Below are 144,179 nucleotides of genomic sequence, written 5' to 3' on the forward strand. Positions count from 1 at the left end.
GAAGAGCTAACGTACGGACAAAATAATATAAAACTGACGCAGTGTAATAACATTTATCCTGATTAATTTTAAAAAAGATCAACAGCAATATGTAGTTCATGTATTCGAAATGAGTATAGACAATTGCTATGAGTATCACCTTTAAGGCTGACAGGAATCTATAATATAATCATACATTCATATGCATTGACCATATTAACCAAAATTATGATCAATCTTGTAAGATTTTGACAAGAAATGATATACAGTTCCTCAAACAGGGTGCAAAGAATACTTCTAATTAATATTCTGTTGTTTTCCGTTCTCGGGGCTTTTGTTAATCAGGGGTTGGATAGTACGCGAGTAACTAGCGTGGCGTGAGAAAATTAGTAACTGTTGTTCAAAATGGCGGTTAACGAATGCTTTTTAAATGTTTTCGTCGGGATTTTTGAAAGGTTTGTACATTTACCATACTTATTCGACATTCTACTTACGCGCAGGATGATCTACTTATATCCAGTTAACCTCGGTATTAATCCTGTTGATTCATTATCAATATTAAAATAGTTATTGAAGATTTAATACGCAAGTGCAGCGTTGTTTACGATTGACACGATTCATTGTATGTGCATTTTTAGACTATATATAAGGTTTTCTCAGCAGTTTTCATGGAACGGTGGAATAAAGAATAATCATATTTTACTTTGAAAGCGAACCAGGATGCTTTTAACAGGCAATCGCTATATATGCATCAACATAAGAAAATTAACCCCCATTTCCATCACTGTTGAGCACAGTAACCCCACTTTCAGTAACTGGTATTTATGCACAAGTAACAAAGATATGGACAGGACACACAATTATGGACAGACGGTGTAAAAACTATATGCCTCCCTTCGCAAGAATTATAAAACAGTATTTAAATTTTATTGTGGTTTTCGAATTTCTCTTTATGCTACAAACATTAATGTTTCAGAAACCCTATTCAGAAACCATGAGTTTGACGTAAGGACTCCGTACAAAAAAAGTAGGGAACGATCAGCAACCTCGGCGGAGTTCCGAAAATATCTGATTTTTAACCTTTTCGGAATTGTTAACATTCTATATAACCGTACTAAATGTATAAATCATTGGTTAACAATCACGAACAATCCCGGATGCGGACCTGAAGCATACCAATTTATATTTTATTCTTAAATTGGAAAAATGCTTATCATACTAAAACGAGTTAGGACATGTATTTGTTATACATTACACAATCAGTATCATGACAATATGAGCTGATAAAACGCAGAAGTAATGGTAATTGCTTATTAAGAAAGTATATTTTATTCCTTACATTTTTATCTATGAACACACTTTAGATGTCCAAGATGTCAGAATATTGATCCGTACGATATTTTAAGTAACTAATACTTGTTTGGCGCAGTAAGTTTGTTAGCCCGTTTTGCGGCTTTGTGTTATAAATGAATGCATGACTATGTATAATAAACAACACATTAGCTGTTCGATAATCATAAGACATAATAAAATTTACTAGATATATTGTTACGTTTATTAACAATTAATATTGATTCAAAATGAATTCAAATTATTGTAAATTGACTAGAAACATGTATACACACACGTTGTTACTATTTAAGAATGTAAAACAATAATGACACATACAAACACATCACAATTTGTGACAAGATAAGTATTGATGCAAAGCATAAAAGGGCGTCGGGAATTTCAGTGTAAAAGGCACTCAATGAAGTTACATGGAACGATTTTTTTTCTACTGTAAATATTAATATATTGGCCGATTATTTTAAACAAAATAGAAAAAGATACTGGTATAACCATCATTTATGATTTTGTGTTCAAACTCCCAAATAACCATTATCTATGATGTTGTGTTATAACCCCCAAATAACCATTATCTATGATTTTGTGTTGTTACCCCCAAATATTTCATAGTTCATTTTTTTACATTGGTTTCCTTTTTTTTACTGGCATTCGTGTGCAGTTTTCATTAATGGAACAGAACTGTGAACGTTTTAAAAAATCTGCTTCATCTTGTAAGCGAAATTTCATATTTTTCTCAACTTCAAGGGGAGATGATTCTGAACTTATTCTTACGTTGATCATTTACGATAGGGGTTGAGTACTCATTGATATGAAAACACTGTTAAAGTTTTAATGTGTTTATGACCCCCCCCCCCCCACCCTGTCATGGGCATAATAAAAACAAAAAATGGTTACAATAAAACAGCATATTTATTTAAACTAAAATGTCTACATCAAAAATTAACATAGAACACAAATAAAATAATTTGATCCTACTGGGGCTCGAACCTTGGGCCTCTCACATGTGAAGCGAGCGTGTAACCACTACACTACGGAACCGCTTGAAAAATCACCTTCTAACTAAGATATTAATTAGTGACTGTAGTGTAACGGTTATCAATAAAGAAATAAACCGTGCAATCGCTGTTGTCTTGTAAAATTGAAAAAAATACGCGTTAACCAAAACTCGAACAGCAAAAGTCTGCGCTATTGTTAAAAAAACCACAAAATAAATATATATTTTTATATTTTTATAATATATTTTGATTATGTTTTGTTCTTATACAAAACCAGAAAGAATCACCGGTTCGCGTATTTGCCCAGTCCCTGTGATATTTTATTATTGCCCACTCGCTGTGATCAGTTATTAATTAAAAGAATTAGCTTTGCATTTTTGGCAATAAATGTTGTAGTAAATGTAAAAGGCACAAATGCAGTACTTATTGACACTAATTTACACACAAAATCACCACTATGCAAGATATTCTAACAACAAAAATATATACATTGGTCCGTAAAATAGCTTCTCCTCCCATAAGCGAAAAAAAAAGTATTACATACGAGTCGCCGCACTTCAGTGCGACGCCAATGAGAAACTCGATGGTTTGGGGGGATATTTATCACAAGAAAATGTAAGTACACTCGGACTCCATGCCAACTTTAAACGACTTGAACATTATATAACTTTATTATGGTTTATGTCACTTATGAAACTTAACTTACACTATTCGTGCATGTTAAAATATTCTTGATCAACCAAAATCCATACTATAAAAAACAATGACATGAATTGAAACAAAAATATTTTCAAATACATTAACAATGTATATGTAAACCGAAATCCAAACACAATGTATACTTATTTTTATTATCAATGTGCCCTTGTGTTATAATCACAGAAAAATAACAAAATCACATAATAATAATTATAATAATTATATTTCATATTAAAACCCACGTGCCATTAAACATTCAAGATATATTGTTCCTAATTAAGTATAGTTGATCAAACACATTGGCGTGAACGGAAAAGATACCGACTTGTCAACAGACATTAGACCAACGATAAAGCTCAAATTAATAGGAATTTCGTCAATTAAACAAAAACCAACACAGTACTCAACTTTATTACAAACAATTCAAACAATAAAATAGTGGTAGAGTGGCACACGTTGTTGTTGTACAACAAAGGGTGTTATAATTACTCTTAATATATTCCCACAACACATTTCTTTATATGAGTTTTCAAGCATGCTTGCATTGAAACATTTTTCCACAGACGTGGCAAGACACTTTCGGAGCATCGTGTTTATTCATATGCTGTTTCAACAGCCTTCCTGTCTTAAACGTTTTGGTGCATGTTGCACATGTATCCTTTCCTTCTCCATGGTCCGGAAGGCTACATTTGTGCATTCCAAGAATCAATGGGTTTTATATTTTTAAATCTTTTTCTATAAAGAAGGAATGTAGTTGAAACTTGTTTGTAGTTTCATTTTATCGTTCGTCAAAAAGTTGTAACTCTGTTGCTCTGGTATCTTCAATACCATTGTGTAATTAAATTGTAATTAAATTGAATGTGTTTTAATTCCCTTTTATTATTGTTTGATTAGAGTTACAATGCTATGACGTTAAATTTTATTTACACTTAAATGTATTATGAATATTGTTGGGCCAAGTGTGAGGTTGAGCGCTCTTTAACCGGTTTAAACCCCCAATGCTTTGCATTGACCGTTCCAAGGCGGTGACCCCAGCTTTATTCATATTTTGTGTTTATGTTGGTTTGTATTGTGCTGTATTGTGCTGTTTTGTACTGTTTGGGCAATCGGTCACTTGCCTTAAATAAAGGACCAACTAATTGTTTTTAATGCAAATTCAATACTACTGCAGCAGCTGGAGTTTCACTTCTTTATATTGTACGACTTCGAACATATTTCACAGGTGTATATTATCTCAACAGAATGTGTACTTAAATGTTGCCGAAGAGCGTATCTTGACTGACATGGCTTCGCACACATTTTACACGAATATTTCGACGCATGGCCTAGATGAAGCTCATATTCATGCATGTTTTACCAATACGTTGTAGTGAACACCTTTCCACACTGACTACAAACTGTTTGACTATCGATGTAGGAACCAGTGTGACGCTGCAGTGAATTTTTATTTTTATTTTATTTTTATGCATATTAAGTCAAATGAGAATTCTATATAACGAAACATCTTCTTTTAAATACCCTCATTGTCGGGTTAATGAAATTGCTTTTTTGTACAGTAAAATTGAGAAATATCGTGAGTGTATTTCCCAAGAGTGGTGTAACGAAAGCAATAAATAGGATAACATAACAAAGCTGTCAAATCGTGTTGTACGGATCATTATGGGGAAGGAAAGCCGTTTCTCAGAAGATGATAACGGGCTCATTGGTCCTTTACTTGACCATCTCGCGTTGCTTAATTGCATCAGATAATTTATCGCGATAGAAAACGGAAGCAGATTGATTACTGGGACAAGATATTTACGTATTACACCGTCGAATGATTATGACAAAGTGCAATAAATCAAACCAAATTGTAGTAATTAGTTTACAGCAATCTCAGTAAAACATAGAACGATGGTGTGCCACGAGTTTTTGTTCATTTCCCACAAAGACGGAATTTTAAACAATTACCATATATTCTCAGGTGTGTTTAACTGTATAATGTGGCAGCATGTAAAATAACATTTATTTAGACAAATACAACCATACAAATTAACGCACAACTATTTATATTATTTATACGCATTCCATCTGTCGCATAGTTAATTTCAGATTACGTTTGTCTTTTCATGAATACGGTAAGAAGGCATGCACATTTCGAGCTGTATTATTTATAAATGGAGCAAACAACCATTCTATTTGTTTTTGATACGTGTGTGTGTATGTTTGTATGCAACCACGAAATTGGCATGCCACTGGTTTCCAAAAATCTCGAAGGCGACGTTTGTTTAGACCTAATGAAGCGGGCTGCATTGCAGATTGTAGTACCTATTAAATAAAGTAAACATTCAATGTTTTTGCATAATGCGGATTGAAAAACATAAATAAAACAAATACAAATGAAAGACCCGATTAGTTGCTTATTATAATTGGTGAATGCTGCACACTTTTTGTGTGGAAAAAGACATACTCAAATATATGTCCCACATTATTTAATGCGTAAGAGATTTAAAACATAAACACATATTTAATTTAATTTAAGACTAGAAAATTCACTTACAGACTTACATTAAATACGTCACAGGGAACAACTTTTTTCATGGAAATGTTGAACGTTATAATGCCTCGCAAAACATATAACATAACTACCTATGATGAATAAGAACTGTTTAAGTAATTGGTTTTGTTCTCAACGTTATATCCTATATGTCGGATAAAACCAAGTGTATCATTAGTGAGGGACATTCATCGATCCAACTATGAATGTGAAATTATGAAACACGAGAGCCTATCAACTGTGTTGCTTTTCATTTACATGACTTGCAATAAGTTTCATTCGATTGTGGCATTGGTTTTATTTTGTGAATCAGTTCAAAGAATACACAATGCAAACGTGTCTTTTATGTTTTAAACATCTGTCTCGGATTACTCATACTCTAGTTTCGCTTAAATCGCATATACTTATTTTTAAGTACATTACAAAGTATTTTAATGTTGTATTAGGCCGCATTAACGCGAGTAAATATCTATTAAGATGAAACTTAACTGATTGTGTTATGTTGCAATGTTTTAAAATTCAAAATAAATATGTTTAAGGACATGACATGGCTATTTATTCAATATACAAATTCTAATTAGTGACGAAAGTATTTTTGGGAGAATCTTGACGCGTTGTTTTTTATTTTGCTTCATATTACATTAATATACCTTAATACGAATACAGCATTTTCCAATCCCCTATCGGTACTTACGGCGCTATCATTTGAAAGAAAATTTATGAAAATTGAAGTTTTCCTCGGCCTGAGTGCAGCGCAGTAAAACATAGCTTCAAGTAAAGTATGAAAAATAAATAAAACATATTTTGTCTTATTTATGCATTGTTATCATATTTCGTTATTCTGTGACACACCTTTAAAGTCACTATAACGCTTAAAATCAACGAAAATTTCGTTGAGTATTTCGTAACATAAAGTTAAGACCTTAACAATCAATGTTCCTTATAGCAATAGCCAAAATTTCAACGCTAGATGTGGTATGATAACTTAGATTTTTGTAGATACAACATGCTCGTTTTTATTTTTTTGTGGCCACAATTAATTCCGGGTGTGTAGAAATACCGAAATCCCCGTAATTACCGAAATCCCCAGAAATCACCAGAAATCACCATTAATATTTATTATTTATCAAAATACTGCGGATATTAAAATAGAATATTGCAAAATACAATCTATTCACTGATGAATAATTGTTTTGATCCATGTTTGGTAGTGAAAAACTAAAATATATACATAATTATTGGGATTCCGGGTATGAATCCATAGTGCATGTTTTCACAAGCACAATCAGGTACAGAAATCCCCGCTGTAAAGCTCTTCAAGTGTCAAAAAATCATCTTGGTGGCTTTTTGATATTAGAAAGAAGAGGTACAGACAAAAACTTAACAACAATATTTACAGCGGGGATTTCTGTACCTGATCGTGCTTGTGAAAACATGCACTATGGATTCATCAATTCCCAAGTCTAAAACAAAAATAAAATAAACATACATTTTCTAATATAAGCACGTTTATATCATGTTTCGGTATTCTGTGACACCTAATATAAATTTTAGAAAAATAAATCATTCAATACAAATAAAAGTTTGTTTTTGGTAAGAAAAATTATTGCGAATATACCATCAGATCTACCCCAAGGAGAAAAAGATAAATTAAACCACACAAACTTGTAAATTGCGACCTTCCTAGTAATGATACAATCCTTTACCACACTAAAGAAAACAAACTTTTCTTTTAATTATGAATAAAATTAATATTCATCTCGCTGAAACAGTTTTATATTTAACATATTCCATAGCATACAAACGCTAAGCAGAATTACAACATCTTGGAAAATGCGGGTATCGGATAAAATGTTTTCGCATGAATATCAGCGCGCACATCAGGTGTGGGTACACTGGAAGCCGTAGCTGTAATCATGCACACAGGGTATTGGTCGCTCTACGCAGACACGGAGAAGCATTGAAATACGGCTGTCCATAAGGTTATTGAGCAGCCAAATGCGCTTTTCACCTTCTTGCTTGAAAAAGAAGACAGACACATGCCCTAAAACCTGACTGCTCCCACCTTCGTTAGCAAGTTTCCCGTGGCTATAGGGTACCCTAAACCAGCGGTCGAAACACAAAGAAAACCAATAAAATAAGGAAAACACCTCTTACATGTGTGCACACTTCTAGACAGGGACAATACAGACAGAGCACAGAGAAGAACAGCCCTGATAACACACAAACTTCTCAGTTACGGCATTGACTTCGCAGCCCTGAGTGAGGCCAGGCTCGTAGGAGCTTTGTGAAAGGCCCTGGCTACACAATCTTCTTTAGTGGAACAACAAGCGAGTGAGGCAAGAGTTGGTTTTGCAGAAAGAACAACTCTTGTTGGAAAGCTGGCTGTACTTATAATGACAAAATTGTATGGGAAGGAGTCCTTGGGCACGGTGGAGTGGGCCACTGCAACAGTAATGGTATTCTGTACAAGTGACCAAGTTCATGTGCGATGCCAAGTTATGGACAGACCACGCCTCATCATCATCAAACTCAATATACACATACAGCCCAAACTACGTACGCACGGCAAGAAGGTCCCAAAACACTTGAACATTGCAAAGCTGAAGACCGCCGCAAGCTGCAAGCAGATCTTCGTGAAAGCTTTAGAAGAGCGGTTGTAATCTGCCTCTCCAGAAAATCAAAATGTAGAGGCAGATTGGGAATCACTCAGCTGATAAATTATACAGCCTCAGACACTTTTAGGCCCCAAACCAAGAAACACAAGGACTAATTTGATGCGAGGACATTAAGCAGTTATTTGATGAGAAACACCACCTCCGTCAAGCCTACCTCAGTAACCCAAACTCCATAGCCAGGAATAGTATACGAAACTAACATTTACAGTGCCTTTACATTAGATATGTATCGCTACAAGTACCAGCACATGCCAATATGAGGTTGTTTTGAGACTTATTGGGCGGAGAAAATGGTATTCCTTGACATGTGCTTGCTCAATATCAGGTTGTTCAAGAAGTTGTCCTTGTATAAGGCTCATGTTCGTGCTCAATATCAATCGTCAAAACCAATCGAAACTCAACTTTACCTTAAAAATAGCGCCAGAAAAACGGTTGATACTCGCTGAAACCGCTTCCAGCTGGCCCTATTATAGGCGTAATCCGATTAAAAACCAGTAAGTAAGAAGAAAGATGTACCTGTTTGAAAACTCGATTTCTCGATCGAATTGAGGCTTCGGCATCCTTTTTTTCTAAATTCTGATCATGTGATGTCCCGCATTGTTAAAATAACTTTGGGATTCTCCGTGTAGTTCTATTTTCCTATTCTATTTTAAAAGAAATAATGGACGACTAAGAAAATTGATGGGATAAATCGAATACTAGGTCGGTGCCGAATAAAGCGAAGTTAATATTGATCTGCCCGAAAATTTTCTAAGCCTCGCAAAATAAACTTCGCTTTATTCGGCACCGACCTAGTATTCTCTATATATGCTCAAGTCAAAACAAAACATTATGTTATGTTCTGTAATACTATATTATGCTCGAAGTCTTGTTTACAAGAAGGAATTTAGAAGGATACATTTGATCGAACTTCAAAAAGGTGTCATTCTCATGGCTTCGTAGATGCATACCAGTATATGCTGTTTGTACGTCTAATTGTGGATACAATACTTCGCCAGTTTTCAAACTGTTTTGAACAAAACATCCAAATGGCCGAACGAATAGGTTTACAGTATTAACATGATTTTAAGATTACACGGCGTTATAATTGTTTATAAAATCATTAAATATTGGACATGGCCATGCTATTACACAAATCATACGTGTTGACATTAAGGCCATTTCGATTGGAATTTTTTTCGGACATGCACACTCTATTTGTGTGTTCTAATTTATATACGAGATATTTTCAATTGAAACCAAAACTTTTAAAATAAAATAAAAATCTGTGAAAAGTTACTGAAATAATATCACGTCCACAAATTCAACATATTTAAATAAAGTATTTATTCTAAATGTGTTTAACAATACAAACATAATTGATCTTTCTGATAAATATAATAAAAAATAAATTTGAACATGTTTTACACAAATTTTATTATAAAGATATATGAACAACTAAAAGCATAAAATGGACATGTTGTGAACTAACTACTTCCTCAACATAACAAATAATTGATCAAGTACCAGTTAAAATACCTTTACACATTTTATGAATGTGTTTTACATATGTTAAAATATAATATTAAAAAGAAATGATACGCATCACGAATGTGTGTAGTTCTCTTAAATATATGTACCGTAACATAAAGGTAAGTTCAGAATGATCAACTTGAACGGGTCAATTTCATCTGTTAATGGCATTTACGGATATGCGGACATTACATATTTCTGATAATGGGCTTTCTCTCACCCAACACAAAATCCAACACCAATCAACTATGTAATATGTTCACGATCTGTAATTAAAACAACCTTAAAGTACTTGCAAGCATGCATTCACTGCCATGAAACCATTAATTGGTTTCTCTCTGGCTAAATTGAAGTTCATATATAATATGCATTATTGCAAAGCGAGCACGAAGTGTCAACAACAACTATTACCGATAGTAATAGATGGGCAACCAACATGAGTTAAACTTGATGCAAAGCAATGATACATATCTACTATATGGCACATAAAACAAAAATAACATTTGAATAGCAAGCAGAAATATCGTAGCAGGGTACATCTCTTTCATCTGCTATTTGAGTTTAAAAACAACAACAAAAAGCAAATCCTAAACCGTTCTAAGATCTCATAGTTATTTTCATCATGTTGTAACAAACCCGAATGTTAATGAACACAAATGTTTGCAAATATAACAACAATTTATGTATACAAATTTATAGACTTAGCACGATACTTAATAATCAAAATGACATCACTTCTATTGTATTTACGATCATTGTTGCCATTATAATAACACGTCATACTCAATCTACTCACGTCATCGTTTTGTTTGTTTGAGGTCAACTGCAATTGTTCATCTAGAAATGTTTTATTTGTCATCACACAATGACAGGATCAAATACTTCACATTTGCAATTCAAATAATATAGTTCAGATTGACTATAGGTCTAGTTTATACTATTTGCAGTTTAATAAACTGAATAAAAATGTTCCAAGTGAGGAAGATGTTATTGGAAGTGTTATGAACTTTGTGAATCTTCTAAGAAATGTTTGCTTAAGATTAGGATACGATTACAAGCCCAGGTGAAAATATTTGCATAGTTGCATTTTGTGAACACATTAAAATACTACAGAGAGAAAGTGGTAATAAATTTGACTTGTTTGCACAGGCTTACGCTTGTAAACGAAGATAAGTTAAGATTATCATACTTACAGCTATATAAAATGAATTCGTGCATAAGATCATGCAATTAATGGGATATAAATTTAAGCTCTCAGCTAGATAAATTTTCTGCACTTTCTGACATGAAGAGAAGTAAATTCAAGTACTTTTGAAAGGGATTTATATGTTGTCCAGGTTATAAACCTCACGCAGTGAGTTTTGTATCAATGTTAACTTGTCAACATGATCAATATTGTTGAAATTGTGAAACGAAATCATGTTTAGTTTGTAATATTGCTGCCTAAGAAAATAACTGTAATGCAATCAAGGCCAAGTAATAAGTTTGGTATCGATCAAACCTGTTAATTCAGATAGATGTTCTTAAGAGTATGAAACAAAGACTTGTCAATAATTTGCAGCCTAATGAAATACTTTCCAGGTCATACAATCACATAGTTAGTATTAGTCACCTGGTAAACATAACTTAGCCTCTGACACCCGTAATGCAATTGGTAACAAGTTCACACTTCATCGCGTTAATAACACTCAGACTATTATTCTTAGACAAATCAAGTTACATTTGCATTTTACGTCATTTATAACAAGCTTGAGAAGACCACGTAATGCATTTGGTAACAATGTCACACGTTCACCGAGTTCAATATTCCGGCAACAGTCGCACGCAGATACATCTAGTCCATCTAAATGACATTTAAGGTTACATTGCATTTGATTCACAATGTGAAATTTGTTTTATCATCTTGTTAAATGACTGTTGACCGCGGACAAGTTGAGTCCACATTTTATTTATTTTTCCAGCTTCGGATGACCACACTTTATGCCTTGGGTAACAATGTCACATGTTCACCTAGTTCAATATTGTAATGACTGTTGCATGGGCAGGTCATCAAATGTGCATCGTAAATTAATGTCCTCAAGCTTAATATGGCACGTGCAGTCCAACGTTTTTGCATTTGATTTTAATTTCCTGAAGCTTAGGGAGGCCATATAATGCATTTGGTGACAATGTAAACATGTTGACCAAGTTCCATTTTCTTCATTATGTTGGCCACGGAAATATCTACTCCATCACATTTGCATTTTAAGTTGACTTTCTTCACCTAAGAAAGACCATTCGGTAACAATGTCGCATGATTACCTAATTCAATTATCATATAACAGTTCAACGCGGACTTGTCCAGTCTCTCACATTTTTATTTTAGTATATTTTCTCCAGGTTTGGAAGACCACGTAATGTATTTGGTAACAATGTCACCTGTTCACCTAGTTCAATCGTCCGGAGACTGTTACAATCGGATAAATCCAGCCCGTCACACTTGCATTTTAAAATTATTTCCTTCAGGTCTGGAAGACCAATTAATGTATTTGGTAGCAATGTCACCTGTTCGCCTAGTTCAATCCTCCATAGACGGTTACAAGCGGACAAGTCAAGCCCATCACACATGCATTTTAAATTTATTTCCGCAAGGTTTGAAAGACCACGTAATGTATTCGGTAACAATGTCACCTGCTCACCTAGTTCAATCATCAAAAGACTTTTGCAAGCAGTTAAATCCAGCCCGACACATTTACATTTTAAATATATTACCTCCAGGTCTGGAAGACCACGTAATGCATTTGGTAATAATGTCACCTGTTCACCTAGTTCAATCATCCTGCTTTTGGTACACGCGGACAAGTCCAGTCCATCACATTTGCATTTTAATTTAATCTCCTTCAGTTTAGGAAGACCACGTAATGCATTTGGTAACAGTGTCACATGTTCACCTAGTACAATCCTATAAAGACTGTTACAATCGGACAAGTCCAGCCCATCACACATGCATTTTAAATCTATTACCCCAAGGTAAGGAAGACCACGTATTGTATTTGGTAACAATGCCACCTGTTCACCTAGTTCAATCATCCATAGCCTGTTACAAGCGGACAAGTCCAGCCCTTCACACTTGCATTTTAAATATAGTTCCTCCAGGTCGGGAAGACCACGTAAAGCATTTGGTAATAATGTCACCTGTTCACCTAGTACAATCATCCTGATTTTGTTACACGCGGACAAGTCCAGTTCATCACATTTGCATTTTAATTTAATGTCCTTCAGATTAGGAAGCCCACGTAATGCATTTGGTAATAATGTCACCTCTTCACCTAGTTCAATCATCCGAAGACTATTACAAGCGGATAAGTCCAACCCATCAAACTTGCACTTTAAATGTATTTTCTCCAAGACTGGAAGACAACGTAATGTATTTAGTAACAATGTCACCTGTTCACCTAGCTCAATTATCTGAAGACTGTTACAAGCGGACAAATCCAGTCCCTCACACTTGCATTTTAAATATATTTTCCTCAGGTCTGGAAGACCAGGTAATGTATTTGGTAACAATGACACCTGTTCGCCTATTTCAATAATCTCAGGACTGTTACAAGCGGACAAATCCAGTCCATTACACTTGCATTTTAAATATATTTCCCCCAGGTTAAGAAGACCACGTAATGCATTTGGTAGCAATGTCACCTGTTCACCTAGTTCGATATTCCGTACACTGTAACAAGCGGACAAGTCCAGTCCATCACATCTGCATTCTAATGTAATGACTTCTAATTTAGGAAGACCACGTAATGCATTTGGTATCAATGTCACATGTTCACCGAGTGCAACTTTACAAAGCCTTTCACATGCGGACAGGTCCAGTCCATCACATACGCATTTTAACACAATTTTTTCCAGATTCGGAAGACTAAGTAATGCATTTGGTAACAATGTTACATGCCCACCGAGTTCAATTTCACTCAAACTGTTACACGCGGACAAGTTAAGTCCATCACAAACGCATTGTAAGTATATGTACTTCACTTTTTGAAGACCACATAATGCATTTGGTAACAACGTCACATGTTCATGGAGGCAAATAATCTCAAGATTGTTACATGCGGACAGGTCCAGTCCTTCACATTTGCAATATATATCAATCCAGAACAGGTTAGGTAAGCCACGTAATGCATTTGGTAACAATATAGCATGCTCAAGGAGTGTAATTTTCCTAATACTGTTACAAGCGAACAAGTCCTGTCCATTACAAATGCACCCTAAGGTAATGTCTTCTAGTCTAGGAAGACAACGTAATGTATTTGGTAAAAATGTTACATGTTTACCGACTTTAATTACCCTAAGACTATTACATTCGGACAAGTCAAGTCCATCACAAGTGCATCCTAAGGTAATGTTTTCAAGTTTAGGAAGACCACGTAATGCATTTGGTAGCAATCTAACAGGTTCATCATCTTTATTAATATACATCGAGCTTCTATATAAACACACTTTACCTAGTTCTACTGTCCTCAGACGGTTACACGCGAACAAATCTAGTCCATCACATTCGCATTTTAAGTTAATTTCTTCCAGCTCTGGTAAACCACATAATGCATTTGGTAATAATATCACCTTTTTACCGAGTTTAATATTTTTCAGACTTTTACAAGCAGACAAGTCAAGTCCATCACATTTACAATTTAACTCAATGCTCTCCAGGTAAGGAAGACAAAGTAGTGCATCTGGTAACAATTTCACACGTTCATCGTTTTTTTCAAATAATATCAATTTATAACCCACTTTAATTTTCCTAAGACTGTTACACCCAGACAGGTCCAGTCCGTCACATTTGCATTTCAAAATAATGCTCTCCAGGTTCCGAAGACCACGTAATGCATTTGGTAACAATGTCACATGCTTATCGAGTTCAATTTCCCTTAGCATGTTACAAGCGGACAAGTCAAGCCCATCACAATTGCATCCTAATCTTATTTTCTCCAGTTTAGGAAGACCACGTAATGCATTTGGTAAAAATGCAACATGCATATTGCGTTTTTCACTAAATGTTCGAGACATTTCAGTACATTGGCATTCTAAATTAATGCTCTCCAAGTTTGGAAGACCACGTAATTCAATGATTGGTATCAATGCCCCACTTGTTTGTATAACAATTAACTTAAGACTGTCGAACGCAGAACATGGTACTTCTTCGCATCTGCAACCTAATGTTATTTCTTGCTGTGCATAACGATCACTTACTGTATTTGAAGGAAGTGGCGTACAACTTGAACATGATGTCAAGATGTGTTGAAATGATTCAGAAAAAAAAATAATTCGATGTGAATTCCAAAGACTGGATGTTTGACAAATTCTTCAAAACAATACAATTTAAGGTGTCAGTGTCACGTTCTTCGAAATTAGAATAAAAGTTATTCAGTTGAAGATGTATTTCTTCACCAGGGACATTGTTGGCCTTCGCCTCTTTATAACCTGTTATAATGAGTTCTTGAAGACTTTGTCCACTATAACTGTCCAATAAATTGCGATTCATCATGGCATGATCAGCATATATTTTAAATGCACGAGAAAGTCTATTTGCAGCAGTGATGCTGAGTCCACATGTAAATTTAAATACTTGACTTATTTCCATCAATTGTATTTGGCCATTATTGAATTGCTGAAGTATGTCACTGTCAACCAGATCTTCATTACTGGCGATATGGAGTGCGGCAAGAAACTCCTGAACACTTTTGTGGATGAAAGAACACGTGGACGGTCTATAAGACAGTGTTGACAGCTTTTTTTCCGTAAGAATACCTGTCCTAAGTGCAAGCATCTTTTCAAATTTTGTCAAATACTTTGACAACTCGATGTCATTAAATACTAATGTATTTTCCTTTAATTCAGAGAACAATAAATGAAAGGCTGCTTTTGATAAAGATTTGATAAACCCGATATTAGTTTTCAGGTATTTGGTATTTTTGAAACACCTAAACTTAGGGGAATGGAAATATGCGATCTCACTGTTGGATTTTTTAAGAAGACTATCGAGTAGGAGGCTATATATTTCACATGCTGATCCTGCCAAAAATGAATTTTCCACCCAAAGGCAAACAATGAGTGTTAGAAGCAATGGTGTTTTTATCAACTCGGTTAGTTCGTTTGCAAAAATATAAGATCTAAATGTGTCATATTTTTCATCCAGATTTGTATCAATGAGACATTCCAGTACAGATTTACTAAGCACAAATGGATCAATAACCCCTTTTATTTCCAGCAGACAATCCACAAGGGATGTTTTTAATAATTCGTCACACATTTTCCATGGTCGTGTAGTGATAAACACAACACATGGAGCCACTAATATGGGTAATGGAAGTTTCCCGTCAGGATCAGACCATTCGTCCAGACCATCTTCAACAACAAGGCACGCTTCTTTTGTCAAAATGGTTAGCAAAAGTTTGTATGCTTTCTCAACGTCATGGTCATCATCGTATAGCATGTCAATGATTTGTTTTTTAATCATCTCTACTACTTTGCGTTGCTTTCTCGACTCTCGTAATGCAACATGAAAAACAAACCTAAACTCACGCAGGGATTCTGCATCGCCAAACGTAGATTCCTGTTCAGTTCTCTGTGGTGCACAATTACATGCATTGCACCAATCAACGACCAATTTGGATGAAAATGTGGATTTTCCTTTCCCAGGCTCACCTTGTAAAATTATGTGCTTCCCAGTCGTCTGAACCGAGTGAAAAATGCCTTTGTACGTTTTTATCCATTCCGTTTTCTTTCTCGTTCCGTCCTTCTCTGTTTCAATTCGGCATATTTTAGGTGCAGCATATATTTCCACGAACGATTTTACATGACTGGGCATCAGTGATGATAAAGATATGTGCGTCACATTTTTTGTGTAATAATTTATCAACCGTTGGCGAAATTCTAAAAAAAACAAGCAAGCAATTTAAAAACACATTTATTTCATAGCAAACGTCGCATACCTTTAAACAGCTATTTCAATACTACACTAATAGAATATCATTTATATTTATCTTATTTAAAATATTATGTAAAATGTAAAGCTGACCCTTTACCTTCTATGTTTTGTTCGACTCCGCATTCGTTCATCAATGGCTGGGTTTTCTGTGTTGAAATAACTGAATTCTTTAAATGTTTGCTTAATTCTCTTTTACAATTTTCTGTGCATGTTTGTGTCCGTTCCCTAAAGTCCTTTTCCGATTTTTCTTGCAGATTGTGTACACGTTTATCAAGTTTCGTTATATATTCTTGCATGTAAGTTTCCAGTTTAGTCTTTGACTCCTCCGACAACTGTTTTGCCTGTTTCAATGACTCGCGTGCGTCGTTTAGCAATTGACCAACGCCCGCTACAGAAATGTTTAAACCTTCTGTTTGTAACTGTTAATAAAAATCGAAAAATAATTTAGAATTAAATATTGAATATTTAAAAATAATAATGAAATTAAAGAAATGTTTGGGTTGTTATTAGTTAACACAAACGTTGCTTTATTCGATTATAATCTGATAAATATGTTGTATAAATAACAAAGAAATAATAAGGAAAAGAACAAATCGAAATTGCACGTGTTGCTCTTACTGCTCTTGTTTACTGTATTCCGTAGTATATGCAAATTGTCACAGACGTAACATCATTTATCAAGTTCGTTTAATAACAAATAATTCTGAATACATTGTGTTAATTCTTAACCAGAAAGGTTGAGGATACCTGTGTTAATTTTCTGACTGCGTCTTGTGCACTGTGGTCAAGTACAAGAACTTTTGAATCACTGAGTAAAGTGATCAATGTTAACAAATAGTCGCAGAGGTCATCGCTCGTCACTTTACAATCAGAAGAATGCCGGACAGCTTTACCTATGGCACGTGTCTGTCAGAAAAATAAATTATCAGAACTGGTTGTTTGAGTGTATGTACATATATAACACTCGAAATTAATATATACAATAGATATTTGAGTGTTCACATGACATAAATAAAATTAGTTACCCGATAAATATAACTTTGATTCCAGTTTTAACAGACATATGCCCCTCAAACAGAACTTTGAACTAGTTACCCCAATTTCAATAGGGGTCATCTACTGTCCAATGCCAATGCACATGTAAAGTATCAAGCCAATGTCATTGACCTTTGACCTAGTGACTCCAATAAAATTTTCAATAAAATGCATACAATGTCCAAGGCCAATGCACAAATTAAATATCAAGCCAATCGGTCAATTGGCTGACGAGTTATTGGTCGGAAACTATTTTTACACTTAGTGTGATATTGGCCATGACCTTGGACCTTGTGACCCCAATTTCAATAGAATTCATATACTGTCCAAGGCCAATTCACAAATCAAAAATCAAGCCAATCGGTCAATTCGTTGACGAGTTAATGATCGGAAATTATTTTAAAACTTAGTGTGATAGTGACCTTGACCTTTCACTTAGTGACCCCAATTTCAATAGGGGTCATTTACTGTTAAAGGCCAATGTACATGTGAAGTATCAAGCCAATCGGTCAATTTATTGACGAGTTATTGATCAGAAACGATTTTTACATTTAGTGTGATAGTGATCTTGACATTTAACCTAGTACCCCAATTACAATAGATGTCATAAACTGTCCAAGGCTAATGCACATGTGAAGAATCAAGACAATCGGTCAATTCGATGATGATTTATTGATCGGAAACGATTTTCACATTTAGTGTGATAGAGACCTTGACCTTTTGACCTTGTGACCCCAATATCAATTAGGGTCATCTTCTGCCCAAGGCCAATGCATATGTGAATTATAAAGCCAATCGGTCATTATATTGGCGAGTTAATGATCGGAAACGATTTTCACACTTAATATGATAGTTACGTTGACTTTTGACCGTGTTACCCCAATTTCAATAGGGGTCATCTACTTCTAAGGCCAATGTGAAGCATCAAGCCAATCGGTAATTCGTTGACGAGTTATGGATCAGAAAAAACTGGTCTACCGACAGATTGACCGACCGACATCTAGCGAAACAATATACCCCTTCTTCTTCGAAGAGGGGCATAATACAATAGGCGATGCATAATTAGTACACAAATAATACATTTAATCTTTAAACGTGACAATATTAACATAATGGCATATGAATTACCAAAAACTTATGTTTAATTAACCTTTGACAACAGACAGCAAGGACTTGGATGTTGAGGTGCTATGCTGAAGGAAAACTGGCCATCAAAGATTGCACAATTCAAAATAATACTGATGACGCCGTTGAAATCTGTTTCTTCGAAAGTACTCACTGCTATATACCCATCTGGTGGCATATAACATTTTGCTAATTCCCAATGATTACTCGCCCATTGTTCGGCAGAGGTATTATTCCACGACGGACTATGGTATCTATGTGCCTTGATAATTTCCTCACGAACTGCATCGCATATCCCGTTTGGACATCGTCGTGGTTGTTTGCTTACTGTGTCATGCATCTTGCAAACGGCGTTGTGTTTCCTCTTATTGCACAATTTGTTTGTGGGGCATTTCAAAAGATTCGCAGTAAGGCAACAAGTGCATGTTGTAATCGCTGGAAGCCTTAAATTAAACGCCACCGATTGTATGGTACTTGTCTGAAAGCTTTTAACTTCCTTGTCAACAAAATCGCGCAATCCTGTCTTTGTGATATTGATTGCCAGCCACGCTTTTAGCCAGTTTGTCATTTCTTGCTCGGAGAGAACGTCTGCAAGGCTCGCCATTGTATTTTTAAGCAAACGCTATCAAAAGTCCAACATACACGTGCTAGAAAGCCATTCCGTCCTGAAACAGAGGCAATAAAATGCACCACTACAGAAAAGAAAAACAAGAGCTGTGTTTGTGAAACACAATGCCCCCTACTGCGCTGCTTTATAGCCGCACGGCAGCTATTTTAGAAAAAAAAACATTTGACCTTGAAGGATAACCTTGACCTTTCACCATTTAAAATGTGCAACTCCATGAGATACACACGCATGCCAAATATCAAGTTGCTATCTTCAATATTGCAATAGTTATTACCAAGGTTAAAGTTTCGGGGCAGACAAACACACACATACAATGACAGACAGACAGGCCAAAAACTATATACCCCCGATAATTCGATCCGTGGGCATAAAAACACTTATTTATTGAGGAGGTGGCTAATGGCATAAAAATATATTTAAACAAGAGCACCACATAACGGGTGCCACGCTCGGCTACGGGTGCAGTTTTGAACTAGAGCTTTGTCACAGACGTGACGTATATCCCCACGTGCCGCATTGACGCAGACTATTTTGCATGCTGTCTTCTCCAAACAAGAGAATCTAATTTATGGCGATTTTTAAGAATTATTATGCCATTATCATTTATGTCCATTTTGTCATTCGAACTCTTGAATTTATGAACAAAATTAATGTACAGAGTCATTTTAAAATCTCACAATGAATTACATAGTTATGGCCCAGACAAGCTAATATATGGCCATTTTTAACCTTTGAACTCTCACTGTGTGACCTTGACGTTGCAGATATTGACGTAATTCTTTCGCGCAACACACCGTTCAATGATGGTGAACAAATGTGCCGTATTATTTTACAATCTCAAAATGAACCACATAGTTATGGCCCGGACAAGCTCATTTATGGCCATTTTTGACCATTGAACTCAAAGTGTGACCTTGACCTTGGAGATATTGACACAATTTCCTCTCGCGACACACCGTAAAAGGCTGGTGAACAAATGTGCAAAATGATTTTAGAATCTTACAATGAATGACATAGTTATGGCTCAGACAAGCTCATTCACGGCATTTGTTTACCTTTAAACTGAAAGTGTGACCTTGACCTTGGAGGTATCGACATAATTCTTTCACGCAACACAACGTCCAATGAGGGTGAAACAATTAGCCAAATGATTTTAAAATTTCACAATGAACGACATAGTTATGTCCCGAAAAAGCTCATTTATGGCCATTTTTTACCTTTGAACTCAAAGTGTGACCTTGACCTTGAAGATATTGACGTAATTCTTTCCGCGACACACCGTCCAATGATGATGAACAAATTTGCCACATTATTTTAAAATCTCACAATAAATGACAAAGTTATGGCACAGACAAGCATTTGACCTTTGAACTCCAAGTGTGACATTGACCATGGAGATAAATACGTAATTCTTTCGCATGACATACCGTCCAATAATGGTGAACAAAGTCATTTTAAGAACTAACGATAAATGACATAGTTATGGTTCATTTATGGCCATTCTTGAACATTGAACTGTGTGTAACCTTGACCTTGGAAATATTGACGTAATTCTTTCGCGCGACACACAGTCCAATGATGGTGAACAAATGTTACAAATGAATTTGAAATCTCACAATGAACGACATAGTTATGGCCCGGACAAGCTCGTTCATGGCCATTTTTTATCTTTGAACTCAAAAGTGTGATCCTGACCTTGGAGATATCGATGTATTTTTTTCGCGCGACACACCGTCCAATGATGGTGAACAAATGTGTCAAATGATTTTAAAGTCTTACAATAAACGACCAAGTTATGGCCCGGACAAGCATTTGACTTTTGAACTCAAAGTGCAGGGCTTTTTTTCCTTCTTTGGGACACGCCGAAAATCGGCCCTTTCCCCTCAGATTTTTTTTCCCCTCAGCAGGTAAATTTTCCCCCAAACATCATTTTTTTCCCCTAAAAAAAAAAAAAAAAATTTTTTTTTTTTTTTTAAACTTTAAATACAGAAGTTAACCTGATCCAGTGTAGAAAATATAACATATTGCATAATTAAATTATATGTTGCCTTGATTTTGTTTTAAAAACAGCAAAATATGTTGAATTGATTATTTAAGACTTTCCTTATTTTCCCCAAAATCCGGCATTTCGCGTGATTTTTTCCCCCAAAATCCGGCATTTTGCGCGATTTTTTTCCCCTCAAAAAAGGCCAGGCCCTTTCCCCAAAATCAGATAAAAACCCCTGAAGTGTGACCTTGACCTTGGAGATATCAACGTTATTCTTTCGCGCGACACACCGACCAATGATGGTGAACAAATGTACCAAGTCATTTTAAAATCTAACAATAAATGACATAGTTATAATCCGGACAAACTTTTGGTTAAAAACGCACTAATTGACCCCGAGACCTAGTTTTTGACCCGGCATGACCAATATTCAAATGTGACCTAGACATCATCTAGATACAACTTCCTACCAAGTTTGGTGAAGATCGGATGACATTTCATGTCAGACAGCCAGACCAACAAAGTGACTCCTATATAGCCCCCATTACCAATAATAATGGGGGTATAATAAATGAAAGCTTGTCAGAATTTTTGTTTAGAGGTCACAGTGACCTTGACCTTTGACCTAGAGGCCTGAATATGGGTGGGGCGTGTAGAACTCATCAAGGTGCATCTACATATGAAGTTTCAAAGTTGTAGGTGGAAGCACTTTGATTTTAGAGCCAATATTAAGGTTTTAACACGACGCGGACGACAGACGTCGGACGGCGGACGGCAAGCTGGCTATGAAAATACATCGGGTTTTCTCCGAAAATGCCGAGCTACAAATTAGCAAGCAAATTCGTTGATTTTATATCCACCGCCAAATAAATTGTGTTAATGGATGGGTGTAGAACTAAAAGAAAAGGTAGAAGTGAAGGGTTGTTTCTTTTGTCAATTATTTTAACTCAATTGTACCTGTGATGGGTTTGCAGACAATAAAATGCCTGTAGAACTCATCAAGGTTAAGCAACATATGAAGTTTCAAAGTTGTAGGTGGAAGAACTTTGATTTTAGAGCCAATGCAGATGCAGATTTTAGCACGACGCGGACGGCGGACGCCGAATGGCAGACGCCGGACGACGAGCTGGCTATGACAATGCCTCGGGTTTTCTCAGAAAACAGCCTAGCTAATAATATAACGTTTCACTATTTCATCGTGCAAAAAGACAAAACTATACATACCCAACTTGCTATAGCTTCCAATCGCCACGGATGGATGATTTTATTGTAAGCTTGCTCAAAATGTAGTTAAATTATCACATTAAATTTTGTTATCAAAATCTTAACTCATAACAGAGATATTCAAGTTTGAAAAGTGTTGCGTTAGAAAAGTCTCCAAGTCTATATGTATTGTAAAAATCTGATAAGTTGAAGCGCTCAACGAATGCTCATAAATTACTGACATTGTTGCGTTACTAGTCTTTTACCTGCAGATAAATGTTTTGAAGTGTTTATTATCGCCATACATTACCATGAACGTGTTCATGTATGTGCTTAATATACGTACATAGCTTCTGCTAGCGGCTAAGACCAGGAAGTGGATAGTTGAAAGATAAATAAGCGCATGTGATTTGTGATAATGTTTGTATGAAGTACGTGCTATTGGAATTTATAACTTCATCTAGAAGAGGTTATTATCTATTTGCGATGTACCTTAGGCTCTCTTACAAACAACATTTAAAAGTGTCAAGGGTCTAAGATTTTGTCTTGGTTTGTTTTATTTTTGTATGCATATGATGATTACCTGTTTTTAGTAATTGACAAGGATCCTAAGATGAAAGAATAATTAAGATCTCAAAATGTAAAAAAAAAATCTAGAAAATTTTGAAAAACTCTGTTGTGAAGCCATTTGAGCCTTTGCTGTACTCTTTTTTCATATTTTTAGTAAAGCAGAGATTCGTCCATTGTCAGCAAGCGTTCTAATGATTAAGATTCATCATTACTTAGTTTTACTATTTGTATTTGTTCTGGCTCATCAAATATGTCAGAATAACTATCAGTTTATTTGTTATTGTATCTGGGAATAGTCTTGAAATATTTAGCAGCTTCAATTAACATTTGTTTCACCATGCATGTATATACTTTGGGCATGATTATTAATAATCTAAGGTATCGTTTTACTAGTTGAATGTGCTGACATTAATTGATTTATCACCAAACATGGCTATCAACTTTTGCCCGTAATGTAACTATTTTATCATATTACAGATTTAGAGAAGGCTACAGACCACTAAACCTAATTGTTGCAAAATACACATTGTTAAAGCCACAGGTGGTTACAATCGTATTGCATCGGCTATCTCCGGACTCCTCTGTAAGAATAGATAGGCAGATTTGAGCAATAAATCGTCTGCTGATCCAGAGTCATGAGTGAAGTGGTTAGCGTGTGACTATGATATTAATTAGGTAAAACATCATTTGGAGTAAAAAATAATCAAAGTATATATATATATATATATATATATATATATATATATATATATATATATATATATATATATATATATATATATATATATATATATGCAGAGATTTCCATGAACTTGGTCTTATTCAACGCAGAAATTAATTTTCTTTCTGGAAATATATACATTTGATAGTGATTATTTTCAGAGAACTTGATTTTTCGTCATAATTTGATTATTTTGTTCATTCAAAATGATGTTTTTAGTAACTTTTTACTAATTAATATCATAGCTACATGCACACCACCTGTGGTTTAAGCGGTACAATTGCAATTGATTAATTGAAGAAGCCAACGCTATTTGGAATTTCTTATCCGCATTTCTTGTAATGTAATTACTTTCACATAATCCTACTTGTAAGAGTCTCTCACTCTCTAAGTGACGATAATATCTAGCATTTATATTTAAAAACGTTACATTTCTATAGTGGCCCAAAATTTACAACCTGCCAAGTCGGATCAATTCTACAGTCGATTAGTGTATAACGGATAGCTAAGGACTTCGAGTCTCATTTCAACGTAAACACCATGCATTCAGTAATTAAACCATTAAACCTAGATAGACACATGTCTTTCCTATTGAAACATGCCAGCGGTTTTAAATTTCCGAAAAATATTATTTGTTTACAGCGCGAATTTCATGGTACACTGATTCAGCCATTACCGGATCGCTTAGGTCTTTATCGGCTTACATGTGTATCGTGTTATTTCTTGAAATTTGACACAGCATTTGTACAAAATAATTGCAATATATGTACATTTCCAGAAAGGACATTCATTTCTGCGTTTAATAAGACCAAATTCATGGAAATCGCTGCACAATTGATGAAGTAATTGCTGTTCAAAGCGATGCATCGTATATTCGGGTCATTTTGAGTTGAATCTATATATAGATTTGATTGCGGAAAATATGTTTTCAGAGAAATCGATTTTTCGTTATAATTTGATTATTTTTCATTAAAAATGATGTTTTACTTATTAATATCATAGCCACATGCTTACCACATGTTTATTGGACAACTTCAATTGGGTTTATATTTATTTTGAGACAATCCCCACATTCCTGAATATGGGTCACCACATATCCGTTATTCACTAAATCCCGAGTTGCAGCTTTCATGCTTATTTTATATGGTACGCATCAATTTGGTTTCTGAGCATTCTTACTTTTTTTAAAGGACACATAATACTAAAATATAACATCAATGAACATTATGTTTACCAAACAAAATCTGCAAAATTCAAGAAACCATTCGTCTGCACTTTTCCTGTCGTCACAAAAACGGTGCGTACATAACGTGACCTTGTTTTGCTTTCGAAAAAAGAAACAGTTGTTAACATTGACACACATCAACAAAAACATGAATCGACTTAACAATGATAGGCTATTTGTATTCAGTGAATAGAAAACTATAAATCTTAACATAAATAAAAGTATTTTGCAAAAAACGTTTAAGCTATCCGTTACTCACTAAAAATCCGCTATACACCAATCGACTGTAGTAGAATATGACATTGAATTCAAGATAGCATCGGAAACGATTTGGACGCCATTTTGTTTCGCTTCTACTGTAATGTTAAACCGGTATTTTTAAAAGGATAACCACAGACAGTCAAAGGTAAGTTTTTAAGTTTTATTTCTTTTTAGTATTTTAAACGAAAGTTGATTTCTAGGTTTTGTTAGTTTTGGTTCATTACTGTGATCAAATATGACGTAAATCTTTCACGAAAAAGCAAGATTTATTTTGCTTCCGGGTTTGAGGAAGCCATTTTGATGGGTGATGGAGGTTTCGTCACAATGCAGTTTCGTGACACTGATATTATGAAGGAGGGCAGTGGAGGTTTCGTCTATTGTATAGAATAAAATGATATTGCAATTGAATATGATGTTGTTAATAAATATATTGGGATATATGCTTCTTTATGTTATTTTTTAGCGTTACTGCGTTGAGTTTTGTAACAAATGATGGTTTTAATTATATATTATTTAAATGATTTATGTTTGACTTAGGTTTTTGATGCCTGACATGATGTAACTAATCAAGAGGTCGATGCACCATATTAAAGATTAATAGAATAAATGGTAAATAAATAAATAACAGGCGTCTCAAATCATTTATATCAATATAAGTATATAACAAACCATATAAACAGTAACACACGCACTTCTATTGCGATAAATTGCTATTTACTTACTTTGTTTCCAAGTGTTGACTGATTTTTCCCGATGCACTTTCGTTTTCGAAAAAGTATTATGCCACGTAGAAAGGCTACGCGACACTAAATATTACGGAAAGTTTGTGGATTGTTTTTGATTTGTTAGTTAAACGAAGATATAATTCGCATTTATACAAATTACAATCCTATGTAATTTTATGTAAAGCTGTCAATGTTACTAACAAAATAAATTCAATTTTGTCACGTAAGGAACCTACGGTGGCACATAGGCGCTCGATGTCAATGTTTATATTTATTTTTTATTATTAATATTTTTTATTATTTTGTTTTTAGTTACCCGTAGTTTATTATAATGCAAACACATACTAAATCAATAAAAATCTTTCGACAAAACGTCTGCTTAAAAAAAGTTCGACTATGTACATAGAAATTGACAGAAGGGCTGTTTGTAAAACATGCATGCCCCCATATGGGCTGTCAGTTGTACTGGCAACCATTGTGTGAATAAGTCTGTTGTCACTGACCTTGACCTTTGACCTAGTGACTTGAAAATCAATAGGTTTCATCTGTCAGTCGTGATCAATGTACCTATGAAGTTTCATGATCCTAGGCCTTATTATTCTTGAGTTATCATCAGGAAACCATTTTACTGTATCGAGTCACTGTGACATTGACCTTTTACCTAGTGACCTGAAAATTAATAGGGGCCATCTGCCAGTGATGATCAATGTATCTATGCAGTTTCATGATCCTAGGCGTAAGCATTCTTGAGTTCGCATCCGGAAACCATTTTACTATTTCGAGTCACTGTGACTTTCACCTTTAACCTAGTGACCTGAAAATCATTAGGGGTCATCTGCCAGTCATGATCAATGTTCCTATAAAGTTTCACGATCCTAGGCGTAAGCATTCTTGAGTTATCATCCTGAAACCATTTTACTGTTTAGTCACTGTGAACTTGACCTTTGACCTAGTGACCTGAAAATAAATAGGGGTCATCTGCTAGTCATGATCGATGTTCCTATGAAGTTTCATGAGCCTAGGCCTAAAAATTCTTGAGTTATCATCCGGACACCATTTTACTATTTCGAGTCACTGTGACCTTGACCTTTGACCTAGTGACCTGAAAATCCATAGGGGTCATCTGCCAGTCATGATCAATCTATGTATGAAGTTTCATGATCCTAGGCCTAAGCGTTCTTGAGTTATCCGGAAACTATCTGGTGGACGGACCGACGAACGGACCGACCGACCGACCGACCGACCGACCGACATGAGCAAAACAATATACCCCCTCTTCTTCGAAGGGGGGGGGGCATTAATATATATTTTTTTGTAATGGGATATACATATATTTTGACAATTAACTTAATAAACGTACTCGACTGGATTTTGTTAGTAGATACAGAATTAAAAGTGTCATTGAAAGAGAATTGTGCCTGTGATGTCCAGTAATATATGCACTTATCTGGATAAAATGGCAAAAACGACAACAAATGGTTCAGTGACAAGAAACTTTAATTACGTTTTATGTCACGTATAATGTGATGAAATGCATAAATTTATTTAACACAGGATATTTTCTACACACTGAATGAATTTCAGGAAGTTTTACCGTTCCTATCTAAAGAAATTTTACTTTGAGTATGCCTACCCCAATTCATTTTCACGCAATGAATTTAAGTATAAATTTGTATATCACTTCTTTTTGGGGGTTTTCTAGTTGCTTATTAAAAACTACATTTATAAACCATGACATGTGAAGAAATTTAGCTAACTTTGAATTAATATTGATATAATAATACATTAACAAGAGCACCGAATAACGGGTGCCGCGCTCGGCTGCGAAAGCTTGTCAGAATTTTTTTTAGAGTTCACAGTGACCTTTGACCAAGTGACCCAAAATGGGTGTGACGTGTTGAACTCATCAAGGTGCATCTACATATGAAGTTTCAAAGTTGTAGGTAGAAGTACTGTGATGTTAGAGGCAAAGTTAAAGTTTTATATTAGAGGTCACAGTGACCTTCACCTTTTACCTAGTGACCAAAAAATGGGTGTGGTGTGTAGAGCTCATCAAGGTGCATGTACATATGAAGTTTCAATGTTCTAGGTGGAAGCACTATGATATTAGAGGCAAAGTTAAAGTTTTATATTAGAGGTCACAGTGGCCTTGACCTTATACCTAGTGACCAAAAAATGGGAGTGGCGTGTAAAACTCATTAAGGTGCATGTACATATGAAGTTTCAAAGTTGTAGGTGGAAGCACTGTGATGTTAGAGGCAAAGTTAAAGTTTTATATTAGAGGTCACAGTGACCTTGACCTTTGACCTTGTGACCCAAAAATGGGTGTGGCGTGTAGAACTCATCAAGGTGCATGTACATATGAAGTTTCAAAGTTGTAGGTGGAAGCACTATGATGTTAGAGGCAAAGTTAAAGTTTTATATTAGATGTCACAGTGCCCTTGACCTTTGACCTAGTGACCCAAAAATGGGTGTGGCGTGTAGAACTCATTAAGGTGCATGTACATATGAAGTTTCAAAGTTGTAGGTGGAAGCACTTTAATTTAAGAGCAAATGTCAAGGTTTTAGCACGACGGCGGACGACCAAGAGGCTATGACAATACCTCGGAGTTTTCTCCGAAAACAGCTGAGCTAATAATACAATCTTAAGGTCACCTAAAGTCAAAAGGCAACATATGAATACAGACGCAGCTCACCACAAAATGTCAAAGTTGTCCCAATATTTCGTAGCATAAAGATGTATAACTTATCATGTTTCTTTAAACATGTAGCAAAATAATATACAACTTATATTTTAATAAAAACAGCCAGATTAATGACAACTAGATGTTCATACTTAAGTATCAGTATAAAGCCATTGCGTGATTTTGACTGGCCGCGTGTCATTTGAAAGCCACATTATCTCGTTCCGTCACTTTTCGTCACTGAAAAACTGACCGATTTTAGGGACCACTTCAGATAAAATATTTTTGCGTTTGTGACTTTTGGTAGTCCCTCATTGTTTTTAGCAATGAAAGTATCCCTAAAGTCATCCTCTCCGGAACTAGAAAATATGGCTTTCAAATGACACAATGCCAGTCCATATCCCGCAATGTTTTCAGCTGTTGGTCGCTTTAGAGTTCCTCTAGGCAACAGCACGTCTAACAATCTAATGTTCTTTGCCTTTAAGGCTTTTCATGACTTAAACAAACTGAATTATGGATTGCAGTAACAGTAAAGATGTGGGCCATATTGTCAGTAAATTTACATGATTTAAGCAAAAATCCCAGTACTTCAACATCATCAGGAGCACTGTGGGCGTTGCAGGTTGCCTGGAGAACACGTTCACTAGATCTTCCTGTTTGTGTGACTGTCCAGGATACGATTTTTGAAAACCGGCAAAGAGTCAACAAAACTGCTTACACAATTACAAAACGTTTCAAAACAGTGTGTGTTCAAAATGCACTTACCAAAACCGGAAAATCAAACCTGCGCCCATTATGAGCAACAAATATGGCTCTGGGAAACTTTGCAAGCCACATCATACAATCATGTATAGAAGTTTCAATTGATACACTATCAACACTTCCACCATTTACACGCATTATGCCATGATCATCAACACAGATGCCAATCACTTTCTGAGCTTCGGAAGAAATTGGCACTGTTGTCTTCACATATGTCGAGAACTTAAAACCCCTCTTAAAATGCACAGCAGCAATCTGAGTAATATCAGGCCTCGAACTGAAATACAAAATTAAATTCACACAATGCTTATTTCATGAATTTTATAATTCTAAGTTTCATTCTGATGCCTTATATGATCGTTGGTTATGAGAAAAATCAATTTTCAGCACAACAAGCACATTACGTATTGAAAAGTCGTTGAACTCAAACTATCGCTTGTTAAAAGAATTCACCATTTATATGAATAGCTCAGATTGTTAATATACCTATGCTCCTTTATAAGATTTACTACTAAAAGTAATGAATTTATTTTAAAATATTGTAATATTTGGAATAGCCTTTAATATTTATAATAACAATCACAAATATTTTTAATAATGTGCCTGCCCTGGGGTTCTAACCAAAAATCTTTTTAAAAAATGTAATTTAACCAAACTATGAACACAGTGCCTTTAATAAAACAATTATTATTAATATGTTTCATGTTCATCTGGAATAGGAAATAAGAAGACAGTTGATGAGAAAAAATACTAAAATTATGCACCAGAATAGTCAATAACATTGTATTAAAAGTTAGTTTGTACACTTACTCCATTTCTTTCTCATAAGCATCAATGGCAGCCTTGTTAGACGACGCAGTTGAGATTTTCTTGATGGCCTCCCCAGCACGAGCCTCCATCTTCTTAAGATTTCTATTTGCAATAAGCGTTATGTTTAGTGTGGTTAGGAAGCTATTTACCTTCACCGGCCTGCCCAAACTGACTTTCATTGCTGAAAAGAGAATTGAAAATGATAAGAACATGAAAACGAAATAAGGCCGTAGATACTTAATAATGACGTCACAATGTATTTTCATAGAATTCATTCGTATCATCATTACATTATTAAATAACATGAATGAGCAATCAATTGGATTTAACAACACAAATGCGAAACTAAATTTGAAAACTGAATATGATGGACACCAGAATGTTTCCTTATATTACACGATAAACAAATATTCACTGGGAATGGCACTTGGAATTTTAAGGGGTCTGAAAATGTGTAAGAAGTCCAAAGATCAATGTCAATTGTACAATGATTAAACATTGATAAATGGCCGGTTGAAAAAATGAAGACATGCATACCTGTTCCAAGTTTGGTATTTACGTCAAAGCATGGCATTTCCCCTGATCTTGAGATGGTGCTGTTTTCCATGAGCAACACGGTTGACTTTTCTACAATCAGGGTTTTCACAAACAACGTACAAATAACCACTGAGGTCATTTTGTAGTTCGCCAACAATGTTATATATTGTCAAAGGAATGGGACACATATTACAAAACTGACCATACTGTAATATGTTTAGCAAAACCTCCAGCTCAACGAGTCAATCAATCTTCTTCCATCCCCCCACCCACTTCTGCTTACTCTTTTCACGCCATTTAACAAATGCGAATAGCTTTTACGTGAGTCATTTTCACATAATCGCCATCGCAGAGCTTGGTAAATTAATAATAATTGTTATCGAACACAACGTTGTCGATCGATGTTTGCTTCTTTTTCGATTTTGCAAATCGCTCGCTTTTATTTCGCACTTTCATTTTGCTAAGAAAATGTCCACAAACGTGACGTCATGAACACATATATTTTATGAAACGAATTAATTTAAACTTATATTTGTATTGTATAGTTATTAAATCTTAAAGAGATAAGCAAATTTAACTCTTAAATAAAAAAATACAATACAAATACAAATACAAATTTATTTCGTGTATTTAGTATAATTTCCGGACTTTACCGTAGATATCGCTTATAGCCGAAACGCTTTCCGAATACGGCGATATCGACCGACTATTCCCGATCTCACTAGGCACCTACTGCCTTAATAAGTGACTGTAGTGTACCGGTTATTAATAAAGCAATAAACCGTGTAATCGCTGTCGTCTTGTAAAATTGAAGAAAATACGCGTTAACCAAAACTCGAACAGACAAAGTCAGCGCTATTGTTAGAAAAACCATAAAATAAATATATTTTGATTATGTTTTGTTTTTATACAAAACCAGAAAGTTTCGCGCATTTGCCCAGTCCCTGTGATCTTTCCCCTGTGATCAGTTGTGGATCAGTTATTAATTAAAACAATTAGCTTTGCATTATTGGCAATAAACGTTGTAATAAATGTATGAGGCACAAATGCAGTACTTATTTACACTAATATACACACAAAAAATCACCACTATGCAAGATATTCTTAAAACAAAAATATATACATTGATCCGTAAAATAACTTCTCCTCCCATAAGCGAAAAAAATGCATTACATCCTAGTCGCCGCACTCCAGTGCGACGCCAATAAACAAGCTAAGGTATCGCATGTGATATGTTAGAAAGAACTGGACACGTATCACATTTCACTGTTTGTTTGGCCTTTTTTCAAATATGTATTTTTTCCTGGATTAGCACTAATGGTAGTAATGCGGAGTGAAAATATTTTGGATTTGATAATACGCCTAAACCCAGATTACCAGCGACAATGCCTGGTGGGTTTAATTAGTACCGTCGAGACATGGTCTTATTGGCATCCTCAATACGACTGATGACAAGAAAGTCGTCTGGATAAACGCGTGTTAGCATAAACGGTACTTATCTTCACTCCTTTTGGGGATTTACCATAACGAATCTGACAAGACATCACAATTCAAATAATTAATAATTATAACACTTAAAAAAAGTTAACCCAGTCATGCTAGTGAACATGATTTTTCTAAATCCGATGTCGATGTCGGGTGATCGTCGGGCGATAACCTTGCGTTGATCGTCCGATCTTTTTTCGATCTCAATCCGATTTCTTTCCGGGCCCGACGTCGGGTCAAATTTTAAGTGATACTTGAAATTTAATCTGGACGCCGCCCGATAATACAAAATGTCACGGTGACCGTGCGATCATCGGCCGGGATACAGTCCGATGATCGAAAAAAATACGTCGTCTGCTGATCGGACGGTGATCGGTCTCTATTTGTGACTGATAAATAAAACTGTGTCACCCATCAGACGGCGGACGGCTACGACGTGTCCAGTCTTCCCGATGACTGGACATCAGAAACATCGGCCGGCGGCCGGATTATTTGTGACTTAGGCATTAGTTTTCATCGACACTTGCTTAAGTATTGTGGACATTTTAACTTTTTTTAAAGTTGGGTGAACAGTAAATTTTCGTATGCAATGATTGTAATCATAAAATTACCGAATGTATGTTGTTAAATATATGAAAATCCCTAATTTATATGCGCCTTATGGGGAAGAGTATGTACCTGAAAATTATTAACTCCGCAAGCATCATGCAAAAGCACACACACGTCAGCGTCCGTTTGAACGCCGTAGTCTGAAAAGTCGACGGAATACCATTGAGATTGCGCCACATCCACGCATGCGCGAAAATATACACTGATATATCTGTAATCTATGTTCCAAAAAAATATATTGTCTAAAGTAAATATATTGTTTCATTATTGTCACAAAACAAATGATACGTGTAGCGTTCACCTGATTCGCACATTTAAAACCAATAGTTGTATTGTTAAATAATTTTAGAAAAATCACTACTCTAATCAAATGAGGCCAATAAGTGTTAAATTTGACTAGTAACATTAGATAGTTGTCCTCTACAAAGTTTGTTTAAATGATTCCCCAGATTTGAAAATTTGCCCCGCATGGGGGTATCGGGGTGAAACGTTTTTATTGACATGTATAGCATAATACATTAAAACTTCTCTGAATCTACAAAGAACACATCGTTTATATTTATATGTGAAATCAAATTGTGTTCCTTTACAAAGATTGATCAAATAATATTCTGTGGGTTCGACATTTTTTTTTATTAAGCTATTCGTAGTTATTGAATACATGGAACTACATACAACATATAAGATTCCTGAAACTTTGTTGCACACACCGGTTAAACACACGTCGTCCATATCTTGGGGGAAAAAAACACTTCATATTAAACTTCCGGGGACTTTTTTTCTCAGTAATTCATTTTGCTATTAGTCGCGTACAACACTTAGACTCTAACTTTCAAAAACATAACTTCTGATTTAATATTTGTCTTATGCTATACGGTTATATTTACTTACATAGTCAATTTTAAACCATATTAAGTCGCGCGCGTGATTTTTAGCAAGGATATGAAAAAAATACAATGAAACTTAATTGTCATTCTAGTAACGTTCCTTTCTCGATATATGACACTGGTGTCGTCCCGATTGTACCACATTTAGAAATCATATTCATCGTTCAAGTAGGTGTGATAAGAAGGATAAGTTATAAGTCGGTTCACGAATCGCACTCCACAAGTGTAGGACAAACTTGCATGCGTTATGAACACTAAATTAGTGATTATCTGTCTGAATTAAAGGGTCATAAAACTTCCAAAGTTACAAACCCCGGGTGGTGCAATTGCTTAGTGCAGAAAACGATAACGATCTTAATGTGGTACAAAGGTGATTTTTTTAAATAACACCCGTTTTTTAAAACAAAGGTTTAATAACCAAAAATTCGAAACAAATTTAAGGCATTTTTCATGTTTTCAAAGAGTTGTAACTTCTATCACGCTATTAACGCGCTTTCGCCCTTCGCAAAATCACTGATGTTATGATTTTTATTTTCTTTAAAGACTCATTTCATTTGATATCCGCTTAAAAAAGTCCTTCAGTTGGTTAGATTACAGTTTTTGAAACTAATCTGACATACTGATGAATGTCTAACGTTAAACAAGTCAACATGACATGAGTTTGGAATCTATTAACATGTGTAAATTCAACTTGATTGTTAACAATAACCAATCCAACCTATGAACATACATTTCTATCGAATTCGTTTCTTATATCTCGAAGACATATCTAAGTTGATGTTTTTAAATGTTTACCGGTATAATGGCAAAAATAAATAATGAAATCAGCCCGATGCGAAAATATTCAAATTTTAAAGTCAGTCTACGATTTTATAGAATAATCCATGTTCTAGAAGTTGTTTTAGTAGTCGTTGTTAATGCCGTCAAAGAACTAGTGAAGTAAGAGTAGTAGTAGTAGCAGCAGCAGCAGCACAAGAAGCAAAAGAAGTAGTATAAGTAGTAGTAGTGGTTGTTTTGGTTGTTATTGTTGTTGTTATTGTTATTGTTCAGGATGTACTAGTATTAGAAGTAGGTGGTGGTAGTGGTGGTGGTGGTGGTGGTGGTTGTTGTTGTGTTTGGAAGTTGTGGTAGTGCTGGTGGTGGCAGTAGAAGTAGTTGTAGCAGAAATGGTAGTAGTAGTAGTAGTAGTAGTAGTAGTAGTAGTAGTAGTAGTAGTAGTAGTAGTAGTAGTAGTAGTAGTAGTAGTGGTAGTAGTAGTAGTAGCAGCAGCAGCAGCAGCAGCAGCAGCAGCAGTAGTAGTAGTAGTAGTAGTAGTAGTAGTAGTAGTAGTAGTAGTAGTAGTAGCAGTAGTAGTAGTAGTAATAGTAGTAGTAGTAGTAGTAGTAGTAGAAGTAGTAGTAGTAGTAGTAGTAGTAGTAGTAGTAGTAGTAGTAGTAGTAGTAGTAGTAGTAGTAGTAGTAGTAGTAGTAGTAGTAGAAGTAGTAGCAGCAGCAGCAGCAGAAGTAGTAGTAGCAGAAGAAGCAGCAGTAGTAGCAGCAGCAGTTGTAGTAGTAGAAGTAGTTGTAGTAGTAATAGTATTAGTAGTAGTAGTAGTATGTGTTGTAATATTGATAGATTTGATAGTTATATTATTGTTACGTTTATTTATAGCAAGAAAATTTTCATGCGTATTACTTTCAAATGACGTTATGGTTCATAAGAACTGTTTCTGCAGCGGAAATGTACGGCGCTTGGGTGTTCTCAATTCTCATATATCACGTCTTTGGCATGTTGTCACTGTCTTGGCTGTAAATCCGAAGATGTTAAGCAAGAAGTTGAACATTTGAACCCTTTTATACTAGGCTGCATGTTTACAGTCATTGTATTTCTTTCAAAGTTATTTATTTATCCCTTAAATAAATAATATGAAGGTATTTTAAAGCTGTTAGTAGTTTCCCTTATTTGGAGGGCCTCGTGGTGAGGAAACATCAGAAAAATACTATGTATTATAAAATACTGACCATTTTGGTTTACACATTGACTTAATTCAATGTGCTGGTATTTATTTTGTCATTTACGAATAATACTTATTTATTAAAAAGAATCTTTTTTTCTTTGATAGTATAACCATAACATACTTACAGTTTATATAACAACAAAAAACTAAAACCGGTTGTATATGTATACAATCGTTTTGGTAATAAATTGTATATTTTAATAGTTATGCCAACACGTTTACATTCAAATATAATAAATGAAACCGTTTACGCTTACTATCAATTTAATTTGGTGCATACAAGGCATTTCAGCAATTTTAAACACATATATTTTTATCACCATGGCATTACTTGAGAGAGTTAGGTCAATGTTAAGTTTACTGATCTATTATGATTGTTTGGTCAGTTAATTTGAAATAAGTTTTATGCTAGATATTGTTGATAAATGTCATTTTTTATCATTTAATCACGAATGATGGTTTGTACCATCGACATGTAATTCGTCATATACCGGTTTATTGATACGGGTCCATGATCTTAAAAAGATAAACGTTTTCCCTGTGTGTGATCGCCATCCTTGATAAGACATAAGACCGTACTTGTTTTCGAGCTTATTTGGGGAGTGACCTAGACTTCTTGCGATAGGTTTATGAAACGGAACACTGACTGCTAGTAGAATTGCGCAAATTTTCATGGTTATAGGGAAAGCAAAATTACGACAACGGTGTAAAGTACTTATGAAATATTTAAGAGATTGTTTGTTAAATCAGACTAAAACATTTATTTACATAAATCAATTTCTTTGCATGTATCAGATCAAACCGAAAAAGTAATATCAATGATTCAAATCACGGGTTGGGAAGTAGGAAGATGAAAGTACTATCAACGCGTTACGTCTGCCTAAAACTAAAGTTCGTATGCTTTATTTTTATTTTTTTTATATATAATTTTATAGGAAAGTGTGTATTCTTGAATCCGAAAGTTAAGCTTAATTTAATTAACGTTCATTTTATTGACGTACATTTTCCCGCATTTTAATGTAAGTTAAGTCCATGACGTAACATCCGCTTTCTGTTATTATTTGTATTATCCTGATGAAGGCGTAAGCCGAAACGTTGATAAAAAAGGAAAGAAAAAAATATGTGTTTTTGTTGGATTTATCATACTATATTTTCATAATTACCAACAATATGGCATCTCAAGATCAACATATATGGAATGAGTGATGTATTGGACGTCATCATTGATGACGTTCATTCGAACGAATGATAAAGGGGGCTAAGTTTCGTTAAGTTGGTGCAAATCACTGCGATTTGAGCGCCTTGAAAACTGGTCAGTTACTTTTGCTGAAATTTTGCATGTATATGGAGAAGAATGCGATCTACCTGTTGGCGTAGGCGTTATACCTGGGAAAAATCTAGTTTTTTGATTAAATCACGAAAAAGTTTCGCAAGTTTGACAAAACCGGATTTACAAAAAGCGGTATGTGGATATACCGAAGTCCTACCGAAATCCCCGAAATCAAACTTTGATAAAACAATGTTTCATTAGTGATTTCAGTGTATTTCGCAACGATCTATATTAGAATACGCAGTTTTTCAATACACAATCAATATTAATGGGGATTTCGTCGGATCTCGTGGTTTTCTGCGGATTTTGGTAATTACGGGAAATTCGGTATTTCTTCACACCCGTCAAAATGGTCGACTTCGTCAGAATGAACGCTTAGAAAGTATTTACAAAAAAAATCATCTCAAACGATGTAAAGTGAACGCTACTTATCTGTTTTGTAGATAAGTATACGATCCATTGGAAAACACTAACATTTGACATAAAAAACCGCCAGTGGATATGGAAATCTTCAGCGGTCGAAATAGCAGACGGCGTCGACCGATTGCTGCCAATACAGGTTCGAAAAAAACGCGAGAAAGTATTAACAAAATAACATAATTAAAAATGATGTAAAGTGAACGCTAATTCGCTGTTTTGTAGATAAGTATACGATCTATTGAAAAACCGTAACATTTGACATAAAAACACCCGTGGATATGGAAATAGCAGACATCACACGGCGTCTCATCTGATTTTACGCTGTTTGCCAAGGCCGATAATATAATGAATGGAAATGCACAAACTCAGTAACTGGCAAGATTATATGCATTAGTAGGTTGTTTCGTGATTATTAAGAAACAACTGCATAATTCTTTTGGTTCAGCCAGTGCAACTTAACAGAAATAAGTATAATAGTTTCTACACCTGACAACAATGTGCCAACTTATACAAGGTAAGTTGTTTACATTATTTATATTGCAAGCTTACAGTATACAACAATAAACAGCTGGTACAATGTAATGTCATCGTTTTAATTTTAATAAGCCCGTGGTTAATTACCCTTTTTTATCTTATGGATCAATGCATCTCTAACACCTTCAATTGACTTGTTCATGAAAAATATACACCCTCAGTGCATGTTATCCCATACACCATCACTCACTTACTAAGGCTCGATTGGTCATTCTTGGCTCGGGTACTACTTACAAGTACATGTACCCCGGGTACTCTTAACTTTACTTACATGTACCCCTGGTACGGTAAATAAACTTAAACATACCCGCAAATATTAGATTGTATCCGAGTTGTATATCCGCCCAAAACCCGATATCGTTAAACATGCTACCAATTAACGTAAAACAATATTGTTTACCTTAAACAAACTTCTCTTTTAAAAAATCTGCATCAACATGCTTTTTAGTATGAGTGTTGAGAGGACGCCGTAGGAATAATCAAGTAATCAAGAATACGTCTCTGTTTCTGCTTTTATTTCCTTCATGTATAATGACGATAAGGATTGACGACTAACATTGACAACAATGATAACAAGCATTGAAAACTAACACTAACGACAAGCATTGGCGACTAGATGTAACATTGACGATTCTCTACAATAAATGAAATTAACAATAAAGAATGAATAATAAGATTATAGTACAACAGATCTGCTATTCGAAGTATAATATGATAGCATACACTCATAAGAATAAAAGGTTTCATAAATAACAATTTGAAACATTTTCAATAAATATCGAAATATCTTATACAATATTTATTACACAGCATGAATTAATTGTTAAAACATAATATAAATACCAAATATGGTGTTCCCCATTTAACGGACCTCGCAAACCAAAAAATTTTTCTTTAAAAAAATCTATGACGGTAAAAAGTGAACGTGCGACGTCGCGGAAAATATACTTGACAACGTCATACAATGACAAGACTTTAAACAATTTAAGATTTTAAATTGAATCACATTGATGATTTTAAAAATGAGTTTTGAAAATACATTGTTTAAATGCCATTTAACAGAAAATTGACATAAATGTAAACATAATTAATTTTTACAAAATAGCCGACAACAACCGATTTAGTGTTTAAATTCCCGGGTACGTTTTAGTATATTTACCGTACCCAGGGTACGAGCCTTACTAACTGTATTATTATTATATCTCACCGACTACCTTTACCTTGTTGTGTTTCAACCTGAAATTTATGTAAAATCCGGCTTTCTTTACTTTTATTTTTCATTCATTTGATTACGCAATAGTTGACGTATCTCGTGGAAAAATATTTGAATCTTTGAATTTTAGTGACGACAAGCTGGAAGTGTGAATTTATTTTAAAAATGAATCTTAGATGTATTTAATTTTTGTGTGTTTGTCATGCATAGTTCAGTGTTTTCCAGAAAAATTTGAGTAGCCAGTTATATGGCCGGCAACTATGCAGTAAAACCAAAGCATTTATGACATTAACTTGATATATTTGGGAAAAGTAGCCGGCATCAAGAGTTAATGTAACCGGCAAAATCGCTAGCTGCCGGTATTTAAAGAGAACACTGATAATAGTAAACTAAATCTCTACGACGGGATTACAGCTTTGTAAAATTGTTTTTTGGGTGATAATGGTTAGTAATTCATACTAATGTTATTAAAAAATATTGTGCTTTAAATTTAATTTTGAGAATGGGATGGAAGAACAGAAAATGAAGAGCATACAGGAATGGAAATAAGTGATTTACTGTGAGCCCGGGGCAAGTATATTTTGGCCTGGGCAACTCAATTTCAAAAGTTGGTAAACTTCTTTTTTTTAAAGCTTAAAACAATTCACTGCAATAAAAATTGAAAAACAATTGATCACCATGGATCAATACTAGTTAAATAACATTCATTATTTAGGAATAGGACATGATTCAATTCAGGCTCATAATAAAACATCATGCATTGAACATGTGTTGTCAGCAAATGTATTTAATTATCTATTATTTTATTAAAAGAATGTATAATATTCACACGTTCATATTTCTGGGCTCGTTATTCTTTATCTGGGCAACCAAAATACTAAAGATGGTTGCCCACAATAGTAAACAGTTAGTTTCAATCCCTGGCATATCATTGTATCTCTATTGTTATAAGCATTGCATTAAAGTTGTGATTGAGGTTAGCTTGTTGTTTATAGTATATTTACATTTTAGCTTGACTGTTATATATGAAATATATATAGTCGAGCTATCCTACTCAACCCGGCGTCGGCGTGCGCGTTGGAATGTTTGCGTACCACCTCATTGCCTCAAATATATTTCCTATGTCCATTGACATATTGCTTTTATATTTTGCATACTTCATAACCGACATAACCCCAATCTATAAACAAGAGCAGACAACTCATTAACTGTATCAAGCATTTTAACAGAATTAGGCCCTTTTTCACTTAGAATATGCATATTATTGATAAATCTATGTTAAAGTTTGCATATGACCTCAAATATTTTTTATGTCCCTTGACATATTGCGTTCATACACCATGTATTTTGCTTATTAACCAACATGACCCCAATGTATAAACAAGAGCAGATAACTGTATCAAGCATTTTGTAACAATTATGGCCTTTTTTTCACTTAGAATAAGCATATAATTGATAAATCTATTTTAAAGTTTGCGTACCACCTTTAAATTGCCATAACTTGTTTATGATGCTTCCCCCCACCAAATTTTTTAGGGGGAGCATATAGTCGCCGCTTCGTCTGTCCTTCCGTGCACAATTTTTGTCCGGGCTGTTTCTCAGCAACTAATGACTGGAATTCAATTAAACTTAATGGGAAGCTTCACTACCAAGAGGAGACATGCATGTTATCAGCCGGTTCTGGTCGGATGATTTTTCACAGAGTTACAATGTATGGCCCTTTGAAATTTTCCATTAACTGTACATAAAGTGCAATTCTTGTCCGGGCTATTTCTCAGCAACCAATGACCGGCATTCAATGAAATTTATGGGAAACTTCACTACCAAGAGGACATGTGCATATTATCAGCCGGTTCTCGTCGGATGATTTTTCATAGGGTTATGGCCCTTTGAAATTTTCCATTGAACATATAGTGCAATTCTTGTCCGAGCTATTTCTCAGCAACTTATTATGGGAATTCACTGAAACTTCATGGGAAGCTTCACTACCAACAGGAGATGTGCATATTATCAGCTGGTAATGGTCGGTTGATTTTTCACAGAGTAATGGCCCTTTAAAATTTTCTATAAACTGTACATATTTATGTAGTGCAATTCTTGTTCGGGCTATTTCTCCCCAACTACTGACTGGAATACAATGAAGCTTTATGGGAAGCTTAACTACCTCTAGGAGATGCGCATGTTATAAGTGGGTTCGGGTTAGATGATTTATTTAGAGAGTTATGGCCCTTTGAAATTTTTAAGTTACTTAACCATCCATTGTATTATTTTGTCCAAAGTTATGCCCCTCAAGACGTTTCCTTTTATTTGAATATATAGTGCAATATTGTAACCAAAAAACCTTTGGGGAGCATCACCCGTCACCGATTGTTTCTTGTTTATCATCAAATTTGATTCATGCTTTGACAAAACAACACTAACCTGACATACCACAATGGACACCACCCAAACATGAAATAAAATCTTATTAGTTTGTTTTATGTCTTTACAAATGTTAAATGTTTTCGTACCAAAATAGTTTTCGTACCTTCATTTTTTTTGTTCCCTATATTTTTTCGTACTCTAATTTGTTTTTGTAACCAAATTTTTTTTTCGTACCCAAATTTTTTTCGTAACCAATTTTTTTCGTACCCAAATTTTTTTCGTACCCATTTTTTTCGTACCGAAATGTTTTTCGTACCCAAATTTGTTCGTACCCAAATTTTTTTTCGAACCCATTTTGTTCGTACCAAAATGTTTTTCGTACCCAAATTTGTTCGTACCCAAAAATTTTTTTGTACCTAAATTGTTTCGTACCCAAATTTTTGTCGAAATAATCGGCTTTCAATTTGATTTGATCTCCCCACTCATTCCATCCCGCGAAACCCTTAAGGTGTCGCAACTCTAGTACAAAATCTACAGCGGATAGCGGAGAAACAGATGAAAAGTGCACTTCATGCACAATTTCTCGAAAATTGCAGAGCAGAAAACATAATTCCAAAGGGTCTTCAACTCCGTTTAAAAGTGAACGTCGGCAACAATTCTAGCGAGCTACAAGATTCCGTAGATCTTCTTTTACGTAAAGTGAGCATGGAAATTTGCGAACGTATACGTGATGACCATCTTCGTAGATCGACAGAATATGGGTGTTTACTGGAGGAAGTTAGAAACGAACTTAAAAAGAAAATGTCAAACGCCGACATGTTTGACTTGGATTGTGAAATCAATAAACAAACGGAAACGAAGCGCAAAAAACTTGCTGCTGTGCACGAACAAAAAATTCGCCACATGGTTAATAAAAAACGAGAAGAAAATAAATCAAATAAATTGAAAGAAAATACAGATGCAACCGTGCTTAAAACAAAAAACGATGATCGACCAAAGCAAGATTCATCGCCACGCAATCGCCGAAACAACGGATGGAAGTCAAAGGGTGCAGTGAATCGCAAAGAGGATAAACGCATTAAGATTTCGACGGCGCAGCGCGTTGCTGATTCCAAGAATACGGACAACGCAGAATTACATCACACACTGAAAACACAGTCATCGGAACAAAAAGGCGACAGATCAATACCTGACGATAGAGCAACACCGTCAAAAAACGAGGCAGCCCCGGGTCCAAAGAAAACATACGCAGAGGCCTTGAGCAACGGGGCAAATGTAAATCTACAACTGCGTATTTCAAGTCTTCAAATATCGTTGGACAGCCTAACAAAAACCGTTGCGCAACTTGTAGCAGAAGCGGCTCAAAGGGGAAACGACAGAGACGTTTTGTCCGTGTTTCAGACAGGAAAACATGGAGGAAGACAAAAAACGGCTTCGCAAAATTCAGAAAGGAAAGAAAACAGTTTTAAACCTTTCATCCAAGCGTCTCACTGATGATAATTATATCCTGCTCGGCAAAGGTTTGAAATTTTGTCCCAAGATATGTGCTCATGATAAAATTAAGTTGGCCGAAGAAACATTTAAATACAGTAGGCGTTTAAGACTTAAAGAATTTTTCAATGACTTAAATAACCCTGATACCCAGTCTAATATTATTAATAATGATGAAGACTTTCAACGGCGATTCTTCAATAAACGCGAATCTACGTTTACTCCATTCGCCCGTAGAGACATGTACCTTGACTTTTATATCACAGCTATCACAGAAGAAATATTACAGTCCGCTAGCAAAAAACGACAGTATAGTAATATTACTAAGGAGGAACTAGCTTCACTTCGAAAACTGCCCCAAGATGATAGCATTGTTATCAAGAAAGCCGACAAATCTAACACTATTGTGATTATGAACAAAATAGATTACAAAAATGAAGTTTTACGTCAACTAAACAATGAAATTCATTAAAAAAAACTACCCAGCGACCCATCAGAAAATGTAAAAAAATGTATCATCAATTGCATCGCAGATATACAAAAATCACATGCCAGCATTGAAAACTAATTTGATGCGTTACCACTGGATATAAGGTCTCCATTTTTCTACATTTTACCAAAGATTCACAAAGAAACAAATGAAAATCTTCCGCTTAAATACCCCGGTCGTCCAATTGTGTCAGCATGTAATTCACCTACGGAGAATATTTCAAAATATATAGACTCTATTCTCAAACCATACATGTTTGAATTGCCGTCTTTCATTAAAGATACAACGGACTTCATAAAAAAGCTCAAAAATAAGACAGTTAATAGTAAAGAAACCTATCTCGTCATTCTAGACGTGCCATCGCTTTACACGAACATCCCACACGACGATGGAATCAAGGCTTGTGAAGAATTTTTACATAATGGCAACATTAGTAGCATCATAGTTTCTAAGTTGTTACGACTTGTACTTGAAAATAACTATTTTCAATTTGATGATGATTTCTATTTACAAAAAATGGGTACGGCTATGGGTAGTCCAATGGCGCCAGCATATGCCTCACTATTTACGGGAAAACTTGAAAAAGACTTCATTGAAATATGTGAACATAAACCGACACTGTGGTTTCGCTTTTTAGATGATATATTTATGATTTGGGACCACTCTTTAGAGAAGCTTGAATTGTTTATTGAAGCATTAAACCGTTTTCACCCCAACATGAAGTTTACGTATTCAGCTTCTAAGAAAATCGTGTCTTTTCTCGATGTGGCTGTTTCTATTAATGACAACTTAACACTTCAAACAGATATACACATAAATGAGACCAATAACCACCAATATCTTGACTATACGTCATGCCACCCTAAACAGTGTAAGGACGGAATACCATACAGTCAGGCGAAGCGATATAGACGTATTATATCGGATGACAACAGTTTTAAATCGTCACTTCAAGACCTCAAGCATCATTTCAAAGAGCGAGATTATCCGGAAACAAATTATCGATTGTGCATTTGAAAAAGTTTCTGCTCTATCTCAAGAAGACGCATTACAGTCCTGCAATAAAGCAAAAACAAAAGTTATCCCATTTACAGTGGAATATAATCCGTCATTGCCAAACATAGGAGCCGCAATAAACAAGTATTGGGACTTACTTAACCTGTCACAGAAAGAAGAAGTGAGAAGTGTATATGAAACTTATAAGCCCATACTGGCGTTTAAAAGGCTTAATAATATAGGAAACTTCATTACACGTGCTCAGTTTACGAACAGTTTGAACAGTTCACGTGCGTCCAGTGCCTGTGGAAGAACACGTTGCTCCCATTGTAAATCCATACACGTTGGAGAAAATTTTTAAAGTACAGTAACAGGCGAGCAATTTAATTTACAGAAGAATATGAATTGTGCATCTAAAGATGTAATATACCTCATTACATGTAAACAGTGTAAGAAACAGTACGTTGGACAAACCATGCAACCGGTGTCAAAAAGAATGAACAGTCATCGATTTGACATAAGAACTTTTCTAACCCTGAATTTTCAACTTTGGTCGCATCACATTTTAATGAAGATCACCACAGCGCAAATGACTTTTCCTTTATGCCAATTGATGTTGTTAGCAACAACATAGATCGTCTATGTAAAGAAACTTACTATATACATAGACTTAAAACATTAGTTTAGTTTAAACCTATTTATTTTAGCTCGATTGCGTCGAAAGCCTAAGGCTTATATAAACGCTCTCGAGTCCGTTTCCTGGGCCTAGAACCAGTACTTGTTGTCTTTGGGGGAGATCTAAAGAACGCTCCCACGGTGGGGATCGAACCCGTGCCCTCCCGGTCGCAAGGCGGACACCAAATCCATTACACCACGGCGACCTTAAAACATTACACCCTATTGGTATGAATAACAAAATTCTTTTTAACATAAAAGACTAGCTCTTCAATTTAATTAAGCTTACTTTTGTTTTTTCCTATTAGTATTTATATATATAATTTTATAGGAAATTGTGTATTCTTGAATCCGAAAGTTAAGCTTCATTTAATTAAAGTTCATTTTATTGACGTACATTTTCCCGCATTTTAATGTACGTTAAGTCAATGACGTAACATCCGCTTTCTGTTATTATTTGTATTATCCTGATGAAGGCGTAAGCCGAAACGTTGATAAAAAAGGAAAGAAAAAAAAAATGTGTTTTTGTTGGATTTATCATACTATGCTTTATTTAAGACATTGTAAATTATTTATGTTGTATGTGTGTGTGTGTGTGTGTGTGTGTGTGTGTTTTATAAAAATGGCAAAAATAGCGAATATTATCATGTTTATATCTCCTTTCATGATTAAGTACAAATAGATTTGCACGTAGTAACCCTTTCTACCGGTGGATTAATTCTAGCTTGCGAGTTAAGCTCAAAAAAGGGAGCTTCTAACTATAAATAACACGCGACTGTGTTTATACACTCTCATTTAATAACTGTATGCATTAATCTAAAACTAAATGTATGGTGTCCAAATGATCTGCTGTTCAAGAATTCATGTAACTAGCTAGAGGGCTAAAAAATCGGGTTTGCATTCTTAGTCATGTAGTTGTATGTTTAGAACGAACATGACTTCAACATGAATTTAAACGCCGAATATGTCTTTTTACAGACATTTCTTTGTTTCTATTGTTCAAAGATCAGAATTGAGAACATTCTGTTAAAAACATAATAATAAGCCAAGATTCGTTTATTAATCAGCGTATGTACACTTTTTTTTAGAATAAACATTTGATATATCTGGGCCTGAACAACATGGACGGTTTATTAATAATACTGGTGTTACGACTGATAACCTATGACAGATAAGACTACACATGTCCGACAAACCTCAAAGCTCTAGTGGCTTCGCAATAAATTCGAACGATAGGAGTAATGTCTTCCATTTTAATGATTGTGCTTGTGCTTATTGCCGTTCATGTGCAAAAGGGGGGTGGTCAGACAAGGATTGAACCCCTTAGAACGGAAATGGGTGAGTGTATTTTACATAACAGATTGGCAAATATTGAGTACATATCAACGTGCCGGAGCATTGAGTGCGCCTTTAAATGAAATTCGAATATTGATTCCAAACAAAACGCTTACATGTTTGTATTTTAGATCATGGACGGCTGATTCACTACTGCTTGCTCGGAACTATGAAGTTGACCTTAAACAGTCGTTTATCCGACCTTAAGACTTGCTATCACTATGAATGTGTTGACAATGGATTATTTTCGTATCCAATAGGGTAAGAAATGAGACAACCCAAAACCGTCATACCCCTTTCTCTAAAACCCCTGGCTACCCTGGATTTCACTTTGTACATGAGCCTCGCTCTGTAAAAAGGGGGTTTAATGCATCCGTAAAGTGTCGTCTCGGATTTGCCTGATATTTTTCGTTTAAAGAAAGCTTCTTGGTAGCAAAAATCAATGATATATATATGTGTCTTGTTCTGAGAAAACTGGGCTTAATGCTTGTGCGTAAAGTGTCGTCCCAGATTAGCCTGTGCAGTCCGCTAATCAGGGACGACACTTTCCGCTTTTATAATATTTTTTGTTTGAAGGAAGTCCCTTCTTACCGAAAATCTTGTTTAAGCGGAAAGTGTCGTCCCTGATTAACCTGTGCGGACTTCACAGGCTAATCTGGGACGGCACTTTACGCACATGCATTATGCCCAGTTTTGTCAGAACAAGACAAATATAATCGCATTTTGTTATTTTGATGAAATGACGTTTCAACGTCAAATGACGTCACGAAATGTAAACAACATTTGGGATTTATCATTATGTTTTCGTAAATATTTATCTAATTTGCTCATTTAAAAGCATGTGATAAAAAAGGTCTGACATTCGTTGTCATGTCCTACCATATTTTTTTAACTCGTCCAGGAAATTCGTTAGTAAGCTCGCCAAAGGCTCGCTTACTAACAAAATTCTTGAACTCGTTTAATAAAATATGACAACTCGTGCCAGATCCTATATATTTATTTTTATTTATTTATTTATGCGTTCATATATGAAAATTAAACTTTTAAACAGGTATTATTTTATGTGTTTTCTGTTAATTGTGTGGTTCCAACGAACCTGATTCTGATTCTTTACATCTTTTGTTTATTTAAAAAAAGTAAAATGAGTATGCACTTGTATTTATTTTAAAAAAAACTATTAAATACTGTTACTTTAATAGAATTATCAACCGATTTATGTTTTATATTTCACGCAGAAAATAAACGATCAATTTAATACTCATTGATTTTGTACAGTCAAGTCAATGATTTAAATCAAAATTAAGTTTTACGTTTTCTCTAAATGTTGTAGACCGACCCTGCTTTACCATCAAGCTAACAAAGAAATGTTAGCGGAATGCGACCTAATATATGTTGCATGCAAACCAATTTGGGTGATGAAATCGAACGAGATGATATACTGTCCACACGTTCCCGAGGGAATAATTGCTGGCAAATGAACACAGTAGCTTCAAGATGTTGGTCACTTACAGCACTCCTACATAAAAAGGATTTCTTTTACAACGTTTTGCTCCTGAATGTACAGCCAAAGTTTTTCTGCTAATGTTTGTTATGTTTTTTAATATTCATCCAACATTTCTGTAACAATATATACTACCAGATATGTATTACATGTACATGTATTGTGTTTTGTTAACTGGCCTGCCTCGAGTTCTATATACACAAACGCGTGTATATATTTGCAAGTAAACATTTCGATGAGAAATCACCGATTATGGACACTGCTTTAATGGTCACCAAAAATGTCCTCTCTGAAACAGCAGATTTGACAGTCATGAAATGCCACACGTGTTTACACAGATTGATCGTAGGAAGGCCCGACAAATTACTTGTTTTAATTGAAAGCCATTTTGTTATTAGAGAGAAAGTATTATAATCACGTTATTACAATGACCTGGCAATAACTGAATACTGACCGCATGCTGGTTTCTGGCAGACCATTTAGGTGCTATTAAACACACGTATAAAGGTCAGGACATTCTTATCGGTCAGTTGTAGCAAGACGATAACTACACAGCGTAGAATCAACCGGGCGACCCTGAAAACGTGACTTAATAACTCATACTTGTGAATAGGACACCCCTATGAGGAAATTAAGTTGAACTCCATTGTGTACACACCGGTCTTACTGATCAGACATCAGACACTCCTTCTGAAACTCAACATAACAATAATGTTTACTCTAAAACAAATTATTCATTCATCCGCGGACTTCTTTGTGTCGTAGTCATAAATGCCTCCAAATGGAGGTGTGTGATGCGTCTAAGGATAGAGGTGACAATAACATAGTGACGTCACCATCTATGTATAGAATGGTTGTACTCGGCATACACATGCCACTTAGTCACGAACAGCTATGCTTGACTACACGAGTAGGTATTTGTTTAATGGGGAATACTTAGAACGGACAATTGGTATTCTTGATTAAATCCGTTCTTACAAAAAACGCATTTAGTTATTAAGTATCTGAACTAGGTTACTTGACTTAAATCAATACCTACTAAGTTGAACAGAAACGTATTATTTCAAAATTTAAAATTACGTAATATAGCATAACACATGCCACTCGACAGATATGTACTCATGAACAAATTGTCTAGCATACCGCTAACAATGTATAATACAAAATTCGATATATATCTTTTTAACGGCTGAAATTCACGAGTAAAAAATTAGAACATCAAAATGTTTATGTGAAAATTAAAATAAGAGCACCGCATAACGGGTGCCACTCTCAGCTATGGGTAATTTTGAATAAATTAAAGCTTGTCAAATTTTTTTAAAGGTCACAGTGACCTTGACCTTTGATCTAGCAATCCAAAAATGGGTGTGGCGTGTAAAACTCATCAAGGTGCATCTACATATGAAGTTTCAAAGTTGTAGGTGGAAGCAATTTGATTGTAGAGCCAATGTTCAAAACCTTAACAAAATGTTAAGGTTTGAGCACGACGCGGACGGCGGACGTCGGACGACACGACGAGCTGGCATTGACAATACCTCGAGTTTTCTCCGAAAACGCCGAACTAAAAACAAACAAGACACATATTACATGTTGAAGGTTCTATCGACATGAGTTCTTTTTTTCCATTACATTCCATTGTATATTCATTATATGCGATCAGTTTTACTTATATGCCAGTACTCATACTGTATAACAGGGAAATGCAGACATTCAACTATGGTTATCGTCAACCAACAACTTTTGAATAACGATGAGGAAAAATGTTTATACAATAAGTTACATATGTCATGCAGGCAGTTTTGACAAAAACACTACTACTGAAGATAATATTCAACACTATTACTCATTGCACGTCATGAACAGAATGTTGAATTCATTCACACAATCAACTTATAAATTTTTTCAACCTACACCGCTCTATTATTAGGAATGTATAAGCTCAAAATCGAATGGTTCGTGTCGATCAAAACGTACAAATTATTCCTTTTGATAGCGTCAATAAATAGTAAATATTATTAAACTTATTGTTAATAGAAATACATTTGCATTGTGGTTGCAATTTATTTCCAATATAAATCCTGTCTAATACATAATTTAAAAAATCTTTCAGTCAGTAGGAGAAGGCTTGTAATACGACGAAATGATTTTGTATGATTTAGATTCACCTGCGTGTCAGGAATACACCATCTGCATCACTACTTATATGCATTACTTGTATTTCTGTTCGATATATACCATAATGTTCTCATTTCACTCAAAGGTCCGAATATTTGCAACAGCATTATCCGATAAACAGAGTCACTCTCTCAGTAGCTGAATTTTCCCTTGTCAAAAGCATTTTTAAAACAAAGCAGGTTAGTAAAATTTTGATGTGATAACTATGTTTGAAATACAATAATTGGGGCGTATTGTTATTAAAACACTTCACACTGGCCAACACGCTGCACCCGCACAAACCGCCTAGAACATCGACCTGGAATCCTCCAAACGAGCAAGTAAACATCCAGATCGATTTCATACTGGTCCCGTAACGGTACAAGTCCAGCAACCACAAGGCAAATACAAAAACGTTTCCTGATGCAGACATCAACAGTGACCATGACTTAGTGCTCACCATCAAACTGAAGTAAACGAGCAAGCGCATAACAAAAAACCTCTCATGAGATTTGACTAAAACCGGTTTAAACCCCCAATGCTTTGCATTGACCGTTCCAAGGCGGTGACCCCAGCTTTATTATTATATGTGTTTATGGTGTTTTGTATTGTGCTGTTTGTGCTGTTTTGTACTGTTTTGGCGATCGGTCACTTGCCTTAAATAAAGGACCACTGGAGTTTCACTTCTTTATATTGGAGAAACAGAAAGATAGCAGATGGATTTTAAGCACAGATAGATGGCAAGCTTTAAGCCCTGAACACTAATAAAATGACATCGACACCATCACAAAGAAAATCAAGGATGTCCTGCTGTCATCGGCGCAAGAAGTCCTTGGGAGAGATAGAAAGAAAAACAAGCCATGGATGACGACTGAAACCATGAACCTACGTGACAAACGAAAAGAGCTGAAGCATTAGAAATACACCATCTTGGACTCTACAGAATAATAAGAGAAAGCGGTGAAAAAGAAGATGAAAGACGTCAAGGAGGAGTGAATTGAGGAGCAATTTATCAACATCGACAAAAAGGTGACCACAGGCAGTAGTAAGAAGGCCTACAGCACACTACAGACACCAACCAATACGATATGGCCCACGCCAGTGTTAAGGCAGACCCTGACGCTAATTTCCCGACTGAGGGTTCGGCATGTATAACTACCCGCTTCAACCGACTCCAGCCTCCCTTCGAACGATCCTAAACCAGGAGCGGGCGACAAAGTCCGTCCAAACTTAAAGAAGAGGTGGATGAGGCAGTGCGTAGTCCTTAGGCAGGAAAATCTCCGAGAGTGGACAACGTCCCTTCCGAGCTGATTAAGCACGGAGGAGAGGCAGCAACTGCAGAAATGACGGCAGCGTTTCAAAATACCTGGGCGAAGAACAAGTGAGTGGCCAAAAGAATAGACTTTTCTCGTGTTATCCCTCTACCGAAAAAGGGTAACCTCAAGCTGTGCGAAAATTACTGCATCGTCAGCTTCGAAAGTCATCCCAGAAAGGTTTTGATACGCATCATCTTCACTCAACTGAAAAATAGGGCCGTGGAACTGATAGCCGAAGAGCAGACTGGATTCAGACATGGGCGAAGTGGAACATATCTTCAACAGTAGAGTCATTATTTAGAAACACCTGCGACAGCAACGTGACCTCTTTCACAACTTTAGCGACTTTAAGAAAGTTTTTGACTGCGTGTGGCATGATGGCCTGTGGAATGTTATGAGAGGGTTCAAAATTGACGAAGGGCTGGTGCAAATAATCCAAGAACCAAACACTTTAAGAAAACGCCTGCAGCGCAGAACTTCTCAATGGACAGAAGGGGTACTTCTTCAGGAAACCAGTGGGCGTCCGTCATAGATGTCTGCTCTTCTCCGTCTTGTTTAACCTTTACCATGACAAGATAATGCAGTAGTCTCTCCAATACCACCATACCACTATATCCATCGGCTTAAGACCCATCTCAAAATAACGATTGGCTGATTACATCGATCTCATGGGTGGCACAAGCATTGAATTTCAATATCTGACCAACAGACTATGACAGAGCAGGTCAGCACGGAGAATTCGAAGATAGTGGTGAACATCACGACCAATACCACTGCAGACATCACCATGAACAGCGAGAAGTCTGAAGAAGTTATCTGCTTCAAGTTCTTGGGAAGATACCTATCCAAGGATGGTACCGGTACCGCTTAGGTCCGTGTTAGAATTGCCATCGCGAACGCAGTGATGGCCAGACTGCGCAGTTGTGGACAAGCAGCTCCATGAGCTTCCTCACCAAGACAGGCTCTACAAGTACCTCGAAGTCTCCATCCTAGCTTAAGGCTACGAGACCAGGACGCTTCTCGCGGAAACAGAACGCAGAATAAAATTACCTCCTACATGGAGCACAAGATCAACGAGTAGGCCTGAAACACGACTTCAACACTACTGGCGACCGTTAAACGACAAAGTGTGCATGGACACGTCACCAGACACGAGTCTCTGTGCAGGCCTGCGCTTCATGACACGCTAAAGTGAGGTCGCCCTCGAGGCCGTCAGAAAAAGAGACTGTTTTGACAACGTGAAAGAGTGGATATCACTACACATGAACGAATTACACTCAGCAGCCCACAACAGACGTGACTGGAGGAATATTTCTTCATTGTCGTCCCTCATTAAGTCCCTTATGGGCCAGACCGGTCATGGGAATTATGATGATGATGAAAATGATGCATGGCATTGCACCTTAAGGTACAAAGAATATACCACATTTACTATGATTTTCCATAAGGTTAAAAAAAATACCACCCAATACATCCTTGCCACAAGACCCCAGAAGTGTCGCGATCGAGAAAGACAGAAGACTATAAGAGATAGCCAAGCAATATGGTCCCTTACCTAAGCAACCAGAATTCCTGCCGTAGGAACAAAATGAAATGACGTGCATAATCGCCATATTGTCATCTGTCCATGTTTCAAGTTTCATGAAAAAATATGAAGAACTTTTTAAGTTATCGCAGGATCCAGAAAAGTGTGACTGACTGACTGTTAGACAGACTGACAGACAGAGCGCAAACCACAGGTCCCCTCCGGTTTCAACGGTAGGGGACAATAAATCAAATGTATATGTAGTGCGATGGTGCGGTGGTCTAGTGGTAACACACTGGTCTACCATTCCAGAGGTCCCCGGTTCAATTCCTGGCCGGGGCACTGGACATTTCAGAAATGCTCCAAGTGTTTCCCACCCAACTAGAGATGTACTGGTATGAAACCCAGGTATCGGTGCTATACACTGAGCACGTAAAAGAACCAAGGGATCTATTCGCAAAGAGCTAGGGTATCACACCCGGATTCCTTGTACCTCAATACTGTCTCTTCTGCTTGCTGTCTCTTCAGCAAAAACCAAAGGACCCCATTGGAAATAAGTGCTTGCACTTAATGGGTTATCCTTGACCGCAAGGTCAAAAGAAATACATACATACATACAAATGTACATGTAAAATGAAATTATTACATTTTACTGGTTAACACAAACAAGAGTACGTATTACGTGTTTTAATGACAGAGAAGAGGAAATAATTACTGAAATTATTTTGAGAATGTTTCCCAATCTGTGTTAGTCAGAAACGAAGGATGCCATTTGTGGCCACAATCACTCCACTGTTTTACTAGTTTTGCAGTACACTAATGACTCCATGTTTGGTTTTATTTATTGCAGTCTCTCAGATCTATGGACGAAGATAAAATGAGTAAATGTCTTTTCATCTTGCCACACTGATCCATTTCCTCTATTTCTATCGCGATCAATTACCGGATTCAATTAGGCAATGCAAGGTGATCAAGTAATGAACCAGTGATCCTGTAATCGGCTTCTGACAAACGGTTTGCTTTTCCATCAATGATCCATCAGACAAGATTCGACAGCTTTCTTAATTAACTGATATTGATGTCTAGTTACTTGCTGCATGCGGCTTAACAGACTGTGATTAAAGTACAAACAAAATAAGTATTATTTTCGCAAGCAAACAAAATACTTCAAGTATTTGTAAAAGCAAAGGAAGTACTAGTTGCAGAAGAAACAATACGCAAGCGACAAAATTGTCACAAAACCAGGTTTTCATTGTGAAAAAGAAGTCTGATAAAGGGAGACAACTCAATCTGAACTTTTGAACTGAACAAACAAAATTAATCCCCTTTGTATGTTTGTTTCAAATTAAATCTATTTTTAGTCGTGGCGACCTTGACAAATGATTTATAAATCTCACAATGAATGACATAGTTATGGCCCGGACAAGCTCATTTATGGCCATTTTTGACCTTTGAACTCAAAGTGTGACATTGACCTTGGAGATATAGACAGAATTCTTTTGCGCGACACACCGTCTAATGATGGTGAACAAATGTACCAAATGATTATAAATTCTCACAATGAACGACAAAGTTATGGCCCGGACAAGCTTGTTCCGCCCGCCCACCGACATTCGCCAATCTAATAACCAGTTTCTTCCTTCGGAAAACCTGATTAAAAATGTATGTTTCACAAGCTAAGTAACTACTATTTGTTCGAGCAAAGTAAATGCTAATTTGCACTGGCAAAGAAAATACTATTTGCGCTTGCAAAAGGCAATAGCCATAGATGACCTATTGCCATTTTCTTTTGCACCGTTGTCGAGATGTTGCGGCTATGATACGTCTTAAGAAGATTTTTCAACACACTTCTATCTTTTGTATGACTAAGTCCGGAGTTCTGCCATGCAGTATACTTAGTGCGCAAATGAGGGGCGCGTCGTTATAATTGTCTATATTGAATCTTGTTTCCATGCTTGTTAACACCATTAACATGGCAAATAATCATGAACATGATGAAAAGGTCTGAGCTGACAGTATTCTGACTTCTTCAGTATTGCTTCTGCAAAGCATATCCATTTTATTTAACCCAATTAATTTTTTGCAGACACAACAATGACCAATGTTTAAGGAAAAGAATATTTACTGTGGCTCTTGTGTTGAAATCTATTGACATGAATCAGCCAAGATTAAGAGTTAAGATCGTTTGCTCGGGATGCTATTTGCACACCTTTTTGTATGTTCAATTAAAGTTTGGTATTTCCCTTGGGAAATATCTTTATTCAGATGACTGCCAATTGCGGTTAAGTGGTAAATCCATTTCATCCATATGGCAGTCATACAAATAGTTTGTTTCTATTCGAGTCAGAGGAAAATCTTCATAAAATGATAGCGTTTTATATTGAAGTGTCTATTAATCAATAACTACACACCTCGTTTGAACGTTTACCTGTAAAGGGGCCTTTTCACAGATTTTGGCATGTTTTGAAGTTTGTCATGAAATGCTTTATATTAATAAATTAAACATTTGATCTAAAAAGCTCCAGTAAAAAATCAAAAATAACCTTGAAAAAAGGAAAAAAAAGTAGCCCGCATCAGGGCTCGAACCTGATTCCCGGAGTCCTGAAGTAAAAGCGAATTAGACCGCTCGGCCATCCTGCCAAGTATGAACGAGAGACGTATTTTCTACTTTATATATGCAATCTACTCAGTTTCACAAAATTAAATGACAACAACAGAACTCTCAAAAGTATTCAATCGTTTCACGTTGCAAAGCTTTATAATTTTAAGGTTTTTAAATCACCAAAAGATGCATATAATGGCTATATTAGACCTTGGTAAATGTTCAGTATCACTGTTTCCTTACAAACTAAAACGAAAATTTGCAAATCAGAAATAACTTTTTTCAATTTTGTCAATTTACCAAACCGTGAAAAGATTCCTTTAAGCCTTTCAATTGTAATTGCACTTAAGTGGTATTTGAATTTTTCTTTTTGAGAAAAGGTTGTATGTCCACAAGTATCACTGCCGCTGCCTTTGACTTGAAACCGTGAACAAGAGCTGTCAGAGGACAGCGCGCTCGACTATTAGAGTGCTTGACAGTATAACGTAAGCCATCCTAGGGAAATTTTTCATATTCATTAATTTATTAGACAATCTTTCAAAAATAAAAAAAGGAAAACAAAAAAAAAATTGGGGGGGGGGGTGTGTAGGGGGGTGAGAGGGGGGTATAATGAGGGGTGTGGTAATTTATCAGATGGTGTTTAAAAAAAATGGGGGGGGAGTTGGGGGTGGGGGGGGGGAGTGAGAGGGGGGGTTTGATGTGGGGTGTGGTAATTTATTATATGATGTTTAAAAAAAAAATGATGTGGGGTGTGGTAATTTATTAGATGATGTTTAAAAAAAAATCTTATTTTGGGGGGGGGTAGGGGGGGTGGGGGTGAGAGGGGGTCATGATGTGGGGTGTGGTAATTTATAAGATGATGTCTAAAAAAAATTGGGGGGGGAGGGGGTGAGGTTGGGGGGAGGGATTCTGGTAGGGGCGTGGGGTATTGTTTGGGTGGAATCCATTGTGGTATTCAGGTAAGTGTTGTTTTGTCAAAGTAATAATAAAATGTGATCATAAATAAAGAAGTTATGTCAATTTAAGCAAAATGTTCAATTATCTAAGTGTAAAAGGGGCCATAATTATGTCAAAATGCTTGATACAGTGGTCTGCTCTTGTTTATAGGTTGGGGTCATGTTGGTTAACAAGTATGCAACATATAAAAGCAATATGTCAAAGGATATAGGAAATATTTGGGGTAGTACGCAAACTTTAACATAGATTTATCAATACTATGCATATTCTAAGTATAAAAGGGGCGATAATTATGACAAAATGCTTGATAGAGTTGTCTGCTCTTGTTTATAGGTTGAGGTGATGTTGGTAAACAAGTATGCAAAATATAAAAGCAATATGTCAAGGGACAATGAAAATAAATGGGGTAGTACGAAAACTTTAACATTTGCTGCATATTCTAATTGAAAAGGGGCCATAATTATGACAAAATGCTTGAAAGAGTTGTCTGCTCTTGTTTATAGGTTGGGGTCATGTTGGTAAACAAGTATGCAAAATATGAAAGCAATATGTCAAGGGACAAAGAAAATATTTGGGGTAGTACGCAAACTTTAACATTTGCACGCAGACACTAACGCTAACGCCGACGCCGGGGTGTGTAGGATAGCTCCACTATATATATTTCATATATAATAGTCGAGCTACAAAGGAGGATCAAGCATGGGTCATGTGTGTGATATGATTTGTTAATTAAATTCAGTTAACTTTTAACAACTAACTTACACTACTTTAAGTATTTTATCTTTTCAATGAACGCATGGGTAAAGAATACAATAACTCATTTGGTCAGGGGATATTTTTATCAACTTATCTGAAATCATGTTAAAATTATTTAGAATTCCGTATGACATAATTTTATAAAGAAAGCTCAAACAAAATACAAGTAATTGATTATAGTCCTTTAAGAACTACTTTTGACGGACTAAAGTTTTAGGGTTATTATAGGGCTTGCATTTATATTTGCAAAACTGAAAATCTGCACACCCTAGCCTCTGATTGTGGATGCTTTGCACAGAACATTTCATAGTTTCAACAGTATACAACACAATTCATAGCATGTGGAGGTTTCAACTCTACGCAATACAATGCTAAATAATACCAGACTTACAATTAAGCATAAAATCTAGGTTGGCTTAAGGTTCATTAAGTGCTTTCATGCATCATGCATCACTGAATTAACTTTACACCCTTACAATATTGAACTTCAATAATGGCATTTTAAGAAGTTCTGGAACTTCAACAGTGGCAATTTACACAATTTAGTGACACCAACTGGCAGTAATTTACTGCCAAACTTCCCTAAATGCATGCCCTTAATTATAACATAAGTAACTTAAGATGTGATAAATAGTTCATTGTAAATATAACTAATTAGCGGTCAACTGTTTAATATAATTCTTATAACACTGATTTTTATCGACAATTTTAAATACATTATTTCCCTTTATTGAAGTAGAGAAATGTTTTACTAAATCAACAGTATTTTTTTAATAAAATACAAGTCATATCATTTTTCAGCCAGTAGATCGTCCTGTCTCTTTTGTTTTGCTAACTTCACAGTATTTTCAAAGACCTTAAGATAATAAATGATGGATAAGAAGCTATCATCGTTAGCTGGAATCGGATATGACACGAGGCGAGGGTCGCAGTTTGAGTCCACAATACCAATGGTTGGAATAAGAAGTTTAGCACAATCCACCAGTCCAGGATGGGGCATCACTGCGCTGGTCTGCGAATGCAGAAACACACACAAGTCTGGCAGCCTTGTTGGGAACCCCACAATTTGTTCAGTGTTGGTAAAAACGCCGGAATTCCACTGACGACAGTGAGCGAATTCACCAACATGTTTCGCCATGTGCTCCACACGATGCATGGTCATTTTCTGCCTTGAGACAAAGAGGACGATACCACCACGATAAACGACGTGGGCCAGGACATTAAGGGCATCCTGGAAAAGTGGTACTGTTTTTTCAAGGTCAATTATGTCAATGTTGCATCGAGTTCCGAACAGATACGGGGTCATGTATTCATTTCTACAGTCTTGGTGATGACCATAGTGGCATTGGGACTCGAACATTGTTTCCAGGGAGACCAAGTCTCTGACCTGGAAGTAGTCCTGATGGTCTAATGGGTCTTCTGAAGAAGAAAAACACAGAAGTATATTATTTATATGTTGTACTTAATTTCTATTTTGTCTTTTATTTGTATGTTGTTTTTAATTTGTATTCTGTATTTTATTTGAATTTCATATCTCCTCTTATAGATGTTAAAACAATAATATTCAAACTTGACTTCTGATAAGCAGCACCTTATGATTTTTTTCATATTTTTTCCCTATATGATTTTGAAATGAAACAACTTCAGTTGTTCTCTATTTGCACAATATGATTTATGGTACCAAATTTATATACTTACGTTGCTGTAAGCGGTCATTAACATTTCCACTTTCATTTGATTGACTGAGGTTCAAGATATTGGACAAATATTTTCGTGTGGTTGACAGCAATCTGAAAGCAGGCAGATTTCTTGAATGGCTACCACCTGGAAATAAATAACAAAAAGTAGGAAAAAAAACTTCAAACGTTTTATTATAAATTTTAAAAATATTGATTTTCAAACTCTACTGATTTAAGTTTTGTTATGTCTTAATGACAGTATATATAAAACATTTATGACAAACACCTGACTTTCTCATATGTGGAAATAAAACAATATTCAGTGCCCCAGATAATTATTTGGGAAATAGGGTTTTCACCCATTGAATTTGAAAAATAGGGTGATTCCATTCTTCAAATAGAGTGAAATGAGTAATAAAAATGCACACCTTAAAGGGGCCTTTTCACAGATTTTGGCATTTTTTAACTTATTCATTAAATGCTTTATATCGATAAATGTAAACATTGGATCGTAAAAGCTCCAGTAAAAAATCAAGAATAAAATTTAAAAAAGGAAAAGAACATTGCCCGGACCAGGTTTCGAACCAGTGACCCCTGGAGTCCTGCCAGAGTCCTGAAGTAAAAACACTTTAGCCTACTGAGCTATTCCGCCGAGTACACAGTCGTGTAGTATTTTATACCTTATATAAGCAATCTTCGTAGTTTCACAAAATTTAACGACAAAAACAGAACTCTCCAAATTATTCAATCGTTTCGCGTTGCAACGCTTTATAATTTTTAGGTTTTAAAATCGTCAAAACATGCATATAATTGCTATATTAGACCATGGTTAATGTTCAGCATTACTGTTTCCTCACAAATATCATAACTAAAACGAAAATTTGCGAATCTGAAACAACTTTTTTCAATTTTGTCAATTTACCAAAGCGTGAAAAGATCCCTTTAAAATAATTGCTGATTTACTTCTGTTGACGCTGCACACTTGTATTGATTCAATAGAACTGTAAACTATCATCATTAATTTTGATATACTGATGTTTCGTAATATCTTTAATCCTTGAAACTGCCCATGATATAAACTTAAAAAAATGTCGACAATTTCTAACCAAGGACATGCCTTTTTATACTTTTGACAGGTTTGTTCAGTCACAGACTCTCCATCATGTTTTTTGGATGTCAACTCAACTGCTGTATACACAGTTTCTAACAAAATCGATAATACGAATGATTCGGCACTTATTGGCTCTTTCTTTCTTGATTCGAAAAAGTTTGTGATCGGCTGATATTTTGGCGCAACAATTTCGGACGTCTTTCGACCTCTCTTAGCTATTTTTATTTCGCATCGTAATAGAAACTGAAAGTACAGACGCTTTACAAATACATGCACAATGAGCGACGAATTAAGTCAGATTGAAAACACATGTTTGTCGTCGTAAATAATTTGGTCAGACGCTTAATTTAACTATGAAATCCAGTCCGCATAGCGTTTGAATAACTATGACCGTTTGCTGAGCATGCTGAATGTAAGCGTCACCGCGTTACGATAATAATTCCAAAAAGAAAATACCTAAAATGAGCAAAGCATTTTTGATCGAAGCTTTTGTATCGTACGCATCAAATTTGACGAATTTGCGTAAAAGTTAAATTGGTTGGGTTTTCAATACGCATGATATTGTATTTCTTTGCATTTTTAAACATTTTAATAGGGTGAAAGACGCAGATACGCAGCTTATCTGGGGCACTGAATATTAGCATTCCATTTGATGTCACTCACTCAGTTCGTCAGAACACAATGCCCCCTATTGCGCCGCTTTAATTTATTTATTTTTACCTTTGACCTTGAAGGATGACCTTGACCTTGAATTTCCACCACTCAAAATGTGCAGCTTCATGAGATACACATGCATGCCAAATATCAAGTTGCTATCTTCAATATTACAAAAGTAATGGCCAATAAATTTTTTCGGACGGACGGACAGATTGACATACTGACGGACAGTTCAACTGCTATATGCCACCCTACCGGGAGCATAAAAAATTGTTATTAATGCCTATATTTATTCATCACAAGTTTGAAAGAACAAGAGCTTTATCCCCTACCAGCATAATTATGTCAGAGTAGGAACAGGATCTCCATAGTTGCATCAACATAGCTTAACGCTTTCCCCCATAAGAAGCAAAGTAAAAATTGCTTTAGCAACCAGCATAAAACCAGAACAGTCTGCGATGAACTCAGGCTTTAGTTCAGGTTTTATGCTGTTTGCTGCTCATCAGTAACAAACGGTTGGAAATTATTATTTAAATTCTAATTCTAATTATAATTTAATTTTAATTAAAGGACTACAAATGCATCAAATTTATCAAAATGCGTATTTAAGTGGTAAAGGGTTAAGTTCTGTTTAGTTATGGCTACATGTCAGATCCTGATTATAGTTTTCACTGTGTTCTGTAAAGATTGCAAGAAGAATTTTGGTATGAAGAATATACAACAAGAGATGTGTTTGTCAGAAACACAATGCCCCCTATTGCGCCGCTTTGAAATAAAATTAAAATATATCATTATTACTTCCTTTGGATTGTATTTTTTTACTTTTGACCTTGAAGGATGACCTTGACCTTTCACCACTCAAAATGTGCAGCTTCATGAGATACACATGCATGCCAAATATCAAGTTGCTAATAGTTATCTTCAATATTCAAAAAGTTATGACCAAAGTTTAACGAAGGTTAAAGTTTTGTGACGCACAAATACAATGAATGAATGACAGACAGACAGCCAAAAACAAATACCCCCGATCTTTCGATTCGGGGGCATTAAAATAAATGAATATACCCAGTTTCATCAACTAAGCTTACAAGCTTGTTGAGTTATCGCACCATCCCGATTCTGATGGACAACCAAAGTGACAGCAAGCTAAACTGTAAACCCCTCTCTTATGAAAACAGTAATTTGTAGGGTACAAATAAAATTATATGAGCCAGAGCTTTTGTCTGAATTGACTGTGTTCAGATCCATCGTCTTAACTTAACCCTTTCAGTGCGGGAACCGAATTTTGAAGGCCTTTGCAAACAGTTTGGATCCAGATGAGACGCCACAGAACGTGGCGTCTCATCAGGATCCAAACTGTTTGCTATTCTGATAGTGTTCTTTGAAAAAAATCAAAGAAAAAGCTAATTATAGAAATTCAGCAGACGACATTTTTGCAGACGACAAATTTCCCAGCATGCAAAGGGTTTAAACATATTTATTTCAGCTTGATTGGATGAAAGCCTTAGGCCCAGTACGGTACATGTACCAGTATTTTGTGTCTTAAGGATTGCTCCCAGACTAGAGATTAAAGTTGATTTTATATAAGGATTTCACTTCCACCTTGAAGGTCCCTTGAAAAAAACAGACATGGAAGGGTAAAAATATTCTATTAGAAAACTACAACAGTCAACCTTAAAAAAAGCTACCTTTGCACCTTTAGGTAGACAATTTATAAGTAAAACCTATAAAGACATATGTTGGAAACTTGCCAGCTGATCGCTATTCAAAAATGAAAATAAGTTACAAAGTAATACTTGCATAATTTATGCAAGTGTTATCAATCATACCATTTGATTTTAATAAATCTTCTTTTTACAGAATGCCTTAAACCTGACTAAACCAATTTTCCCAAGGGAGAGAGAAAGGCAAAGATGTTGTCATCAAACAAATTTATGGTGTGGTTGAAGAACACACTTTCTACCCATATCCTATGGAACACCATTACTGACTTCATATGACTGTTGTTGTTGTTTGCAGTACATTAATCATTATTTTCAGTGGAATATAGTTACATTATGCTTTGTGCAATTTTCTTTACGTTCGGCACATTCGTCATTGTATGCAGTAGTTAAAGTATTACGCGAAGTAGTAACAACATTATGTTCTGTCCAAACTTCTTGACGTTCTGTACATTCAACATTATGTGTAGTAGTTTTATCATTATGCGCTGTGCAAACGTCTTTACGTTCGGTACATTCGTCAGTACGTGCAGCAGTTACATCATTAAGTGCAGTAGTAACAACATTACGTGCTGTGCTTACTTCTAACTGGTTAACAAGTATGCAAAATATGAAAGCAATATGAAAGCAATATGTCAAGGGACAAAGAAAATATTTGGGGTAGTACGAAAACTTTAACATTTGCACGCTAACGCAGACGCTAACGCCGACGCCGGGGTGAGTAGGATAGCTCCACTAAGGCACTATATATATTTAGATATAATAGTCGAGCTAAAAATAAAGTTTGTCTATAAAACCTTATTCAATCAACCTTAAACATAGTAACAAACCAGTGTGTGTTTTTCGTTCAAAATCGTATCCAGTATTCCGCCCCATTCCCAATGGAAAAAAGTATATATTTTTCCAAAATGGTACATGTACCTAAAAATTCCCAATTGAAGGTTTTCCCCAAAGTTTTTTTTTTTTAGATTTCAACATTTTGTTCATCTCCCATCAAGCCATATAAGTTCAACCTCAGTTAAAATTATACTCAAAACACTTCTATGCTCAATTTGAAGCAGTTTTTAGCAAAACAGCAACTACACTAATTTCCCAATTTTAGTCAAAACACAGCAAATTTTCATGATTCAAAAGGGAACCGGCCCTGTATTCCCAAATGGTGAAAAAAAAAGCTGCAAACACAGTACCTGTTACCATCAATCTGCGTGTTGTTTGTGGATAAATGTTCAATTCAAAAAGTTGATAGAAAACCATTATGGACCTGAAAGCTGATGTTTTAATTGACCACTATGTAGGTTACTGAGATAGTCAGTGTTGAAAAGATCTATCCTGCAGATGATGTAGAGCTAGTCAATGTATAAATTAGTATGTTTACACATTAAGAATACTCCGCATTTTCCATTGCAAAAACTTATAACATTTTTGTTAACTGTTCATGTAATTGAAACATGGATTAACATCATTATTCTACAGTACGAATCTGAGCAAACCACATAAAGTTAGTTGTTTTAATTTGGGCATTAGGATCTGCTAATGATTCTTTATGCTCATTTTACCTCTTGGAATCCAGGTGGAAGACTTTACGTGAACAAGAGCTGTCAGAGGACAGCGCGCTCGACTATTCAAGTGCTTGACAGTATAACGTAAGCCATCATGGAGAGGGGGGGTATAATGTAGGTGTGTGGTCATTTAATAGATGATCTTTCAAAAATAAGGAAAACAATTTTTTTTATTTTTTTTTGGGGGGGGGGGATTCTGGGGTGGGGCATGGGGATGGTTTTGGTGGAGTGCATTGTGGTATGTCAGGTAAGTGTTGTTTTGTCAAAGTATTAATCAAATGTGATCATAAATAAAGAAGTTATGGCAATTTAAGCAAAATGTTCAATTATCTAAGTATAAAAGGGGCCATAATTCTGTCAAAATGCTTGATACAGTTGTGTGCTCTTGTTTATAGATTGGGATTATGTTGGTTAACAAGTATGCAAAGTATGAAAGCAATACGTCAAAGGACATAGAAAATATTTGAGGTGGTACGCAAACTTTAACATAGATTTATCAATAATATGCATATTCTAACAAGATGTGTTTGTGAAACACAATGTCCCCCTATATTACGTTTGACCTTGAAGGATGACCTTGACTTTGACCCTTCACCACTCAAAATGTGCAGCTCCATGAGATACACATGCATTTCAAATATAAAATTGCTAGCTTCAATATTGCAGAAGTGACATTACATGAGCAATTTTGACCCATATATTTGACCTTGAAGGATGATCTTGACCTTGACCTTTCACCACTCAAAATGTGCAGCTCCATGAGATACACATGCATGCCAAATATCAAGTTGCTATCTTCAATATTGCAAAAGTGTTCATAAAATAAGCGATTTGGGCCACATATATTTGACCTCTGACCTTGAAGAATGACCTTGACCTTGACCTTTCACCACTCAAAATGTGCAGCTCCATGAGATACACATGCATGCCAAATATCAAGTTGCTATCTTCAATATTGCAAAAGTATTCATAAAATTAGCGATTTGGGCCACATATATTTGACCTCTGACCTTGAAGGATGACCTTGACCTTGACCTTTCACAACTCAAAATGTGCAGCTCCATGAGATACACATGCATGCCAAATATCAAGTTGCTATGTTCAATATTGCAAAAGTATTCATAAAATGAGCGATTTTGGCCACATATATTTGACCTCTGACCTTGAAGGATGACCTTGACCTTGACCTTTCACCACTCAAAATGTGCAGCTCCATGAGATACACATGCATGCCAAATATCAAGTTGCTATATTCAATATAGCAAAAGTTATTGCAAAATGTTAAAGTTGGCGCAAACAGACCAACCAACCAACAGACCAACCAACCAACCAACCAACAGACAGGGCAAAAACAATATGTCCCCCACTACTATAGTGGGGGACATAAAAATAAAAGGGGCAATAATTCTGTCAAAATGTTTGATACAGTTGTTTGCTCTTGTTTATAGATTGGGGTCATGTTGGTAAAGAAGTATGCAAAATATGAAAGCAATATGTCAAAGGACATAGGAAATATTTGGGGTAGTACGCAAACTTTAACATTTGAGCGCTAACAGGAACGCCAACGCCGGGGTGAGAAGAATAGCTCCACTATATATATTTCATAAAAACTAGATGAGCTTAAAATGCTGCTACCAATTGCAACTCCCAGCAACCGTGAGGGACAATGTCCGGTAGTTCTGGCTACCATAACTTTAAATGTCGCTTTTTATGATTTATTACTGCATGACTTTATAGTTATGGACCAACCCCATAGAAAAGTCAACCAGAAATTCCCGAAAAGTTGACAGTTAACAAAGACCGGTCCAAAACAGCTTTTAAATGCAGTTATTGACCCAAATCAACCACTTGATCGGAAAGACTGACATTTTTCAAATTTAACTGACATATTCTTTCACAAAATACTATCTTAAACATTTAAAAGTTATCTATTCTGCTCTTACATATCGAGAAAAACAGTGATGTGACAGACTTTCTTGAAATGCGAATCTCCCGAGATTTCACGGTCATATGACGTTATTTCTATATGAGTAACATACCATGTGCTAAGTGTTTTCAAATTCAGAATGACATTTCCCGGTATTTTAGATTATTTTGGCTTGTTTTGTAAACAAATTGTAGTGTAAATACAAACTCAAAGTAAATATTATTTAAACTACCTGATTCACACTGAAATCAGTCTTATAATCCACCAGACGTAAGTTGTTAATCACCAATAATAGATTTCAGAACGAAAGTAATGTTTACAATTTCAGCAAAAAATGTCAAGGTCGATCTGAAAGTATCCAAATGAAAACTCGTCACGTGACAAAGCGACAATGGTGTCAAAATTGTGAATTTTAGACAGATGAGAGTTATTTTCATATATTGTATGCAGTAATTTATATTCATTCACCACTATATTCATTCACCACTATATGTCATTTTGTATCCAAAACAAGAAATGTGTCCAAAGGACTCGGATGCCCCCAACTGTAACTTTGTCACTACATAAAAGTATAATTGTGTAAACGCTTGGTAGAAGTTATTAGCTTTTTTCAAATCCTTAACGCAGATTTCGAACCTAAATGCGGACCCTAAGTTCAAGGTCAAGGTCACAGGGGTAAAAATTTGTGTGCGTATGGAAAGGCCTTGTCCATATACACATGCATGCCATATATGAAATTGCTATCTGAAGCGACATAGAAGTTATGAGCATTTTTCGAAATCTAAACGCAAAGTGTGACGGACAGACGGACGGACAGACAAACGGACAGTCCGATCACTATATGCCCTCCTTTGAGGGCATAAAAATGTCTTAGAATATCAAAATAAATCAGAAAGTCACATAAACTAGAGAGCGGACAACATGCTTAATCCTTGAAATGCACTAAGTGACCCCGTGACCTAGTTTTAGACCCGGCATGACCCATATTCGAACTTGACCTAGATATTGTCTTAATACAACTTCTTACCAAGTTTAGTAAAGATCAGATGAAAACTACTTCAATTAGAGAGCGGACACCATGCTAAATCCTTGAAATGCACTAAGTGACCCCGTGACCTAGTTTTTGACCCGGCATGACCCATATTCGAACTTGACCTAGATATTGTCTGGATACAACTTCTGACCAAGTTTGGTAAAGATCAGATGAAAACTACTTCAATTAGAGAGCGGACACCATGCTAAATCCTTGAAATGCACTAAGTGACCCCGTGACCTAGTTTTTGACCCGGCATGACCCATGTTCGAACTTGACCTAGATATTGTCTGGATACAACTTCTGACCAAGTTTGGTAAAGATCGGATGAAAACTATTTGAATTAGAGAGCGGACACGAAGTGTGACCGACCGACCGACTGACCGACCGACCGACCGACGGACAGTGCGAAAACTATATACCCCCTTTTCTTCGAAATGGGGGCATAAAAATGAGCTTTCTTTGATTTATAGCGTGACATAAATATGTTACGACTCTGGTTGACTTTTGATACGGGGTTGGATTCAGCGTACAGGTATGTCAATACTAGGGCTGTAACGAATACACTAGGTGACGAATACGATAGGTATCACGAATACTGGGTGGGGAATATGAATATTTATTCGCGAATATGAATTTCAATGAACAAAATTAATACGGACAACTTGACATGACATTATATAGTATGAAACTATGAGTACATGTATTTGTCAATTTGATTAATTGAGTATCATTGCATACTGAAAATATGAAATATAACACTTTGAAATAACAAAACAATGACTAGAGCTGCTTAAACTTTGAAAACATGACTAGTACCAATAAAATCCTGGGGTAGAACAATTAAGGAAACCAAAATAGCGCCAGACAAACGACGTGTATTTGACAGGCGGGTCAACGATATCAATAGCATTTCCTTTTCTAGGCTCTGTTTGTTGATAAGTTGCACAATCATTGTTGTAAAGATAAACAGAAGAGAAATTCCATCTGCTAATCCTCTGTGTGTTGAGAACCAAATCACTTGTATTTACCTATATAAACATTAAACAACCGTCGAAAGATTTTTCAATTCCATGTATTAAATATTCAACCGGTGCCCGCCATTATTGTTGATAATCTCACTGTGTAACATAGTGGGTGGGGTAAACATGATGAAAAATGCTGGAATAAGGAGAAGAACATTTAAAATAGGAGTTTCTTGTATGAACCTTAATTTGTAAGGTAAGATAAGATGATTAAACTTTCAAACTAGAAACAACGTTTGAATTTGTCAAATATTTGGTTCGGGAGGTGGCGAATAACGAATACGATTCGTCAACAGCTGTATTGGAGTAATTCGAATATTCGAATGTATCGTTACAACCCTAGTCAATACTATAAAAACTGTACGCTGAAGCTAAATGTCCGGGTGTTGAATTATTGTAACCAAATATTCACTAAACAAATTGTAACCTTTTCGCAAAGTATTGATATATAAAATTTATCTTTCAAATTTATTCAGTTTTAAAGTTTAACACAATATGCATGAAACAAGTTAAAAAACTAACAAGGTTACAGTATACTAAATAACCGTTTCATTTAGTGCTGTACTCTCTAAAAAAATATCATAGTTGATTAGGGCTGCAACAATATACCGGTATATCGGTATATATCGCAATACGCAATCCGCATATTGTATTGCGATATGATTTTCATCATACCGGTACGAAAATTTTACAAAAATTCATTCACATTTCGTCCAGAAAAGCCATCCGAAATAATGATAAAAAGGTAAACAAAACAAAGCAGTGTAAATTATTTTTTACGTAAAAATAGCATTCTAAAAAGTGTATTATACGGAGTAGCGTTGTTACATGGGAGCATTCATTCGATGCTTTTGAACAGATTATCGTTGAATTAATTGCGCACAGCTGTAAATGTTTCGTTTGATTCTGATTTGAGCATTATTTGTAATCCGAATTTCGGAAACACGCTTCCAAATTTGAATGCTAACGCGACAATAAAAAATTATAGCATCAAATAAAAAGTGCTTTATCCTTTGTCTCAATAAAAACCGCGCGAAAATTATACAGACATGTAGAACGTCGCATGGAAAGTAAGGGTGTATTTTGTGTTGTATAAAAACGGGAACATCACGTCAGCTGAATTACGCGTGTTCAGTGGGAAAAACGCCCCGGTTGGACGTCATTTCATCACATCTTTAAATAGTAACAATTGCAAAAATGTATTTGATACTTAAGAAAATTTGCGAATATTTGTGTTTCTTATTATTCTTGAGCACATTTATAGTAAATATTTACCAGAATTTGCTTTAAAATTGGAATTTATGGGATTATCGGGTAATTGGCAAGTTATAATTTTGGTACAAGTTAGCAATATATTGCGATATATTGCAATACGGGTTTTTGAACTGACAATATATTGCGATACGGTTTTTGGCGTATTGTTGCAGCACTATAGTTGATTCGAAGGCATGTTGTACACTTTTAACTAGTGTTCTGGCTTTATTGTTTGGAGAAAGTAGTAGGGCATGAATAGGAGCTCACTACTAAATCCCTGAAATATGATAAACTTTGAGACTAAAGGAAAACATTGCACTGAAAGAGGTTACATTCCACTATTAAACGGCCGGAAAAAAAGTTGCAAAAACAGTTGATTTTGACTTTTGACAAATTCTTTCTTGGTTCGTACATGACATATCTTTTTTATTGCACAAATCGACTCCGCTTAGAATGGCCTTTAAGAAAAGGTATGGGTATGGGGGTCTCTATGTGCAAAATATGGCATTTATTTTCGCTTAAAGATGTCGCTTTTACATTGAATTATATAGGGAAACTATTTAGTAAATTGTGACCTAAACGCAAACCAGGCCCCGTCACGAAGGAGCTGTATTTACATAAAATCACCATTTTTTGGGTGGGGTTTTTCGCGTCTTGGCAATTTTCACGGAATAAATGCATTTTATTCATTAACTAAAGGAGCATTGTTAGTTTTTACGAAAAAAAATGCTTTTTAGAGGAAAAATAAAAAATCGTACAAAAACTTGCCTTGAGCATCTCAAATCGCAACAATGTTTGCTGAAAGCACCTCAAAACACGTTTTTATAGTTGTTAACTTCTTTATGGAGGTAGCTTGTAACAATAATCCAGTATTTTGACTGAATGTTATTATTTAGGGCAGTCTTTTTACTCCTGATCGCCTTTTATAAATCAAAGCTCCGACCGCAAAAGCCAGATGGCTTACCAGGCGTTATTACAAAATGCATTTTCAAGCATGTCTACGTGAACGATCGATCTGAAATTTGGCATGCATATTGAAAATAGGTTAATAAAACTCAAGAAGTGCTTATTTTTTGCGATGTTAACAATAAACGTTGTGTTTAAGGTTACAGTATACTATATTACCGTTTCATGTAGTGCTGTACTCTCTAAAAAAATATCATAGTTGATTCGAAGGCATGTTGTACACCTTTAACTAGTGTTCTGGCTTTATTGTTTGGAGAAAGTAGTAGGGCATGAATAGGAGCTCACTACTAAATCCCTGAAATATGATAAACTTTGAGACTAAAGGAAATCATTGCACTGAAAGAGGTTACATTCCACTATTAAACGGCCGGAAAAAAAGTTGCAAAAACAGTCGATTTTGACAAATTCTTTCTTGGTTCGTACATGACATATCTTTTTTATTGCACGAATCGACTCCGCTTAGAATGGCCTTTAAGAAAAGGTATGGGTATGGGGGTCTCTATGTGCAAAATATGGCATTTATTTTCGCTTAAAGATGTCGCTTTTTCATTGAATTATATAGGGAAACTATTTAGTATATTGTGACCACAAACGTTCCGAAATGAAATGTTGGTAATGTGTAACCAGAAAATGTGGAAGGTCAACACATCGCGGAAAAATATTGCACGCACATAAAATATTTAATACATATCGTAAATTGGCAAAGCAACAAAATAAATGTTATTTTTATATACTTACTCATTGGTTGACACAGAATTTGCAAAGAGCGACCAAATAAACGGCTGCATTTTCTTGACATGATTGAGAACTTGCAATCTATTCGGGCATTTATGGTAGGGTGTGTAGAAATACCGAAATCCCCGTAATTACCGAAACCCCCCCGAAATCCCCTGAAATCCCCAATAATATTTATTATTTATCAAAATACTGCGGATATTAAGATAGAATATTGCAAAATACAATCAATTCACTGATGAAAAATTGTTATTATCCATGTTTGGAAGTGAAAAACTAAAATATATTCATAATTATTGGGATTCCGAGCCAGAAATCCACAGAAATCCCCCGAAATCCCCAATAATATTTATTATTTATCAAAATACTGCGGATATTAAGATAGAATATTGCAAAATACAATCAATTCACTGATGAAAAATTGTTTTTATCCATGTTTGGTAGTGAAAAACTAAAATATATACATAATTATTGGGATTCCAAGTATGAATCCATAGTGATAGTTTTTTGTCTTTCTGACTGATTTCTACAATGAGTAAGCAATATAATGATTCTTTTGACTCCAATTAATATGTTCAAAAAGGACATACATGAGCATATGTAATAACGCAAATTAAATCAAAAATCTGATTTATAATCGTAGTTTTAAAATGTGCCACGCAAAAATCATTTTCATAAATATACAAAAATAAACATAGGTATACAGATGCACACGTTGTGCTCAGGCGAACCAAATATTCAATGAACGATAATCCTAGTTATAAACTTTTAACATTTTTGCTATTTTGTGCCGAATGTATGAAGCCGGAACATTACTCATGCGCGAAGCCCGTGTTCTTCAGCAATTTGAGAGTCAGGTAACCTACAGAGGCTGGTCAATTTGGACAGGGACCTATACAAACGTATAGGTCCCTAGTTTGGGATTGTATCCATACCGCTGGGAATGTGGCCGCCTGCAGGAACGCCAAGGCTGGCAGATGGCAAACGAACGAGTGCAGGTAAGATCGTCCTCTGTAGACCTTGGCAAGCCAAACATCCTTACCATATCTCCATAACGCCTGAGTTAAGTAAAAGTCTTTAAAATCTTTACACACGAATGCTTCACAGAGGGATCGGCACGAAGCTGTATCAATTTTAGGAAATGGAATAAACATTTGCATTAATAAAGCCACGTATATGGCAACATATTCCCACGACAACTAACATTTTTCAAAACTAGCGACAAGCGCTTCACAACTAGACTGCTTAGTATCCTTGATGGCACAGAAGACAAGCATATATTTGGCTGTCGTCGTCCGTTTCATAAAACAGAAGACCCGTTTAGCCGTTCTTCTAAATAAACACGTGGACATATATCAGTTGCCCCTGCCTTTTTTTTCACACTTTGAAAATAATAATACTGGGTACTTTTATGTTAATTCGTTGTTGAACGAGAAATCTGTTTCCATCCTAAAGTACAGTATATATATAAACCAAGTGAGCAATGCCTTTTCAAAACACGACAATACAATGACATGAACTACACATAAAAGTATATTTAAGCTGTATTCAACGCCTTTGAATAGTCAATGCAGCACGTTCAGGTTCTTATCCTGTTGAAACATGCCCAGTAAACTTTAACCTCACAGCATCACATTTTTTTAATTGCCTTGAAAATCTACTGTTAAACACATCTCTTCTGCTGGTATTTCTGAATTTAAGTGAATCTTATATTTTATCATAATTCACAATTTGATATAATATACTTTACATATACTTTATAATAGTTAATCAACATGTTGATGCAAAAATAGAAATATTTAAAATATGGCAATTAGGACAATGGGAAAGACATATATTCTGTAAAAAAACCAGATCAAAGTATTTCAAAAATAGTCCATGTGGAAGCATTTTATTACTTTGCTTATGTTTTATTGTTTGTTGTGATTGTATATATTCCAAAACTATTCTAAACTGTATCGGACGGTTTATGCACACGAACGGTCCAAAACTTTCCTAAACCTCACGGTTACTCGATCCGATACGGTTTAGGATAGTTTTGGACCAGTTCGTACACCATATAACGTAGGGTTGTGACGATCCGAAATAATGGCACTGAGCTGCAGCGCAATTGGTGATAAGCTGTACATGTAAGCTCAGTCGGCTCAGTCCATTGGTATATGCAACGCTCTGTTCGAATCCCGGACTGGTTGCACACTTATATCCTTTGGCAACATTACGCGCAAACGTGAACTTCTGTAATGAGCAATTATTCATAAAAAAGTATCGTGGATTCGCATGGATCAGACTTGCATTTTGTTCGCTATTCCGGCCGAAAAACAATTGCTTAGAGGAGAAAGCCACGAAACCGACCTAAATCGGTTATTTGCTTAATTTTGTAAAAGGTTTGGATAGATCTTGTAATAGAACTCTCGTCATGTACGCAAAAGGCCAGGCCCGTACGCAGGCTGTCAAATTAGGAAAAATGTTAAATAATGGGCCTACAGCGATTTTTGTCTCATGAAAGCGTCCACAGATCACTTTCCCTCAATACAAAAGAGGAGTCAATTTCCGCCAATGTTTAAAGCTTTAGACTTCAGTAAGGTGCTGATTTACTTGTTTTATTGTATGCTTTCCGGTGGTTTATAGAGAAATATCAGTGAAATAAAACTGGTATTTCACTGTTTTAAACAGTGAAAAATATCGATATTTTTCACAGATTTTCTGTTTAATGACGTCATTTTTTCGACGAAATGACGTCATAAAGCCAGCGAAATTATTCAGTAAAACTCTTTTACAATGTAAATTAACGGTGAAAAAAGCATAAAATAAAAAGACAATTTGTTTGATTCGATGGAATATCGATTTTAATTCATTCGCGATCATAAAAACTACATATTTTCACTCGTGGCTGCGCCCCTCGTAAAAATATTATTTTATATGATCACTCGTGAAATAAAATCGATATTACATCGAATCCAACAAATATCCTCTATATATACCATAAATTTATATTACAAAATATGTTTTAAGTATTAAAATTCACATTGAAAAGTGCAAAATTAAACAAAAAATAGGGAGGGAAGACCCCTCCCTCACCCTTCCCGGTTGGCCCCCCACCCAAGTCAAAAATTCCTGCGCACGGCCCTGATCTGAGGTCTCATGTTCGAGTATGCGTCGATAGCTTTATATTAACCGCCCTTTGTTCTAAAAGTATTTTAATATGCATTAAGTTAGCTCTATTCAGAATGTTAAGTACATTTGTGTAAATTTGTTCACAATTTAGGTCTATACCAAACACATGCTTGCAAGTACACATTGAACCTGAGTTGATTGATGTGAATGGCACTAGTGCTGAAGCGACGTGAGTATACTATGCCAAACTTCGCAAGTTGAACACCTTGGAAGAAAGTTTTAAATAAAATCAAGGTCACTCAATATGTAATGAGACGTTCTTGCTTAACGTTACGTAATTTTGAAATCTTAATCTTGTACTTGGTGCTTTCGGTCATTTGTAGTCGGCCGATTTTATTTCCATTTTACGCGTATTCGTACAAAATATCGTGTTGCGCACGCGCATCTAGTTCGCTTGATGTTGTCAAGTATGGAGAACTACACCGTAAGTTTTTACAAATATTTTTAAACAATGTGTTCGTTCTACAATGTATGGATGTGTCAGTTTCGTTTGTTAGTTTTATTTGGACATTTGAATACATATTGATGTTGTCTGATGATTTTCAGATTAAGGAACAGATCGGCAAAGGTGCACAAGCTATTGTTTACATCGTTGAAAGACAGCAGGATAAGAAACTTTTTGTTTTGAAAAAGGTATGATTGGCAGTATAGCTAGCATGCAGTCATCATGATTAAACCTCAATAATGATTGTAAGATGTTATTTAGAAAGGCGTTCTGTCTTTGTTTTTGTGCTTTCACCATCAAGCCCTATTGAACAATAAGATCGCCATAACTTAGCATTTAAACATGTTAAAGGCGGCAGCCCATGATGAATTATAATCAATTATGATTGATTAAATGCAAATTTGGAAGAATTGCAGTGCTGATTGATAACAATAATGTTAAACAATTTTATTGTAGGCTAAAATAATGTATATGCATTTTCATAATTTCACTCTGCAACAACATACCTTTCATGATGCAATTTTTCAAATTTGATCAAAAATAGTTCAGTGCTTATCGATAACAGCAATTTTAAACAATGTTATTGTAGGCAAGAATAAAATAAATGTATTCATTCTGCAACAACATACCCGCCTGCCATGTTGGTATTTTAAGCAGACTAGCCCATGAGTGCATTTGCTATTTATTGTGAACATTCCCAGCAATCAGACCATTCAGTGAGCGCATGTAAGCAAATTAGTGACCATTTGAAAATGTTTGCAAACTATTGTATACATTCGCCTGTGTTTATTTGTCGAAAGAAAAATCTGTGAGTATTATGTCACAGAATGTTCTGTAATTCAGTGCAAAAGACATTGTTTGAAGATGCATGTTTAAAAAAAAAAGAAAGTTTAGTCAAACATTTGTTTGTAGGTTGAGTGCTTTGATGAGAGTGAGGCTAACAAAGCCTTCAAAGAGGTAAGTTTTTTTATTAATAACAGTTCTTAGTGGTATGAATACACATATGTAATGAAGCGCGTGTAAGTCTTTTTAGGACAAAAAAAAATATCATGCCCATTCATATTAAGGGTAGGTGCAGGTCACGCTCTTTGAGTATTGAACATTTACTACATTGGAAAAAATGAAAGGTAAATAAAAAAAATGCACAAACATTTTTGTTGTACATGTAATTGGATTCTTAATTGTATGCTATTTTTACAATGAAATGATCAGCAAAACACATTATTTTTAAGTACCTGTAAACTAGAAATTAACAAATATATTCACTTATCTAGACCACTGCCCCTTGAAAGAGAGGCAAGAGGGTACAAGACCGCTTCTCTTTAAAAAGTACCTTATCGAAACTGCTGTGTAAATTCTGTTTCAGGCAACAATCTTACAGAACCTCCAGCATGTTTACGTATCGGGGTATAATGAGTTCTTTGTGCTCTGGGAACAGCAGGTACATAACGAAGAAATATTGTCCTCATTTGAATGTTTGGTTCAAAGTATTATTATATAGACTATACAAACACATTTAAAATTAGTTAAAAACGATATTTGAAGCTTGATTGCATCAAGACCTAAGGATTGCCGGTATAAAGGGATTCAAGAGTCAGTTTCCTGGGAAGAGCCAGTTCTTGGTGTTGATCTTGAAAACGCTGTCAAATTGGGGATCATTTGGAACCTCTTGATTGCTTGGAAGACACCATATCCACTATACTACTACAACTAAAAACCAAATTGATAGACCTATTTCTAATTTGTAGCATCTTATTTACAATACTTTTTATCAGTGAAAATGTCAGGTTTAGATCTACATGGATTAGTTACAGCTAAGCAAAAATTACTTCGCAGTCAAAACTCTATGCTCTACAATAGTAAACAGGTATTTAAAAACTGATTTCATTCTGGTATGAAGTTAAATTGGTTTCATAGAGTATCCAACATAAATATCTAGTTTTTGTTTATATTTGTTATTGATATCTTATTTAAACACGTGAAACACATGTAGTAACAAAACTGTATAATTATAGAAAACATTTCAAAAACACAATTAATGCCAGCATTCACAAGTGTCAGGCTAATAATCTTTGTATTAGAACAAACTAATTGTCTTGGTATTTTTTGTCTAGGATTCTTCTGTCTACATCTGCATATTAATGGACTACTTTCCAAATGGCACATTGGAGGACATCCTGACTGAATACAGAGGAAAAAAGGAAGTTATCGAAGAACAGGTATGATTACTGTTTGCTTCAGTTAGTGTTTTGGGGTATATGACATTGTGTCGCTGACATTAAATAATGACAATCTGAATTGCATTATTACAATAAGCTCAACGCGTTGACAACAGGCATTGGTAAATGTATTATCATAAAACCAGCAAAAAAACATACAGCCGTAATAAAAAACGTTATCTGCTCTGATGCTTTTTGCAATAATTTATTATATAGGACTTATATTACTATGGATATATGTTCCAACTTGTTAAATGGATGTAAATGTTAATATCAAGCCTTTTTCTACCATGTGGGCTCAATATTTGAGTCGTGTTCTGAGAAAACTGGGCATAATGCATGTGCGTAAAGTGTAGTCCCAGATCAGCCTGTGCAGTCCACACAGGCTAATCAGGGACGACACTTTCCGCCTAAATTGGATTTTTGCTACGAAGAGACTTCATTTAAACGAAAAATGTCATTAAATCAGAAAGTGTTGTCCCTGATTAGCCTGTGCGGCTGCACAGGCTAATCTGGGATGACGCTTTAAGCACATGCATTAAGCACAGTTTTTTATCAGAACAAGGCTCATTTATTGTTTTCCTATTGGCCAACTAAAAACAAATTAGTCTTTTTCTTAAATAAACTAGCAAAAAAGTCAGAAGCAAAGTGCATAAATTCAGCTAAAATTTCCTTCTATATATGTTAAAATTTAATAAATGAAGGGCATGGTATTCTTATACTTATGCACTGTATTTTAGGGTTTTGTTAACAGGGAGATCAATAGACTGATCCCAAATTTGCACGAGTTAAGAAAAAACACTAATCCCTCGGTACAAACACTGCGGGTGCATTAAAGGGGCCTTTTCATGTTTTGGTAAAATGACAAAATAAAAGAAATGTTTCAGATTCGCAAATGTTCATTGTAGTTATGATATTTGTGAGGAGACAGTAATACTGAACATTTACCATTCTCTAAAGTATCCATGATATGCATCTTTTGACAATTTAAAAACCTGAAAATTATAAAGCGTTGCAACACGGGACAAGTGAAAAATTTGGAGAGTTGTGTTGTTGTCGATATACTTTGGGATTCTATGAGGATTTCTTATATAAAGTAGAAAAATTTAATACATTTCTGATTGTGTGAGTATGGATGTTTGAGTGGTCTAAGCGATAGACTTTTACTCCAGGGGTCAGTGGTTCGAGCCCAGTTTGAGGTTTACTTTTTTTTCTTTCTTTAATTTTATTCTTGTTTTTTTACTGTTGCTTTTTAGATCAAATGTTAACATTAATTAATATATACATTTAATTACAAACTTCAATACATGCCAAAATCTGTGAAAAGGCCCCTTTAATAGCTTTATTTAAATAATAATGGTTTATACGGTGTGTGATTTTGAAAGGATTAATTATTGGTCAGCATTATTTGTACCAGCAGATTAGTGGAGTTTTCCAAAAGGTTGCTTTTCTGGGATACACATATTGTATAGCTAAGTTCATATGGCTGTTGTGGTTAGTTCCCGTATATTTTATTAAACTGTTTCATTAATATATATGGGTGCTAACTTAAACAGGGCAAGTAACTTTTTGGTGAGGAAAAGTGAAAATTTCGGGCACTCACCCATTTGAACAAGTGGATTTAAAAGTTCATGTTGAGACCCTTATATTTTCTGACATGAACATATTTATGAAATTCAATAATCAATAAGAGCGGCTTTTTTATTTTCTGTGCTTAGTATTGAGTTATCTGTATGTGTCATTTATTGGGTCTATTAATTATGAACACTCTGTTCTTTGACTCTACCAGTATTAAATGAGAACAGTTAATTGAGTTCTTTACCTTCACAATCTATTATCATATAAAAATAATTTGAGCTGTGCTCTGGTAAAACAGGGTTAAATTCATGTGCATAAAGTGTCGACCCAGATTAGCCTGTGCAGTCCACACAGGCACATAAGGGACAACACTTTCTGCTGTAATGGTATTTTTCGTATGAAGGAAGTGTCTTCTTGTTCGAAATCCAGTTAAGGCCGAAAGTGTCATGCCTGATTATACTGTTTAGACTGCACAGGCTAATCTGGGACGACACTTTATTCACATGTATAAACCACACTTGGCCAGAGCTAGGTTAATTTCTAGTTCTATGTCTTTGGCTGTTGTAGAAAATCAAGTTCTGGCTGGGGCAGATTATTGAAGGTTTGGTGTATGTGCACAAGAAAAACATCATACACAGGTTTGATATAAATAGATTGATATGGACAATAGACATAAAATAGCAGTTGAACATCATATTTAAATTTGAGTTGTGATGACAAATATTTGTTATGCCCCCATTCGAAGAAGAGGGGGTATATTGTTTTGCACATGTAGGTAAGTCGGTCGGTCCAACCGTCCGTCCGTCCACCAGATGGTTTCCGAATGATAACTCAAGAACGCTTAGGCCCAGGATCATGAAACTTCATAGGTACATTGGTCATGACTGGCAGAAGAGGGGTTATATTGTTTTGCACATGTCGGTAGGTCCGTCGGTCCAACCGTCCGTCCACCAGATGGTTTCCGGATGATAACTCAAGAACGCTTAGGCCTAGGATCATGAAACTTCATAGGTACATTGATCATGACTGGCAGATGACCCCTTTTGATTTTGAGGTCACTAGGTCAAAGGTCAAGGTCACAGTGACTTGAAATAGTAAAATGGTTTCCGGATGATAACTCAAGAACGCTTACGCCTAGGATCATGAAACTTCATAGGTGCATTGATCATGACTGGCAGATGACCCCTATTGATTTTCAGGTCACTCGGTCAAAGGTCAAGGTCACAGTGACTCGAAACAGTAAAATGGTTTCCGGATGATAACTCAAAAATGCTTATGCCTAGGATCATGAAAATTCATAGGTACATTGATCATGACTGGCAGATGACCCCTATTGATTATCATGTCACTAGGTCAAAGGTCAAGGTCACAGTGACTCGAAACAGTAAAATGGTTTCCGGATGATAACTCAAGAATGCTTATGCCTAGGATCATGAAACTTCATAGATACATTGATTATGACTGGCAGATGACCCCTGTTGATTTTCAGGTCACTAGGTCAAAGGTCAAGGTCACAATGACTCAAAACAGTAAAATGGTTTCCGGATGATAACTCAAGATTGCTTAGGCCTAGGATCATGAAACTTCATAGGAATATTAACCATGACTGGCAGATGATCCCTATTGATTTTCAGGTCACTAGGTCAAAGGTCAAGATCACAGTGACTCGAAATAGTAAAATGGTTTCCGGATGATAACTCAAGAATGCTTACGGCTTGGATCATGAAACTTCATAGGTATATTGATCATGACTGGCAGATGACCCCTATTGATTTTCAGGTCACTAGGTCAAAGGTCAATGTCACAGTGACAAAAAACATATTCACACCATGGCTGCCACAACAACTGACAGCCTATATGGGGGACATGCATGTTTTACAAACAGCCCTTGTTTTGTTCATGTTGCCTTCCTTGATTGTTTTGAAAAATACTGCCTGCAGACTATTGTGACAAATATTCACTTAACTTCACTGCTTTTCTTACCTAAGTAAAAAACTTAGCAAAAAAGCTTTTTATACTTCTGGATAAGCTGGGGAACCCAAATGTGAGGTCTGATTCCTTTTTCAAGCAAATGGATATTTAGTTGAAGTAGGACCTCTTTGACATTTAGTGGTTGTACATGGTTGATGTGAAAACTTTGTAACATTAAAGGTTGTAATGAATTGAAGTAGGATCCCCTAAGTGGAATCAAGACATCTTGACATTTGAAGGATTTACACAATGTTACTGGGACCCTTTTGACACATGAAGGTTTGACACAGTTGATATGGGACCTTTTTGACACTAAGGTTTTTCACAGTAAGATTGGGACCGTTTGAAACTTAAGGTTTTATAAAGTTGTATCCTTTGACCCTTACAGATTTTATGATTTTGATGTGAGACCCCTTTGACACTTGAAGTTTTAACAATTTAGAAGTGAGATGCCATTTTACACTTAGATGTTTTACACAATCTAAATGGGACCTCATTCGAGATGTAAAGGTATTTTACAGTCGACGTTGGATCTATAAGACATTTCAAGGTGTAGTGTAACGGAGTAGTATGTCTCTACTTCAGGGATGTCAGGCCTACTAATTTATTCATGAAGGAAGACCACACTCTGTGTCTCGGAGATTTTGGTGTCAACACAATTATGGGCGATGCAGTAACATGCACGCGGGCAAATGCAGGTCAGTAAGGGGAAGTCTCATGAAGCCTGTATGTAGATGTCAGTATGAATCCAATAGGAACAAAATGTTGACTGCTCAGGTTAGCAGGGATGTGATTCTGTAATATCTCAACTAGCAATGTCAAATTTTATGTCAAGTGGCAACCATTCTTGAGTTGTTCACTTATTTGATGTGACTATTAATGCCTCTTAAACCTTTACCACTTAGATAAGTATTTTAAAGATTTACTTGCATTGCGTATGATGTTGCTTCAAATGTAAACTTTTTAGAACATTTATATTGCTGCAGGTATGGGATGACTTCAGTGTTGAGAGAGAGGAGAGAGTAGAGAGAGAGATGCGGCTAATTATGCCAAACATCAATAACATTAACAGTTGATATGCCCCATCTTCATAAAAAACTGATGTTTGTTACATTTGTGTATTGATATTATCTGTAGGCCAGATGTGAATATCATAATTATAAACACAATTACATGTATGTGCACATGTAAATGTTATTTCCAGGAAAATTGGTGACTTCATGATTTTTCTGCAGTGGATTTTTTCAAGACCATGCTGTGTTGGAAACTTAAATATTCCATTGTTAGCATGTTTATCATTGATGTCTGTGTTGATTACAATTGACAATTTTTGTTTCGTTTTTCTTCTCATTTGGTAAATTTTCAGAGTTCAAAGGCATATTTTACAGGCCTCCAAGATTTAGTCAGGATGGTAAAACTTTAAAAAAGTGTTAATAGTTGTTTACGCAAATTTATTATGTTAATATTTTATTGAAATCAAATTGTATGGTTGTCTGTAGTATATGATTAGTTTTTATTATTTGAAAGTTATTTTTATCTCATGTGGTTGGAAAGTGTTGTGGGTCGTAATTTTATTTTTTTAATCTTTATCATCATTATTTTATCAGTTAGTAGATGTAGTGTTGTTGTTTTTTAAATAAGAAAGTTGCTTAAATTACTGTGTATTTAAAAAAAATAATATTGTTTTATAGACATTCTCTATAGTGTTAACAATCATTTGGTTGCAGTAAATTTACTTAATAATCACATTTGAAATTTATTAAATCTTTGCACATATTTGTGTGAATTGTATTGATAAATTCATCATAAACAACTGGAAACTAATTTAACTACGCAAAAAAATTTATATATATATATTTGCTACATGTTGAACCCATATATTTTATGATTTAGTTGATGTAAAAATATGTATGCAGTAAAAACGCCTAAGTTTGAATGTTTACTTTTGGGTTTTAAAATTAATTATTTCTTGGCATTTCAGTTCAATGATTGATAGAAAACGGTGTTTTCTTCATTTGTATTTTCATCCATTTTTTTATCATCTAAATGATGAAGGATGGGTATTGGTGTGTTTCAATTTGTTGTTGAAATTATAATTGGGATGGTATCTTCCTTCAACTCAAATTGATCACATATCATATAACAGTATTATAATACAATTGTTATGTTCATGTTTATTGTATGGGTTGGGATATACAATTTTTATTTCATTTTTAATTAACTTCTTGTTCATGCAACCTCATAAAAATAGCTTTAAAAGAAATTACCTTTTCAAAATAAATATATATATTGTCCACTTTTTCAATGGCTGAACAAGTCAGCATTTTTTAATAATTTTTTTCTGCAGAATAACTACCTTGTGATGTTACACCTTTTCTTTAACAGATAATTTTGTATTTGTAAAAAACATGAAATATCCTTCTAATTATAATACCTAATGAGCCTTGTTCTGGGAAAACTGAGCTTAACCCTTTCAGTGCGGGAACCAAATTGTAAAGGCCTTTGCAAACAGTTTGGATCCAGATGAGACGCCATAGAACGTGGCGTCTCATCAGGATCCAAACTGTTTGCTATTCTGATAGTATTTTTTGAAAAAAAAATCAAAGAAAATGCTAATTTTAGAAATTCAGCAGAAGACATTTTAGCAGACGACAAATTTCCCAGCATGCAAAGGGTTAATGCATGTTTATATGTCCAAGAGTAGCCTGTGCAGTCCGTACACACTAATCAGGGATTACACTTGCCGCCAAAATTGAATTTTGATTTGGAAAACACTCCTTTAAACCAAACTTTAAGTATAAGCAGAAAGTGTCGTCCCTGATTAGACTGTGCAAATTGAACTGGCCAATCTGGGACGACACTTTACGCAAATGCTATAAGCAGTTTTCCGAGAGCGCAACACATCAAAATTGGCAGGAAAAAAGTAAACATCACTTGTTAGTCTACAAGATGTACAACAATGTTCGTGGTGTTACGCTCTCGCATTAAGCACTGATTTCCCAGATAAAAGCTCATTTATATTTGTCAAAAAGCTAAAAATACACTTATTATACAGATCTTATGACCCCTCATGAAATAGATATTTTAGCCACTTTCTGGGGAAACAGTGCTTAATGCATATGTGTGTAGCATTGTCCCAGATTAGCCTATGCAGTCTTCACAGGTTTATCAGGGGCGACACTTTTCACTTTTGTTGTATTTTTCGTTTAATTAAAGAAAGTCTCTTCTTAGCAAAAAACTACTTAAGGCTGAAATTGGTGTTTTTGATTAGCCGGTGCAGACTGCACAGACTAATCTTTGGCAATAGTTTACGCATTTGCATTAAGCCCAGTTTCTTAGAACAAGGCTCAATTCCGTTTTCCCCTACAGCCTCCATGAATTACATGGCTCCCGAGGCAGCCAGCGAGGGCTACACAGAGAAGAGTGACATGTGGTCCCTGGGCTGTGTCCTATTTGAGCTTGTAACAGCGTTGCTATACAGCCAGAAAGAGGCTATCGATAAACTGCAGGAGATTCGCAAAAATCCAGACGTTTTGGATTATGTTTTTGAGGAAATTTCAAAGGTTTGATTTTTCTGTGCTGTATTTAAAGAAAGTTCTTGATTGTAGTTGCTGTATATCACTTCTTATGTTTGTTTATGAATTATATATTAATATACATGTAATAATGTTACATATATGTTACATTTTGTGACTATTAAAATATTATCTGTAACATTTTTTTTATCAGAGTCATGATTTTATTTTTCTTTGCTGGAGAGTCCTGTATTTCCATTGTTTTCTCCCCATTTCGAAAATGCTAGGCTAAACATGTAATGCTTTGCACCTATCCATTTATTGGTATTTTGGTCTGTCAAATGGTAAATTCATTGACTATTTCGTTTCCTGGTTTTTATCTACCAACCAAAAAGTGCTCAATGTGAGCTGTTGCAATCACCATATGTGCAGCAACAGCTTTAAAAACATTACTTCTTATTGTATAAGTTGTTCTTGCAATGTTGTTGTTGTTACAGCACTACAGCGATGCCCTCATTCAGGTGTTGAAGGCCATGCTGAAGGTCAAGAGCCAACAGAGGACTACCGCCATGTAAGCGGCACAAACAGTCTTTTTAAAGTTTTTATTTAGTTAATCCCCTCAACATTACAATAATTGCTTTACTGTATAATAAATTACCCTGTACAAATTTCACGCGTTTCAATGGCGTACATATTCCCAAGGTCTTAATTTGTTGTGATGTTTATTTTGAAAAAAGTTTTAATGGAACAAAATATGCAGCCATTGATCAATGCAATATCTGATTTAGCAAGACCTTAAGTCGAATGATTCATTTTGACAGTTTGTTAATTGCAATTAATGCGTGGTCAGTACTGGAGAAGGCTAATAATTGCTAGGGGTCCATATATACCTTTTGATATTAGGAGTCCCATCATAAGGTGTAGACCACAGATATTTTTATCGCATTTGTCCCCATTTAATAGTGGTTCTGTACTGTGAAACATGTAATTACCAACCTAAATGTTTACGGCTTTACCTTTTACATTTATATAAAACAATTAACATATTTGTTTCTAGAATTCTAATAAGACTAATGCCTTTTAGACTGGAAATCTCTCAATATCTATTCGTGGTTATTCAACCTAAGATACTCCTATTCCTGCTTGTAGGTATATAAATGGCTTAGTGTAAACTGTTGTTTACATTAAACATTCCTGGACATAATGAGCCCTGTTGTAAGAAAACAGGGCTTGATGCATCTCAGATTAGCCTGTGCAATCTGCACAGACTTGTTAGGTATGACACTCATCCTAAACTGGATTTTTGTTTAAGAAGAGACTTCTTAAAACAAAAAATTCCATAAAAGCAGAAAGTGTTGTCCCTGTTTAGCTTGTGATAACTGCACAGGCTAATCTTGGACGACACTTGACGCACATGCATTAAGCCCTGTTTTCTGTAATTATAACGGCATTTCAGAAGCCTGTTGAGCAACAAGTACATACAGGCGTGCGTTGAGATGAGCGACTCCACACAGCTAGAGAAACGCAAGAGAATCCAGTCAGCCTCCACGAAGAAATCAGAAATAGGTATCCCTCATCACATCTACTGTTACCTGGACCCATATTGAGAAAGCTCCTGAGGAAATTTTTAAGACTTTCCTAAAATTATGAATTTCTTGCTGTCTTTGGCTTTATTTGTCTTCAGGCCTTTTTACATTGAAATGTATGAAAAAAGTATATATTGCTAAAATGATTGACAAATTTATCATTTTGTATGCAGAAGACATTTGATTTCAGAAAAAAATTTGCATCTGAAACTTAAACATTATCATGACGAACAACTTGAGTTAAGTTTCTTTGTTAATAATGGTCTTGGCTACATACCTTAAAACAAAATTAAGTCTCATCTTAGTCTAAATATTAAGCCATCAACCAATGTAAGTTAAAGCATAAAAATAATAAGCAATCAAAATAGTCAATATTTTTAAGTAAGACACAGTTTTTAATTTAGAATGTTTCAAGTCATGGTGATGATATAGCTCCATTTCAGAGAATTCTTTTTAACTTGTAAATGATTGTTTGCTTAAGGCAATGTGAGTTTATTATTTTGCTTTTGTTTTTACTTGCAAAAATCATTATGGAATATTTGCAATGCATTTGTATTCTTCTTATTTATTCTTATAAGCACTTGCTTTAACTTGCAATAGCTGGGCCGACTAGCTCAGTTTGCAGATCTCTGGACTACAAATTCAGGTTATCACAGGTTTGATCCCCAGCCTGACGCGTAACTTGCGTGGTTATTGGTAATACAATTCTTGCTACAGCCATTCTCTCCCTGTATCTAATTCAAGTGGCGCAGTCGTCAGTTTCTAGCATAAATATGTGCTCTTAAAGCTTGTTCACCAGCTCTACATGAGGAAAGGTGTGAGTTTGATCACTGACTGTTTATGTGAATAATGCTCATTGAATATTTTCCATTTTGTAGTAGGAATTTTCCTCAGCAAATGAAGCACATTGAATTTACTAGTATTATGTTTTGTAGACACAATTTTTCTTTGCAAATGATGCACATTGAATATCTTGATTTGTAGATGCAATTATGCCCTTATTTACCACAACTCAAATGCTTTGTTATAGTTTCTGTAAAATCATCAGCAGAGGATGGTAGATGTAAGTGTGGTGTAGTTGAAACAGGTCCCAATGTAGTGAGGTGTTACCCTGCTGTATAACTTGCACATGAACCATTTTGTAGCTGAGCAGCACATTCCTCCCCTTGCTAACTATTCCTACTTGAGTGGTGGGTGATCTCTGTAGGTTCTATAAATAGGCTAGTTCCTAATAGAAATTGTATCATTATAAATAATAACTTGGTACCTTATTGAAAGTTTTGCAAAATAGAATTTGGGAATCACCTTGCTATATTTGCTTTATTGTCCCCTACCGGTTTCACTGGAGGGGACTTATGGTTTGCGCTCTGTCCGTCAGTCCCTTTGTCTGTCTGTCAGTCAGTTACACTTTTCTGGATAACTTAAAAAGTTCTTGATATTTTTTCATGAAACTTTAAACATGGATAGCTGACAATATGGACATAAAGCACGTCATTTCATTTTGTTTCGTCGTCAAAAATTCTGGTTGCTATGGCAACAAATAGACTAGAAATACTGCTGAAAATGTTGGTTTTCTGGATCCTGCGATAACTTTAAAAGTTCTTAATATTTTTTCATGAAACATGGATAGATTGCAATATGGACATTATGCACGTCATTTCATTTTGTTCCTACTGCAAATTTCTGGTTGCTATAACAACAAATATAATAAAAAATAATAATCTGACAATGGTGGAATTTCCGACAATGGTGGAGCTGGTAGGGGACATATATTGCTTGGCGATTGTCTTGTTTATACATAGACAATATCTAATGGAAAACTCAGTGCCTATCAAATTCCAAAAAGTTTTATGAAATTGCCCTTTGCATTTAATTTTTTCTTTACAATAAACTTACTACTACTACTACTACTACTACTACTATTAAATTAAATGAAAACAGACTGTAATACCTTAATTTTAAATTCTGTGCCTATGAGCTTCAATAAAATAAAACTTTTCTCTCTTCTTTCAGATTAGCCCTGACCGTGGCTTTCCTATATTGATATTGACTTAAGCTTTTCAATATCTCCTTTTAGCATTTTTTTAGCTCGACTATTATATATAAAATATATATAGTGGAGCTATCTTACTCACCCCGGCGTCGGCGTTAGCGTTAGCGTGCAAATGTTTAAGTTTTCGTACTACCCAAAATATTTTCTTTGTCCCTTTACATATTGCTTTCATATTTTGCATACTAGTTAACCATCATGACCCCAACCTAAAAACAAGAGCAGACAACTCTATCAAGCATTTTGTCATAATTATGGCCCCTTTTCCACTTAGAATATGCAGCAACTGTTAAAGTTTGTGTACTACCCGAACTATTTTCAATGTCCCTTGACATATTGCTTTCATATTTTGCATACTTGTTAACCATCATGACCCCAACCTATAAACAAGAGCAGACAACTCTATCAAGCATTTTGTTATAATTATGGCCCTTTTTCCACTTAGAATATGCACCACATTTTAAAGTTTGCGTACTACCCCAACTATTTTCAATGTCCCTTGACATATTGCTTTCATATTTTGCATACCATCATGACTCCAACCTATAAACAAGAGCAGACAACTCTATCAAGCATTTTGACAGAATTATTGCCCCTTTTATACTCAAAATATGCATATTATTGATAATTGATATGTTAAAATTTGCGTACTACCCCAAATTATATTTCCTATATCCTTTGACATATATCTTTTATATTTTGCATACTTGTTTCCAACATGACCCCAACTTATAAACAAGAGCATTCCACTGTATCAAGCATTTTGACATACTTATGGCCCCTTGTACGCTTATATAATTGAACATTTTGCTTAAATTGCCATAACTTCTTTATTTGTAATCACATTTTATTATTACTTTCACAAAACAACACTTACCTGAATACCACAATTGATTCCAACCAAACAATACCCCACGCCTCTACCCAGAATCCCTCCCCTCCCCAACCTCCCTCCCCCCCCAAAAAAAAATTACCACACCCCACATTATACCCCCTCTCCCTCATGTAATAAATTAGCACACCCCACATTATACCCCCCTCTCAACCCCCCCCCCCCTTATCCCCCCCCAACAATTTTTTTTCCTTTTCTGATTTTTTAACATCATCTCATAAATAACCACACCCCACATTATAACCCCCTCTCACCCCCCTACCCCTCTCCCTAATTTTGTTTTTTGTTTTTTTATTTTAAACATCATCTAATAAATTACCACACCCCACATTATCACATTTTATCCCCCTCTCACCCCCCTGCCCCCCCCCCCCAATCTCCCCCCCCCCACCCCAATTTTTTTTTTTTTAGCTTGACTATTATATATGAAATATATATAGTGGAGCTATCCTACTCACCCCGGCGTCGGCGTTTCAGTTAGCGTTAGTGTTAGCGTTAGCATGCAAATGTTAAAGTTTTCGTACTACCCCAATTATTTTCATCGTCCCTTGACATATTGATTTCATATTTTGCATACTTGTTTACCAACATGACCCCAACCTGTAAACAAGAGCAGACAACTCTATCAAGCATTTTGTCATAATTATGGCCCCTTTTCCACTTAGAATATGCAGGAAATGTTAAAGTTTTCGTACTACCCCATTTATTTTCATTGTCCCTTGACATATTGCTTTCATATTTTGCATACTTGTTTACCAACATCACCCCAACCTATAAACAAGAGCAAACAACTCTATCAAGCATTTTGTCATAATTATTTCCCCTTTTATACTTATAATATGCATATTATTGATAAATCTATGTTAAAGTTTGTGTACTACCCCAAATATTTCCTAACATATTGCTTTTATATGTTGCATACTTGTTTACCAACATGACCCCAACATGTAAATAACTGAACATTTTGCTTAAATTGCCATAACTTCTTTATTAATGATCACATTTTATTATTACTTTCACAAAACAACACTTACCTGAATACCACAATGGATTCCACCCAAACAATACCCCACACCCCTACCCAGAATCTTTTCCCCCCTCCAACTCCCCCCCCCCCCCAGATTTTTTTTTAAACATCTAATAAATTACCACACCCCACATTATACCCCACTCTCACCCCCCTCTCACCCCCCTACCCTCCAATTTTTTTTTTAATTTTATTTAAACATCATCTAATAAATTACCACACCCCACATTATACCCCCCTCTCAACCCCCCTATCCCCCCCCCCCCTACCTCCCCCCCCCTCAACCCCTCAAAAAAAATTGTTTTTCCTTTTTTTATTTTTGAAAGATCGTCTAATCAATGACCACACCCCACATTATACCCCCTCTCAACCCCCCCCCCCCCAAAAAAAAATTTTTTTTTTTCCTTTTTATATTTTTGAAAGATCTTCTAATAAATTATTGAATATGAACAATTTCCCCATGATGGCTTACGTAATACTGTCAAGCACTCGAATAGTCGAGCCCGCTGTCCTCTGACAGCTCTTGTTAAGTTGATGAAATTATTTCCTTAAATTATCTTTTCGCCAAATTTTCTATGATCTTGGAGTGTTGAGTTAATAGAGGCAGAGAATAATGTATTATTTTTTTTTTAATCATGTCTGTCATACTTTTACAGTAATTATAAGATACCTTTATTTCCAGTAGTATTGGTCACTTTTGAGTATTGAATTGTATTTATATTGGAATTTAAATGTTGTTACATGTGTATCTGGTTTTCACATTATTATAGATTTTTTAAATAACTATAAAACATTAAGAAATGGGATTTTTTAAGCCTATGCAGTTATGTGAAAACTAAAATTATAACATATACATGAAATTCTGGAAACTTCACTATATTACATAGGCTTTTTTACAACCAGCTAAGTTCAGGCCGGGGACTGTGTCTTTTAGCAACTTGTCCTTTTTATGTCTGTTCATTTAACACATTCTAGATTGTAGATAGAATCAAAAGCTTTTGAAATTGGTGTACTCATATAATTGTGCTTTTTTTTACGTGTAAGTATATCTTGTAGAATTCTGATCTTTTACTAGTCAAAACTTACCCATGTAGTTACAGCCTTCTTGTGTAGATATTTAGCCTATGTTGAAAGTCATCTCATAAATATAAGGTTTCAAGTGTAAATGAAAGAAGTTAATTTTTGCATGACTGCATTTACACCATTTCATTAAAAAAATTATCCAATCTCTTGTTAAACTCATCATATTTATATAAAAAAAAGAGATTAATGTCTGTACAAAATATAACATAACATATATTTATATAAAATAATGCAGAAATCGCATAGAACAACACAGTACAGTCTACTTTGCAATATTACATTTCCCTTTGATTTCCCTTTGTTAGAAAATATAAATATGGCAAAGGCATAGGAAATATTAGTTAAATGTCTTTATGTACCTGAATTTATCAATTGAGTTGAAGAAAGGTTTAAATTGTGAGGCTTGCCAACTATGGGCAGCCTATGGTTGGGCAGCCTTCAGGTGACTTGTCTGGTAAATTGAAGTACACAAAGATACTAAACCAATATTCTTTTTATCCTACCATATTGTTTATGTTTTTTTATTTGACAAACTTTGTTTGTCTGCACCTTGATTACACAGTCAAACATGATGTTTGTCTGCACCTTGATCACACAGTCAAACATGATGTTTGTCTGCAACTTGATCGCACAGTCAAACATGATGTTTGTCTGCACCTTGATCACACAGTCAAACATGATGTTTGTCTGCAACTTGATCGCACAGTCAAACATGATATTTGTATGCACCTTGATCAAACAGTAAAACATGATGTTTGTCTGCAACTTGATTACACAGTCAAACATGATGTTTGTCTGCAACTTGATCACACAGTCAAACATGATGTTTGTCTGCAACTTGATTACACAGTCAAACATGATGTTTGTCTGCAACTTGATCACACAGTCAAACATGATGTTTGTCTGCAACTTGATCACACAGTCAAACATGATGTTTGTCTGCAACTTGATCACACAGTCAAACATGATGTTTGTCTGCAACTTGATTACACAGTCAAACATGATGTTTGTCTGCAACTTGATCAAACAGTCAGGCACAGTGTATTTGGGCATCTCAATCACTCAGTCACTCATAATGTTTGTCAACACCTTGAACACAAAGACACACATTATGTTAGACAGCATCTCAAATGCCTAGTCACACATGTTTTTCTTCCAGCATCTCAGTCATCCTGTCTCACATAATGTTTGTCAGATTCTATATAACTCATTCACACATGACCCAGTATCTGTATCTCAATCATGCATAATGTTTATCAGCTTTGCATTGTCACATAATGTTTGTCTGTATGCTATAGAGTGGCGTTCTGGGAAATCTTGGCTTGATGCATGCGCTTAAGGTGTTGTCCTAGATAAGCCTGTTTAGTCTGCACAGGCAAATCTTAGACACTTTCCGCCTAAACTGAATATTCTTTTAGACGAGATTTCATTTAAAAGAAACATAACATACCTTAAAAGCAACAAGTTTTGTCCCTAATTAGTCTATGCACATGGCTAATCAGGGACTATACTTAACGCACATGACTTAAGCCCTGTTTTCCCAGAACAAGGCTCATTCCAATCAAACATGATGTTATATTAGTATTAGTCATTCACACCTGTTTCAATCCTAGGGCCAGTTCCCCGAGGGCAGGGCATTTTCAAGGTACTCGAGTACATCGCTAGCCTGGTAGACTATGAGGGATGTGTGAGGGGGGCACTGGAGTATCTTCTGGAGCTTGCCAAGTCTGAAGACGGACTCAGTCTGGACCCAAGGTAGTCAAAAAGAAAGCTATATTTGAGTTATTCACGAAATGTTCAATAAGAATTTGATGAATTAAAAAAAGTTTTTAAAAATCTACCTATTTCTCATAATGCAAGGCGGTCCACGAAGGCTTTCTTAAGCAAATTTAAATATTAGTAAATTTAATTGTGTTTTTATAAGCTTTTCTCTTGAGGGGGTGTATTGTGTGGGAACATCCTTGGAGAATGGATTGGCAGGCAGGTAAAAAAAAAAGAAGAATTTGTTTGCAGCAAAATCATTGTTTTTGCCTTTGAACTCATAAAGTTTTCATCATATCTTTACCAAACTTGTTGGAGATGTTTGTTAACATAAAATGGAGGCCAAATTTGTCAACAAGCTAATTAGCATCAGGAATGTCGGAGAAATTGCCCTTTCTTTATAATTTGTATGCCCCTAAAGGAGGTATATAGTGATCGCACTGTCCGCTGTCTGTCTGTCACACTTTGCGTTTAGGTTTCGAAAAATGCTCATAACTTCTATGTCCTTTGAGATATAACCTTCATATTTTGTATGCATGTGTATATGGACAATGCCTTTCCATACGCACACAAATTGCTACCCCTATGACGTTGACCTTGAACTTAGTGTCCGCGTTTAGGTTTCAAAATCTGCGTTTAGGTTTAGAAAAATGCTCATGACTTCTATCAAAGCGTTTATAGGGGTCATATGTTATCCTATGGTGATAGCTCTTGTTTTTGGTGAAAAATGAAATCCGCACAATAACAATTGTGCTTTTAACTTTCTGCAACTGTTCGTTTACATACTGGTAAGATGAAAGCTGAGTCTGATAACTATTCACTTCATACAGTTTTCATAAAATCTTCACCCAAACCATCTGAAAATGGTTGTTTACATAAAATGGAAGCAAAACTTGATGACTTGCCAAATTGTGCCAGGCAATAACCCATTTAGTATGGATGATATTCCAGAGGGAAGAAACTGATAGCAATGGCAATGAAGAACAACATGGTTGACCGGGACATCCAGATCCATGGCTGCAATGTGCTCAACAGCCTTGTCATTGGTGGTATGTAATCACAATTATTCTTTCTCTTTTTATCAATTGAGCCGCATTAGGAAAAAAGTGGTCTTATGCTGATGGTGCAAGCATAGCTTCAGACCTTTTTTCACAATGGCGCAGTCTGATCAGGAGCTACCTTGTCTTTTATAAGGTTTCGTGGTATTTTAGCGTACAGGCTAGCTTCTAATTGGAATGTGCATATGTGAAAGACCTTCGCTGGTTGCATATTGCATGATAGCGATTGTTAGATAAACCGGGTCAATTGTGAAAAGTATTTTAGGTCCTGGCCCCATGACAGGGAATGTTCTCAATGGCAAACTCTCAACTTCAAATATTGACCAATGAGAATGCTTGTCTCATTTGAGGTTTAGTTTTCACTGAATTGCTATTTAAAATTTCAACAAAGATTATTTTAAAAAGTTTTTGAAGACATGGGGAAAAATCCCAGAATGAAGGTCTTGATCTTGCACTTTGTTATAACTTACAATATTTTCTAATGAAATTCCATGCAAATATGTAACAACTCAATTCATTATACCCCCACAAACGAAGTTTAGGGGGGTATATTGGAGTGAGCTTTTCTGTCTGTCGGTTGGTCGGTCGGTATTCAGTGTCCGCTCTCTAATTCAAGTTGTTTTCCTCCGATCTTCCCCAAACTTATTCAGATGTTGTATCTAGATGATGGTAAAGTATCTAGGTCAAGTTCGAATATGGGTGATGCCATGTCAAAAACTAGGTCACGGGGTCACTAAGTATGGACACTTAGTGCGTTTTAAACATTGAGCATGGTGTCCGCTGTTTTTTGTGAAGACAACATGCAAAATATTCTGTGTCAATGCAGCATGTGGGGGTATTCGTCTCGTCTGTGACAAAGCTTTAGTTGGGAAATATTTTGAGTCGAGTATTAAGGTGCACCTGTTTAGACAAGATGGCAACCAAAATCATCATAATAACAGACAATTACCTCAATATCAGTTTTCTATTGTCTATGTTATTTTTAATTGGATATAACTGTTGCTTATGTATGCATGTTTTTCCAGGAAATAAATAAATGTGCAAAAAAATCTCAATAAGTCAATCCATTATTGCAACAAATGATCTCTATCTGTTAGAGCAACAGTTAAGTTAGATTATTTGAAAGAACAAGATATAATGTTAACATCAGTATTGAGTAATCGCTTTAATAATTTTTATTTATATGTTTCTCTGCAAACATTTTGGTGTGATAGGGTAATCTATGTATCTGTTTCCTATGATGTTTTATGCTACTTTTATATGATATGCATGTATTTTATGTTTTGTAAAGTTGATGGATATATCTAAAACTATTTAATTTTAGCCTATACTTTCACAAAAGGTTGCTTACAAGGTAAAAGTTGTGAACCGTCTTATAAAACAGAATTAATCAACACAAACAAAATAACACTACCCCTTACTCTCATAGTATCGGCCCTCCTCGTCGTATCATACCTTTAACGAAAAACCCTTAAGAAGTGCTGGAAAGTTAATGTTTTTTCAATTTTTAGAAGTTGTAATTTATTTGATGGTTATCCATGACTATTACTACAGTCATTCTCATGATTTCCGGTGTTCGTTGGAAAGAAGGTAATGTTTATTCCAGGGTGATGCTAGCTATACGTAACACACAGTTATGTCATTTTGTTTATGGATTAATAGTAGCTTTATCTAATGTTTTATATGCCACTTATTTTGAATAAAATGTAAAAATATTTTAAGAACAAGTTGAGCAAGAGTTTCGTTTTTATATAAAATTACTTTTTTTAGAACAAGCTCATGCGCATCGTAACAAATCTTAGCAACCAGTCAGAAGGGCTGATACTATGAGAAAATTGTACATGAAACAGATTACTACAGGGAGCTAAGCCTAGCCAGTATTTTGTCAAAACATTGGCGATTTAAATGCAGTTTTCATTGTTATGTCCGAGAATACACATTTAACTATAGATTGACATATAACACATGCATGTTTTTGTATTTGTTCACTTCCGAAATTCGTATGTATTCAATAAGAGGGCTGATACTACGGATAGACATGTTAATACAAGATTAATTAGCACAGAGTGATAGTGGGTTGATCTTTTTAAATATTTTTCATTATTAGTTTGAATGGTAATTCAATTTCACAACCTTTTAAAAATGTGTTACACCTGTCATTATTGTTCACCAATTTGGTGTATTATTTGTTTTAAATTGATTAAAACACACTAGCAATGTAATTATATACTAATAATTTAAAGACGTTAATTACATAAAATGCTAATAGAATTCTTCATTAGGTTTTTAATTTAATACAGAATTTTGATAATATAAATACAATCATGACCAAGTTGATAAATTGTTTATTGTTGTAATAAAAATATATAAAGAAAATAAACTAAAGAAAAATATTAAATACCACCAACAAACCAAAATGATAGCACACAAAAGTCAACCAAGTGTTCTCAATTATACTATGCATGTTGCACCCAGCGTGGAAGTTCATCTTCCACGTAATTTATCTAACATGCTGATAATTCAAGAATCCTGTGTCATCCATACAGGCTGCAGATCTTGGATGGTACTGTATTTTCTGTTTTTAATGAAGTTTATTTCAATCTGAAAGCCCCTGTTTTTAGAAGGTGACTTCCTGGCATTGCCTGCAAAGGCTGTTTTTGGATGATATTCTACACACATGCATTAATCCCATTACGACTCAATTCCCCAATGATGTTCTACAAATGCGTTTTTTCAGCTGACCACAATGATGCGCTGTTCTTACCGGAAGTCATAGCAGTGATTCCTGTGGCCATGGAGGTAATAAATTACCTTATTCTCATTTGAACTAAATTAAAACTATTTTATATACGTTTTAGCCTAACACTGGGAAAACTGGGCTTAATGCACGTGCGCAAAGTGTTCTCCCATATTAGCCTTTGCAGTATGCACAGCATTATCAGGGATGACACTTTCAGCTGTATGGTATTTGTCTTTTATAGGAAGTCTCTTTATAGAAAAAATCCACATTAGGCTTAAAGTGTCGTCCATCATAGGCCTGTGCAGACTGCACAGGCTTATTTGGGACGACACTTATCGCATATGCATCAAGCGTTGTTTTTCCAAAGCAGGGTTCAATTATAAGATTAAAATTCCAAAAATACATTTTATATAAGTCAGTTCAATGGTTGAAGATACATAATTATTATAATCTTAATTGTTAAATTCTGTTGAAATAATACTATGTTACATGTATAAGGGTGTATTATAATCATGTAGTTTCATAATTTAATAAATGTATATTCATATGGTTACACAAAAATGTCTGTGTAATTGTGAAGCACAAGAGATTTGTTTTTAATGTTTGTGTTGTTATATACTTTGAAACTAAACATGATAAAAATTCCACTAATATAAGATCAAACAAAACACCAGATTTTATGATTGCACAAAATTACATGTCAAGGAATGTAAATGAATGTACAGTATTTGTATTTGTGTCATTGTAGAATCACAAAAACGACCTAGATGTACAGGTTGCAGCCTTGTCATTTCTTGTGTCGCTGGCAGCAAATGGTGAGGGTTCCACTCCTAAAAAATACAGTTATCCCTTTACCTTTAGAAGCAAATTTTGACCTGTTTGTAGTCCCTAAGAAAGTTGAATTTAATTAAAGACCTTTTCTAACTAAATTCAAGTTATAAATGCTTCATTTCCAACCTTTAGATACTGATGAGCAGCAAACAGCATAAAACCTGAACAGTCTGTTATTTGCAGGCTGTTCTGATTTTTGGCTGGTTGCACATAGCCATTTTCACTTTGCTTCTGAGTGGGAAAGGGTTATATTAATATGTTGACACACATTATTATTTACCTGATTTTATATTTTTGATACAAAAAAAAAACATATACAAAAACACATATTTTGACACAATGCTAAGATACCAAGATAAATATAGATATTAGAAATGTTTGCATCACATTATCATTAGTGGATGTATGTATACATGTACATGTATTGAGCTATAAAACCAATAGGCATTGATGGCTTGTGAGATTATTATCTACGAAATGAAAATGTGTGTACTTCTGTTTTCAAAAATGTTTTAGAGAAACTTAAGCTGTGACTATTTTAGTTAAATTCATGCATTTCTTCGTAAAAATTCCATATTTACCAGGGTTCAGGTGCAACATTTACTCAAACAAGTTGCAGGACATTTTATTCCTGTGGTGCATTATAACTTTTGCCTACTGTAGGCCTCAGTAGTGTTATGAAAATGCTGTAAACTTTGTTGACAAGGGAAGTCTGATTTGATCCTAGCACAGGTAATATTATAAAGATCTTTCCAAAACAACCAGTACTAGTTCTTCCAAGGAAATAGACTTCAATGTTGGTTACAAAAATGCCATGGTTCTAAAATAAAAAAAATTAACTGTACTTAACTAATGTATGTCAAGCATACCCAGATTTCATGGTTGTTCATCCTTATGTCTGTATTGCAGGTGCTGCTGGAGAGGTGATAGGCCAGCTGGGTGGGGTACAGGACATCCTGGAGGCCCTCAAGACACACGCTAGCAGCTCCAAACTGTGCAGTGTGGGACTCAATGCTCTCTGGGGACTCAGCGTACATGGTATCACTCCAGTCTTACCCCCTGGCCTTCTAGCCCAAAAGTACCCCTATTCTGGAATGTCTAAATCAGGGATACCTATTAGCTTAACTTTGCAGATAAGAGGTACGCCTGTGCCAACATTTCAAAATCAGAGGCACCGCTGTGCCTAAATTTCCAAATCAGAGGTACACATTTGCCTTAATTTCTAACTCAGGGGTTCCACTGTTCTTAATTTCCAAATAATTTGTACCAATGTGCCTTTTTTTCCTGATTAGGGGTACCCTTGTGACTAAATTTCCAAATCATGACTACACCTGTGCCTAACTGTGCAAATCATGAGTACCCCTGTGCCTAAGTTTTGTAATCATAGTTTCACCAGTGCCTAAATTTGCAAATCAGGGATACACCTGAGCCTTTAAATCCAGGGGGTACACCCTTTATCTAATTACTAAATCAGAGGCCCTCCTGTACCTCAACTTCTCCAATCAGGTGAACCCCTGTGCCTACATTTACAAATCAGGTGTTCCTCTGTGCTTAAATTTACAAATCCGGTGTACCCCTGTTCCTAAATTTTCAAATCAGGTGTACCCCTGTGCCTAAATTTACAAATCAGGTGTACCCCAGTGCCTTAATTTACAAATCAGGTGTTCCTCTGTGCCTAAATTTACAAATCAGGTGTTCCCCTGTGCCTTAATTTTCAAATCAGGTGTACCCCTGTGCCTAAATTTCCAAATCAAGGGTGTGGTATACCTGTGCCTGAACACTGGCCTCTCATCCTGCATGAATATTTTACTACACTAACATCTATGCATGTTATAAAACTGTTTTCCACTGATATTTCTTCTTGTGATCCGCTTACATTTGACTAAATTTCCCCTGGCCACACTCCATGCCCTACCCTAGCATATTTCTCTGTCTCCTAGGTAACAACGTGAAGCTTGCAACGGAGGGCAAGGGTATCGAGCAGGTGTGTAACGTCCTCAAGATTCACATGAACTCTTCAGTGGTGGTCGAGGCAGCGTGTGCCTCCATACTGGCTCTCTCTCTTGATGGTAAGTGACAGGTTTTTTATGCCCCCGGTGGCATATAGCAGTTGAACTGTCCGTCAGTCAGTATGTCAGTCTGTCCATCCGTCCGAAAAAAACTTTAACATTGGCCATAACTTTTTCAATATTCAAGATAGCAACTTGATATTTGGCATGCATGTGCATCTCATGAAGCTGCATATGTTGAGTGGTGGAAGTTCAAGGTCAAGGTCATCCTTCAATGCACATTTTGAGTGGATGAAGTTCAGGGTCAAGGTCATCCTTCAAGGTCAAAGGTAAAAAAAATATAAAAAATTTCAAAGCGGCGCAAAAGGGGGCATTGTGTTTCTGACGAACACATGTCTTGTTTTCAGCTACATCTTGTTTTTAATATAAAAAATTCAGATAAAGCATCAAATAGTTTATCATTCAGATCATTGTCATGAAATTCAGGAATAGCTGCAATAAGGTCGTTAATGCCAAATTACAAAGCATGGTTGCTTAGTATTATTGTATGTCAGTATTATTATAGGAATTATGAACTATTTGAGGTCATTCGTGTTTCCAGATGCCTAAAAGATGGGCTACAGCCGTAATGAATAGCATTTTAAGGGCATCTGCAGATATTAAGGACTAGAATATATTGGCGCTTTTCTTGCATAAAAAGTGACATCTTGAGAAATAAAACCAAAACAAAAGGGTAGAATTAAGTATTATTTTCCTGTAGTATAGACTAACTTAAACGAGTACACCTCAATGTGATATTATTATATTATTATATTATTAATCAAGTTGGAAAAAACATAAGTCTGCATACATTCAAACCAATCTTTTTACTTGTAGTATTTCAGATATGACATTTTTTTTAAGCTTAGGTCACCAATTTTTATATGTCAGTTTACAAACCCATTGGGGGGGGGATGCTTTTTTGAAATATAAATAAAATTTAGAAAACCATCTGTTTTTAATTCCTCAGCTTCCAATACATGACAATAATAAAAAATAATAAGTTGTCTGAAACAATTTTCACAGTCTGATAGCTTTAGGGAAATCTACATACTGCATTGACTCAGTAAAACCATACCTGTTTGAAACAGCACAACAGTTTATGCACATAAAATTCACCATATTGTATACTGTTACATGATTTACACATGTCCACAGCTTCACTTTACTATTGCTTCTATAAAAATGCAAAAGTTTGTGTTTCTGAAATGTTAAAACTCTTATCGTCAATTTTGGCCATAAAGGCCAGATTGTGCTTTTAAAATAAAAACTCTGTGGTGTAATGGATCTGGTGTCTGTCTAACAACCGGGAGGTCATGGGTTCGATCCCCACCGTGGGAGCGTTCTTTAGATCTCCTCCAAAGACACCAAGCACTGGTTCTAGGTTCAGGAAATGGACTCGATAGCGTTTCAATAAGCCTGCGGCTTTTGATGCAATCGAGCTAAAATAAATAGGTTTAAACTAAAATAAAAACTGTATAACATGTATATTGGATTGATAGGCATTAGAAAGAGTCAGAAATTATACATCTATTAATTTATATGATATGATTTATATCTTGAGCTAAATAACCCAAGATCCTGTATGTATTTACAGAGGAAAACATTGCGGTGATATGTGACAAGGACGGTGTGGGGCTGTTGATTTCAGCCATCAGTTCTCACGCTAACAATGCCAAGGTTGTCAAAAATGCATGCTTGGCTCTAGCTAGTCTTGTAGAAATTGATGGTAAGTTTCCCTACCAGTCATTGTGTCATTGTTGTGAAATACAGAGCCTATTTGCTCAAAACTGTAAAGGCCAGCTAAGCTCCAGTTTAGCTAAAAGAAGTTATTTTTTGGATCAATTTTTTAATGTGACTTAATTGTAAAGACTTTAAAAAAAATTGCTATTGTAAACAAATTTGAATATGTTTGGTAAAAACATTGCTTTTAAAATTAATGTAATTTTCGTCTGACTTTAACTGGACCCAGTTGTTCGTACACTAGGTTATTTAAACCCCTGGGTTAGCGCTAACCACTGGATAAAGTTATCCAAGCTGGGTAACTAACCAGGCTGGATAAATGCATTGCTGGAAATATTTACCCAGGCTGGATAACTATCCATGTTGAGTAAATTTATCCACTGGTTAACCTTTACACATATCCCATAATCCATTGTAAAAGCAATATGGCCGACATGTCGTCAAGCTATAAATAATACAGCATATTCTGGGAAAAAGATTATACAATCGTAAATTTTAAATCGGTTATATTCAATCCATTAAATGTTTATAGATCATTGAAACAAGTATGTATTTTATGTATTGTATTTGGCATTTTTCGTGATTCTGTAAATAAATTGCGAATGAAAACGTGTATAATCAACCTTTAACGCGATCATGAGTGTTAAGAAAGCGAATTATTTCGAACCTACCATTTGTAAACATTATAGCAAGCATGGTATATAAGAATGGAATGCTTTGTAGAAGTTTCGATATTTTCGCCATTTAAATTACAAATTCTTTTAACATTTTCATTTGAACCGATATCGATTCCGCATTTCATCGTCATATAACACAACATTAAAAGATTTTTGGCGATTCTTACGTGGATTACGATACAAATAAAATTTGGCTATTTTGTTTGTTTACATGGATAAATTTTAACCAACCTTTAGACCAGGGTTAAATTTATCCAGACAAAACGCTGGATAAATTTAACCAACATGATGCAACAACACTTAACCAAAAAATTAACCCTTGGTTAAATTCATCCGGCATTTATCCCAGGGTTAAAGTTTACCCAGGTTTCGAACAACTGGGTCCAGATGGTTAACTTGACTGGCCATTAAAGTTTTGAGCAACCAGGTCTGCTATATTTCTCCAAATAAATGTTAAAGCATGGTATGGGTATGTTTCATATGCAAGTACTTATTGAACCCTTATAGCCCAGCTTATGCATGTTAAGAGCTCAGGATTTTTCTTCAAACATGATCCATGGTTAATTTAACCAACACAATTTTTTGCAACAGGGTCTGTTAGATACAGATAAAGCGCTGTTTTTGACAGTTGAATGTTTCATTTGATCTGGTCTGTGGTCAAACCAGGCGTAATGCATGTGCCTAAAGTATCGTCCCAGAGTAGCGTGTACAGTCAATATAGGCGTATCAAGCACAACCCTTTCAGGCCTAGAATTAATTTTAGTTTAGAAGAGACTTCCTTTAAACAAATACTGTAATAAAAATGACTAACTGTTGAATGTTAAATTGTGTCCCCGTCTCTGGGCATGTTCAAGAAGAGACTTCCTTTGCAAGAAAAATGTCATATACTATAAGCAGAAATAACCGTCCCTTTTTAGCCTGTGCAGACTATTACTCATATTCAACCCGCGATTGGTAATTTTCAACTCTTGTGTATCACTTTCCCACCCAGAAGCAAACAGAAAATTGCCTAATGCAACCAGCATAAAACCAGAACAGCCTGCGATTTACTTGAAGTCTGTTCAGATTTGTATGCTGTTTGCTTCTCATTTGTAGCTCAGGGTTGTAAATGAAGCCTTTTAAACTTGAATCGTGTAAGACAGATCTTTAATTTAATTTGAATGGGACTGCAAACTCATCAAAATGCATATCTGAGTAGTAAAGGGTTGACCCTTTCCCACTCAGAGTCTAAGTGAAAATAGCTATGTGCAAACAGCATAAAACCAGAACAGCCTGCAAGTAACTCGCAGTCTGTTCAGGTTTTATACTGTTATGCTGCTCATCAGTATCTAATAATTGGAAATGAAGCCTTTAAAAATTGAATCTAGTAAGAAAGATCTTTAATTGAATTTCTCATGAAAATGCATATCTGAGAGGTCAAAGGTTACTCCATCTTCAGAGGAGTCGGCCTACCGAGTGCTGACAAACGAAGGCCCCAACAACACTCACATATGTGGGGTACCGGTCATCATGAGCACCTATGAGCTGCACAAGGACAATGCTGACGTTGTGGAGAGTGTGGTCACGCTGCTCATGGAACTGGCCGAATACGGTATGTGTCTACTGAGTGCATGCGTCATTGACACTCAAATGGTTGTTGTCGCTCAGGTACTGATTAAAAGTACCCCAGGTACTCTTGAGTTTACAACAATTTACTTCAGGTATGGAAAATACGCTTAAAGGCACCTTGCCATACTCTGTGGTACTTTTTCGTAAATTTTCAGTATCCTTACTTTTAATTAGTACCTGAGCCGATTAATTGAGCTTTATTGCTCGGTTTAACACCATTGAGAAGAGATATGAAAGAAAAGAGCTAGACTTTACATGTAAAAAAAAATATGTTGAATGCTTAATGTTTCAATGCTTTGTCTAAAAGAGAATTTGAAACCATGAAAAATTCATTTTTCCTATATAAAGAAGATGCTGTATCAAACGTTTTGCTATCACAGAAGACGTTTATTCATTTAGTTCCATTTCATTTTTTTGGGTACAATAAACAATGTGGACAATGTACATTTTAGGGCATAAATCGTTTAGCAAAGATCTGTAATAAAACAAGAACAACTATATAGGAGAGATCATGTTTTCCAACGAGGCTGACAAAACCCCTTTCTGTCAACAGTACAGATCTTTTGTCATCAGCACCTTACCATATACATTGTGTGTAAATTCTTCAATTTGTTCTTGTTCTAAATTAAAACAACTCTTGTTAGTGCTCAAAACATTGTGCAGTTATGGCCCTATAACCTTAACCTTGTCTTAAATAAGTCTTGTTAGATACTTCCCCTTTTTTTGATTTAACAATTTCCTTTGATCGTTGACAACTGTGTATTGGCCTTATTTGATGATGAACCTTATTGCCCTGAACCTCTGAGATTTTCATATGTTTGGCCCTTGCTGTGTCGTAAATTGCTGATAAAGATGTTTCTGCATGTATTTATAACTGTTTTCTGTCTGTAATAATCAAACACAACTTTAGTAAAAGCCCTTCAATAAATTAACCTTATAGGTTGAGAATGTTTTTATATCGTCACTTGACGGCTCCTACACCACATTTAAATACTAACATCATTCGTCATATTACTCTCACATTCTCTCACTTTGCTCTACTTTCTCTCGTCTTCCCCTCACAGCGGAGATCTGTTTCGACCTCCTTGCCTATAAGATCATGCAGCCATTAAAGGACATTAAGAAAAAGTTCAACATGAACAAGGTGAGCTGGGTACCAGAACTGAGGCTACATTGCACTAACATGTATACATGGATGACTGAGGGATTACATATTGGCCCCAAAAAGTATGTGGAAGAAACATTGAGCTATGCAGTAAAATTAAATAATCTTTTCTTTATTCTATATGTTCAAGTTACTTCAGAATTCTGATCCCCTGTACTAGTTATATTCGAACTGTAAAGATTTAAGATACTTAGAAGATTAAGTGTTCCAGGTGATTAACAAAATTTGTGAATATATAAACCAGTTTCACTTATATTCTGCTATACACCAAAATTAACTGTAGAAATTGGTCCAGACATGTGGCACCCAATGTGGACTCTTCTCAGTCAAACTGTATACAGCAGTGTGAAATGCTGAGCTGTCTCTCGAACATCTATTTGTTGCATGTCGAGTTTTCTTTGGGCTTTTCTCATTCTGTTGTGATGGTCAACAAAAGGGTAGAGTATGTAACTACTTTGTTTGTTGTAGAATTGCATATACATAAAAAACACTATGGTAGGTTTAAATACTGATTTGTCTTGATTCAGTCTGAGAAAATCTAAACCTCTAGCCTTGCAATATAGTGATTCAAGTTTTCTTGTGGCAAAAATAAACTTATCTGCATTTAACACTTACCTGTTAATTCATTTATCTCATAGTTTACTAAACATTTCTGTCTTTATGTTGCAACAACATGAAAATAAAATGGCTGGTTAACATGATTAACTTCCAAATTTCATGCTCTTTATTTCAAAATGCTATGGTACTAAATGAGCCTTGTTCTGAGAAAACGGGGCTTAATGCATGTACGTAAAGTGTTGTCTCAGATAAGCCTGTGCAGTCCTCACAGGCTAATCAGGGACGACACTTTCCGCCTTAACTTGATTTTCGGCACAGGCTTATCTGAGACAACACTTTACGCACATGCATTAAGCCCAGTTTTCTCAGAACACGACTCAAATATAAGAAAGGTGGCGTGGAAAACATAATGTTGTAAATTAGGATATTGCTACAATTAAGATTGAAAATGCACTATGATGTTCAGCTCCAATCCCTTGTGGAATGAATCAGTATCCTCTATACATGTTATAGCTTTGCATTAAACAAAGTAGTTTCTTGCTTTACCCTGGAACATGTTATTCTTTGAAACGATTGCATGATGGTATTTTTATTTATTTTGTTTGCATGCTTTTTATAGCATTCATTTAGGTACCAGTTTGGGTGACCCTATGAGTTTTTGCTAATATGATTTAAAATGTGCCATTCTAATATGCATTTGTGCTCATAATGTTAAACTAATATTAGTGCTTACTATTTGTCAACAAATAAGATTTAAACATTTCTGTAAATTACATATTTCTGGTGCTATTAAATGTCATTTTTTAAATATCAACTTATGGAAGACTTGGTTTATTTTGCAAATACAAATGAAGTACAATTAGTATGCAATTTAAAGTAACACATTAAAGTGACACGCGCATTTTTACCATGTGTATTTGTCCTCAATGATATTACATGAGTTAAACTGAAGGATGCCAAAATTATCTACATATAGAATAGAGGCACTTATAGTATATTGCTTCATTGTCCTCATATTTCAACAGAACAGGCAATGCTTTAATGAATGAGTCCTTAAACATAACTATGTTTGCATTTACAAAATGTTGAGTGTCTCCTAAAAATTGTTGAAAAAGTAACTGCAATAATACATAAAAATTACCCTTCTTTTACTTAAATAAAACGAACTCAATTGCTCAATTGCTACTAATTATTTGTATACATTGTACATGTGAATTAGTTGTGATGTATGCAATCATACAAACGCACACAATAAAAGAGTAAGCACAATCATTAACCCTTTTCCCCATAAGAAACAAAGTGAAAATGGCTATGTGCAAACAGCATAAAACAAGAACAGCCTGTGATTTACTTGCAGTCTGTTCAGGTTTGATGCTGTTTGCTGCTCATCATTTACTAAGGGTTGGAAATGAAGCCTTTAAAACTTGAAGGTATTTAATTAAATGTTACTTTCTAAGGGACTACAAATGCGTCAAAATACATATCTAACTGGTAAAGGGTTAACAAGGTCACTGAAACTGGTGGGTCACCAAAACAGGTAACTAGACATTATATAACTTAGTTTAACAGTTTTTAACAGCATGTGTTTTTGCAGTACATTAATAAGCAGGTGATAAATGCTCAAGGTTGCTGTTGTCGATTTGCATGCATTTATGTATTTATATTTAAGAGTGATATATTATTAATTATAATTGATCCTGAGCAGTTACACAATCAACCCATTTTCTAATGACAGACTAAACAGCTACGTACGCCATGGTTTTTGTTGGGGCAATTATTTGGTTAATTAAGATATCAATAATTATGATGTATGAAATAGAAGGAGCCTGTAGATCATTTAGGGTAAAATAACAATTGGCTTAGGCAAACAGGTTATAAAATGCTTCTTGGCTTCATTTGCTGCAGCACTCCTGTACTTTGTCAACAACTGATTGGGAATAAAGAAACAAACCTTGTCAATTAATCTGCTGTCTAATAATAATTACGCTTAATAAAAATATGTATGCAGGGATGGACATTTATTTGGCCCACTATCCTATGACTACTAAAATGTTTGACAGGCCACTGTCATCTAAGATGTCCTTAGTTTATGGGAGTAATGAAAGGAAAAGTGTGGGTACCCCCCCCCCCTCCCCCCCCCTCTGATTGTCATATATATTTAAGGTTTTAGAATTGTTATGGTATTTTGCATCCAAAATCGTATTTTAAGAATAATTTAGAAAAAAAGTGGTGTTATTCCCCTGTAGATAACCAGAAAAAACTACAAATCTTTAGTCAGTACAGTTAGTGATTTTTTTTTTAAGTAAGTTAAATACAAAAGATTTTTTCTATGATGTTTCCTTTGAAAATTTAATTGAAAATTTAAACAATATTTAAGAAGGTTAACTTATTCACACATATTTATCCAACAAAAACATGGAAATACTTGGAAATTACACAATACCTGAGTAGTAGTATAAGGACATACCATAACATAATGCTTTAAAATCTGAAAGATGCAATTATGTGATGCTTAATCACAAACAACTCCATATTTGACTATTTGTCATATTGCGTTTAGACCCTATATTAGTAGTTTCTAACCCTGAAAATGTTTTTCAAGCATCAAATTTCCACACGTTCTGGAACCTGCTGGGTCATCTCTGCATGTTTTGTGTGGTTATGTGTGCCTTACATTATAATCTTGCATGGTTGTGCTGTAAACTGTGCATGTGTGTCTTACTGGGCAGATGACATCCGAGCCGAAATGAACCACCTTAATATTGGACCTGGATTGTTGTCCGAAATATTTAAACGGTTTAAGGAGAATGTGGTAAGCGTTTGTGGTGGTGGCATTCCTGCTTGTATACACGGCTTCGACTTTTGCACCTCTGAATAATTTGAGCAGCGGTCTGGAAAAACTGGGATAAATGCATGTACTAAAGATATGTCCCAGATTAGCCTGTGCTGTCTGCACATGCTTATCAGGGACAACACTTTCTACCTTAACTGGATTTTTGTAAAAAAAGAGAATTCCTTTCAACAACAAAATTAATTAAAGTGGAAAGTGTCTTATCTAGCGTGTGCAGATTGCAGTGGCTTATCTGGGACAACACCTATTGCACATGGCTTTTGCTCCAATTTTCCACAGAATGCATCTCACTTCAAAGGGACAGGTTCACAGTTTTGGGGCATGAGAGATGATTGTCTAAGACTTTTAATTTCTGTTTTAAGAATAGTACTTTGTTCTCATTTTAAGGCATGAAAGGCACATTACAAAGTTAAACGTTTAATTGTGATAAAACATTTTAAGTTTTTTTGTACATGGTATAGATCTACTTACTATGGTAAATATTGCTGTTTTGTTCACAAAAGCATAGTGTGAAAATATGTGCAAATAAAAAAAACAGGTTTGATATATTCTAAAAACTCCTTTTTCTGACAAAAAAAGCCCAAAACAGAAACTGTCTCTTTATTCTCTATACTGAAAGGTCGTTTAATTTTACTTAAATTGCTCAAATTCAAAACATGTCTGAATATAAAAAGTCATTTTTTATTTGATATACATGTATGAACTAGTTTGTCTGTTTAAACAAATAGTTGGTCCCTTTATGATCTTGCAATTTTTCTTCAAGATAAAATGGTGGAAAAGAATTGAAAAGATTTAGCCATTTCATCATTAATAAGCTGGGGCCCGTCTTATCAAACATTGTACGACATTTTCACCTTACGATGCAATTTTCGAAGCGCCATAAATATGTAACCGTCACATTAATAAGTACTTTTGTTAAATATTTCCATTCATTTTCAAAGTAGCTGTCAAATATCCTTTATATTTGAAACATACAAATCATTATCACTTACATTTTAAAATTACAAAATTCAATCGTAACTTAACATTGTCGTACGATCTTTGATAAGACGGACCCCTAAAGTATAGCACAGAATTTCAATATCATTATAGTTTTAGTTTTTAAGTTATATACATGTAGCTTTTGGCAAATTGACCAGTTGCAGAAATTTTCAATCAAGAATTAAGTTGGCAAATTATTGGCTTGAATTACATTCATTAAAATATTAGATGTCGATCTTGGTAGTACAATGTGATCAATCAGAGGACAAAATATGTTAGACAAGCTGAGAAAGCTGAAGAAAATGTTTGTTTGCCACTGGCCAGATGACCTTGTACATTTGCTTAAAAATAATCTTTGAAGATCTATTTATATGATAATTTTTTTTGTTTTAATTACTTAAAAAAATATATATGTATTCTTTGTTTTTATGTTTTTCAATTGTAAATTATTCATAGATAAGTACGTTGTTATTCATCAGAAATACATATTCAACAAAAATTGTTTAGCAATTTAGAGAATCTTATTTTATTTTTTGTATATGAATATACTTAAAGCTTTATGTGTCAATGTAGTATTTCAAGTAAACACAAGTTTAACTTTCACAAGTGTTTCATTTTGAACATAGCATAATTATTAGTGATTACTAATTGGCAGTGTAAATAAGGACAAAAAGCTTAACTTGTAAAGTCATCAATTGTTGTCTCCCCTCCCCACACCCCCTCCCCTTCTGGATAAACTGTTTTCAGCAGAGAAGTATTTGAATACTAAATGTAAATGTTGTAAATACTCAGAATATGTTAATTATAACACTACTGTTAAATAAATTATATGAAGCCATTTTATTTAACTTTAAAAAAAAAGATTATTTAATTATTAATTGTCGTCTGTGTTTCATCTTAGTTTAAAATTTACTTCCCAAAATATTATGTATCATGCTTCAAAAATCTTTTTTTTCTTTCAGCTCTTCATAATTAACTTGATGAATTTTTAAGAAATTGAAACAAATTAATTCATGTGAATAAAGCATTTGTACTACTGTGAACACACATACAAACTGTGGCTATTACTTGTTTTAAAAGTGTAGCTTTGTCCCAAAAAATGTTATAATAATATGAAAAATATTCTTGATTTGTATTTGTAATTAGGTCTAAACGTTCAATTGTATGCAGTGTGTTTAACTATAGCATTATATTTCTTAACTCTTCCTGTACAATTTTAGTACAGAAAATATGGCTGAATTTTAATGTATGCATAATATCTTTAAGGTTTGTGATAAAATAAAATGTGTAAAAACAATTACAACATACTGGTATGACTTTCTCAGTTTTGTTCAAAAGTTGATCCACATATTGAGTCTGAATTCTGACCATATTTCAGGACATAATGGGACCGTGTGAAAAAGCCCTGGAAAAACTAAGGAACGTGAAGAGACCAGTTGTCCCCCCTACTCCCTCTCCAGACATGTTCAAATCTCATATGCCAGTGGCAGCTGAGGCATAAGGGGAGGGAACTCAATTTTTTAGGGAAGAGATCTGTTTTTTGAAAACATTTTACACTTTTTCTGTGATTTTATTACTTCTGTTTGTAGATGGGTGGATTCAGTGTTAAGTTTGCAAAGTTCACAACAAAGTTATTATTTATCCTTCTTATACTATTAATCCAATATCTTCTATACTGTTATAATTTGTGTCTGGCTCATATTTCACACCAATCAAGAGAGATTTAATTATTGAATACTTTTCTAAATTAAGTATTTTATATTTTCTAAAATCATATCATCAGCTTTTGTAATTGTTAAATGAATCTTTAACAGGATCATGAATGTGATTTAAATATTTAAGTGTATTTTTATTGTGACAAAATTTACCGTCCTTTAATTGCAACATGTATTTTGAAGTCTGTGATACTCAGTATTTGCTTTTAGTATTTTTGTACATTGAATTTAGGGGCACTTATTAATTTTGTGCGCAATAAAAGCTGAAAAAGAATGTTTACTTGTGTAGCTTTCAGTGAAAAGGTTTTGTTGAAAATGTATGGAGCAGACTTCCAACAAGCAAATCAATTTAAAGTTCCAGTGTTGACCTGTTACAAAATGTAAAGAGTGCTTTATTATTAGAGTAAAAAAGAATACAATGTATCATTTGCAAAATTGACATGTTCTGTGAGATATAATTGAAGGATGAGACCACATTTGATTGATAATTTGTCAAATTGTGAAAGATTCAGTAACAAAAGTAGCCTGTAGGTCGACCAAAGAAAAAATTAAAGTAAATTTTTGCAGTCCTTTTTTTTTAACTAGAAAGTTTTTAGAAGCTTTTAAATGGAAAATATTTTGCGACAAAAAAAATTTACATATGGTCATGGTAATATTGCACTAGAAACTTTTCTTCAGAAAGGCGACAGAACTTATCGCTAATATAGGATTGTACAATAACATTAATTTAATTAATTAATTGTATTCCTATGGTAATACAGTATACATAAAGTCATGTACTCCCTCAAAACTGCAATCTTCTGAAAACTGAACAGATGCTATGGGTTGTATTCACCAACCGATTCTTAGACTTCAGTCTAAAAATTAAAAAATATTCTTAAAACTGTTATGTACTAAAACTACTTGAAGTCAAGTTAAGAGTGGCACCTTTAATTATTTGTTAAAACAATATGTTAATAATGTCATGGTCTCGTGTTTTTATGCCCCCGGTAGGAGGGCATATATTGATCGGACTGTCCGTCCGACTGTCTGTCCGTCCTTCTGCCACACTTTGCGTTTATGTTTCGAAAAATGCTCATTACTTCTATGTCCCTTGAGATGTAACCTTCATATTTGGTATGCATAGGTATATGGACAGGGCCTTTCCATACGCACAAAAAATTTGACCCCTGTGATCTTGACGTTGAACTTAGGGTCCGCTTTTAGGTTTCGAAATCTGCGTTTAGGTTTCGAAAAATGCTCATTACTTCTATGTCCCTTGAGATATAACCTTCATATTTGGTATGCATGTGTATGGACAAGGCCTTTCCATACGCACACAAATTTTGACCCCTGTGACCTTGACCTTGAACTTAGGGTCCGTGTTAAGATTTCGAAATCTGCGTTTAGGTTTCGAAAAAAGCTCATAACTTCTATCAAGCGTTTATAGGGGCATAAGTCATCCTATGGTGACAGCTCTTGTTTTGCTATACATTAAAGTTGCATAATCCCTCAATATACCAGACTCTGAATTCTGCATACCAAACAGCTGCAGTGCATACAAAGTTTACCTCTGTGACTGACAGGGTTAATAATGTGCTTATCCCTTTCAGTGCGGGAACCGAATTTTGAAGGCCTTTGCAAACAGTTTGGATCCAGATGAGACGCCACAGAACGTGGCGTCTCACCAGGATCCAAACTGTTTGCTATTCTGATAATATTCTTTGAAAAAAAATCGAAGAAAATGCTAATTTTAGAAATTCAGCAGAAGACATTTTAGCAGACGACAAATTTCCCAGCATGCAAAGGGTTATTGACAGTCATTAATATCCTTCAGCTCAGGAAGCTTAGTGTGTTTACAGTTAATCCATCTGATAAGTGGGGACAGCAATTTTACGTTATATTACATTAATTTATTTAATTATTAAACTAAATTTAAATAAATTATATTAAACTGCAAAGTAACACATAAATTTGTAAATTTATCACAGCTATAATGAACGAAACACATGTTAAAAAAACATAATTTGAATATGTGTTTGATTATGGCCACATTCACGTTTGATCACAGCAATATAAGTAGAAGTGTGTATCTTAGAAGAAAGTTCATGTATTTAACATAGTCACTTTTACTTTATAAAGTAATATTACTCTGTAGTATCTGTACTCAGTTCTTAGCCATCATGTAAACTTTGAAGGGTTTGATTGACTTTTGAAAGCAGAATTAATCATTCATGCAGAATATATCCCAAACCCTAACTGAAGGATCTATGAGAAAATATCTGTGTAAAAAAGTAGAATCAGCAGGGATCAACTTACCCCGCTCTTGGACAATGTTAAATTCAGCATTAAAATAATTAATTTATCCTTTGCACGTTGATCAAGTCATAACTTTTAAGGGGCCTTTTTACATTTGGATTGACAAAATTGAAAAAAAGTTGTTTCAAATTCGCAAATTTTCATTTAATTATGATATTTGTGAGGAAACAGTAATACTGAACATTTACCATGCTCTAAAATAACCATTATATGCATCTTTTGACGATTTAAAAACCCGAAAATTATAAAGCATAGCAACGTGAAACGAATTAATAATTTGGATTGTTCTGTTGTCGTCGTAATATTCTGTGAAACTACAAGGATTGCTTATATATAGTATAAAATACATCTGACATTGTATCCGGAAGGATGGCTGAGTGTTCTTAGTGGTAGACTTTTTACTCCAGGGGTCAGTGGTTCGAGCCCTGCTGAGGGTTACCTTTTTATGTCCCCCACTATAGTAGTGGGGGACATATTGTTTTTGCCCTGTCTGTTGGTCTGTTTGCGCCAACTTTAACATTTTGCAATAACATTTGCTATATTGAAGATAGCAACTTCATATTTGGCATGCATGTGTATCTCATGAAGCTGCACATTTTGAGTGGTGAATGGTCAAGGTCATCCTTCAAGGTCAGAGGTCAAATATATGTGGCCAAAATCGCTCATTTTATGAATACTTTTGCAATATTGAAGATAGCAACTTGATATTTGGCATGCATGTGTATCTCATGGAGCTGCACATTTTGAGTGGTGAAAGGTCAAGGTCATCCTTCAAGGTCAGAGGTCAAATATATGTGGCCCAAATCGCTTATTTTATAAATACTTTTGCAATATTGAAGATAGCAACTTGATATTTGGCATGCATGTGCATCTCATGGAGCTGCACATTTTGAGTGGTGAAAGGTCAAGGTCATCCTTCAAGGTCAGAGGTCAAATATATGTGGCCCAAATCGCTTATTTTATGAATACTTTTGCAATATTGAAGATAGCAACTTGATATTTGGCATGCATGTGTATCTCATGGAGCTGCACGTTTTGAATGGTGAAAGGTCAAGGTCATCCTTCACAAGGTCAAGGTCATCCTTCAAGGTCAAACGTCATATAGGGGGACATTGTGTTTCACAAACACATCTTGTTTTCTTTTAAAAAAAAATTATTCTTGATTTTTTACTGGAGCTATTTATATCTTATGTTCACATTTATCAATATAAAGAATTTAATGACAAACTTCAAAACATGCCAAAATCTGTGAAAAGGCCCCTTTAAACAGCATGGATGGCTTTGCACTTACGTGAAACATGGCAGAATTGATGAGCATGATAAAAGTGTTGCTAGTAATAATGAAGCAGCTAGGACCCAGGTCAGTCATGGTTCAAGACCCAAGCTCAAATATAAGAAAACGATCAGTATCTTGGTCCAGCATGGACAGACTTTCAGATGAATTGGCAAAGGGTTAAGAATGATGGGTCTGAGCGTTGTCTGCATGACCCAGTCCTCTAGAATCGGATCAAGGTAGGTCTATTGTTTAAACATGTAAAAGAAGTTTATCCTTAGCTTTTTGTAGTGCAGTACAGATCATCACTAACTTATAGATTATTTTATTTCATTGTGAAATAACAAGAACCTAAGTGAAAGGTCAGGGTCATAGTTAAAGGTCAAATAATGGAAGGAACCACTTACACTTAAAATTGAGCATAACTTTGAGAAACATGTAAAGTTTTCTAAATGACAGAAGTGACAGGCATTCTTTGATGCAGTTCTAAGGGTAATACTAAGGTTAAGGCCCGTGCAAGGTCAAGTCACAAAAGTAGTTTTCACCATAACCAGGGATTTTCAAATAACCTTTGGTGAGGTTTTAAGCATGCTGTGAGAGAGTGGCAAACCCAAGAACCAAGTTCCTAGGTCACAGGTCAATGCGACAATTCAGGTCAAAGGTCAAATATAATGAGTAGATTATCAATGTTCCTTTTTTTACCCAAAACACTTTTATACATGGGCATATATGTGACAAAAACTCTAGAGTGTCCTTTGCAAAATTCTCCTAAATTTTTAGAGGAGTGTAAATCGATGACCTAATTGCAGCAATGTAAACACCATATCTTGTTTACTACATGTAAGAACACCAGTGCGATATTCTGCTTAAGTAGCAGAAATCTAATTTGTATTGTTACGGTTTGTATTGAAGACTGGATTACTTGGCAAAAACTGAACACTCACAAAGGTAAACATGGCTAGTTTTTTTATTGGTTTCTCTACCGAAAATATTTTTTAATTATAGTCAGGTTATACATTTTGCTGAACATGATATAAATTAATATGATAAAGTATATAGAAATATACATATTGCAAAGATGACAAAGAATCAAATACATTGGCATCAGTAATATACACTTATATAATAAGCATGTTAGTTGATACACAATTAAATTACAAGACATGCAGATTTCTATATACCAGTTACCAAAATCATAAGATAAGTTGACATCTTAAAACTTAATGTATGTTTTACATTATTGAACTCGTTGAGAAATGTGTGTCCTGTATATTAATTGAGTCCAAACATGTGATATGTGTCTTTGAAGCATGATCATAAAATAAATTAATTAAAAACAATATTAAAGCACAAATATCAAGCACAACAATAACTAGAAAATAAAAGGAAAATCATAGTGGATAAAAAAGCACACAAATCAAGCACAAAAATAACTATAAAATAAACAGAATATCATAGTGGATTTAAGATGAATAAGCAGAAAGTAAACTTCTAAAAATATAGACTAGAATCATTGCACAGGATATATGTAGAGAGATAATGAAGTTTGCACAAAAGAAATAAAATAAATCAAAATGAATATTACATACAGTTTCAAATAATACATACTTTAAACCGTGTTTAAAAAATATATTTGAACTGTATTCATGCGAGTGTAAATCAACAACTGTGAAAAGCAAATAAATCTATAAATGTATATGATAGATATGAGTTTATGAAAGCATTCAAATAAACCATTTAACAAACATCCATTGGAAAAAAATACATTGAAATACAGTAGAGGAAATGATCAATATTGTATTTTTAGGCCTTATGCAGACTAAGTGGTTCCATAAGAACATAATGCATATGTTGGATTGTTACATGCACAAATATTGTAAAATAAATGTCCACTGCACCTTTCGTCATTAAAACGGATTAAATCAGTGTTCTCCAAAAAACATATTGTAGCCAGTTATATTTTTAAAGTAGCCGACGACTAAGAACTAAAAGGGGCATTTTTTGAGCTGTTTTAAATTGATATTTTGGGGAAAAGTAACCGGAACAAGATTGTCAGTAACCCGTGAAATTGCCGGTTGCCAGTGCTTATGGAGAACACTGATTACATCACTAGATTTGTCAAAACTTGAACACTTGTATCAAAACATTCAGATCCATTAAAGCTACAGTGCAGGCATGTCTGCAACATAATGATTTACCTTTTTTAATACCTTGTCAACGAAATAGTTTTCAGCAATTATGATTCAAGTTTTCAATAATTAGCATAGTGACATCAAGCCTGTCACTAAATACTTATATTCCTCCATTTTTCATAAACTCTCCTGTAATAAATTCTTACTAAAATGTAAAGAAATAATACTCTGAGAGTAATGACCTGCTAAAATGTTAAATCTGTCATATTAAAGTTCTAGTTGTATTAATGATATAAGGCATACTTTTAATTAAATACATATGAACACATACATGTATATGCTTATAAAATATAGCAAACTTGTTAATAAAATATTGCAAACATGTTATTTTACCAGTATTTCCTAAAAATGGGTTAGAATACTTGATTTTAAATTATTGCATTTTAATATCACAACAATAATAATTTGTAAACAGAAGTACAAATTACTGACATCAATTTAGGCAATGTAATATTATTTAAAAACAGTCGTTATATACCAATCAGCAACTTAACTTAAACAAGGGCTGTCCGTTGTAGTGGCAGCCATTGTGTGATACGTTTTTTGTCACTGTGACCTTGACCTTTGACCTAGTGACCTGAAAATCAATAGGGGTCATCTGTGAGTCACGATCAATGTACCTATGAAGTGTCATGATCCTAGGCAAAAGCGTTCTTGAGTTATCATCCGAAAATCATTTTACTATTTCGGGTCACCGTGACCTTGACCTTTGACCTTGTGACCTCAAAATCAATAGGGGTCTTCTGCGAGTCATGATCAATCTACCTGTGAAGTTTCATGATCCTAGTCATATGCGTTCTTGAGTTATCATCCGAAAACCATTTTACTATTTCGGGTCACCGTGACCTTGACCTTTGACCTAGTGACCTCAAAATCAATAGGGGTCATCTGCAAGTCATGATCAATCTACCCATGAAGTTTCATGATCCTAGGCGTATGCATTCTTGAGTTATCATCCGGAAACCATTTTACTATTTCGGGTCACCGCGACCTTGACCTTTGACCTAGTGACCTCAAAATCAATAGGGGTCATCTGCGAGTCCTGATCAATGTACCTATGAAGTTTCATGATCCTAGGCCCAAGCGTTCTTGAGTTATCGTCTGACAACCACCTGGTGGACGGACAGACTGACAGACCGACATGAGCAAAGCAATATACCCCCTCTTCTTCGAAGGGGGGCATAATAATTACGTAGTTCATTCATAAATACATGCAAAATTACAGTTAATTAGAGTGTTTGACCTCAGAAAATGCATACATGTTATTGCAATAAGGTTATATTTACCATTAATTAAAAATCTGTATACAGTTGTAATCAATAATATTTGAGGAACACCACAAGAAATATTGTTAAACAAAAACTACCAATACTGATAATAGGTAATGCAAATATTATTTAAGATAAAACTATTTCAAACTTAACTCAATAAGTTGGATAATACATGTATGTTGAGTAAATACAGATAAAATTAAAGCCTTTCAACATACAGATAATACTGTTCTAACAACTGTTTGTGCCCTTATAATTACTACATGTATGCCTTTGTGTCTGTTTAGTATAATACTGGTACAGTAATAAAACAATATAAAAGTATACCATACACATTTGTATATTAAAAATATTTACTTATATACAAAATATATGTTCTTCTGTTTAAACATATTTTCTTTACATCGATATTATTCAAAACAAAAATACATTTACACAGTTTTACAATAAGCAAAATATTAATCACTAAACATGAAACATAAATTTGAAAATAAACAAGTGTTGTAATTAATTGATGTATGCCCCCAAAGACAAAAACAAAAATGGCTGCTCTGAATACCGGTACTTTTAAGTGTGAATCAATAAATGGACACAACTTGGTCAAAAATAAAACAAGCGTGTGGGTCACTGTAGTTTGCTTTATCACATGCAGACAAAGTTATTTACGACAAGTTTTATGTTTTAAACAAATACCTTGGATAGTACCGGTATAAGAGTTGTTGGACTTCATACAAAAATCTTAAACCTGGGCTGAATTTTAATACAACAGTCACTTGCCCAAGATCAAAGTTATAAGTCACCATCTGGCACAGGTAAATTCAGCTGGCCAAAAGGTCAACAGGTCAACTTGGAAAACCAAATGTCAATTGGTCAACCAGTCAGCTTTGCAGGCCAATAGCAGGAAAGTTCAGACATTAAGCAGGTGTCGTGGTTACCCAGCCTGCATTGATCTGGTCATATTGCGTTCCAGATCAGCATCGGCAGCTTGGTTGTCGTAGTAACCAAAATGGTCACCATCTTCAAGCTGCAGGTTGTCTATGGACAGGTCGTCTATCTTCAACTGAAAACACATTATTTAGATTATCCTATAAGAAGATCTATTGATATTTGTTTTCAGTTTAGATGATGTTCCATCAACTGCATGACTTGCTCGTACTTAAATGTAACATTCCTTTTGTATTTAAATGTGAAATGTTTATTATTTAGATTATCCCACAAGAAGATCTGTCTATTGATATTTTATTTCAGTTTAGACAATGTTCCATAAACTGCATGACTTGCTTGTACTTAAATGTTTAATTCCTTTTGCATTTAAATGTGAAATGTCATAATTAATATTTTCACTAAAAAGGTCAGCGCATGTTCTTTTGTATGAGGTCATTGTGTTTATACTGTGAAGACTTCTTTGTGTTTCAATGCTTAGCGATATTTTACATAAAACATTGTTTTATGTGAAGTTGGAATAAGACATCAAACTTAGAATGGCTTTTTATACCTTACAATGCGGGAACCAAATTTTTCAGGCCTTTGCAAACAGTTTGGATCCAGATGAGACGCCACAGAACGTGGCGTCTCATCAGGATCCAAACTGTTTGCTATTCTGATAGTATTCTTTGAAAAAAATCGAAGAAAATGCGAATTTTATAAATTCAGCAGACATTTTAGCAGACGACAAATTTCCCAGCATGCAAAGGGTTAAGCAAATATATTCACAAAGGAAACTGTGTTCATGCATGCATGGGCAAGGTAAAACAAGAAATTTTAAACTGTGTTCATGGATTGACACACATCTACACCAGTACAAGAACATAAAGAAAATTTTGATCAAGCATGAATGGGCAAGGTAAAACAATAAATGTTTAACTGCGTTCATGCATTGAATGGCCACAACTACGAAGAACCCTATTGGACATGCTTTGAATCATTTTGTGTTATACACCAGAATATTTCACTGAACAAAGCCATTCAAAGTTTGATGTCTTTTTCCAACTACACATATTAATCCACTGTTGTAAGATAAAGCCATCAATCTAAAAGTAGCAAAAATCAGTGTGTTTGTTCTTACTTCTCATTACAGATTAATATTTGTAAAATTTCACTTGGGACGATAAATTCCCTCTAATTTTTTTATTTCATAACTTGGTCTTCGAAATTCCCTGTACATTCAATTAATACATGTGGACTGGTTAATTCACTATCTTTGTGTGGTGTTGATAAACCTTAGCAATTCAAAGATATTGCCCACGACGGCTGATATTATCATTGATGAAACCTTGTTTATTTGCCACTCTTAGATAAAGTTTGAAAGTACAGATAGCCTGAAAGTACTACCTTGACCCACACTCAGCTATTATATTTAGGTTAAACCAGTTTACAGTATTTTAGCGCGATTGCATCCAACAGTGTCTGTTTCCTGGGAAAAACAAACAACTGTCTTTGAAATATTTCTCGAGCAGGATTAAAACCTGCGGCAACCTCCTATTGACCAGAAAGGCAACATATCCAAAACATAACCAGGACTCTTGCATAGACTTGAATATTCTATAGACTTCAAGTGAAGAAACAATACTTATGTTTGCGTGGATGCATATGTCCAAGATGTTCAATTAAATTTTCTAGGCCTACAGGTCCATACAACTGAAAAGTCTTAAGTACCCGAACTCAAAAAACTTTCAATGAAATCATTAAAGTAAATTACTTCACAGTACATAACCATTAACCCAGTTATCATATGTGTCTTCAAGCAACACTTGATACGAATTACTCCATCCATAACTGCACTACTAGTTATAGAATTCACATGTGCAGCATACGCTTTCCTCGTTATATTTAGACTCTCATAACATGCTCACAAGTTGCAATAGACAAGTGAAATGAACAGCCTCATATCCTTGTCATCAGGAATTGTTGTTGTACGATACACAGTGTGGTCATGGCAAATAATAGATAGTAATATAAATTACTGACAATCCCCACAAGTTACAAAGTGGAAACAATAATGCACGACCTTTCACCTTATATCAGTACCTTGACCCTCCACAGTTCAGCTTTGTGTTAAATGTGACACAGTGTGGTAATGTGGAATCGGAATCAATAGTCATTTAAATCCTCCCAAAGCATTAAAATACAGAGCCAAGACAAAACATGCATGACCTTTCATTGACCTTTAGATTTCAAAGCCGTGCATGTCAATTCATTGTGACCTTGTCTGGTCATGAGGACAATTCAGTCTACTCGATATACAAGTCCTCAAAGAGATTACAATTTTACAGATCGTTAACAAAATCTAATCAAACAGACCCATCTACAGACCGACTGTGCTACTAATCTATGCCCTCCTTCTTGAGGCGTAAACCCATTAATGCCTAGCGTCTAGAAAAAAGGCCTTGGCAAACAGCGTAGACCCAGATGAGATGCCCCATGTTGCGGCGTCTCATTAGGGTCTGCACTGTTTGCTTAAAGGAATTTCTGTAAGAAATATTTTAAATGTAGAAATAAAAATATACTAGACATCCCTAATTTTGAAAATAAATTGATTCAATTTAGATGGGAGAGTCCACTCGGCATAAATGGGTTAACATTACACTTGGTGTGGTTCAGCGACCCATAGGTGAACATAAACTTGAGTTTCTCTGTATTGTCACATGCCAATGTTATCAGTTTTTAACACATAAAACTAGGTATGAAGAACAACGAGGCAAAACAACATTTTCTGAGATTTATTTTAATGTATCATTTGTCAAAAAGTTAATTAAGTTGAAAGGAAATATGCAGTGTGCTAATATAAACAGATTTATATTATTAAAACTGTCAACAGTCAGTTTGTTTTTTTCAAGATTATTTTTTCTTGCATTTCACAAAATCAGTTCATTTTGTTTCAGCTCTTTATCGTTGATGATCTTTCATAATAATTATGTAACTAGAACCAGATTTAAATACTCCATTTCTCAAAACAGGAAATGCTGAATCAGTTCATTTTGAAGTAATTATTGTTGATGATATTTCAAAATAATTATGTAAATAGAACCAGAATAAGGAAATATTAATTTAAATACTCCCATCAATTCACAAAACAGAAAATGTCAAATTTATATTATGCACCAATTTCCACCCTTTTACAAGTGAGAACACATCACTGAACAACAAATCAGTTAGTCAAGGTCATCTGCGTTCTCTTCCTCTTCCATGTCTTCCATCATTTCCTCTCTCTCCATTTTCCTTCCGTAAGGCTCTGACTGAGGTTCCGTCTTCATTTCCATTGGTTCCCTCCTTGGGGGCATTTCCACTGGTTCCCTTCTAGCAGGAGGGTCGTTGCTAGACATGGATGTCATCTCCATAGCAATCTCCTCAGGATCTGGTCTGTTGCGCTGTGTAACCTGAAAAAGATACAAAGATCACCCAGGTTCAGTCTCAGAAAGATCTAGAAGATACAATATTAAATATTTCACGGAAGGATTTGGTGCTTATCATTTTTACAGCATGGACATTTGATCCATAATTATTAAGATTTTTCTCTTATGTAATTTTAATTTTCTTAAACATCTGTTATTCCCTTACTTTGATAATTCACTAAATGTGATTTTGTGTAAAGTAATCTTCCTCTATCCAAGAATAATTTTTTTTACATGTTTTTATTTTCACAAGGAATTTTGTTATCACAGGTATTTCTTAAAAAGAAAACAGGAATAATTGCAAATATTTTCCTTAAACGTGGACGTGGCTTTTGGCTCCAAGATTATAACAATGCTCACATGACTTCATAGTCTCAAATTTAAATGTTGATGTAACCTATTGACAACGGAGCTCAAATGTTACAAACTTTCTGAATGGTAAACATGCTCCTTAAGGTAAAACACTACCGTGAATGTTATATGTGCCGTTTACACAAAGGACTATTGAAGTTATTACCAGTAATGTTAGTTAAGTCTGATTTTCATAAAGACTATATATTTAAACCAGCTGTTTTCCTGCACTCTGAACACTTATAATTAAATAAATAAATTCCTGAACAAAATGTTTATTTATACTGTTCAAAACAGAAGCTTTAATATAATTAGTATGCAAGTGTGTAAAAACAATTGAACAAGAGAAATGTGTGAATATAATCATGCAAAGCAACTAACTGATGTGGGGCTGAAATTGTTCACATTTCTGTACTAAAACAGCAGCAGTGCACCAGCTAGGATTTGAAAAGGGCAGGGGGAGGTCTATTTTGTCAAAAAGGCACTTATGAGCGTGCAGTATTTTGTCAAAAGGGCACTTTTGAGCGCGCGGTCATATCCAGAATGATCCCTTTTGCATATTATTTCTTATATTATTTAATAATTGTTTAGAATACATTATTTCCATTATTATTAAACAATGAAAATAACATGTCTACAATAAGAAATAAATTAATAAAAATGTAATAAGATAAGATATTTATAAATTATAATATGTCTCAATTTATTTATTTTTTTAATAAAAAGGTCTGGACGGGGCCTCGGAAAAGCAGGCCGGGCTTCAAAAGAGCAGGGAAGGGCGGGCGCCATTCCATTTAGTTCTAACTGGAGCACTGCAACAGTGTGATCTTACAAAACATCTTTTTTTTATTCTTTTTCTTTATCCAAATATTACTGTAAAACAAATGTGGCTTTTTAAAGGAAGTACTGCAGATGTCATCACTTAACACAGATTTCAAATTTGACATTTTTCAAAATAACTGTTTTCAAAGTGTTTCCATAAAGAAATATGAACAGTTCAGCCCATAGAAAACTAACTTGAATAATACAACACCACCACATACCTCTTTCTCAATTACAACAACCAATGATAATTGGTCGCCTCAGGCAATAAGTGCTCTAAATTCCGAATGGTCATTGAAACTTCTTGCGTGATCATTGTCACAATGTTACTTAACACTTTTTCAAAACTCTTTATAATTTAATATGTAGATTCTTAACAGGTCCACGTTATTTGTTTTACCGGTAAATAAAGGAACCACTAGTTAAAAAATTGTTACGACACAAGATTACCGAGTTCAATCAATATTAAATTTTTAATTACGCCTCAAATTGTATTTAGAACTACATAAAATGAAGTGATATGCACTCTGCCTTTATGGCAAGACCAGTGTATTGCTATTTGTATCTAACAGCCTGTTCAAACCCTTTGAGCATAAGATAGTATACACTTCCCAAATCAAAAAGCTTAGACCCTGATTTCTAGACTATTTTGAAGTACTTTATAATAAAATAAAATGGGCATTCTTAAATGTGAGAGCGCAAAATATTTAACTGAGAAAATAAGAGACTTAAATCTAATGAAACTTCAGAAAACTCGAGAAATCAGGTCCACGACACATGGTTCCAATAAGAGATTAGTAATTAAGCAAACAGAGAAATGTTTAGTGCTCCAACAGTGCATACCTCCTGTAGATCAATTGACTTCTTGCTGTCAGTCTATGCAAAAAATACAGTTACATAATTTTTGTAATAATTAACGTGTCACAAAGTTTGAACAATCTACTGTCACCATGATTTTAATTTGTCCCAAAGGTTTTGATTTGTCACAAAGAATTAATGTGTCCAATTGCTTTTAATTTCAACCTGGATCAATTTTGTCACTCACTTAAACCCTTTACCATTTAGATAAGTATTTTCACGTGTTTATAGTCCCTTAAAAAAATTAATTTAATTAAAGATCTTTCTTACTAGATTCAAGTTTTAAAGACTTCATTTCCGATGCTTAGATACTGATGAGCAGCAAACAGCATAAAACCTGAACAGACTGCGAGTTACTTGCAGGCTGTTCTGGTTTTATGCCGTTTGCACATAGCCATTTTTACTTTGCTTCTGAGTGGTAAAGGTTTAAAGTGTCCCTGTAAGGCTTCAGTGGATTTATTGTTTCTATATTACACAGTAATCCACCAAAACTAAGATCTTCCGGCATCTTTTTACCACTTAGCAATTTGGGAAACAATTAAGGACAATCCTGGCCACAAAAGCAGCAAATGTAAAAGCTAACTTCATACTAAGAACATCTAGAAAATAATGGAATTAAATAGTTATTTTATACCCATTTGGCTTTAAATGTATAGTTTTATGTTAATCTAAGCTGTCAATGCAATATTTCCTGTTCAGAAAAAACATTTCTCTTATGTAAATATTGATTCATTTATGGTTGCTTTTAGTGAAATCCGGTTGTTATTAAAATTGGCTTTATGATACAGGCGCTTGTTTGTATATTCCATGCAACAGCTTTCCAACATGGCAGACGATACAAAAAATTGGTGTGGACTTAATTATCAGGTTTAAAATTAAATTTTAAGTTTTCCTCACTATTCTTCAGATAAAATGTAACATTTTATTCTGAAATATAAATTTTTATTTCTAAATTATAATAATTGTACAAAGATACTGAAATGCTTTTCCTAGCATACAAGCTTTTCACACAAGCACATCAAACAACAAAATTTGGTTAAGGCCAAATCTGATACAAAGCTCGTCTTGAGTACATAATTGGTTAGTAAAACAAGGGCCGCTCCAGGCAGTACGGGTGGGTGTACATACACTGATTTCTTGCAGGAACTGGCTAAGATTTTGAAAGCAGCTTAATGCAAAACCGAACAGTATTGTTGGTGTACAACTGGTAATCATGTTTTCAAAATGTGATTGCAAGCACCGTCTCGCACTGTGTAACTACTCATTCTTGCCGTTTTTTCAACATCCTGAACCTTTGTGCATATTGTTCAATGTACATATTCAACAAGTAATTAGAACCATGTTACTCCACTTGTCATAAAGACAAAGCCTTACACTACAGCAGTAATGGACTCGCCAGCAGGAAAAACCAACAGACCGCTTGGCCATGCTGTTGCCAAATGATCAAGCAAATTTATTGGATAACCTCATGCAAGCATAGCATGTAACATTATTAGCAATATTATTCACCACTGAACTTTCATTGATTGAATATAAATCTTCCGATTGACAAGACTCTACCAGCATATTTCATAATCATCATTCTTGGAACCACCTCTTACTTCCAAATAATGATTTAAAGCTCCTTAACAATTGTTAAAAATTGTCAAATCATTCGAAGTACAGGAGACTGAACATATCGTGGCAAGAAAATGTTCTGGGGGCGGCAGAAAAGGGAGCAGCCCTTGAAATATGACCTTGACACTTACGTAACTCACCAGCCAGTTAATGGGGGACACTATAAACATCTCAGTGAGGAAGGACACAGTCTCCTGTATGTAGGCCATCCTCTCCCTTGTTTGTGTCAGCACCCAGGCAGGCATGTCGGCGTAGCTTTTGGCCTAAGAAAACATTTTAAAATGTTCAAGTTGACAAAAATCTCAGTTATAATTCAGTGCCTGTAAGTGAATCAGCATTTCCTTTGATAATACAAGTTTAAATTGCAAAGGTTGCCAGCCACCAGGCATGGTAATATGGAAATTTAAAGAGTGTAACATTTTGATTACCTTTACAGCATTAGTGGACAACCACAAAAGGCAATTTAAGATGCTTTAATTAGCACTTATTCATAACATTAAGTTTCATAATCATTAGGGATTGAACTAATAACATAAGATACTGTAATCCAATATTTAAACCTTCTTTAGCAGGTGACCACAATTTGATATATTCATGTAGATCCTTGTCCACTAATTTTTGGAAATTGTTTCTAATGGGATTCTTACTGACACAGTAATGTTTACTTAGAATCAATAGATTGGTTTCAATTGTAAAGTAACAATTTTTCCCACATAAAACATACGTTCTTGAATGATGCATAGAGTTCCTCTGTGAATTTAAGGCATTTTCCATTCGTTCTCGAACCACAGTGGGTTGCAGCTTGACTGGCATGTATCCAGACACAGTGGCAAATCCGGTCTTCATCTGCCTGGTTACGCGCCTAGCAACCATCAATGTCCTTCCTTCAAGCGTCTGAAGAAATGTCAAACAAGAATATTTAATGTGATAATAGCGACTTCTTATTGTGTAGTAACTTTCTATATGTGTACATATTTCTGTATATGACCTGTCTGGTCGACCTGTGCTTATACTGTTAACGTCTCAATATTCAAAAAAATACCTAAATCTCATTAATATATCAGTTTTTATATATTTTTTGTCAATTTGGTGCCGAATTTCTGCCACATTTCCAACCTTAAAAAGTATATTTTTCTCAAATAACTATACAAAATTTCATTGAAAGACTCATAAAATAGAAAAAAAGTCCATTTTGTTTAGTTTGTGATATTCAATTTATCTGTATTCTTTTTAATCTTGGTAAATATAACACAAAAATATTTGTATTCTCAATTTTATAGTATTTGCCAGCACAAAAACAACTAAATAAAGTAAATTTCCTAAGTCAATACAAAGCGAGTTTTCCAAAGGGTTCTGGCCACATTCCCAAAATAGTTTTAAAAAGGGTGTTTAACCCCTATATCTTGCTACTTACCATTGGTTTCTCCCCTTCCTCCTCCTCCTCCTCCCCCTCTTCATTGATCTGCTCCCAGTAGTCTGCCATCTTGCGTTGGGCAACTTCATACTTCTCCTCCAGTGTGTCCTTGACCTCTGTCGCACTTGACTTGGCATACTGGATCTGGTGGGGGCAAGAGGGGGCAATAGATATTTATTTTTTTTCAGCATAATGTAAGCTGCGTGTTATATTAAGTCCAGGGGTGCGATTTAAGAACCATCCCAGGGAAGGAAAATGCCCTAACCACCCTAAAAGGGATCCATTAAACTCTTAATTTTTACATAGATCCAGCTAAGTTTATAACTAATTGTATTTATAACTACTTCTAAAATAATTTTGAATTTGAAAGAGAAAAAGTTATCTTAACCCTACAAGTTTTATGGGATTATCATTACAACCCAGGTAAGCCTTTTCAACCTACTCGTGAGATTTTCCAAAATGTGAAATTGAGATAACTTCAATATAGCCATGTTCTTGGACAACTGAGCTTATCAATATGCATAAATTGTTGTTCCAGATTAGCTTGTGCAGGAGATAACTCTCCACCTACAATAGATTGTTTTATCAGAAAGGGCTCTCCTTGAAATGAAAAATTCCATAAAACTGGGAAGTGACATCACTGATACAACAAAAACAGTGAAGCCAAGTTTTCCCAGAAAGTGTCACATTTACTAATTTATTTTGGGCTAACATACCAGGTCAACACTTTTAGCATTCGCTTGATTTCAGCTAAGGAGAAACTTCCTTAAAACAAAAAATACCATAAAAGTGGTCAGTATAGTCCCCGATGAGTTATAAATTACCCCAGACATACTTACCAGGTCAACTGTGAAGTTAAGCTTCTCCAGCTGTTCCTTGCTCCTCATCTGCAGCCCAGAGAGGTCACGCATGGCCCGCTTGTACATGCGCTGGCGAAGCTTTGAGCTAAGGGAGCTCACTCTGGTGAGTGCGCTCACCTCGTCCACTACAGCACCTGTCAGATACAAAACCATGTAAACTTGTTGAATTCAGATGCATTTTTTACAGTACTTTTGTCTTTTACAAAACAAGTTGCCAATGCCAAACTTAGAGGTCTATTTTTCCCCCAATTTCAGTGGGACATTCTCAAATCTTAAAGTGACCACTTAAAAAATTACACACTAGGTGCAAGTGAATGTAAATTAGTTAACACTTCTTTACCCTAATATTACAGGTACCCATGCAAAACTAAGTGCTAGTTTACCAATATAAGTGAAAGTCAGAAATATGAGTGTCAAAATTCAATAATTACATAATGCTTATGTATTGTGAATACGTCATTCAAAACTACTTTACTACAGTAACATTAGTTAGTTAGGCATAAATACACAGGGTTTTCTAGCCATTTTGGGAAACAGAGTCTGGCGAAAGTGGGATTTTTTAAATCGATACAATGGCAAACTTGGGAATTTTGTAAAGACAAAATGGACCAAATATGGATTTTTTATCAACAAACATTGACACATCAGGCCTTTTCCTGTCTATTTTGAAAAAAATAAACAGGGCTTTCCTTTGACCCGAGCTCCCGGGTTTTGACGCTTGAAAATTACAGAATACCCTAGTTTGACTCTTGAGAAAATTACGTCATGCGTCACATTTGACCAGGGGGAATGTACAGACTTGCGTAATAGAGATCAAAAGTTGGAAAGAGTGATCGATAATTGGCTTGGGGCGGAGTATCTTTGGTATCTTTTGGTAGAACGCTAGCCATTATCGCCCGTTTCCAATCATTGAAGCACAAGTCCGCCCAGAAGACCAGAAGGCGGAGTTTTGCCCACTGAGAAATCTAGTAATGACCAATTAAAACACTGCTGGTTCGATGACACCTGTATCAACGTTCCATAATTTATCTGAGCGTTTGTTATCAGCTGTTTGCAGAAACGACATGTATTAAACCCACTAAAACAGAATGGACTCACCCGCGTCAGTTTTAATAATATCCAATATATAATTATAACATCCATATCCACAATATTTTGAGAAATACTTTCATAATATGTCAGAATGTATTTCCAATGCTGAATACAGTGTACCCAACCCTGTTTTATTCCATGTTTGCTCCGTTCAAAGACGCGCGAAAGTTATGCTGGCATATGTACTGTCTACAACGTAAATTTACACGCTTTGCATCAGAGTTGCTTAAAATAACCATAGAAATGATATAACTGACCGTGTGGCAAAGTGAAAAATTTGGATTCTGCATCTGCTAATTGATAACAACATAGGTGTAATAATTGACCATTTGAGACGGCATAGAAAATCGGCGTGTTTATCGCACGTCTTCGGTAAAGATGGCACATGAAATAATTAAATCCGGATTTGAGCCGTCCAGGGTCGACATGAGCAGTGACTGACAAAACATTTTTTTTAAACATCTTCGCTACTTTCCGAAAACCGTACCATTCTACGAATTGCCAATTACCAATTATCTATTAGCAACGTAAAGCACTGCAATATCATACTTAAAACAATATGTCAACCGAATTATATATTAATTGCGTATTTTCTAGGTTACTTATAACTGACTTTCATTTTCTGCAGACAAACAAAACACATATTTTATTTCATTCGCAAACGACGCATCTCTACCTGTTTTCGGACAGTCATTTTTCGGATACGGTATGGTTCGTCGATTTTAATTTATTTCCAACGGTCTTTAGAACATTTTTTATAGAATGATGAATACACATGCGGTGTTATGGATGGTCTGTTTGATAAAATTTTGCATTGTACTCACAAGAAATTGTACATAGAAAAGAAAATAAAGAATAACAATAAGCAAGGGCTCGAGGGGCTCTGCCCTCTATTCCCTTCATCCTACGGTCTCTGAATCTCTGCTTAATTTTCCGTATTTCGTATTTGGGACAATTGACACCCCTGATATATATTACATGTATGTCACATACAAGTTAGAGTGTTTTTTTCGTATTGATTTCACTATGCTCACAATGTTGGTCACAATGTATGTTTGCATTATCTCTTTTATTGACTGGAATAAAAGAAATAAATGTTTAGATATTTGTAAATTTGTTGCTTTTTATATATTATATCACAGTAATTTGCTTAAAGTACAAGAGATCATTGACTCTCCTGCGTTATTATTATGACTCATACAAATTTGATTTTGACTCTTGAAAATTTGGTCCCAAGAGTCATTGACTCTTGAGATTTGAGGTCTAAGGAAAGCCCTGATAAATGTATAGTTATATAATATGTTTAGATGTTTGTGAAATATAATTGAGATATAATCATTAGACACTCCTTTCTTAAGAAAATAGGTACATACATTTATTTCAATTATTTCCCTCAAAGGTGAGATTTCCTATCACAACCAAAGAGGTGAACTAAATTATCAAAGGAAAAATAAGAAGCACTGAACCTTTGTCTTGCGCCTCGTCATCTCCAGCTGGCAAGTACTTCTCGACATAATCTTCTGACACTGTGAGGGCCTCATTGACTTTTTCCATTGCATACTTGGCAAGCGGTGTATCTAGGGTACGGGTCAAGGTCATTACTCCGTACTCCTTCACTGCGCCAACGCGGCCTTTTGTGGCCTCAATCTAGAAGGTAAAAGGAAAATATGGTTGATTTCAGAGCCCCTACATACAAAACAAGCCTTATTTTTATTATTGGTTTTTTTCTCAATTTTGTTCAAGCCCATTTAGGCTTTCATACAGCTCATTTTGAAAATACGCAAAAACATTGACTTTTTTAAAGTCTGAAAACCTAAAATTCTAAGAGGTTATTAAATAATGATTGGAAACTCTTGAGGGAGGCTAGATAACACATGGAAAGATCAAGGATCAGGAAATGCACAGGTTGCTGATAAAAAATGCCTTGAAGGAAAGCTCGACACATTTTGTAATAATTTAAAATATTAATATTTACGATGTATAAAAGAAATTTCTTTGTTTGATATACCGTTTAAAAGAGCAAGCTATTCCTTGAATAGTAACTCTCCCCAAGTTTCTTAATTCAGGACAAGAGCCTGGCCTTCCATGTTTGGGAATAATATATGACTGAAACCATGGATGGGTACACATTTTCAAAGATAATGTTGACAATGTCCAAAACATTGCACCATTAAATTTTTAAAGAAACTCTGACCAAGTCTGCATTAGGAATGGGTCTATTTTTACAATACAGCTTTACTATGAGAGACAAAATGGCCTTTCACTGACCGTTTCCTGCCCCTTGCCCACAACGCTGGACACTCTGTCCGTGACAGGCTTGACGAGGCTGGCACACTTGTCCATGCCTTCCTTGATCAGCTCGTCGGTCGGCCGCGTGATTATTGGGTACTGCTCCTCCATCATCGACAGCTTCTGGCACGCAAACGAGTTCACCATGTCCACTGCCATAAAGAATTTTTTGGGGTAATTTTAAGCAATAGTTACAGCAAAATAAGCATATTTAGGTCATTAAAAGGCATATTTCTTTTCGTTTCGTGTTGCTACACTTTATAATTTTTAGGTTTTTAAATCGTCAAAAGATGCATGTAATGGCTATATTAGACCATGGTAAATGTTCAGTAATACTGTTTCCTCACAAATATCATAACTAAAACGAAAATTTGCGAATCTGAAACATTTTTTTTTTATTTTGTCAATTTACCAAAATTTGAAAAGATCCCTTTAAATCCCACTGAACATCCACTGAAGTCCTTCTGAAATCCCACTGAAGTCGTCTTGAACACCTACTTGAGTCCCACTGAACACACACTTAAGTCCTACTGAAATCCAACTTAAGTCCTACTTTACAGGAACTGAACTCAACTCCTACTGAACACTCACCGAAGTCCTACTGAAGTCACACTGAAATACCAGTGAAATCCATCTGAAATCCTAATTATAATTTACTGAAATTCTACTTACGCTGGGGTTTGTATTTCTCCACGTAGGGCATCGTGGACGAGACCATGGTCTGCAGACCAGTCTCTGCCATATTACACGTGCTACGGAGGAGACCGTTGTAGTCCTTTGTTTTTTGGTACGCTGAGTACACCTGGGCTATACCAGAACTCACCACTGGCAGGCTGGCAAGCCGTGTTATAAATTGCTCATTTCCTCTTTCCATTTTCAACGACTGCCTGTACATCTGAAAGATCGTGTTACCACTGCACATATATATACTTTTTTGGAAAAGTAAGTGGAAACAATTGGTGTTTTCTTTTGCTTTAAAACCCATTCAATTAAAGATACATAATAATAATGTAGTTAGCCTTGCTGTAGGGGCTAGCACTTAAGCGATGTGGTTAAAGTGTCTGACTACCACTCTGGAGGTCGTGGGTTCAATCCCCGGGCTGAGCTCAGTATTTTCACATTAATAATAATCTCCCGATTCCCTCATCATGCTCATGTGAGGCCTCACTATCCAGCACCCATCCCTAAGTTCATTGACCTTTTGAAATTTAATGAACACTCAAAAAACTGAATAAATTGAATGAACTCGGAAATTATTTATTTTATATGTAGACTAACTACTTGAATGATAGATTTAACTAACCGAAGACCGAACGGGCTTATAAAACAATAGGTTTCATGAAATCAATTCGATGTACGCGAAAAGTTGTTTACAATGACGAAGTCTTCATTGAAACTGATGAAAACTGCGTGACAGAATAACCTAGATTTACAGAGTAAAATAAAAAAAAATCACAAAATCAAACAAACCGTTTACGCACCTGATTCCCACTGTCTTTGTTTTCTGCACACGTTCGTATGATAATTTTGTTAACTTCACGTACAATTTATATCGACCGTTCTATCGAAATATCGGAACTAGATTGCACCCAGAGGACAAAGTCCAGCTGATTCACGTGCCTAATGACAAAACAGCTTGCGAGCAATCCGTGATAAACGTGATAAGCAGGGGCTCAAGGAAGGGTAAATGTCTCGCTTTTCTTTAGTAATTTAGCGAGTCTTTTATTGGAAACCCTTCAAAACATTAACTTTAATTCATTGGTCTGACCATTTTATAAGTTTGAACTATCTCATCAACGATTATTGTGATATGATATTCAATAGTACCCGCGTAAGGCCTCCGTGATATACAATCGTTATAGAATTTGACATCGGAAACTTAAGAATATGCTCGATCGTTTCATTACGAGGTCAGACGAAGTTCGTCGGAAATTTCCGATTTTCGATTATTCGTCTTAGTTCGACATTCGCCGAGCCAATCTGAACGCATCGGACAGTGGGCTACACCACACCCATTCTATACATAAATGGTGACGTCACTACGTTATTGTCACCTCTATACTTAGACGCATCACGCACCTCCATTTGGAGGCATTTATGACTACGACACAAAGAAGTCCGCGGATGAATGAAGAATTTGCTTTATAAGTAAACTTTCATGTTATGATTTAAAAGTTAAGTATAATTTTGTTCAGTCTTACGGTCTTATGTTAGAAGCAATTAAAATTTTCGTAAGTTTTCAACAATTTCGCTCTTTATTCATTTTTATAAACTGTACTTTCACTTTCGGTTGTATAACAACATGTGTCCTTTATTGACGAAAGTTTGCAATAAAATAGCGTTTTCAAAACCGCTTAAAAAGTTTCAGAAGGTGTATCTGATGCATGTTATGAATAGACACAATGTCATAGCTATATTGCCGACTAGTATGGGAACAATTTGGTATTTCAAGTGGCTCCATTTGCATTGCAAGAGAAGTTCAAATATACTTGTTCAGTTTGTTAAATCGAGGGCTTAACGGAAAACTGCAGTATCTCCTTCTTTATTTAATATGAGTTACAACAGTCTTCCGTTCACCCCTCGAAATTTTGACACCCTAATTATATATTTAAGTGCCTGAGATATTTTTTTCTTTAAATAAACGAGATCAATGAAAATTTTAGTAAAAGCACAGCATTGATGTTCTATGATGGTCATTTTTTAGTGGAATAGTATGTTACAATAAAACAATTATAACTATTGTATTAATGAATTTAGATTAGGTGTCATCTTTAAATGGGGTAGTTATTCATTATATGAGATTAGCACATTATATAGTTGAAAAATAAATAACACTTTAATGACTTACCATATTAAAATAAAGTAGCATAGAATATGTTGCAGGTCATAAAATGTAAAACTGAAATTGAAGAAGCTTTACAAATATTTTACACTGACAACACTGTTGGTTTTCCAAACAAAATCCTTCCTATCTACCTGCCCTAGTTTTTTGGGGCAAATTTAAATATTATTAATATCATTGAATTAAATTATTAAAATATCAATATGTTTTGATTACATTAGCTTATTTTATTATTAATAATAAATACTTTGCAAGGAAAGTCCAATTCTGTTTTAATTAGTCTTAATTAGGTACTAGTAAAATTGAAAATATCAGTGACATCCAACACTTGGCTTATATGCATATGAATGCATATTTTCTTTGACAGTTACATCCCAGCAAACATGCACATATGGGTCCCATATGGGCTGTTTCTGGGCAAACCCATATGGGTAAGCCCATATGGGAGTCATTTGGGTCCAATATGGGCTAGCCCATATGGGAATGCCCACAAGGGTCCCATATAGGTCCCATATTATTGCGCTATCGGGAAAAATATGTAAACTTGTATTTCTTTGATTAAAAACTCATTTCTTAAAACGTATGTAGGACTAACTTGATCTAAACTGCTAATATTCTACCCACAAATAGAAAATCAATGCATAAGCAAATAATATGCGGCCCATATGGGTCCCATACGGGTCCCATATGGGAGTCATTTGGGAGCTATATGGGCCTGCCCATGTGGGAATGGCGATAAGGGTCCCATATAGGTCCCATATTATTGCGCTATCATGAAAAAGATGTAAACTTGAATTTATTTGATTAAAAACTCATTTCTTAAAACGTATGCTGGACTAACTTGATCTAAGCTGCTAATATTTTACCCAAAAATAGAAAATCAATGGATAAGCAAATAATATGCAGTCCATATAGGTCCCATATGGGTCCCATTTGGGCCGCCCAACAAAGGACAAAATCAGCTACCGGGCTGTTTCTGGGCAAACCCATATGGGTAAGCCCAAATGGGAGTCATTTGGGACCTATATGGGTTAGCCCATATGGGGATGCCCTTAAGGGTCCCATATAGGTCCCATATTATTGCGCTATCAGGAAAAAGATATAAACTTTTATTTGATTAAAAACTAATTTCTTAAAACATATGTATGACAAACTTGATCTCAACTGCTAATATTTTACCCAAAAATATAAAATGAATGCATAGGCAAATAATATGCAGCCCATATGGGTCCCATACGGGTCCCATTTGGGCCGCCCAACAAAGGACAAAATCAGCTATCGGGCGCACATTTTTTGAAAATTCTGTTTTTGATATGGCTTTGTTTTAAATAATGTATATACTATGATTAATATGAAGTTATTTTCAAGAGATAATTTCAATTTGAATAATCGCGCAAAAAAATAAAGTATTTAAATAATATGCGCATGCGCAGATGTTAATTCCGCCTCGCGAAAACATTCAAAACAAAAACACTCGAAACGGTAAGTTGTTAAATTGTGATATTATACACGTAATTATATATTTCTTTTGAAATCAGATATATATTGCTGATCACGCATTATTTATTTATCTGTTACTTCAATGAATGCATGTGTGTTTAATAATTTAAATTGCATATTATTAGATTTCTTCATCGCTTTGCCTTTGTCATGTATTTTCGCGACGTAAGTCGTAACGTTCGTTTATCGCCATAGATCAATCTCTTAGTTAAACTGCTTAATTCAACTTGATTCTGCCTAAAATTCAATACAAACTATTTATAGCAGTCAGGCGCATGTCTGACAAAATGAAACACTAAATTAGTAATCATGCTAATGCATGAGAATCTTACATATCTCATACATTGATAATATTAATTGAAACGTATAATATAATGTCTTTTATAGGTCTTTGATTACTTGCACGCAAGCCAAGGTTGTCTGCCTGTGGACAAATTTTAATGATTATTTAAACACATATTTGCAGAATATTTAAAAAGTCTGTGTATTAGGAAATAATTAATTTCGTAATGTTTATTGTACAAATTTATTTCAGAAAATAAAATATTCACCACCACCTGGTTTGCCAACATCGTCTTTACAAGGAATGTCCAGCAGTGCATGACAGAGGCCGGTCACTCCCATAAAGTCCAGCTGAAGAGCCTTCCCAGTTTATAGGACAAAGTAACTAATTTTTGTGCTTGAAACTTTAACTTAAAATAATTTCAGTTTTGGAATTACTGCTTATTAAATGATAGTTAATTACATAAATAAATGATGTAAACAGATAATCCAACTGAAAAAATAAATAAAATACACAGTCATTTAGTGATCTATAATAATACATACTTCTACTAATAAAAGAAACAAATTGACGTTGACGGGCATATAGGTGCAAGTTGCTATAATCAGCCCTAGCCGTACAACAGCTGTTGGGACAAATCGGGCCCACCGCCGTTATATCGGCACACATCCGATATAATTATATAAGACCCAGCTGTGATTTATATTATTGTCAACATAATTTTAGGTACAGTTCTTTTTTACTCTGTCTTCAGATGCAGTTACACAGATTTTAACGGTGTTGGAAACAATCAGAGACGAGAACAGGGAAATGAAGCGGATGCTGCAGCGGCTCTTGGCTAGGTCAGCTACTGATGACGAGCCAATGCAACTGCCAGAGAACATCAGTCTTCCAATTGGAACATTTGAGCAAATGGATGAGTTTGAAGAGCATCTTGGTGATGAAGCTACGATCCATCTTTTCTAGGACTGCTGCATAGTTCAAGCTTTTTTATCAAATATATTAAGCAATGTTGTCAATGTAATTGACAGTTCTTTCTTCATTGATCCTAAACCATTCCTTTAAGGCTCATCTTCTAAGAAAGCATACAATTTTTTTATCTGGAAATGAAATGGTATATATTCCTTTGCAAAAGAAGAAACAGCATTCCAGTTTTTGAAGGTTTTAAAAGACATATATATATATATATCATGTGCAATTACGAAAAACACTAGAATGTATGAAGATATCAAAGATAATAATATGGACTTGTTCTCGAAAAAGGATTTGCCATTTATTTGAGTTTTGGATTTTTTTGCAGGGTTTTTATACGCCCGTCTATGACGGGACGTATTATGGTATACCCCGCGTCCGTCCGTCCGTCTGTTAATGTCGTACGCTACGTCAAATATTTTTTTGACAGATTTTCTTCAAATTTTAACACAATCTTAATATTGATAAACCCTGATCCCCTTTCGTTTTTGACGGAATTCTGAATTGTCGTTCCAGAGTTATGGGACTTTGTTCGTCAAAATTTCGTGATTTCATTGAATGTCCTACTGTAGCTCAAATATCCTTCGATGGATTTTTTTCAAATTTCAACACAATCTTAATATTGATAAACCCTGATCCCCTTTCGTTTTTGACGGAATTCTGAATTGTCGTTCCAGAGTTATGGGACTTTGTTCGTCAAAATTTCGTGATTTCATTGAATGTCCTACTGTAGCTCAAATATCCTTCGATGGATTTTTTTCAAATTTCAACACAATCTTAATATTGATAAACCCTGATCCCCTTTCGTTTTTGACGGAATTCTGAATTGTCGTTCCAGAGTTATGGGACTTTGTTCGTCAAAATTTCGTGATTTCATTGAATGTCCTACTGTAGCTCAAATATCCTTCGATGGATTTTTTTCAAATTTCAACACAATCTTAATATTGATAAACCCTGATCCCCTTTCGTTTTTGACGGAATTCTGAATTGTCGTTCCAGAGTTATGGGACTTTGTTCGTCAAAATTTCGTGATTTCATTGAATGTCCTACCGTAGCTCAAATATCCTTCGATGGATTTTTTTCAAATTTCAACACAATCTTAATATTGATAAACCCTGATCCCCTTTCGTTTTTGACGGAATTCTGAATTGTTGTTCCAGAGTTATGGGACTTTGTTGAATGTCAAGGAGACGGCACTCCATGCTCATGTACTTATAAAATAAACCATGTATTCAAATACAAATAAACTGAAGTAAAAAAATGATTCAAAGGGTTATTTATTACCTTACTACTTCATTGGCGAACGACGGGCGTATCATGCGCTCATGGCGCAGCTCCTCAGTTAATTTCTAGTTTATAAAATATTTTGTTTAGTCTTGCAAGTATGTTTCAAAGCTCTAGATAATGATTTGTGAAATTAGTAACGGTATTGCCACTGACAGAAAGAAAAGGAGTAACGCTGAAAATCAATTAGTACCTGTACTACCATATCCAAAAATACAGGTAGTACTGTACTACCCGTGTTCTTGGATATTGATGGGTGTATACCTTACTTTACAGAAACATTTGCAGCAATTATAATAAATATATTTTGCTTCTTAAACTGTTACTTTATTAGGTTTTCCATTCTGAATTATGATGCAAATACAACTACACATTAAAACTCATGACTAAATACTATAACTTTATTTTGCTTGACAAGAAAACACAAGCCAACTTGTAAGCTAAGTAAATGAACACCAATGTCACTGTCTCATCTCAAAAGAATCATTGCTTTAGCAGTCAACTGTCAAAGTTGGCATAGACTATGCCAACTATTACAGTTAAACGCTCAAGCAAACACTTCAACTGGGCTTACAGATTGAATGTCAGAATGGTTAGACGACCGTATGTAGCCATTATATGACAACAAAGTGTTTATTTGAACCGCTTTCGGTTAAGCCGGCCTTCCATGCTCGCAGACATATTGTTTTTGACGGGCTTACAAGTTACCGGAAATCACGCCACAGAATAGATAATAATACTGGAACCCAGTCTACAACTTTTCGGTAATTTAAATTAATGAAAGAGGCCGTTAGCTTAGAGACCAACAAATATGCCACGCTGACACCGACGTATCAGTACGGCCAGATTTTTTTCGTAAATGCGTAAAAGGGATATTAAAGTCGTAATTGTACGTCCAGTTCATAAAAATAAATGCGTAAGCCTTCATGAAAAAGCCGTATTTACGTCTGTACGGCCCTTATCTGGAGCTCTGATGTTTTCTACAAATGTTCTTTGAGTACATGGTGTGTTATTTGTATTGGTTATAGATTTAATATGCACGGGTATGCTTTTGAGTAATGTGTAGTACAGGAAATTACTTGAAGGTATTCCGTATATGTAACATATATTTAATATCAAAATAATAGAAGTCCTTAATTCTATGGTCGCATAACTGGTCAACAGATATAATGTTTTAGAAAAACGTCTTATTGTTTAAAGTTATGTCTTTATTGTTCGATAAAATAGTTTTACTGTTGGTTTGGGTTTATGGATTATGAGTAACATTACTCCATGCAGATAGAACATTAGATAGAAACATGTTTTCGTTAGCAACTTTATGTAAAATATTTTTGCTGATGTTACATTCAAAAAGTAAGGAATAACCATATTATTTTAGAATTTTCTGGTAGAATAGTTAACGTGGGATCCTCCTGCTATGTATGTATGTATCAATGTATATGTGCGTAATACTATATGTGAATAAAAGTTGAGATTACTTTAATAATTTGTTAAGTCTTTTAACATAAATCTTGTATTTCTTGCAGGATAATGCTATTGAGCTCTTAAACCGTATGATATCACTCTGTTCCAGCATGAAGAAATAGATAAAACATACAAAAATGGAAATAGAAGTACATGTACAAGAATCTTTTGACTGATGTTAAATTTGAACACAAAGTATTTCATGTTTGCAGCCTATATACTATTTCTAACATAACCTGAATTTCCATTAATGCGTTGTCCAAAACAGGCTCTGCGTACCTACATTGAATACATTGCTACCAGTGTGTAGCCCATATTTAGTACAATGCTGCCCGTATGTAGCCCATATTGAGTAAAAGGGCTGCCCGTATGTAGCCCATATTGAGTAAACGGGCTGCCCGTATGTAGCCCATATTGAGTAAACGGGCTGCCTGTATGTAGCCCATATTGAGTAAAAGGGCTGCCCATGTTGGACCTATATGGGTCCCATGTGGGCACCTATATGGGCCCCATGTGGGCTGCCAACATGGGACCCAGATGGGTAGTGCAACCGGGCTCCACATGGGTCCCATCTGGGCTGCCCCATATACTTTCATGGGGCAGCCCAGATGGGGCCCATGTGGAGCCCGGTTGCACTTCCTATCTGGGTCCCATGTTGGCAGCCCACATGGGGCCCATATAGGTGCCCACATGGGGCCCATATGGGTCCCATATAGATTGTTTGCTGGGATAGTACCCTATGTAATTGGATTAAAAACAACAAATAACTATAGTTCCACAACCCAGCCCATGTTGACTCAAGCTGAATTAATTCATCAATTGATCCTATTTAATTATATAAAAAACAACATGTGTAAGATTTTGAGAATATCCCATGTATTCCCCTAGTATTCCTCTAGTACACCAACATGCAGGTCTTACTAATGATTTACATGCACTCCTTAAACAGTTTAACAAAAATAATGAATGATTAATCCAAAGAAAACAACAAACAAGCTGCTTCATATAAAAATATTACATAAGCAAAATAATCATTTTATAATAAATCAAGATTATACTTCAACCAAACCATTATAAATTTATTGTGGGGTGGGGGTGGGGGGGGGTAATGTAAGCACTAAAACTAAAATGGGGGAAATGTCTGGGGAGGGAACATCTTAGGGGGGGGCGTCCGGAATTCCTGCTAAGGGCGACAGTGTTGTTAATGTGTCTTTAGAAGAAATAACTGAAGGAAAGTACTCATTGGTGTATGCCCATCCAGAAGCATTTCTGAGCATATCAATTGGAACAGCAATATTGAGTGCATTTGAAAGAGATATAACTGTTTCATGCATTGCTTTTGGTGAAGCCCACAAGTCATGGTCCTTTAATGGTAGCATTCTTATTAGGGAATTTTATACTTATTTTTTACTCTACAATCTAGCTCTTTTGTCATAAAATGAGAAGTTTTATTATCCAACAGGTTTTGTGTTTGAACCTCACAAATTTTATAATACCAAAGTCCCATCATATAATCATCATCACAATCAGCAGCAGCATTATCATATCATCATCATCATCGTTAGCAGCAGCATCATTGTGTTGTATTATCAGAATTAAATACAAATACAAACACAGCCATTACAACTCTTACTACTACTGCTACTAATTAATTAATTATCTACTACTACAACAAGAACAGCAACTACTACTACTGATCTTACTTCTACTACCACTAGTCTACTACTACTACTACTACTACTACTACAACTGCTACTACTTCTACTGCTACTACTACTACTACTACCACCACCACCACCACAACCACCACCACTACTACTACTACTACTACTACTACTTGGTACACCAGAACGTGTTGTCCATGGAGACGATAATGAGAACTATCAGAGTATTGATCGAACCCACGCCCAGCGGACATCATTCTCTACACCATAGCGACCATGAATTAATATTTGATGCCATGTACAACATAATTCACCTTATTACAAAAAACATGGAATTCACAAAATGACTTAAAATGCTTTAAAATAAATGCAAATTTGAAATTTGAAACAAAACAACCTAAGCAATACATAATAAGAAACACTACATTATTGAAACACTGATACCATGAACATTTTAGGGTGTAACACCTTAATATGTACATGTACCAGACCTTTTATGTACTACCGGTACTTTGAAACTTTATGTACCACCTACATAAAATATAGGTGTTATTGTCCATTTATTCATAGCAGTCCTAATGAATTAAGGTCATTCTCTAAACATGATTAAAGTCTAAAGAAGGAAATAATTTGATTTTTTTACAGTTTAAACATTATGGTCATTCTCTCTACTCTTCAAAGTATCACAGTTCAATTATACAATATAATACAAACATTTTAGACTTTATAATCCTTAGTCAGGATAAGATAAGAGACAAATGAATTTTTATAATTTACTTCAATTTCAGGTAAGACTAATAAATCATTTATTAAGTACTACATGTACTTGGGCTAATAAATTAAACTTAGACACTAAGTGACACTTAGACAATCTGACAAAATATAAAATCTATGGCCAATATATAAGTCTTAATTCATAAATACTATCACACAAAATACATTTCATCAATAACACACATTCATATTAAATTAGTTATCTCTTTATATTATAAATATGGTACGTAAAGTGTCAGATAGTGGTACATAAAGTGTCGGTACATAAACGGACTGGTACGTAATGTGTGACATTCAACATTTTAAAAATCAGTTAACAATATATGGACTTCATTGTTTTGCATATACGCAATCAAAGCATATTTATTAAAAATTAAAACACACTGTTCATGGCTGTATCTTTTTATTTATACATGCATAAACTATTCTGGTTATTAATACATTTTTAAAATTATATATAAACAAAAGCACCACATTATGGGTGCCAAGCTAGGCTGCGGTGCAGTTTTGAATAAATGAAATTTATTAAAAGAATTTTTAGAGGTTAGTGACCTTGACCTTTGACCGAGTGACCCCAAAATGGATGTGGTGTGTAGAAATCATCACGGTGCATATACATGTGAGGTTTCAATGTTATAGGTGGAAGCACTTTGATTTTAGAGCCGATGTAAAGATTTTAGCACGACGCGGACATCTGACGACGAGCTATGACAATACCTAGGGTTTTCCCCGAAAACCGCCGAGCTAAAATTGAGCGCCATTAGTCCAAATTTTTGACGCTCTTAAATATTAAGCTACTTTTTATATGGGTAATATAGGGAGCAAAGAATTTAGCCCATATAAAAAGTATCTCTAAATTCTTTGCGCGTCTTATAAATAAGACTAGAGCGCCATATAAATTAAATGGAAAACATACAACATTATGTCAAGAAGAATAAAGCTGTTAAAATCTCACCTGCTAGTCTTTGATGTTGCAATTAGCACATTCAGCATTTTCAGTATCTACTAAATAAATATATGAAAGTGCCAAATGTCCAAGATACTATGACGTCCTCCTCAAAATGTTAGATCCTTTGAACTCCATTTATTTTATCCCTGATTAATCCTATCACACATGAGGCCTACATGTAAGATTCCTTGTAATGTTCACAGCGTTTATTTTAAATCGTTTACGTTCTCAAATTTCAGCAGGTATTTAATTATAAATATATATTAATGATTTTGATTTATTTACTATTTCGAAGATACAGTCTTGCAACGTGTTTAGTTAGTCTAAGTTACGGGGCTTTTTGATGTAAAATAGTTATTTTTAAAAGATTAAGGTATATTTGATGTAGATTTGGGTATATTTGATGTAGATTTGGGTAGATTTGGGTCGATTTGGGTAGATTTGGGTAGATTTGGGTAATTCGTGTCGCCGTAAGTTACGTGTTTAGTGATTCTTACAAACAATAGACTGACTAGTCCAAATAATTAGACGTAAGCTATAGGAGTATAGACTGACATGAAAAGTGGCTCCTTTTGAAGCATAAACTGCATCCATGTATATATTACAGCTGGCCCGGTTTGATGGGGCCTGTTTTTGATAATAATTAATTACCATTTTTCACTTCCGTGTTTATTATGTTTACCAACGCCATGATGGAAAAAAGTCCGTTTCCCACAATGCTTAGCGCGCATTCACACAGGTCAGTAGGTTATATTACACTAATTCCGATTCCCATAGGGTCCCATTATAAAACTGACAACTTTCACAGCATTTTTCTTGCCTTTCCGACGTATCAATTTTTCCGAACCTGGTATCATTTTAAAGATGGATCTGTCATCTTCCAATAATTGCAATCAAAAACATACCGTCTCGCAACTTCTAAGAAAGTAAATCGCTGTCGAATGAACCCACCGTAGAAAAACGTGTTTCGGAATCCTAATTTCGACAAAAGCCCCACACAATAGAAAACACACCCTCAAAAGTTCATCTTTTAAGTTAGCTTCCAATCCAAGGCATCAAAGTACTCCAGACACATACAGGATATTACAAATAACCACAAAAGTCATGTCTCACATTGTTAAATGGCTTATATTCAAGAAGAGAAAAGG

The 144,179-nt window shown here is 35.1% G+C and overlaps 4 protein-coding genes and 1 long non-coding RNA gene across 11 annotated transcripts; 2 read left to right on the forward strand and 3 right to left on the reverse strand.

The window, feature by feature from the left end:
* Window positions 1-9,546: 9,546 nt before the first annotated feature.
* LOC127838996 (uncharacterized) lies at window positions 9,547-25,405 on the reverse strand. Of its 4 annotated transcripts, none has more exons than XM_052367140.1 (5): window positions 25,223-25,405; window positions 18,905-19,544; window positions 17,467-17,625; window positions 16,817-17,138; window positions 9,547-16,664 (listed from the first exon to the last, which is right to left on the reverse strand). In XM_052367140.1, the coding sequence occupies exon 5, from the start codon at window positions 14,796-14,798 to the stop codon at window positions 12,111-12,113; it is 2,688 nt and encodes an 895-aa protein (XP_052223100.1). In that variant the 5' UTR covers window positions 14,799-16,664; window positions 16,817-17,138; window positions 17,467-17,625; window positions 18,905-19,544; window positions 25,223-25,405; the 3' UTR covers window positions 9,547-12,110. The 4 variants fall into 3 exon arrangements, 3 of the variants coding, with proteins under 3 accessions (XP_052223100.1, XP_052223102.1, XP_052223101.1); XR_008030098.1 differs by lacking the exon at window positions 25,223-25,405 and having other exon boundaries at window positions 12,145-12,167; window positions 12,294-16,664; window positions 18,905-19,969; XM_052367141.1 differs by lacking the exon at window positions 25,223-25,405 and having other exon boundaries at window positions 18,905-19,969.
* A 21,252-nt stretch (window positions 25,406-46,657) lies between these two features.
* Window positions 46,658-48,472, forward strand: LOC127838462 (uncharacterized). The gene is made up of 3 exons (XR_008029821.1): window positions 46,658-46,820; window positions 46,949-47,078; window positions 48,148-48,472. It is a non-coding gene; the product is annotated as an uncharacterized LOC127838462 (long non-coding RNA).
* A 9,220-nt stretch (window positions 48,473-57,692) lies between these two features.
* Window positions 57,693-71,430, reverse strand: LOC127838766 (28S ribosomal protein S2, mitochondrial-like). The gene is made up of 3 exons (XM_052366749.1): window positions 71,299-71,430; window positions 59,327-59,452; window positions 57,693-59,047 (listed from the first exon to the last, which is right to left on the reverse strand). Exons 1-3 carry the CDS (start codon window positions 71,357-71,359, stop codon window positions 58,419-58,421), a joined length of 816 nt encoding a protein of 271 aa, XP_052222709.1. The 5' UTR covers window positions 71,360-71,430; the 3' UTR covers window positions 57,693-58,418.
* A 3,400-nt stretch (window positions 71,431-74,830) lies between these two features.
* Window positions 74,831-110,845, forward strand: LOC127838416 (serine/threonine kinase-like domain-containing protein STKLD1). Of its 4 annotated transcripts, none has more exons than XM_052366175.1 (22): window positions 74,831-74,893; window positions 75,016-75,102; window positions 75,827-75,871; window positions 76,281-76,355; window positions 77,029-77,133; window positions 79,279-79,349; window positions 81,268-81,380; window positions 82,049-82,093; window positions 84,052-84,245; window positions 84,695-84,768; window positions 85,654-85,763; window positions 86,814-86,846; window positions 92,449-92,590; window positions 93,548-93,645; window positions 96,392-96,453; window positions 97,143-97,209; window positions 98,135-98,263; window positions 99,166-99,294; window positions 100,871-101,002; window positions 103,132-103,284; window positions 107,754-107,836; window positions 110,235-110,845. In XM_052366175.1, exons 1-22 carry the CDS (start codon window positions 74,867-74,869, stop codon window positions 110,355-110,357), a joined length of 2,097 nt encoding a protein of 698 aa, XP_052222135.1. In that variant the 5' UTR covers window positions 74,831-74,866; the 3' UTR covers window positions 110,358-110,845. The 4 variants fall into 4 exon arrangements, with proteins under 4 accessions (XP_052222135.1, XP_052222136.1, XP_052222133.1 ...); XM_052366173.1 differs by lacking the exon at window positions 107,754-107,836 and adding an exon at window positions 104,366-104,445 and having other exon boundaries at window positions 74,838-74,893; XM_052366176.1 differs by lacking the exon at window positions 86,814-86,846.
* A 10,464-nt stretch (window positions 110,846-121,309) lies between these two features.
* On the reverse strand, window positions 121,310-132,947 carry LOC127837343 (perilipin-2-like). The gene is given in 11 exon segments (XM_052364301.1): window positions 121,310-121,981; window positions 124,013-124,045; window positions 125,785-125,907; window positions 126,369-126,406; window positions 126,409-126,538; window positions 127,059-127,202; window positions 127,898-128,052; window positions 130,477-130,657; window positions 131,279-131,451; window positions 131,972-132,194; window positions 132,781-132,947. Coding segments are annotated over 10 exon segments (1,425 nt in total). The 5' UTR covers window positions 132,781-132,947; the 3' UTR covers window positions 121,310-121,756.
* Between the last annotated feature and the right edge of the window lie 11,232 nt (window positions 132,948-144,179).

The sequence above is a fragment of the Dreissena polymorpha genome, chromosome 7 (assembly GCF_020536995.1).
Source record: "Dreissena polymorpha isolate Duluth1 chromosome 7, UMN_Dpol_1.0, whole genome shotgun sequence".
Taxonomy (NCBI): domain Eukaryota; kingdom Metazoa; phylum Mollusca; class Bivalvia; order Myida; family Dreissenidae; genus Dreissena; species Dreissena polymorpha.

What these genes read in the sequence shown, in the direction of transcription:
- LOC127838996 (XM_052367140.1), bottom strand. Translation starts at nt 14,798, where the DNA reads ATGTCTCGAACATTTAGTGAAAAACGCAATATGCATGTTGCATTTTTA.
- LOC127838766 (XM_052366749.1), bottom strand. Translation starts at nt 71,359, where the DNA reads ATGTCAAGAAAATGCAGCCGTTTATTTGGTCGCTCTTTGCAAATTCTG. An exon ending in AATTCTGTGTCAACCAATGA is followed by an intron (nt 59,453 to 71,298) that starts GTAAGTATATAA and finishes ATTTATTTCCAG; the next exon opens with GTGGTAGCCATTCAAGAAAT. An exon ending in TAATGACCGCTTACAGCAAC is followed by an intron (nt 59,048 to 59,326) that starts GTAAGTATATAA and finishes TTTCTTCTTCAG; the next exon opens with AAGACCCATTAGACCATCAG.
- LOC127838416 (XM_052366175.1), top strand. Translation starts at nt 74,867, where the DNA reads ATGTTGTCAAGTATGGAGAACTACACC. An exon ending in AACTTTTTGTTTTGAAAAAG is followed by an intron (nt 75,103 to 75,826) that starts GTATGATTGGCA and finishes ATTTGTTTGTAG; the next exon opens with GTTGAGTGCTTTGATGAGAG. An exon ending in TCCAAGATTTAGTCAGGATG is followed by an intron (nt 82,094 to 84,051) that starts GTAAAACTTTAA and finishes TTTCCCCTACAG; the next exon opens with CCTCCATGAATTACATGGCT.